Genomic DNA, 144179 nt, shown 5'->3' with positions numbered 1-144179 from the left:
AAGTATCTAATGAAGGGAGAAGAGCGAAACTAGAGAAATCCTACAAACTGACTTGGAATCACTACAATAAGAAAGGTATCTCAAGTAAGGCTAAGCTACGACACTATGAGATGGTGGTGCTACCAGAAGCATTAGACGTAGCCGAGACGACAGTGGTACAAGGACAGACACGAATCAAACAGATAGAGAAGATGGAATAAAAGATACTCAGGAAAATATTCAGGACGATGCAAGAAGACGGAGTATGGATAAAGAGGCCAGCTGAAGATCTATACGAACAGACAGAGAGAATAACAGACCACATCAAGAAACGAAGACTACAGTTTTATGGACACCTCACCAGAATGGCACCACATAGGATAACGAGGCAGATCTTGGACTGGGTTAGCACAAGGGAGAACAAAAAATGGATGAATGGAGTTCAAAAATGTTCATATGTGTGTGAAATCTTATAGGACTTAACTGCTAAGGTCATTAGTCCCTAAGCTTACACACTACTTAACCTAAATTATCCTGAGGGCAAACACACACACCCATGCCCGAGGGAGGACTCGAACCTCTGCCGGGACTAGCCGCACAGTCCATGACCGCAGCACCCAAGACCGCTCGGCTAATCCGCGCGGTGATGAATGGAGTAAGAAATGTATGGAACAACTCAACATCACACAGGAAACAATACAAAACAAAACAATCCTTAGCAACCTTATCAGAAGAAACAAACTACAAGAGACACCAGACAACAAACAAATACAATGGACTGATCAGAGGAGACAAGAACACAGCCAGAGGATGAAGGAACACTGGGTGAACATGGAAAAAGAGAAGCTGAAGAGAACACAGGACCTAAAGTGGAACGAAAAAAGCAAGCAGAAACTCAGCTCACGAATGCGGGATGTTTGGTCAGAACGTAAAGAGAAAACAATAGGGAAATGGACATGAAGTTTAGTCTACATGCCCCCTTCAAGGGCATAACACAAATAACAATAATAACAATTATATATATATATATATATATATATATATATATATATATATATATATATATATATATATATATAGGGTGTCCCAGCTATCTTGTCCACCCAAAATAGCTATCTTGTCCACCCAAAATATCTCTGGAACAATAACAGCTATTGGAAAACGACATTCACCGGTATCAATGTAGGGCTGGGGCCCATGAATGTACATATTTGGAAACATTCTAAAACGAAAGCATATGTGTTTTTTAACACAAACTTATGTTTTTTTAAATGGGCCTCCTATATTTTTCTTCAGCAATCGATAGCATGACAAAGCACATACACAATGGCGTTGATTGCATCGCAATATACCCATTACATCCCCAGATATTGAGACGCGAAGTTGACGCTTGAAACACCCGACATGCGCTGCTAGCGCACGTCCTGAGGCTCAGGCGTGAACCCCATGCTGCCCGTAATCGCGATGTGATTGACATGCGTAATCACACTTCCATACTTATCAAGAGGTCCGAAACGAATAATACGGTCTGCTGCCATCCTGCATTAACGTCGTACACTCCAGCAGGTATTTATCCCATAGGCTAGGGGTGATGCGGTTCTGTAACATATCTGTGTACCGCTACGTTAGTCACAAAGTTCGCTTATCGTTAATCCGTTACTAAAAAGGTAATGCTGTTCAACGTTAAAACTTTACTTTACTGTAGATGTAGCGACACTCGTAATAGTAAAATTCATGTTGATGGTTTTAGTGGAACGAGCAAGTGGACTAAAAGTTTTACCGTTGTTTAGGTAAAAATGTTTTGAATTGGGAAGTTCAGGTAGGACATACAAGACGAATATAAACATGTTTAACCAATTAGTTTTATTATCACATAATTATCAACGTTATGTTTATCTAATGCGTTAAATGACAAATTGTTGCAAACAAATATTTCTTAACATCACTTGGTAAAATGGCCCTTTGTAGAAACTTCCACTGTGATACGAGCACTATATACTAAACATAGCGTTCACATCTCATGCTCAAAGTGATGCCCATTGGCTTGCATACGTAGCGTGACTCTGCGGATGAAGGATGCCCTACTTTGTGCTACTGTTTCCTCTTTGATGGCTGTACAAGCATCAATAATGCGTTGCTTCATGTCCTCTGGTGTTGTTGGTTCATGTTGGTAAACAGCATCCTTGACTGCTCCCCAAAGAAAATAATCCAGCGGTGTAAGGTCCGGAGATCGGGCAGGCCACCTAACTGGGCCACCTCGTCCAATCCACCTACCAGGGAACTTACGGTTCAGAAGTCGTCGTGCTCGTAAGGCGTTATGTGCACGGCATCCGTCATGCTGATACCACATGACCATTCTCTGGTTCAGACGTACGGTGTCCAAGAGAACAGGAAGATTGTGTCGTATAAATCTGGAGTATTGTCTGCCATTTTGGATGCCATTTATAAAGAAAGGTCCGATAATGGTATCTCCAATAATCCCACACCAAACATTAAGTTTCCACGGACGTTGATGCTCTACCTGACGGAGCTATTTTGGATTGCCTGCGGACCAATAATGCATATTCCTCATATTGACAATTCCTTTGTTGGAGAATGATGCCTCGTCGGTAAGGAGAACATCTGTAAAAAAATTTGGATTAGTCAGAAGTATTTGCTGAGCCCACCGACAAAAGTTACCCTATTGCGGAAGTCATTTCCATGAAGGTCCTGTTGTAAATGAACATGGTAAGGATGAAATTTATGACGTTTAAGAATACGCTGTGCACTTGATTTCGACACACCAACTTCACGTTCAATTTGACGTGTGCTGATTTGAGGATTCACAGCTATGGTAGCGAGCACAGCAACTTCAGAACGTTCATCTGTGCGTGTTCTAGGACGATGTCAAGGTCTTGGATTTAAGCTTCCCGTTTCACGTAGACGAGATGTGATACGACCAAACATCCGGCGCAAAGGCGACGGCTTGTCAGGGAATCGTCTTCTGTACAGTCGTTCTGCCTGAACAGCATTTCGTCCACCTACAACAGGGTACAGTACAGGTATGTAGAGTAGGGTAGAAAACAGACATATTAACTTAATAATCATAATGTTCGATAACAGTACTACAACAAACAAGCAATCTCATAACGTATTTCCCGTCAACGTACATTCTCCATAGATCAGTAGCATTTCTACCATATCTTCATGTGTGTACATTATACTGTACAGTATAAGTTCCACAACACAACGTTTATTCACAATGTGTACTACCTCCGTGCCGTCGCTAGATTACTCTGATGCACGACTACACTGGCAAGCGGTGTACTGCACGCCAAAGCAACAACAAATGGAATGCTCGGAGGGTGGTGGAGTACAGGTGTTTGCATGGATCGCAAATCATAAACAAGGCGTAGTGGTAACTGTGGCAGTAGTGGGAACTACGTTGGACACTTGACTAGGTAGAGCCAGGCCCTGTGCGACAGGCACAATGGGTCATATAACGCCTTAGATAAACCTTACTTTGGGTGTGCAGGATAAATAAGACAACGTGACGGGTGTACACCGATCGGTACTGGTTCATACTGTGTACGTAGATAAGTAAAACGTGCAAGAGGGAAACCATTATGTGCTTATGAGAGTTGAGGGCAGCAGACCATATTATTCGTTTTGTACCTCTTGATAAGTATGGAAGTGTGATTACGCATGTCAATCACATCGCGATTACGGGCAGCATGGGGTTCACGCCTGAGCCTCAGGACGTGCGCCTGCAGCGCATGTCGGGTGTTTCAAGAGTCAACTTCGCGTCTTAATATCTCGGGATGTAATGGAGATATTGCGCTGCAATCAACGCCATTGTGTATGTGCTTTGTCATGCTGTGGATTGCTGAAGAAAAAATATAGGAGGTTCATTTAAAAAAAAACATAAGTTTGTGTTAAACAACACATATGCTTTCGTTTTAGAATGTTTCCCAATATGTACATTCATGGGCTCCAGCCCTACATTGATACCGGTGAATGTCGTTTTCCAATAGCTGTTATTGTTCCAGAGATATTTTGGGTGGACAAGATAGCTGGGACACCCTTTTTTTTAGAGGTGGAGCCCCTCCACGCCCACACCGGCATGATGGCCAACACAAAAGGTCTACTGCCATCTCTGCATAAGAGTTAGTATTCACTAAAGTGAGGTGTCGCAGGATGTGGGTGCTGCGATGTTTGCGTACGTCTGGTTAGGATTAACCATTAATACGCGCTCATCTGGAGATAGATTGGTCGAAATCTGACGAAGGGTAGCGGTTTGAAGGGCAGAGGAAAAAAAGTGCCAAGGCAAGAGCCAAGGGAAAAAAACCTCTGCGAAAGTTAGGTCGGGCGGCAAGAGCAGTAGCGGTTGTCTTGCTGCCTGCGATAGGTTGTACAAGGATAGGCTTTGTTAGTAGTGGGTATCATGCATGTCGATACCTTGATGTTGTGCGTTTGTGCTGCTCGGCGGCTGGCGCTGGGTGCTGGTACAGAGTCCTCGTTCAGCGTCCTGCAACCTGCAACAGTTAGTTTTGTTTTCGGTCTTGTGTCCGATGGTCATATACCGGAGGCACAGTGTGAGGGAGTGTTGGCAGATTGTTCGTGCGTCAGTGGGCGAGCTCGTCGGTGTCCCTGCTGTGGCCTGTTGGTCGGCTTTAATAGCAGCTGGTGGTTAGGGGCTTACCGACGTTTGTCGCTGTTTGCGTATGTTAGTTTACCATAGGTGGTTATGCCCTAGCTAGCAGTGTCTTTGGCCGCTTGTGTTTCCACCTGTGGTTGTGATCGTAGTTTCCCAGAGTGAGGATGAAAGGGTTGTTCGAGTGTCTCGAGTTCCTGTATAGTCGTGTGGCGTGTTTTTTGAATACTTCCTTGAGGGTATCAAGGCGGTATTCATGGTGAAGATCCACGGTGCGTGTGTAGCGTGGAGCATTGCTAATGATTCGTAGCACCTTGTTCTGTATGATCTGCAGGCGGCGCAGTCGTGTGGGAGCTGCATATCCCCAGACGGGAGCTGCGTACGTCATCAGAGGTCTAATCAGTGTCGTGTATAAGGACCTCGACACCCTCCTATTCAGTGTGCTTTCCCTGTTGAGCATTGGGTAGAGGTGTTTGAGCCTCGCGTGCGCTCTGTTGGCAACGTATTCGATGTGGTCCCCCCATGTAAGTTTCCGGTCCAGCCAGACACCAAGGTATCTGACTTTCTCTCGGAAACGTATTGGGCGTGTATGTAGTGTTATCGGTCTACAGTGTTGGTGTTTGCGCATTAGTTTCGGTCTGCGTGTGAACAGAACTGCTTCGCACTTGTCGACGTTTACTTTAATACGCCATCGCTCCAGCCAAGGCTCAGCTGTTCTGTCTGTATTCGTGAGTTGATGTTCGACGGTTTCCAGTCTTGCGCGAGGATGGCTGTGTCATCCGCGTAGACGGCTAACGTCGTGTTTCGTGTCGCTGGGAAGTCATTAATGTACAGGTTAAACAAGATGGGCCCTAGGATGCTTCCTTGGGGTACTCCAGCTTGGATACCGTGTTGTGTCGATTGTTTATCCTGCACGTTAGTGTTGAAACATCTGTTCGTGAGATATGAGTGTATGAGACGTACGAGTCCGTCCGGGAAACCAGCTTCGCTTAGTTTGCGTATGAGTCCGTTGTGCCAGAGACGATCGAAAGCCTTTTCGATGTCTAGGAACACGGCCCCTGTGGCTTTGTTCATGTTGTAGCCGTGTGTTATATGTTCGACTACGCGGAGGAGTTGTTGTGTTGACGAGTGGTGATTCCTAAAGCCGAATTGCTCCGGTCTTAGGGTGTCGTTGGCGATGCAATGCCTAGTGATACGTTTTAGTATTACCTTCTCAACAATCTTGCTGAGCGAGCACAGCAGACTGATGGGTCGGTAATTTTGTGGGAGGGAGTGGTCTTTCCCTGGCTTCCTGAACATCAGGACCTTGGCCGCCTTCCAAAAGTCAGGGAAGTGTTGGTGTGTCAGGATGGCATTCGTTAAGTGTGCGAGGTATTCTACGGCTTTATCCGTGAACTCCTGGAGGACACGGTTTTGAATGCCATCAGGCCCAGGGGCTTTTCTAGCGTTGGTGTGCTTGATAGCCCATGTGACTTCATTTGTGGTAGTACGTCTTGTTTCGTTGCGCGAGGGCTGGGCTACAAGTCGTGTAACCTCCTGGTCCGTTTCAAGTGTGAATGCTGGGTCTGAAGGAACCAGATTCGGCATGAAAGACGCTGCAAGTGTTGTGGCCATAAGCTCTGCCTTCTCCGTCGCGGAGTAGGCTGGGCCGTCTGGTCCTTGTAACGTGGGAATGTAATGTTTCTCCCTGGTGAAGTGTCTGGCCAGCTGCCACACGCCAGGACGTGTGGTATCCAGCCCAGCGAGTTTCTGTCCCCATTGTTCGTTTCTGAATGTTTGAATTTTATTCCGTATTATGCCCTGGAGTCTGTTGACGTGCAGTTTATAGAACGGGCGCCTGGTACGCTGCCAGTATCTCCTGAGGCGGTTCCTCATTGAGATAAGGCCCAGGATTTCCTGGGGCAGGGCCGTCGAGTGTTGTCTTGGTGTTGTAAATGGAATGGCGCCAGTCATTGCGTCTTGGACGGCAGTTGTGAGAGCCTCCACAGCCTCATCGATTTGCTGTGTGTTGTTAATTTCGTGGGTGTCAGGAATGCGACTATCAAGCGTTTCCTTGAACAGTGTCCAATTCGCACGCTTGTAGTTAAGCATCATATATATATATATATATATATATATATATATATATATATATATATATATATATATATATCATGTGGCAGATAACGTGAGCAGTTGAATGAGGCTTTTCCCGGATGATGCCGTGGTACACAGAGAAATCCCGACGTTGGAAAATTCTAGTGCAGTGCCGTCTGAGAGTGGATTCTTGGTGCAGGGAGCGGCATGCTGTGAAGGAGCTCCCCCAGACTTACTCTCCTTTCTATGGGATCGCTCAGTGGTCCGGACTTCTTGGCAGATTCTGAGATGGACTTGTAGAAAGCATTCACCACGCCGATGAATTAGTGATTCTGATTCGCTCAGCTTGGTTTATCACGCCCACCAGTCGCCGAAGATAAATGGTGTTATCTCACAGTGTCAAGTAACACGATACTTCGAGTATGAATTTTCATACTGGAACATAGTACAGATGAAACACAATCCGTGAGACTTATTGAAGTAATAGCAAGCAAATTTACCCAAATATTTTATGTGTAGCCATTGATGTGAATTAACTGTTCACATGGAGACTTTCACTTCTAGTATTATTCGGAAACTTTCATGAAGCAAGAACCTAACAAAGGCAGTGATGTAGGTAAATAATGTGTGGTTAACATACATTATTTAACTTCTACTGCTTCGTACACTGGTACTGTTCCAACAAGTCATCACTTTGCCTGGAGGTGTTGCAGAGACGGACTGGTTTGGCGACGGCACCGGAGAATGTTACAGAACCCTGGCTGTTCTTGCCATTGCTCCATAAATTCTCTTTGTGGCGACTTGAAGCATTTTAGAGCATTCCATAAGACGAGACATTGCAGCATATGTACATGATTTCAATCCGATACTGACTTGATATAAGTAGCAAGTAATTTAACTTCTCTGCCCGCTGCAGGTTGTATGCAGATACTCCAGTGCTCGGACGCAGACGAGTCGCTGTCCTGCTGTTGACGTGTTCTCTCTACGCACCGTTCCAACCCCCCCCCCCCCTTTTCCGGTGCTTTTCACGCGTTTTCACCACCCAGGCGGTGGGGCACTTGCCTCCACATTCCCTACCTACTACAATCCTAAGATCCCCTATGCTTGAACCACTGAGGTAATATAAAATATTTCTGATGTTTAAGATACAAAAGGAAATAATTCCCGTACCAGCATTCAGTCAAAAGTTAAGGTTGTTGACCCATAAGCCATGGTATTTTCTTAAAGTGTAAACTGGTGCAGTAGGAGTGGTGAAGATGTGGTGACGTGCTGGGATAACATGAATTCAGATGTCCTTTAAAACAAATTTATTAAGAACAATTCTTACTCAACAGTTTTTAAAAAAAACTCTGTCTTTGAGCCCAAGGCAATTACAACACCAATTAAAAGTTTCAACTCAAGCTCGATAACTATTTGTGGTAAAAACTTTAAAATGTCCGAGGCTGTTTGTAGATGCATGTAGTAACCTTTAAACAAATTTACAATAACAAACTTAAAACCACTGTTCAGATAACTCCAATTTAACCAAAGCATTTGAAATAGGCAACAGATTATAGCGGGACCTCCTGATAACAAATTTTATACATGACTCCACAGTTTGTTCATTTACTCTACGGAAGTACCACACAATTTCAAACAAGTTTAGGTGCAAACTTCTTCACACGACTGCCCAATTAAGATGAATCAATTATTGACTTACAAAGGTAATTAACTCAAGAACGAATCTGCATCATTAGAATTCATCTGCTGCTACGTCAGTGGGTTTACAGAGCTGTAATCGTGCCATCTTATTTTATTTTACAAGTCAGTCTCGTGCACACTTCCATCCGATATATTACACACGACGTTAAATTGGCGTGATAAGAATTGAAAGATAAATCAGTTACCACTGGTCCCACACATGCATACAAATAATGAGCCACTCCAGGGCAAACTCAGTGACAACCTTGCAGCACGAACAGTTAAAACAAACAAAAGACAAGTCACTAAATAGTCGAACTACTGGCGCCCCACGCGAACAGACTCAACTACAATTTTGCAAGACGAACAACTGAAACACACAGATGGGCAAGTACTGAAACACGACGTCACTCAGCTTCACGTGGAGCCTTCCAGCACTCGTGTGTCAGAGCAACCAGGCTGCAGCGACAGTACAGTGGCGGCTGTGTGGACTTCACACCGCTGCTTCAAACGCAGATCTCCTTTGAGCAACGCCACTATTGTGCTTGCACAAGGGAAGCTCCTTTCCAAATTACAGTTTCCCCGACAACGGCTCTCAGCTACAACCAGGCCGCGCTATCACGCGGCCAAGCCATTTTCCAACACTTACTCGGACCCCTCCCGGCACAGCTCGCTACACGCCCCGTGCCGCTGCTACCTCGAGACTCCTCCGCTGCTGCAGCCACGCCACCTCGCCGACCACATTCCCACCATAAAGCCCTCCTGTGAAGATATTCTACACAACCAGTGATTCCACGAGAGAGGCACAAAGTCGAAAAATACCAAACTTAGCAGAAGGTTTCGACGCATGGCACAAAAATTTTGCATGGAATTATTCGAAAGAGAATTATGTGTTCTGCAAAACTGTGTTCAGTTCTTTTATGCTGGTACACTTTTTGTTCTTTTGGGGTCATCTAAATGGAGTGACAAACGTACAAGAGGATTTTCGATACCATGTGCTTCTTATGTTTAATGGAGGTGCCAAGTCCATGCAAGCAACTTTTATGAAAGAGAGAGAGAGAGAGAGAGACTGTGTGTGTGTGTGTGTGTGTGTGTGTGTGTGGTGAGGAAGCGATACGTCTTAAGTCAGCTCGTAATTGGTTTGAGCGTTTAAAAGAATGCAATTTCGATCTCAAAGACACGAATCGCGGTGGACATCCCATTCTATTCAATGAGAAGCAATTGAACTCATTCACGAAGATGCACGTCAAACGACGACAGAACTGGCACAAATAATGGCGTGTTCTTACAGAAACGAAAGCGCCACCTTCAGTTGACGAGAAACATTCAAAAGTTGGGTTCCGTATGGTTTGACTGACAACGACAAAAATCGACGGTTTGTAACACAGTCGCAGTCACTTCGGGCAAATGCCGGGCGCGGTCAATTATTCTTCCTAACCCTCCCTAATCCGAGCTTGCGCTCCGTCTGCAATGACCTCGGTGTCGACGGGACGCCCACCTGTAATCTCCCCCTCCTCAACGACAGTTTTCATGCCCCTCATTCGTCAACTCGTGGACACAAGCAGCGATTCATCTACCTAATTGTTACCGGTGACGAAAAATGGTGGCTTTACATCAGTATGACAGAGCACAAAGAATGGTTCAGCCCTGGCAAATGGGCGAAACCGTAAGCAAACAAGGTCCTCACCTATGTAAAATGATTTTATGCATGTGGTGACGGTGGGAAGGCACGACCCATTACAAATCTCTTGATCTGAACCAAACAGTGAATGCGGAACTTTATGTCCAAGGAACCGAACTACTATCCAGCGAAAACGATTTCATCGGTGAATTGGGGTTCATCTCCAATACGACAACGCTCGCCCTCAAATCGCCGACATGACCAGGGATGCATTTCGGACGCTCGGCTGGGAAGCGCAGCTACATATTCCATATTCTCCGGACTTGACGCCTTCGTATTCCGTATGTTCCGATCCCTCTCGAATACAATGCGAGGTATTTTGTTCAATAATGTCGTGGAAGTAAAGTTTTGGCTGGACAATTCCTTCAAGTGGAGCCCCAATGATTTCTGCCGTCAAAGGACTGAACAGCTTGTTGAAAGTATGACAACAAAGGAGAATATATATCTGATTGATGTGTAGTCATCATATTGTTATTGTAGTTACGATATTGCTTATTTTTGTGGAAACCATTACTTAAAAAAATCCGCCAGTACTTATGGGGCAACAAAATTAATACACAAATTTGCAAGAATATAAAATTCGTAATATAATAACGAAAAAGTGCAACACCAAAAATAAGTAATGCAGAGTAATGAAATTTCGGGAACAGATTTCTCTAGGGAACATAGTTTAGTGATTAACGTTCCAAGATCACAGTTTAGTATAAGTCCAAGATAAGCGATTCAAAATGTGAAGTGCTGGTACCTTAATAACCGGTGTAGCTGCCAAAATGTTGAATGCTAGCATGCAGATGTGCATGCATTGTGTTGTGCAGGTGCCGAATGTCAATTCGTGGAATGTAGTTCCGTGCCTGTTGCATTTGGTCAGTCAGTGTAGGAGAGGTTAATGGTGGTTGTGGATGACGCTGGAGTCGTGGTCCCATGGTGTCACATATGTGCTCGGCTGGAGACGCATCTGGTGGTCGAGAAGGCCAAGGCAACTCGTCAGCACACTGTAGAGCATGTTGGGGCACGACAGCGGTATGTGGGCGAGCGTTATTCTGCTGGAGAACACCACCTGGGACGCTGTCCGTCCACGGCAGCACAACAGAACAGATCACCAGACTCAAGTACAAATTTGCAGCCAGGGTGCGTGGGATGACCACGAGAGTGCTCCTGCTGTCACACCGAGTCTCACCCCGGACCGTAACTCCAGGTGTAGCTCCAGTGTGTCCAGCACGCAGACAGGTTGGTTGCAGGTCCTCAACTGGCCTCCGTCTAATAACACACGGAGCTGTCGTCTCAAAACAAGACAGACCTCCACCCTTCACTCCAATGAGCTCTCGCTTCACACCGGTGAAGTCGCAAACGGCGGTGGTTTGTTGTCAGTGGGATGCACGCCAGAGGGTGTCTGGCTCGGAGCTGTCCTTGAAGCCGCCGCTTTGTAACAGTTGGTTGTGTCACAGTGGTGCCAACTGCTGCTCAGATTGCTGCTGCAGATGCAGTACGGTGCGCCTCAGCCACGCGCTGAACACGTTGGCCTTCCCTCTCAGCAGTGACACGTGGCCATCTGGAGTCCTGCCTCCTTGCAGCCGTACATTCTCGTGAGCACCGCTGCCAGCAGTCATGTACAGAGCCCAAAGTGCTGCCGAGTCTCCGTGCAATATTGCCGAAGGAACATCCAGGTTCTCATAGTCCTGTTACAGGTTCACATGGCTCTGAGCACTATGGGACTTAACTGCTAATGTCACCAGTCCCCTAGAACTTAGAACTACTTAAACCTAACTAACCTAAGGACATCACACACATCCATGGCCGAGGCAGGATTCGAACCTGAGACAGTAGCGGTCGCGCGGTTCCACACTGTAGCGCTTAGAACCGCTCGGCCACTACGGCCGGCCCTATTACAGGACCTCGTTCAAATTCAGTGATCTGTCGATAATGCCTCGGCGATGTCTTAATGACATTCTTCACTAATATCAACTCACCGCTTCCAGTTCCAAAGGAAATTATTGCTCATGACCGTTATAGCGCGTATTTATAAAGTCTACATTATTAGCATCCTCATAGTGGCGCCACTAGCGGGGCCAAATTTCAACAGACGTCGTCTTTCGGATGTAGAAACATGTCTACCACCTTCGGTGTATCATGCACAACTCCTTCTTGGTGTTGCAATTTGTTTTTTCTGTCAGTGTACATTGATATTTACATGAGTAGTATAAAATGTTAGTCTGGTCACATCTGTGTTCTGACGTATTGGTGATACAGGGGGGAGGAGTATATCGTTTTGTCGCTATGGTTGGCACCACAGCTCGCGTTATTGAGTGATTAATTTATAATCTTGTCCGATGGTTCTGTCTTTCATCTGGGTCTTGCCGCAGGTTGCCGTAATGCGTGAAACAGGGCAAACGTAGAGATGTCAGCTGCAAGGCTGTCTCTGGGCTATCTTCCTGCGCTTTACAGCATGTCACGGAATCTAAATTCTTAGGTAAATAAAATTCATTTTACGCGACCACATCAATTCAGCAGGCTAGATATTGTCTACAGCAGGGAAGCCAGAGAATTATTATGTATCCGCTGTCCTATGAAATTATCGTCGCGAAAATGCCTTCTGTCGTCACTCCATAAGACACTACAGATGAGTGCTGGGTGTGCGTAGTAGAGATGGGCAAACTCGTTCATCCCTGGCAACTAGTTCACTGGTGAGCGCTCTTGTTTGGGAACCGTTCATTTTTACTCGTTCACTGTTCATTTGTGCATGGTCTATGGTTCTTATGAAAAGCGGAAAATTAGTAGCATAAGTGACTGAAGGATGGATGCCGCCAGGAGGGGAGGAGGAAGGGGGGGGCATTTGCCTTTCCCTTGGGGTACAGACTTGTAGAAGCAGCATCTCCCCTTTAGCAAACTGTTGCGTTATGTGCCTGATCGCAGTGAAATAATGTAAAGAGGCGCACGAAAAACCGGCTACGAACATAGACTGTTCGTTAATTATGCACGATTTGTTGACCGCCACAAACAGAACAGATAAACATATATTAATTAGGCAGTAAAGAAAAACGAAATAAGCTAATGCAAACAACAACTTCGAAGCAATAGATGACGGTTTGTGAACGACAATGAGCAGCCTAGTACTCGGGACCGATTTTTCGTGCACAACGCTGTACCACTGAAATAATATTATCTGAAGTTATGACATTCTCTTTACAAAATGTGAGACCAGACACTCGATTATGCAGCTCGGGCTTCATTCGGTTTATAAGTCGATCTGCCTCCCATAACAATGAAAATGCTATTTTATCTTGGATCAAAAGGGACAAAAAGTGGCCACTCGTGTGCACCAGTATTCTGCTGTATATCGCAAGAATGAAGTAAGCTGGTATGCTCTTTTGTCACCTGAATAGATGTATGTGTTACATACTACGTAATTTTTATGTAATTTGCGTAATTATGAAATACATTTTAATTACTGTTCGTGCATGCTGAATAGAATACGAAAATAACCAGGAGTTCAGATTTCAATGAAGCTTTGAAACAGATGACGTGCACAGCGAACTATATGAACAACCCGACACTAAAATAAGTAGGAGCAGTCGGTAGTGTAAACGCGACGAGCGGCCACGCGAAGAAGAACGAGTCCTGCCGAGCGAGAACGAGACCGAACGGGACCGAGGCTGGAACGAGACCGGCCGACGTGCCGTTGGGGGAACGAGATCGACCGTGTCCCGTTCCCGGGAACTATAAGTAGGAAGCCGCGACCGAAGTGAACTATGAACCGTTCCTTAGAATTCCTTCCTCGCTCCTTTCCGTTCATGTTGGTGAACCGTTCCTTTGGGCCCGTTAGTTCGTGAACGACCCAGCTCCAGTGCATAGCGTGGAGCGAAAGGATCACCTGTGCTCCCCTTTACGGATAGACAGTGGGGGTGTAATCGCCACCTCCATCTGTATTCGATACACCTACTTGTCCACATTGCGACATTCAGCATCCTTCGACATTGAGATACGTGTATTCGTGAGACTGCCAACGAAAATTTCCCACACGTGTTTTTCCGAACAGACAAGTCGATTTACATATTTCTTGACTTTTTCCCTCGGACTCAATTTTATCCAGTGATGTTTCGTTCTCTTCATATTTACAACACATTATAATTTATTCATGCTTTTGCGTTGGGTACCGCTGGCGTCAGTATTACCCCAAACTGACGTGACACTTATGAAAATGGAATGATAAATGTTATGTTGAACAGCTGTTATACGAAACCCGAGCCGGCCGATGTGGCCGAGCGGTTCTAGCCGCGAATCCTGCCTCGGGCATGGGTGTGTGTGATGTCCTTAGGTTACTTTCGTTTAAATAGTTCTAAGTTCTAGGGGACTGATGACCTCAGATGTTAAGTCCCCTAGTGCTCAGAGCCATTTGAACGAAAATCTTGCAGCAATGAAAACATTATTTCGCATTTGTTTGTGTACCCATTGTGAGGGTTTATCCCATCAAGTATCCTTCCTAGTAGCGCTGGGGTCAAAATGATACCATAAGAATATTGGAAAATCATTTATCCCTATCTTACAAACCTATTTTTTTACAAAATAAGTGACGTTCTCTCTCCAAGTCAATTAGATTTTGTGATGTTTTGTTGAATATAACATTTTCAAAACATTAAAATTTATTCATGGTATTTTGCGCCGGGTACCACTGGGATCAATGTGATCCAAATAAAATTTCTTCTGGTTTCTTGAACTTAATGTTTATCAAAATAGAACCATTGCCGCTATCCTGGAGAAGTATAATGTATGGGTCTATATTAGTTCACTAAAATACTGCCAATATATCAGGTCAAAAAATTAAATGATAGAATGGCATTGTTGGCCAGGATGTCCCATGCGGGTTGCTGCCGATGATGAGGATGAAATGATGTTGAGAGAAACACAACACAACAGCCAGCCCCCATGCGGAGAAAATCTCCGACCCAGCCGGGAATCGAACCCGGGCCCAGTGCATGGGAGGCAAGCACGTTACTACCCAGCTACCCAGCAAATTACTTGATGTCTGTATAACTGCAGTGGGACTTAGTGAGACAAAAATATCCTTTTAGTAGTAGCGTTAAGAGAAAATATGCCGACAGAAAACAATTCGCAACACTAAACAATAATTAATGAAGTGTAATGAAATTTCGAAAAGATATTTATCTAGGTAACATAGTTAAGTGATTAACATAGTAAGATCACATATTAATGTAGAAGCGAGATAAGCTAGTGTAAATGTGAGAGACTGGTACATTAATAACTGGTGCAACCGTCAGAGTGTTGACGGCAAGTATGCAGAAATGCATGCATTGTATTGTACAGGTGGCAGATGTCTGTGGGATGGAGTTCCATGTCTGTTGCACTTGGTCGGTCAACTGAAGGACGGGTAATGCTGTTTGTAGATGACGCTAGAGTTGTCGTCCAATAATGTCCCTCATGTGCTCGATCAGAGACACATCTGGTAATCAGGAGGCCAAAGTAACATGTCGACACTCTGTAGACCGGGTTAGGTTACAACAGTGGTATGTAGGTGGGTGTTATCATGTTGGAAAATGTAATGATCTTCATGAATGGCAGCACAACAGATCGATTCACCAGACTGACTTACAATTTTGCAGTCAGGGTGCGTGGGATAACCACGGGAGTGCTCCTGCTGTTATACAAAATCGGACTCCAGGCCATAGTTCCAGGTGTAGGTCCAGCCTGTCTAGCTCCAGGTTTGTTGCAGGCACTCAACCGGTCTCCATCTAACCAACGCATGGCTATTACTCGCACCGAGGCAGAACCAGCTTCCATCAGGAAACGCAACAGATCTCGACCCTGGCCTTGACTGAGCTCTCGCTTGACACCACTGAAGTCGAAAATGGCGGCGGTTTGGGGTCGCTGTAATGAATACCTCGGGACGTCTGGATCGGAGCTGTCCTGGAAGTAACCGCTTTGTACCAGTTCGCTGTGACGCTGTGGTGGCGGCTGCTGCTGCAGATGCAGCGCGACGCACCAGAGCCGTACGCCGGCCACAGTGGTCTCCCCTCTGGGTAGATCCACGTGACAGCCCGTATCCCGGTCTTCCTGTGCTGTAGGGTCTCCACCGCAGACAGCAGCAGTGTGCAGAGGCCACACCCCTGCCAAGTCTTTCTGCAGTATCATACGAGGGACATCCAGCTTCTCGTAGCCATGTTCAAACTCAGTGAGATGCTGATAATGGTCTCTTTGTCTCCTTATAGTTGCTGATTTGACTCGAGCGCTCTGCTAGCTTTCTGTAACATCCGAGAGTAAGCGATCACGTCGTAAATGAGGTTTTCCTTTGTTTAGTCATTGTTTCGCAGTGTTCCAGAAAGTGCGCTGCTCTGTCAGAACCAGCCCGACCGTTTGCGTTACTAATTTCTGGCAGTGCGATCCCATTTTTATTATGGTGTAGGCCTAACATTGAGTTACTTTGACAGCTATTTGTGATGTCCTAAAACCGAATTATTATTGTCAGTAGTTTACAATAAAAATGGTGAGAGCAAATCTTTTGTGTAGTGAAATTTACAGAATTTTATATGATGATAATAGTGAAGTAGGCGATTTTGGTGGGGACCCAGACTTAGAAATAAACATCGTGAGAGTAATAGTGAAATGAGTGGTGTGAAGAGGAATATGTTCCGGTATCTGCCAAAACCGATGCACCTATTGTTGTTGACCCGTCGGGCCTGACTCAGGTACGTCACCTATGCGCTGTTATAAAGTAAGGAACGGAGCAACTAAATGGAGAAAAACTTGTTTCCCACAAAGCTTTCGAACAGGAAGTCACAACATAGTAACGATGAGTTTGTCTAGAAGTATTCGGGCTGCGATGGATGTACATACACCGTTAAAATCGTGGCTGTTATTGTTTAACACCCATTGACTGATTAAGTTCTTGAATCAACCAATATCTATATTCATTCAATTCGAAACAAACATGCAAGTCAACCAAATATTACTAGGCCTACATGTTTAAATCAACTAAAGGCGTATTTAGGGCTACTTTACTTAGCTGGAATATTCCATGGCGGTAATAAGAATACTGAAAACTTTTGGAGTACATACGGGACCGAAATAGAAGTCTTTCGAGCAAGTCTGTCAGTGAAAAGGTTCAGATTTTTGACTCGTTGTATCAGGTGTGACAACATCCAGACGAGGGAAGAAAGAAAAGCGCGATATAATGTTGCTGCCACAAGATCCATTCTTGATAATTTTGTCTCCCACTGCATATTTTGCTCCGTCAGAAAACGTTACTTTGGACGAAACGCTCGTTCCATACATAGGTAGGTGCATTTTCAGGATGTATATACCAAACAAAGCTGCCAAGTGTGGGATGAAGGTTTTCGTTGTGGGTTGTTTTAAAACGTACTATGCAAGACATGCAGGTGCGCAACCACAAGGACCGTAAAAAGTCAGTAATAAGGCAGACGATGTTGTTTTGCTGCTTGTAGACTCGATAAAAGCGCGTGGAAGAAATCTGACAATAGTTAATTGCTTTATTCCTTACACAGTCTTCAAAAAAGTGCTACAAGAAGTTACTCTCCTACGTCAAAAAAAAGGCCTGACATTCCAGTTGAGTTTTTACCCAAAGAATTTAAAAAAGTCAAGCATGTTTCGATGTGAGAAAGACGTCACACTATATTTATAAGTACCAAAACGAAACGTGTCAGTACTGCTTATTTCGTCAATGCATGTGATGACAGTGACAGCGACGAAAAGAAAAAATCTAAGCATAGTAACGACGACAACAAAACAAAGGGCGGTGTAGATGTCGTTGGTGCTATGTGTGGTGAATACACTGTTGCTAGGAGGACTAGACGGTGACCTCTCTGTTTGTTTTTTTTTTTCAGTTGTTGAACACTGCAACGCTCAACGGCTACAAACAAAAGCGTTTCAGTTAGAAGAGGACACCTCAGAACATTAGGAAAATCTCTCATAACAGCGTATTTGACAGTGCGTGCTACCCAGCCACGAGAAATTTGCATGCTTGCGTCCAGCCTCTCCGGCACCCAGGAATAGTCCAAGATCCAAATGGTTCAAATGGCTCTGAGCACTATGCGACTTAACTTCTGAGGTCATCAGTCGCGTAGAACTTAGAACTAATTAAACCTAACTAACCTAAGGACATCACACACATCCATGCCCGAAGTAGGATTCGAACCTGCGACCGTAACGGTCGCTCGCCTCCGGACTGCAGCGCCTAGAACCGCATGGCCACTCCGGCCGGCTCCATGATCCCCAACGAGGGAAAAGAGAAAGATGCTTCAAATGCAAGGACGGCAGTACTAAATACTTTTGCAAGGTGTTCTTATGCATGACGCATACTGAAATGATTTGCGGCGACTCTTTTGAAAACTGATGATTGTAGAGAACGATATCTCACAAACTATTAATTATATTTACAATTTCTGTTTATACAATACGACAATTGTTGAACAATATGAAAAAATAAATAAATTAGTTACAAAGGTGGCGTGCATACACTTACTTTATTCAACGTCTAAACGTCATTGCAGATATTTGGATTTAGGTTATGACATGTTCGACATGCCTGCCACAATTAGCGATGATGTGGCGCAGACGAACAGCGAAATTCTGCATGGCTCGCCGTAGTGTCGGAATATCGATGACGTCGATGACCTTCTGAATGGCTGTTTTCAGCTCAGCAGTGATTTTGGGGTTATTGCTGTACACCTTGTCTTTAATATAGCCCCACAAAAAGGAGTCTCATGTGTTCATATGCGGAGAATATGGAGGCCAATCTAGACCCATGCCAGTGGCCCCTGGGTACCCTAGAGCCAGAATGAGGTCCCCAAAGTGCTCCCCCAGGACATCAAACACTCTCCAGCTTCGATGGGGTCGAGCTACGACTTGCACAAACCACATTTTGTCGAGATCGTGGTCACTTTGGAAAACGGGGATGAAGTCGTCTTCCAAAACCTTCACGCGCCGCTCGCTAGTCACCGTGCCATCAAGGAATATCGCACCGACTATTCTGTGACTGGACACTGCACATCACACAGTCACCCGTTGAGGGTGTAATGTCTCTTGCAGCGGTCTCTCCGCGATATTTTCAGAAATTTTATAAATTATATAACTCTGTACATATCTCGAAATATCTCTTCTTATCTTACCGATTCCTAAACTTTAATATACGATGATTATCAATGCAAAGTAGTTTCAAGCCCTATTATTCCTTGGAGCGTCCATTTAATCCATGGAATAGCTTCTCTCTATGTTTTCCCTTATGAAAAGAATGAAGGGGTGCTTGCCGATTAGCCGTGAATGAACGAAGATGTATATGTAGGTATTGTTGAGCTAGTCGCCATCTTGATGAGATTCTCTCGCATTCGGGAGGACGACGGTTCAATCCCGCGTCCGACCGTCCTGATTTAGGTTTTCCGTGATTTCCCTAAATCGCTCCAGGCAAATGCCTGGATGGTTCCTTTGAAAGGGCACGGCCGACTTCCTTCGCCGTCCTTCCCTAATCCGATGAGACCGAAGACCTCGCTGTCTGGTCTTCCCCCAACAACCCAACCCAACCCCCTTGATGAGATTCTGTATGAGAAGGCATTTAATACATGAACTAAACTAAAATAAGTGCGTTGGCGTATTATTTAACTGATTATTATTGACAGTGTCTGCTTACTACGCTGTGTTGCACGGGATCAGTGGGGAACGTCTGTTTACACTGGACGAACCTGCCGTTTTGTACGCTCAAGATATCCAGTTTATTACTTCCAATAAATAGGCTAACATGGTCTTACCAGCAGATCTCCGGTCTTCCCCATGTGATCACCGAAAGTTAATAATTATTACAAATGTTTTTAGGAGATCGACTGACAGTTTTCGTCGCACCGAGACTTCGAAATTGCTTCACTGCCTTATGGAATTTAAGTTAAGCTCAATTTAATCACGATAGAACAGTATTGAACTGTGTGAATGTGATAAACCTGCTTTGTGAATGAAAATTCCCTTAATATACGCATGTTTTTTACTATCCTGGTCAGTGAAGCTACATCAGGCCGGCGTGAGAGAGGTTTTCAAATTTTAGATGCCAGAAAAATATTAAAAGGGTGAAGAGACTTCTCGATCGCGAAATGCGGCTTCTCAGTCCCCCAGATGCGACAGTTTCGCCTGCTGACGAAGCCATCCAAATGAGAGTAGGCTTCATAACCAAACGAAACCATACAGCATGCCCCGCGGCCATCGGTGCAGTTTGACTGTCCTGACGCAAAACCGTTCAGAAGTTATGACGATTTCATTTCACGTCGTTCAATAATTGTGACCCTGTATAGTGAAAATTCAACATTTTTACCCCTTAGTTCTACAACTTATATTCGTACTTCAATCAAATTTTATTACTTATATTTCCACTTTACTTACATTTGGTACTGCTAAGGAGTATGTTTTTCAGGCTTTTTACAATTATTGTATGATTAAAAAGTTAAAATAATATCACTATAGCATTTAGTACTACCTGAACAAAATAAAAATTCGTCATTTGATGTAAATATACTCTTTGTCAGTTCCTATAAGCGTTTCATTTATTGCGTCGTACAGATCCGGCCTGACCGTTCTTGAAGTTATTTTTCGCCCGACCGTTCTAGGGTTAAAGGCAGTCTTGAGTAACGTCAACTCACCACTTGCTATCTCAAACATGGCTGACGCTCACGACCGTTGCAGCGTGTATTTGAACGAAATCCGACCTGCTTCCTCAGACTAGTGCCACTCTCATGCGACTGGCGCGAAATTCCAATAGACGTTATCTTCTAGATGTAGAAACACGCCTACTGTGTTTCGTTTGTGTCGCACAACTCCTTGTTAGTGGTGTGATTTTTTTTCCCACCAGTGTATGAACAGCGAACCACGAAGATAAGCGTGAAGACGTAGTTACTTGCTGACTGATGGATGAGTAGGACTGGAGAACCTGCAGCAGAGGGTGCTACTTCCGAGACGGAAGACGTAACTCGCTTCAGATGTAGTGCGGGTAGAGGCAATATGTGGCAGCAGTGACGTAATTGGCTGTTTCTGACACGACTGTGATGATTTCACTGAGCTTTTCGACAGGCACGAAGGAGCCACCGCATACGCGGTGACGCGGCCGACACAGCTCGTGTGCTCTGGAGCGCTGCAGGCACGTTGTTGGCTACTGATTTAGCGAAGCAATTGAAGCCACGCGTGTGTAGATAACGCTACCGGCTTATTGTGCAGCGCGCAAGGACGCCTACCGGACTGAATCAACACGCGAACGCGATGTACGTCGCGTCAGGATGTGTTTTCGTTTCCAGCAATGCGTCCTACAGAATGTGAATGTGCTATGTGGCATGTAATGTAGATTACTTCCTCCTGATTAGCCTAAACGACGTACGTAGGTAGGGCTACCGGCCTATTTAGCCCTACGGAAGGTCGTCGGTGGCGCTAAATTGAGGCGCGAACGCGGCTCTTGTGAGGTCGAGGCGTGGGGTCAGCGACCTCTCTCTATCGCCCTCGGAATGACCACTTCCCACCCGAGTGGTTCCTCAGCTGGCATCACAAGGCTGAATGCGTCCCATTCCAGTTCTCCGACCGAGAAAAAAAATGTAGAACTGAACGCGAGGCCTCCGCACAGCAGTTAGAGAAGCCGACCACCTGGCTACGAAGGCAGACTTTCTTCCGACATTGGCACCTGAGGACTGCAAAGAGTTGCAAGCGCTTCTATGCGCCATTTGTGTACCTGTGCGTAATAGCGCTGTCTGCTTGGAACACACCTTCAGTTAAAGCTGTCCCCACATGGAACACGTTTCTCATCTCGAAGTTTCCCCCTTCAGCTTACTGGTGTGAAATTACTTTAGATGTTCCACAGGGTTCGATCATGGGTCCCCTTCTGTTCTTGATATATGTAAATGACCTGTCCTCTTATCTGAAAAAGAAGCTAAACTGACACTTTCAATCGCTTCAGTTGTATTTTGGTCCTTTATTACTATACATCTGCCGGTGTCGTGTCGTTAAAGCCACATCTTCGGGTGACATGTGACTAAAACATTAGAGCGGAAAAACTCGGAATCTTTTTCTTCACAACATTCATTATTCCCTCTAGTACCATGGAACTCATTCCCTCATGTCTTAGCAGATGTCTTATCATCCTGTCCCTTCTCCTTATCAGTGTTTTCCACATATTCCCTTCCTCTCCGATTCTGCGCAGAACCTCCTCATTCCTTACCTTGTCAGCACACCAAATTTTCAACATTCGGCTACAGCGCCACATCTCAAATGCTTCGATTCTCTTCTGTTCCGGTTTTCCCACAGTCCATGTTTCACGACCATACAATGCTGTACTCCAGACGTACATCCTCAGAAATTTCTTCCTCAAATTAAGGCCGGTATTTGATATTAGTAGACTTCTCTTGGCCAGATATGCCTTTTTTGCCATAGCTAGGCTGCTTTTGATGTCCTCCTTGCTCCGTCCGTCATTGGTTAGTTTACTGTCTTGGTAGCAGAAGTCCTTAACTTCATCCACTTCGTGACCATCAATCCCGATGTTAAGTTTCTCGCTGTTCTCATTTCTACTACTTCTCATTGCCTTCGTCTTGCTTCGATTTACTCTCAGTCCATACTCTGTATTCATTAGACTGTTCATTCCGTTCAGCAGATCATTTAATTCTTCTTCACATTCACTCAGCGAATCGTATCATTGATATCCTTTCAGCTTGAATTTTAATTCCACTCCTGAAGCTTTCTTTTATTTCCATCATTGCTTCCTCTATGTACAGATTGAACAGTATACTACATCCTTGTCTTACACCCTCTTTAATACGAGCACTACGTTCTTGGTCGTCCATTCTTATAATTCGTTCTTGGCTGTTATACACATTGTATGTGACCCTTCTCTCTCTATAGCCTGCCCCTACTTTTTTCAGAATTTCCAACATCTTACACCATTTTACACTGTCAAACGCTTTTCCCAGGTCGACAAATCCTATGAAAGTGTCTTGATTTTTCTTCAGTCTTGCTTCCATTATTAACCACAACGTCAGAATTGCTACTCTCGTGCCTTTAACTTTCCTAAAGCCAAACTCATCGTCATCTAGCGCAGCCTCAATTTTCTTTTCCATTCTTCTGTATATTATTCTTGGATGCATGCGCTCTTAAGCTTATTGTGCGATAATCCTCGCAGTTGTCAGTTCTTGCCGTCTTCGGAATTGTGTAGATGATGCTTTTCCGAAAGTCAGATGGTATGTTGCCAGACTCATACATTCTACACACCAGCGTCAATAGTCGTTTTGTAGCCACTTCCCCAATGATTTTACAAATTCTGATGGAATATTATCTTTCCCTTTTGCCTCATTTGATCTTAAGTCCTCCAAAACTCTTTTAAATTCTGATTCTAAACTGGATCCCCTATCTCTTCTAAATGGACTCCTGTTTCTTCTTCTATCACATCAGGCAAATCTTCCTCCTCGTAGAGGCTTTCAATGTCTTCTTTCCACCTATTCACTCTCTCGTCTGCATTTAACGGTGAAATTCCCGTTCCACTCCTAATGTTATCGCCCTTGCTTTTAATGTCACCGAAGGTTGTTTTGACTTTCCTGTATGCTGAGTCTGTCCCTCTGACAATCATTTCTTTTTCGATGTCTTCACATTTTTCCTGCAGCCATTCCGTCTTAGCTTCCCTGCACTTCCTATTTATTTCATTCCTCAGCGACTTGTATTTCTATATTCCTGAGTTTCTCGGAACATTTTTGTACTTCTCCGTTTCATCGATCAGTTGAAGTATTTCTTCTGTTACCAATGGTTTCTTCGCAGTTACCTTCTTTGTACCTATGTTTTCCTTCCCAGCTTCTGTGATGGCCCTCTTAGAGATGTCCATTGCTCTTCAACTGTGCTGCCTACTGAGCTGTTCGCATATTATGATCTGAGTCTATGTCTGCTCCTGAATACGCCTTACAATCCAGTATCTGATTTCGGAATCTCTGTCTGACAATGAACTAATGTAAGTGAAATATTCCAGTGTCAGCCGGCCTTTTCCAAGTATACTTCTTCCTCTTGCGATTCTTGAACAGAGTATTCGCCATTCCTTGCCCCAAGCCCATATTTCCTGTAACCTTTCCTTCTATTCCTTCCCATACAACTGCATTCCAGTCCACCATGACTATTAGATGTTCATCCCCATTTACATACTGTATTATGCTTTCAGTATCCTCATACACTTTCTCTATCTCTTCATCTTCAGCCTGCGACGTCGGCATGTACACCTGGACTATCGTTGTCGCTGTTTGTTTACAGTCGATTCCGATAAAAAGAACTCTGTCACTGAACTGTTCACAGTAACACACTCTCTGCCCTACCTTCCTATTCATGACGAATTCTACTCCCGTTATACCATTTTATGCTGCTGTTGATATTACCCTATATTCATCTGACCAGAAATCCTAGTCTTCTTTTCACTTCACTGACGCCTACTACAGCTAGATTGAGCCTTTGCATTTCCCTTTTCAGATTTTATAGTTTCCCTACAACGTTCAAGCTTCTGACATTCTACGCTCCGACTCGTAGAACGTTAACCTTTCGTTGATTATTCAATATTTTTCTCACGGTAACCTCCCCATTTGCTGTCTGCTGGAAATGCGACTGGGGGAATATTCCGGAATCTTTTGCTGAAGGAGAGATCATCACGACACTTTTTCAATTACAGGTCACATGTCCTGTGGATACCCGTTCCGTGTCTTTAATGAAGTGTTTTCCATTGCCTTCTGCATCCTTATGCCGTTGATCTTTGTTGATTCTTCCGCCTTTAGCGTCAGTTTCCCACTCCTAGGATGACAGAGAGCCCTGAACTTTTGTCCCCTCCTCCGCCCTCATTGACAAGGCCGTTGACGGAATGAGGGTGGTGACCTATACCGGAAGTCTTCGGCCGCTAATGCTGATTATTAATCCAAGTTTAAGCAGCGGCGGGATTCGAACCCGGGACCGAAGGCGTTTTAACCATCAATCAAAGACGCTAACCCTAGACCACAGCTCCTGTATCTCTTTCTTATACGCAGTGTTTAAAATTTTCATTTGGGTTTTGGGAATAGCCATCAAGACATTTCTTCAAAGAAAGTATCAATACCAATAGTCATTTGTTTCACGTATAGCAGTCTCTGGCACGAATATAAACATTCGAAGTTTACAGAGCGAAATACACTTACGCATGAAGGACGAATGCTGGCGCTGCATCTTGGTGCACTTAAGACCAAACAATGTGCCTTATAATGTCTCAAATATATATGTTTCATACATCAAACTATTTAGGAAGATGTTCGCTACAAAAGAAGGATATCTGTGAAAAGTCGAATTTTATTTACATTTTTGACGTCCAACCCCCCTTAAAGCGCCTATGCCTGGGTTTCAAACAGAAATTCCATTTTGTCCAGTACTGAGGTGCTATGCCAGTTCAGTTGGAGATCCCCTACAATGCTGCTGGTAGATGTGAGCCGCTGAGAACCAAACTGGTCTAAGCCAAAAAATTTTAGTCTCTGAGCTATAACACTCAGTTTACTCACAATGCACGGAAATTTGTTGTGGGGAAAACCACAACGATAACTCCCAACGGAGCCACTTGAGAGCTCTAAATACACTATGTGATCAAAAGTATCCGGACACCCCCAAAAACATACCTCTTTCATATTAGGTGCATTGTGCTGCCACCTACTGCCACGTACTCCATGTAGCGACCTCAGTAGTCATCAGACATCGCGAGAGAGCAGGATCGAGTGCTCCGCGGAACTCACGGGCTTTGAACGTCGTCAGGTGATCGGGTGTCACTTGTGTCATACGTCTGTACGCGAGATTTCCTCACTCCTAAACATCCCTAGGTCCACTGCCTCCGATATGATAGTGAAGTGGGAACGTGAAGGGACACGTACAACACAAAAGCGTACAGGCCGACCTCGTCTATTGACTGACAGAGACCACTGACAGTTGAAGTGGGTCGTAATGTGTAATAGGCAGACATGTATCCAGACCATCACACAGGAATTCCAAACTGCATCAGGATCCACAGCAAGTACTATGACAGTTCGGCGGGAGGTGAGAAAACTTGGATTTCATTGTCGACCAGCTGCTCATAAGCCACACATCACGCCGGTAAATGCCAAATGACTCCTCGCTTGGTCTAAGGAGCGTAAACATCGGACGATTGAACACTGGAGAAACGCTGTGTAGAGTGACGAATCACGGTACACAATGTGGCGGTCCGATGGCCGGGTGTTGGTATGGCGAATGCCCAGTGAACATCATCTGCCGCCGTGTGTAGTGCCAACAGTAACATTCGGAGGCAGTGGTTTTATAGTGAGGTAGTGTTTTTAATGGAGGGGCTTGCACCCCTTGTTGTTTTGCGTGGGACTATCACAACACAGGCCTACGCTGTTAATTCCCACTGTTGAAGGGCAATTCGGAGATGGCGATTCGATCTTTCAACACGATCGAGCACCTGTTCTTAATTTACGGCCTGTGGGGGAGTGGTTACATGGCAATAACATCTCTGTAATGGACTGGCCTGTACAGAGTCCTGACCTGAATCCGACAGAACCTCTTTGGGAAGTTGTGGAACGCCGACTTCGTCCAGGCCTCACCGACTGACATCGATACCTCTCCTCAGCGCAGCACTCCGTGAAGAATGGGCTGCCATTCCCCAAGAAACCTTCCGGCACCTGATTGAACGTATGCCTGCGAGAGTGGAAGCTGCCATCAAGGCTAAGGGTAGGCCAACACCATATTGAATTCCAGCATTACCGATGGAGGGCGCCACGAACTTGTAAGTCGTTTTCAGCCAGGTGTCCGGATACTTTTGGTCACTTATTGTACATTCTTCCCCTCGTTCGCGGGAATAGTGGTATAAGTCAAGTGGCAAGGCCACATGGTCCTCTTGTTCTGTGTTGTTTTGCGTTTTTATTTCCGCTCTAAAGTAAAGCAGAAATTGTCTTTATAAGGTAAGTTTGCACTCCGTATCGAAGGAGAGATGTGACGACACTTCTCCCGTACAACGCGTCGGTGCACCAAGCTTTCGTCAACCAACTGACAAGTGCAAGTTCGGCTCAGGAATCTGCACCTGAACACGCCGAGCCTTTGCCAGAGGAAGTTGATGCGGACGGTGAAACTGAGTAAACAGACATGCTACTGTGAAGCCTCCTCAAATATCTGCATGAGAAGAATTACATTTCTTAGAAATTTCGACATTTCGAATCAATAATTGTAAGTAGCCTGTTAAGGTTTTTATGTTGGTAACGCCATGTAGCGCTCTATATGAAAATCACTGACTGTGCTGTGTGCAGTCTGTGGCTGGTTTGCATTATTGGAATTTGCTATTGTAGTGTTGGGCAGTTGGCTGTTAACAGCGCGTAGCGTTGCGCAGTTGGAGGTGAGCCGCCAGCAGTGGTGGATGTGGGGACAGAGATGGCGGAGTTTTGAGAGCGGATGATCTGGACGTGTGTCCATCAGAGAGAGTAAATTTGTAATACTCGATATCATGAACTGATATATATATATTATGACTTTTGAACACAATTAAGTTAAATACATTGTTTGTTCCCTATCAAAATCTTTCATTTGCTAACTATGCCTATCAGTAGTTAGTGCCTTCAGTAGTTAGAATCTTGTATTTAGCTGGCAGTAGTGGCGCTCGCTGTATTGCAATAGTTCGAGTAACGAAGATTTTTGTGAGGTAAGTGATTCATGAAAGGTATAGGTTATTGTTAGTCAGGGCCATTCTTTCGTAGGGACTGTTGAAAGTCAGATTGCGATGCGCTAAAAATATTCTGTGTCAGTTTAAGCACAGTCATTTATAATTTTTCTAAGGGGACGTTTCACAATTTGTTTATAACCCATAGGTCAACGCACTGATGAACTATTAGACACCCTCTGTAGGTAGCATTCTTGTAATTAACAACAATAATGCAATTATTTTAAATCAATTTGTGAGAGGAAAGTGCATAATGGGAGCAACAAGTGCAGACTCGCATTAACTGTATCACTTTGTATTTACGTTTAATAAATAAATCGAAGTTATGGGGATTAAAAGACAGCGTATTCTTTCTCAAGTATTCGACTTCACCAAAACTTTGAAAGAAGGGTGCTGAAATTCTTGTTTTGTACCACTTTACCTTGCACTATGAGTGAATTTCTGGCAGGGAAAGTGGTTCTCCAACTCTGAAGTACTATAAATTTAAGGACAACAAATAACTAAAATGTCTGTAGTGAACGTAATTATAACAATTCATTTAAACATTTTGTCACATGAATTACGAATTACTATAAAGCATGAATTTACATAAAACAAAACATAAAACCTTTCATTTCTCAGAGGTACGAAAATTGAGTTATGCAACTTTGGCTCCCAGTGCCTCATATACACTGAAGTGCCAAAAGAACCGGTATAGGTATGCATTTTCAATTCCATTCATGTCCATTGTGCATTCCGACGAACTTGGGCAATTCCAACACCCTACACGTCCAGAAGTGCTACAGAGTAGCTCTACGAACACTCTTCTGAGCTTAAACACTTCCGCTGGCCACCAAACTCCCAAGACGTGAACATTATTGAGCATATCCGGGATGCCTTGCAACGTGCTTTTCAGAAGAGATCTCCATCCCCTCCTACTCTTACGCATTTCTGGACAGCCACGCAGGTTTGGTTCAAATGGCTCTGAGCACTATGGGACTTAACATCGGAGGTCATCAGTCCCCTAGAACTTCGAACTACTTAAACCTAACTAACCTAAGGACATCACACACATCCATGCCCGATGCAGGATTCGAACCTGTGACCGCAGCGGTCGCGCGGTTCCAGACTGTAGCGCCTAGAACCGCTCGGCCACTCCGGCCGGCCACGCAGGTTTCATGGAGTCAATTCCCAACACTACTCGAGACATTAGTCGAGTCCCTGCCTCGTCGTGTTGCGGCACTTCTGCGTGCTCGCGGGGGCCTTACAAGATATTTGGCAGGTGTACCAGTCTCTTTGGCGCTTCAGTGTATCACTCGCTGCTTCACAGAAGTATGTGAGAGAAACGCCGAACAAAACGTAAATGCTATGATGGTGACGTGTCTTTCCTCGGCGCTGTGAGATCCGAATCTGAAATCGGAATAGTAATCTGTACGAGCAAGTTGTTGGTGGAGGTGTTTCGTACTCGGTACTGGATCGGCCACTGGAGATCGCACGATTGCCTTTCGCCACTGGCGCAAACATCCCACTGCGGGCTTCGTCGAGAGTGCCCTGCACTTGACCGCAGACTCTCGGTATTCTGAGAAGAAGGGTCCGAGCGACGCGCAGTGTTTACCGAGCAACCTGCCGGCGGTCTCGGCCTAACCAAACAAACCCGAGACGATTCGCAAACTTCTTCTTCGAACCGTTTGTACTTGTTCCGCTAACCGACTCGGCAAGCGCCGCAGAGGGAAGAGCAGTTTACAGTAACGGATCCAACGAGTGTTCTCTGTAAGCAACCTGCTTTGTGGGAGAATGGCACTACCTTACGTCTCTATCGGCAAATCTCGGCTCGAAATTTTCATTCCAACAGTCGGATTTACGTAAGATGGAGCTTAACAGCATCGCCTGTGATCAGCGCCAGCTTAGGCACCCCGGACAGTTTACAGTTTCACTGTATACAGTGCAAACGTTATCCTTTCGTACTTCGTACAGGGTTTAAAATTACAAAGAATTGCCGCAGACTGGCTCTGACCGCGGTTTCTGGGAGGTTTCCCCTGTCGAAAGGCAAAGGGTGCTCCTGGAGCTTTCCTGCCGACGCTGTCCCCGCTGGGGTCCCCCCTCGGCGCCATCACCTTAGCTCGCCTGGTGTTCGGCTGAGAGGTCCCTCAACTACATTTATTGATTTGTTTGTTTACCGCAATCCGCTTTCGTAATAACAACGACGGACCGTTACATAAAAACCTAAATTTATGTGGATTTCCGTGATAATTAATTTATTTTACTCTCTTTCTTCTATCTACTCTGAGTGCTGAAATAAGTTTACAATGTCTCTCACAGGTTTTTTTTTTGTTATCTTTAGTTCTCTCCGCTATTGACACTAACGTGTAAGTGACTACCTATATGAAACTCTACACTTAGTTTACCTATTGCATCGTTTTAGAGCGTGCGGCGCTTAAATCCGGACAAATGTCAGTTCCGCCGGAGGTCAGGATTGGCATTCGTGAAAGCCGTGGCTATCTAATAAACGGTCACGAGCTCAAAATGGCAGAGATGTCACGCACAAGTACAGGGTACGTCCTGGGAACTTCCTTATTTTACAAAAAATATCATAAATCAGAAAGTGATAGAGACATCAATTTAATTCTTTTTTCTTTACAAAGAGTAACATCTAAAGTTTTGTTCCATTAAGTTTTGAAAATGGTTTCTTGAAAGTGGCCTCCGTTCTGCCCAATGCATTTTGCAGAGTAAAACTCGGAGGTTGCGGTCCACTTTTTCCAACATGTCTCTGTCGATGTTGATGATAGCAACACGAATAACGTTCCCTAGCTCATCCAGCATTTGCGGACGATTGGATTTGAGACAGCCCCATAACAAAGAGTCGCAATGGCTATAAATCTGGCGAGCGTGCTGGCCACTGGAGATCGTCCCCGAAAGAGATGAGGAGAAGGGGGAAGTGTTCCCCCAACACGGTCATCGACGTTCGTGCCGTGTCAGTTGTGGCGCCACCTTGTTGGAACCAGACATCACCCACATCCGTTTCTTCAAGTTCTGTAAGAATAAAGTGTTGGAATATCTGAACACATAGCTCAGAAGTGACCTTCATTGGCTTATCGTTCTCTTCGAAAAACCGTGGGCCAGTAATGCCAGCTTTAGATAGTGCACACCAAACAGTCACACGTTCTGTACGCAGAGGCCGCTCGTGAAGTTCTCGGGGCTCGTGCCACTCCATTACCACATATTTTGTTTATTCACGCAGCCAGACAAATTAAAATGTGCCTCGTCGCTGGAGAACACTAAGGCGTCATGAGGCAGCTCATCGATCGAGACTTCAGACTCATCACGTGGATGAAGTGTGTGCACCACTGACAGTTTATACGGATGAAATTTCAACTCTTCGTGAAGAATTCGTCTGTGCGTTCAGAAATTGCGAGGGAAGCAGCGTCTCTGCGTGCAGATCGCTTGGGGGAATTCAAAATCGATATGCTCGCCCTCTCGATGTTTTCAGGCGTTCTGGTGGTTCTTGAGGTCCTGGGTTCTTTATCTGCACACTTCCAGTATCCGTGAAGGTGTCTACCAACATAACAACTGATTTACCATCACGCGCTTGCAGGCGCGATGTGGAACTGTTTCCTGAATGCACGCTGAGTCCTGATGACCGAACGTCCATTCGACAAGTAGGCCGCAACGGCCTGCATGATCGGCGCTGCCTTCCCCACTAGCCGGCCGAAGTGGCCGTGCGGTTAAAGGCGCTGCAGCCTGGAACCACAAGACCGCTACGGTCGCAGGTTCGAATCCTGCCTCGGGCATGGATGTTTGTGATGTCCTTAGGTTAGTTAGGTTTAACTAGTTCTAAGTTCTAGGGGACTAATAACCTCAGCAGTTGAGTCCCATAGTGCTCAGAGCCATTTGAACCATTTGAACCTTCCCCACTGCGTGATCTCTACCAAACAAACCTTTAAAAAACCCAAAGTCTCGCACTTTTGACTGCTCTGAAACCCACGCAACAGTGAGTAACAGGCTCTGTGTGCCGCGCGTTTCAAATAAGGGAGTTCCCGCGCCGCAACCGCACCCTGTACAGCCGCGATTATCGAAATTATTCGCACTCGGCGTTCGCCCACCGAAATAGTTCGATTCTTCGGCTACGAGAGACCAACTGCCGTGGCCGAGAATAATGCTTCGGAGAAGTCTGGGGGAGGCTCCGCTAAACCGGCGAGGAAACCCCTTCCGAGCAAACGCGTGTCACGAATAGCGGCAGTCATCGAAAAGGCTCAGGCGCCGATTTCGGAGGAAAGTGGCTGTCGCTGGGGAAACTGGCGTCAGTACTGAATGTAAACGAGCGAACAGAGCGTCGGACGGCAGAGGAGAACGTCATACGAGCCATTTAGTCCAGGAGCGGTTCTCGGATACTGTTGACGTGTTCTGGCCCCTGAGTAGTTCGTATTGGAACCCCCTCGGCTAACACGTCTGGAGCGTATTCGAAAGAGTTGCCAGTAAGATGAGGCACCCGAATGTCGCACCTTTTCGCACCGATATCCAAGCAGCATTCGCTCGTATGTCGCTGTTTCAAGATTGCGTGCGATCGCTTCAGGACAAGATTGCAGGCTGTCACTGCGGCTGAAGGGCTAACGTCGAGCAATGTTACTCTTGAAACATACCACTACTTATACGTAAAGGACCTTCATTTTCATTTGTGATTTGTTTTCATCAATTTGCTTTTTTAAAAAAAGTTTGATTTGTTCGGATCTAAGCGCCTAACCTCCACACTCTCAGTCGGGTCTTCCTCGATTGTGACAGTATTAGAGCAACAGGTTTTCGCTTTTCAACTTACATTCACTAATTTGACTGGTGACTCTATGTACGCTACTATCAGTACTGTTACCACAGAAAACTACAGTTACAAATATAAAAATTCCCTGTTACATCTACCACTACAGCTACATTTCTTCTTCTTATTCCTCCTTTCACACAGTGGACCTGCCGGCCTGTTCTGTCCTCTTTTCCATCTTTTAACTGGCCTTCCTACGTCCGCCTTTCCTCTGGCTTTGCACTGTAAGGCCACATTTTCATCCCTTGTTTCTCTCATTCGTTCAGTTATTCCTTCCAGTTTTGAGCGTACTTTTATATTTTACTTTTTAATATAAAATATTTCGGCAACGGCCTCGCCGCAGTGGATACACCGGTTGCCGTGAGATCACCGAAGTTAAGCGCTGTTGGGCGTGGACGGCATTTGGATGGGTGTCCATCCGTCACCATGCGCTGTTGCCATTTTTCGGGGTGCACTCAGCCTCGTGATGCCAATTGAGGAGCTACTCGACCGAATAGTAGCTGCTTCGGTCAAGAATACCATCGTAACGACTGGGAGAGCGGTCTGCTGACCCCATACCCCTCCTATCCGTATCCTCCTCTGAGGATGACACGGCGGTCGGATGGTCCCGGTAGCCCCCTCGTGGCATAAAGACGGAGTGCTTTTTTTATTATAAAATATTTAGGAACCATGGCCAACTTAATACATTGTTTGACTGCTCGTAAGAAATTCACTTCGGCCACTTGAACGTGGTTAGAATCTTTTCTCTGCAGAGCCCAGGATCCGCTGCCATACCGTGGAGGAGATGCACCTGTCCCGTTATAGAATTTCATTTTCGAGCTTCCACGCGTGGTTTCCAATTTTCTGCTTACAGTGCCACTTACAACCTGATACCTCTGAATTTTGCTGCATACATCCTTATCTTCGTTGCAGGTATAGATCCCTAGAAAACTAAACTGCTGCACTTCCTAAGATTTTCTTGGTATTTACCATTAAATGGGATTTTTGTTATATATATATATATATATATATATATATATATATATATATATATATATATATATATATATTGCTATCTTAAAATTATAATTCATTAAAACTAAGTTTAAAAGATAGACTGCTTCTTGTACGCATTTTATTAAGGTTAGAAGCTCCTCTTGAAAGTGAGCAGCGGCAATAACACCTCTCATTAAGAATGGAGTCAGAAATTTCTGCTCAGAACACATTTCGCTAATTTTTCTGTAAGTGCAGGTGGAGTGAATTAGTGAACGAAAATTGTGTGAAAAACAGTGCACTGAGTAGCTGCTGATCGAGACACCAACCAGACACGCAAAAGGACGAAAATATGTAAGTACAGAAACGCACATTACCTCTACCCACGAAATACGCATTAAATTTCTTTCGTGCCTAGATTGCAGATGATGTGCTGTCCAAAAATGATGGAAAAGATCACGAAAACCGGTGTATAACAACGCAGTTGATTTACCGATGTAATTCTAAGGTGAGCGTGTCAACAAAACAAAGCAAATTGCACATACCGCAATTCTTAGGTCTACAACGGTTAAATTATTATAATTTTCACATTGTACTTTACAGAAATAAAAAATTTGACCCACAGAAGATGACACATAGGTGTCGAAACATGTCTGGTTAAATACGAAAATAAACTAATTGTGTTTGCATAAGGCTGATTTTCAAAACAACCCAATTTGCTTCTCGCAGTTTGCCTTCTGAATTTAACATTAGTGCCCTGCCGACAGCACGTGCACTGATAACGCACAAAATTATGACCACAGACCACCGTGACGTTGCATCCAAGCAGTTTCGGACGGGGGATCACCCTAGAGAAGATGCGGGCTTCGAATGGGAAAATACATAACAGATTACGAGTATCTTGAAAATGGCGAAGCTGGTCGAATGTTCACGTGCTACTGCCGTGAGCACCTACAGAAAGAGGCGGAACGAGAGCCAAACTGCTACTAGGCGCTAAGTGGTTGGACGTCCACGACTCTTCACAGAATGTGGGGTTCGGAGGCGTGCCAGCTGTGTGAAGTGGGACAAGTGATGATCAGTGGCACCTCTGCCGAAACAACACAGTGCTGGTGTTTCGGAGCACACCGTTCATCGTCCACTGTGGCACATGGAGGTCTGCAGCAGACCACCCCTACGTGTGCGCGTGTCGAGACAGCGACATCGTCATTTACGACTGCAGTGGGCACCAGACCATCGCTATTCGACCGTCGATCAATGGGAAAGTGTCGGCTCCTGGGGTGAGTCAGATTTCTGCTACACTAGGTCGACGGCCGTCTCCACAAACGCCGCCAGGGAGGTGAACGGCGCCTCGAGGCGTGCAGCGCTCCACAGACGCAGGCCGGTGGCAGCAGTGTTATGCTGTGGCAGGCATTGTCCTGCGCTCGCATGGGACCTGTGGTAGCAATGGAAGACACGCTGACAGCTGCTAACCACCTGCATGCCTCCAAGCTCGGTGCCTCCCCTGCCGGCGATGTCATCTTTCAGCAGTACAACTGTCAAAGCCTCGGAGTCAGACCCGTCCTACAGTGGTTTGACGAGCATTTCAGTGAACTCACGTTGACGTCTCGGCTACCAGATTCTCCTGACGCAAAAGCTGTGGAACCCATCTGGATAGCTGTCGGGCACATTCACCGCGTACTCAATCCAGCGACCACATATTTACGCGAATTTCGCAGCCTGTGCGTAGACATCTAATGCCGTACCTCCAAAAACCTACCGACAAACTATCTGATTCCTGATACGCAGAATCAGTGACGTATCTCGTTCCAAAGACGGACAAACAAGCTGTTAAGCAGGCAGTCATAATGTTTTAGCTCATCAGTGTACAGTACGACAACATTAAATCCTGTTTATTTGGATACCTTTCGGTGCTCTTTCTTTCCATTTTCGAATGGCATCGTCTGTATAAACATTAAAAAGAGTAGGCAACGAAATGAATTCTTGTCTTGACCCTTGTTTTATTAAAATCTTTTACCCTCTTTAATTCGCGGTGTCAAGAACAATGTAAGTTCCACTACGCAGACACTTGATGCAGTTTATTAAATGATTTGGGTATCCACGTCCTGCAATAATTTTCCACTTACTCTACATATCACTCTGTCAAATGATTTTTCAAAATCTATGGAATCTGGGTAAGTTGGTAAATTAAATGACCTTCTTTGTATTATTTCTTGCACTGTAAATAAATTATTGCTACATTACCTTACACTTATGAAGGCTCTATAAACAACAGATCTCTCATATTCTTTAAGTACTTATTTAATACAGTTAAATATATTTTGTAGGCAGTGTTTAACAATATGAAACTTTCGTAATTTGTTTTCCTGAGGTCCCCCTTCTCTTTTTTAACACTGGAGACATTTTTTGCTGTATAACTATGTTCTGGAATTCTAGCTTTCAGTTAGCGGGTATTGATCGGATGTATAAATAAAACAAAATCAGTAATCAAACACGTGTGATCTGTTCTATATTTATCCCATCAAGTCCTGGACATTTTTTGCATTTTTGTCTTCCTCTTCTTCTTCTTCTTGTGGATTATCTTTGGCTGGCGCCGCATCTTCGCCCTTCTGTCTTGAGTTTCCTCAACGTTCATATTCCGTGTTTCCATTGCCTCCTCCACATCATTTTGCCATTTGCGTTGTGAGCGACCTCTTTCCTTCCACTGGGATTATTCCCACCGTGGTATGCTATTCGGTACAACTACCAAGTTCCACCAAGTTCATCCTATCCTCACGGCCAATCAACATAAGCTGTTTCTGTTCGACGTCGTCACAGATATTCCCATCCATTTTCTCCATTTGTCGGATAGAGTCATTTCTTATTCTATACATCGTAGTACAGCTTGAGGTTCGCCTTAAGCAATCCATCTCAAGGCTGCTACATTCTGCACTGCAGGTTTGTACATTCTCTTCTGATCGTTTTCTTTCTCAGAACAGAGTTATTTGCTCTTCTTACAGCTCCTTCTTTATTAAACCTACTTGTGATTTCATCATTACTTGCGCTCTGTTCATTAAATAATGCCACATTTTGCATTTTCCATACCACCAATCACTTTTTCATCTACCTCCAAATTATTTACTTTGCCGTTCCAACGGGAAACTACTCACAGTTCTTCATGTTCACCTTCAGGCACTGCGCGAGGTGGTGCAGTGTTTAGCACGCTGGACTCGCATTCGGGAGGATGACAGTTCAATGCCGTGTCCAGCCATCCCGATTTAGGTTTTCCTTGATCTCCCTAAATCACTTCAGGTAAATGCTGGGATGGTTCCTGTGAAAGGGCACGGCCGACTTCCTTCTCCATCCTTCCCTAATCTGATGGGACCGATGACGTTGCTGTATGGTCCCCTCCACTGAATCAACCAACTAACCGTAATCTTCAGGCCAGCCTTATTGTATTCCTCTTCAAGCTTGCATATCATGTACCTCATACCATATTCTGATAGTACAATCCTACTCTATTTCTTTTAGTTTTCCCACAATTTTCTTTTTCAGTAAAATATTCTGTATCTTCTAGGGTTATTAAATCAGTGTTAACATAATCAGTTATATTTTCATAATGATTACTTGCCCATGGATTATACTACAGATTCTTGTAATTTTCTATCCGTTATTCCTGACATATTACGTTTATTTGTTCTACATCGTATCTGTATTAGTCTCTTAACATTGTTAAAGCAAAGTGCTATCTGTCATAAACATTACATTCTGTCTCTGCTACAAATGTAACAACCATGATGGGCCTTTCTTGTTAGTGATTCTGCTTTCTTCTCATCGGTCTATATCTTTCGCTTGCTTGATCACTGCAGCAAACACTCGTATAGTCTTTGTTTCTGTTAAACTATTTCTTTAATTTTTTCATTCCAAATTACAATTCTTTTCTCCTTTCGCCATTTAGTTCGCTTACTTACTGCTTCAACTGCTGTCTTATTTATGCAGTATTTGATGTTCCCAATTCCATCATTTTGTGTAGGTGAATTTACTAAATAATAATGCAATCTTTGGTGGTAGAGATCTGAAGCTGAAGGATCTTTTAAAAACTGTAACGTAAAATTGATTGATTTTTCTTTATCTGTAGGGGATGAGCCCACGAGTCTCCTTCACTATATTAGAAATGCTGATTTGGCCCTAGCAAAAAATGGTCTCTGAAAATATCACACTGGGTGAAAATTTTAATGTGCTACACTAAGGAAAGAAACAACTCACTTACAAAAATATATAACTCATTTATCTCATGTGTTGGGCCAAGTGTTTTTATGAATAGTTTTCTTTCGGAAGAACGTTTTAGTTACTATGAAGTTAGTGTACGTAAAAAAACTTCTTCTCTCATTACCATTTGAATTTACAGTATATCCTCCGTACCTCCCCACCACGCCTTTAATCCTGTTATTACCCACTCAGACATTCCAACCCTCACATACATAAATCAAGTATAGTTCGTTTATTTCCGCACACACAAGCAGGAGCTTTTCGTAAACATTATCTGCGTCCTATAGTCATCTCTTTTCAGACCAATAATCTCCAGTCACAGGTAGGTGACCTCGCTCTGTTTTCGACCTTAAAAGCATTATTCACTCATTATGAAAAGTGCAGGGTGTAGTTCTCTCCTTCCACTCTGAATCTGTTACCATGGCTATGCCCGTCTGCCCATGAATTTGTTTCTCAACGCCTCTGTATAAAAATGTATAATGATGTAAATCTGTTGTTTCTCTTAATTTACTGGTTATAAACTGCAGATTGAAACTAAAGAAATTGAAAAAGGTAGGAAATTAAGGAGATGGGACTTTGATAAGTTGAAAGAACTAGAAGTTATTGAGAATTGTAGTGAGAGCAATAGGCATCGATTGACTGAAACAAGGGAAAGGAGTACAGTAGACGACGATTGGGTAGCTCTGAGAGATGAAATAGTGAAGGCAGTAGAGGCTCATATAGATAAACAGAAAAGGGTTAGGAGAAATCCTTAGATATTACGGGATATAATGAATTTAATTGACGAAAGGAGAAAATATAACAATGGAGCAAATGAGGCATGTGGAAAGGACTACAAACATCTAAAAAATGAGACTGACTGTAAGTGCCAAATGGCTAACCATGGATGGCTAAAGGACAAATGTAAGTATATAGACCCATATATAACTAGGGAAAAGATAGACACCGCCTACAGGAAAACTATAGAGAGATATTTGGAGAAAAGAAGAGGGGCTGTATGGATATCAAGAGCTCAGATGGAAAACCAGTAACAAGCAAAGAAGAGAAAGCTGAAATTTGGAAGGAGTATAGAGGGTCTTTGCAGGGAAACTAGCTTGAAAGATGTAAATGAATGTCAGATAGAGGATATGATACCGCGAGAAGAATTTGACAATGATCCGTATGGCATTTCCTCAGAGCTACTGATACTTCTGGGAAAGCCAGCCATGACAAAAACAAAACTCTTCCATCTGGTGTGCAAGATGCATGAGATAGGCGAAATACCCCCAGACTTCAAGGAGACCACAAAGAACATTAATGGCTGCAAATGATCTCCAGGCAGAAGAAAATAACTATTTCAAGTCAGTGATCGGTTCAGCTGGACTAAAAGGCCCAGTCTACTCTATGTAAACACAGATCGCACCACTGTGGAGCCGACGCCAGCTAGCACAGTGTCTTGTTGCTCTATGGCTTTATGGGATCTGCGCCACACTCAGGACTTACCATCAGCTCTTACCAATTGAAATCCGTACTCATGTGGCCAGGATATGGTTTTCCAGTCGTCTAGGCTTCAGCCGGTCTGGTCAGGACCCCAGGAGAGGCGCTGCAGGCGACGTCGTGCTGTTAGCAAAAGCAGTCTGACTGGCCGTCTGCTGCCACAGCCCATCAACACCAAATTTCGCCTCGCCGTCCTAACAGATGCGATCCCCGTACGTGACACACTGATTTCTGTGGTTATTTCACGCACTGCTGCTTGTCTGTCAGCACTGACAACTCTACACAAACGCGGCTGCTCTCGGTCGTTAAGTGAAGGCCTTCGGCCACTGCGTCCTCCGTGCTGAGAGGTTGTGCCGATATTTGGTATTCTCGGGACACTTTTGACGCTGTGGGTGTTGGGATATTGAATTCGCTAATGATTTCGGTACGTGGATTGTCACATGCGTCTAGCTGCAACTACCATCTGTGGTCAGGGTCCGTTAATTTCCCGCGTGCGGTTATAATCACGTCGGAATCCTTTTCACACAAATGAGTACAAATGACAGCTACGGCAGCTCTGCCTCGTGTATGCGATCCTATCGACATCTGTTTATGTGCATGCCGCTATACCATCACTTTTTGTCAGCTCTTAGTGAGTAGATTATGACAAAACTTTAAATTTCTATATATGGCGAATAATTGTGCGAAATATTCAAAATGAAATTTTTGTTGCCACTGGAGTCCGCTATGTAGAGAACCTGGAAGTGGTACAGTGTTCTGGGATAGCGGTATAATAATGTATGCAATTGTAATCGTAATCAGAAAAATAAAAATTTTTCCTAAAGTAAATGTCTGATACCACAGTACCAGTTTTACAGGCTTGTGTGTCGATAGTAATGCTTGTGGAGTCAAAGCATTCATCTGACTTGACAAGGAAGAGTAGTAGACAATTCAAAGCTCCCAAATTAGAAAAAAAAAGAGAGAAGTTCGTTGGGAAGTGAAATGAGGAATTCCATTTCGCTAGCAAAGCACGCTAACCTGGCAGCGGTGAATTATACTCCAACAGCTGACACAAGCTGCAAAACAGGAAGAGCAGAAGGACAGGGTCGCACAGATACGATGGACGAGGAGTGGGGGAGAGATGGTATCGGCGGTGGACAAGCGCACAGTTCACAGGGACCGCTTTGTGGCATGTGGCGGCGCAATTACAAAAGAGCAGGACAGCCGGGGGCGACAGACAGTGCAGGGTCGCAGGACTGCGACCGGGACAGCGCAGAACGGAGGTGGAGCCGGAGGCAGAGGCAGGCGTAGAGAGGTAGAGAGACGGGCCGGCTCCAAGCATGGGGCCCGGAGCGCTGCTGATGTTGGCGGCGGCGGCGGCGGTGGCGGGCATCACCAGCGCCAACATCGCCCTCGCCGTGAGTACCCGCCCTGCTTCTTCTCTGCGGCAGCCGCTCAAACGACGGCATTTTTCCCCGTGGAATTTCAGACGTCCTCCCCCTCTTACGGCTCATCATTGCAGTTCTACGTGACTACCGCTACTGGAGCTTTTCCAAACTGTGATCAGTCCCACATGCAGGTGGGAGGAGGTTGGGGACGCACCCTCCCCCTCCATCCCCCCCCCCCCCCCCCCCGAAAAAGTTTGGGCTTAAACTGAGTACAATGGAAAGCCGAAGAAACTGATACACCTGCTTAATATCGTGCACGGCTCCTACCAGCCCACGCAGAAGTGTTGCAACACGACGTGGCATGGACTCTATTAGCGTCTGAAGTAGTGCTGGAGGGAATTGACACCACGAATCCTGCAGGGCTGTCCATAAATCCGTAACAGTACGAGGGGGTGGAGATCTCTTCCGAACAGCACATTGCAAGATATCCAAGATACGCTCCATAATGATCATGTCTGCTGGCCGAAGTGGCCGATCGGTTCTAGGCGCTTCCGTCTGGAACCGCGCGACCGTTACGGTCGCAGGTTCGAGTCCTGCCTCGGGCATGGATGTGTGTGATGTCCTTAGGTTAGTTAGGTTTAAGTAGTTCTAAGTTCTATGGGACTGATGACCTAAGATGTTAAGTCCCATAGTGCTCAGAGCCATTTGAACCAATGATCATGTCTGGGGAGGAGTTTGGTGGCCAGCGGAAGTGTTTAAATTCAGAAGAGTGTTCCTGGAAATACTCTGTAGCAATTCTGGACGTATGGGGTGTCGCATTGTCCTGCTGGAATTGCTCAAGTCGGTCGGAATGCACAATGGACGTGAATCGATACAGGTGATGAGATAGGATACTTACGTACTTGTCACGTGTCAGGGGTCCAATATCAGTCCAATTGCACACAGCCCACACAATTACAGAGCCTCCACCAACTTGAACAGTCCCCTGCTGACATGCAGCGCCCACAGACTATTGAGATTCTCTTCATACCTGTGCACGTCCATCCACTCGATACAATTTGAAACGAGACACTTCCAACCTCTCATCATGTTTCCACTCATCAACAGTCCAGTCTCGGTGATGATGGGCCCAGGCAAGGTGTAGAGCTTTGTGTCGCGCAGCCATCGAGGGTACACGATGTTTCGTTCAATGGTTCGCACGATGACGTTGACGGCCCAGCACTGAAATCTGCAGCATTTTGCGGAAGGGTTATACTTCTGTCACGCTGAACGATTCTCTTCAGTCATCTTTGGTCCCATTCCTGCAGCATCTTTTCCTGGTCACAACAATGGCGGAATTTAGATATTTTGCTGCAATTCCGATATTCACTGTACACTCGTGAAATGGTCATATGGGAAAATCCCTACTTCATCGTTATCTCTGAGGCGCTGTGTTCAATCGCTCGTGCGCCGACTACGACGTCACGTTCAAACTCACTTAAATCTTCATAGTCTGCCACTGTAGCAGCAGTAACCCATCTAACAACCGCGCCAGACACTTGTTTTCGCAGCGACCGCAGCGCCGTAGTCTGCCTGTTTACAGATCTCTGTATTCGAATACGCATGCCTACACCAGTTTCTTTGGTGCTCCAGTGTACTTTCTTAATATTCTTCAATCTTGATTATGACTGAAAGTGAAAAGAGTTTCAGGGGTAAAGAAGATGATGAACAACAGCAGATTCACCAACCTATATGAGGCTAAAATTCTTGTGAAGCAGAGTAGATGGTGGACAGTTTCGTCACTAAATCTGTATTCACGCAAGGTTTTCCGTGTATTTGGAAATAAATAAATCATCTGAGGATACGTTTCAGATAACTATCTTCCTGTCTCCAGTCTCAGTGCCATACTTAGACATACAAGTCTGCATCTGGGCCATTTCCGAACAGAGCCCCTGTCCAATCATGTCAAAGTAAGCATCTCCAACCACATAAAAAGTTAAGACATTCTCTCGGAGTCACTTAACTAGCTATTATTCATCGACCAACTTGTAAGACAACTTTCGATTCAATTTGTTATAGTGTGGGTGTGTTATCAGTGAAGAAGGAAGTGCGGTAAACCAGCGCTTCACTATCTTGTATCCTTACTTCAACTGTACTGCAGATACTAAGTAGGTCACCATGGCATCTCCAATCACTGGAATTAATGCGAGTGATGCGAATCATTTAGTTCGTAATTTCAATTTTTAAAAACAGAGATTGCATGGGGGCTTAATTATATGAAATGCAAATATTTTTAGTTTTTCGGTTTAGTAGCTGTCTGTCCGATTACGAAGTCTCGTACCGGTTGGCCCTGACTAGTGTTATTACGCAATCTGACTGCTTAGAATAACAACAAGGAATGAAATGGAAATTTTCATTAACACAATTAATCAATTAAGTCCCCAGCAACTATAAAACCTACGAAACCAAAGCACAAGTGTAACTGTTCTGTGTGTGGAAGTATGACTCAACGTACACATCTGGCACGGTTCTTCTTCAAAAGACAAGAATTTCAAATACCATCTATACTGAATTAATTAAAGAAAATACGAATACCATAAGAGAACCACAATTACACTCTAATCCAAGAACACAAGCCAGATGCTTTGTTGACTGAACCTGTTATGACACATTATTTAAAACATGGAAATAATGAAAAATAAATCAAGTTTCGTTACCTTCATATATTGACCAAAATCACTCTCATAATTACAATATATCTCCACACCGATTCGCTATTACAACATCTCAACAAGAATTTTTCAGTATCACATCTCAGCAAGCACATCTCAACACGAACTGACTACTACGAGCTCTCCCCAAGCACTGACTTCTAGCACATCTCAATAATAACTTCCCGTGGAGGCGGCGGAACAATGCTCTCTAGCGATCTCTGGCGCTGTGGCTCAGTGTAGCCACCTTTCATATGCCCTTCTTCCACGGCTAGAATTTGATGGTATTTTTGCCAGCATTGGTGGTGAAAATACCACCAAATTCGTCAAAAAAATACAGACAAAAATAAAAGATAATATTAATACGTAAATATCATATAACTAGATAAAATTTTGGCTTTGCACTGACCTTTCAGTAACCTATTATATAGAATACAGTAAGCAATACAAATTCTTTCATGCATGTGACTTTACATAATAGTTTACACAAGTATTATGTGGTTAAACAGTTCAATCAATGGCGTCAGCAATGACGAATATGTGCAGGTAAGAGTCTCATAACTTTCCACAAACAGTAATACACAAAAAATCAGTTTATACAAATATTCACATAAACGCTTTCCATAGCTCAAGAATAATCAGTTGACAGTTCCAGCAGTAGCACCCAGCAATGGTCAACAGGTGCAAATACCAATAAGTAACATTTTTTCAATAGAAGCAGTCCATCAGTGGTACCCAGCAATGTTGAGCAGGTGCACACAGCAACAAGTCACATTTCTCAGCAGAAGCAGTTCCATAAAATACACTGTCACTGATCACACTGTTCATCAGAGTTTATAAGCAGAAATTAAACATGTCCTAGTGGCACCAATATTGTAGAAAAGGTACAAGTAACAGTCCATAATTTTTTTTACAATCACTGATCACACAGTTCATCAGCAGAAATTAAACAAGTCCTTGTGGCACCAATCATGTAGAAAAAGTCCAAGTAACAGTCCATATTATTCACCATAACTACTGAGACAGTTCAGTCATGAACAATAGTTTGAATGCACATACAATTTCTTTCACAAATTATTATCAATGCTCTTACACTAAACATACAAATCATAATAAACACACAAATGATATCAGGTAATTGTCACATTAACTATTACAGTACACAATAACAGTTAACCTATAATATTAATGGGTGTCAGTGCAAGCCACTACCAACAAATAAAATAATATTTAGGAGATAGGTTGGGATCACTTCTCTGGGATTATAAAAGGAAAACACACAAAACACACTCACTCATCTTTCATCCACATTAGTGCTATTGTGTAGTTGAATAGTGTTAACTGTGTAAATGCAATTCTGTCAAAAGTTGATGTTCATCATGTGTATCAAGTAGTAGTGGCAGCAATGTATAACAGTCAATAATAGTTAGTCAACGTCATAGTCATCATGTCAAGACCAATGTTTGCCAAGCCAGATCAAATTGTACTGTTGCTGAACAACTGTCAGTGAGCCAAGATATGCAAATACTTCCTCTCTTAAAAAAAAAGTGTATACTGCTTATTGATTTAACAAAGTGTGTGTGTAGGCAATCTTCTTTCTACTTTAGTGTTCTAGTCTGCCATCTTCATCCTCCTTGTTCCATATAAACCAACAAAAACAATATGCTCCTCATTTACTTTACCTCTTATCCACCAAAACTCCAATAATCATTAGCATCACAACATCTCAATACTTCACTAATACCTTTTCAATACGTCGATCATCAATATCATTTGCCTTACCTTTTGTCCACGAAAACTCCAATAATCATCTACTTCACCTAATCTCAATACCTCAATAATACGTCGATACATATAAACCTCAGCACCAATATCATTTCACTTCCATAACAACTCTTTCCTCTAGTCAGTCTCCTCGAACAAGTACAGATAAAATCCTAATCCAAACCAATTCATCATCCCATACAATCCGAAGACACAGTGTCCACACACACCTCTGTGTAATCCATCTGACCCAAATTTTCTACTCATTGTAAATTACAAGATACATTTTGGTTCCTTGTCCATCATTAAATAAAAGAAATGCATACATGACCTCTAACAGACCTTAGTTCGAATAATTCTCAGTAATTAAGTACGATTACGGAGTGTGAATGATCATAACATTTCACAGTGTGTACACCACTTCAAGAATCATAGCAGAAGCAAACATGTGGAGTATTTTTTGTGTCAAGTGTCACTTCCTATTTCAATTGCTCACGAAAATGGAGTGTAATACTGTCAATGGTCTAAACCTAGTTTTGGTCTGTCATGTCGTTAGCTTCCTTCCTATTAGCATAAATTTATACAGATTCCATAAAACCTCAGCTCATGTGACTTCTATGACTTTCTTGTATTAATGTCGTTCGTCGAATTATAGCAGTTCATTTTCTTATCTTAAAAATATAAGGCACTGAGCGTAAGCAAAACATGCAATAGCGAGTAAATATACCAGTAGAGAACAGAATGTCAACAAGTGGATGCAGCACAATCCCTACAACGAGGCTCTGCCAAGCGAACAATCTATAATTAATACCACAGTGTAACCTAAACTCTATGTTCGTACACAGTATATCAGCATTTCTATATACTAAATTGAAGAGTAGTTATGACAACAAAACAGAAATGTGTAAATATGCAATCCATACGCACAGCAGCAAACATGCCTTACACAATAAACAGGTCATTAGCATCACATCGACATAAGCAAATAAATGTTCATATGTAATCTTAATAAGTACCCATGAAGGCGCAAGCAGATAAATCACAAAGTATAACTTACATATCTAACCACATTAGCACAATTAATCAGGTGACAATTATAATTTAAATAAATAAGCACAGCAGGCACATAATAAAAAAATATATCATTAGTGAAAAAGCATAGCAGCCAAGCGATGCATAATATATACAAATAACAACCCTGTTCATTAGTCAATCATTGTCAAAATCAGTTAATGTGCGCAAGCACGTCGCTTCACAAGTAAATTCATAGAACATGAAATTAGCACAAAGTATGAGTCACGTAATCGCAAGCAGCAAATTACGTCTAAAGTACGTACCTAAGTGGAATTATGTTACCTGAAAAATAAACTCAATTAATAGTTACCCTTTTTAATTTATTACTTTTTTTTTTTCGAAATTCCATTCTTCCTGAAATTTTCTCGATAGCAAGTCGTCTTAACGTCGGACACGCACCGAATTTACCTGAAGGTCTTAAATACTTTAGACAACCGTATCCTGAAAAATACTGAACGTTAATAACATAATTTATGAAGTCCTTATAGCTTTATACGGAATTTAGTCGGAGAAATTAGACTGTGTATTTGTTTACGTCTGTCAGTGCATTCGCACTGAGCGCTCGATCAGCTGTAGGCGCGTGACGTAGGAAGGTAATTGTTTGCGGTCAACGACTGCCTTGTGCGGCGCGCAGACTGACTGTTGCTTTGAGTATGTGCCGCCGCCAAACACAGCGCGGTATCCTTGTACTCTCTCCATGTTTACGTAAACTGTTGGTTTCTCACAAGTATGTCATTCCACAAAAATTTTTTACGTTAGATATGTGATGTATTCCCTTAGAGCGCCGAGTTTTAAGAGTTTCTACTTCAACAGTGTTATCATGAATAATTTCGCGAACTCTATATGGACCGTTATAAAGCAGAAAAAATTTGCGACATAAGCCTTTTCCTTTATGAGACAAACGATGAGATTTAATTAACACCTTCTGACCAACTGACAAGATTTTTAAACGACCAGGACGTTTAGCTGATTTCTCTCTTCTAGCAGCCGCAGATGCAATATTTTGTAGAGCCAGGTTGACAACTTCAGAATGCCGCAGTTTCCGTGAAGGCGGAAAAGAAACGATTTCAGAAATGCGATTTATCGGTGCTTTATTTTTTAATATCAGTATAGGCGGTAAAGAAGTTGAATCATTAGGAAGTTCATTCAGAATGTTTTGAAAAAGATGAAGATACTGATCCCACGTTCTGTGATTCTGATGACAATAAAGACGACACAATTTATTGATTTCCTTCATCCATCTCTCTGAAGGATTAGATTGGGGGTGAAAAAGTGAAATGAAAATTGGTTTAATTTTACGACGCCGTAGAGTACGAAGCCAAATTTTAGAGCGAAACTGTGATCCATTATCTGATATAACCTTATCAACATGACCAACTTCCTTAAGAAAATGTTTGATGAAAGCATTAGATACTGAACGAGCTGTTGCTTTGCGTAAAGGTGTAAAACACACATATTTTGATGTTAATTCCACTGCTACGAAAATATACGCAAAACCATTAGTAGAACGAACCACTGGACCGAACAAATCGACTGCAGCCATCTCCTTTAATTTCGCTGGAATGATAGGAAACAACGGTGCTCTGTGAGAAACTGTTGGCGGATAAGCCTTTTGACATAATTTGCATTTGGCAAGAACAGATCGAATACGTTTTTCCATATTACTGAAGTAGCAATTTTCTCGTAATTTATGAAAGCATTTTCTGGGACCAAAGTGCGCATAACTGAAATGTGTGTACCAAATCAATTTATTGACCCACTCATCAGGAATACAAACTAACCAAACAGAGTTGTCGACCGATTTTCGTTTGAAAAGAATATCATTGCGAACTAAATAATACTGTCTGATCGCTACGCTTTCCTTTCTCCTCCACTTCTCCTTAATGTCCTTCCAGATTGGATCCTTATTTTGCTCCTTAGCGATGTCCTGGAGCGAAGACGAAATAAAGTTCTCAAACGCAACACCTTGAATGTACATCAAACAATAATGGTTTTCTTTGCCGTCCTCTTCGGCACTTTGTTTCAAACCCATAGTTGCACGTGATAAAGCATCAGCAACAATATTTGAAGATCCCTGTATGTAAACAATACTAAAATCAAATTCCTGTAGGTACAACGCCCATCGTGACAATCTGCCATGAGTTAATTTTGTCGACATAAGAAATTCCAGAGCTCGATGATCGGTGTAAACCTTAGTATGTCTGCCAAACAAAAATGTGCGAAATTTTGTGAAGGCCCATACAACAGCCAAAGCTTCAAGTTCCGTAATCGAATAATTCTTCTCTGATTTAGAGAGAACACGGCTTCCAAAGGCAACAGTTTTCTGTACTACAACGCCGTTTTCTTCTATCTCTTGAAATAAATGTGCACCTAGGCCTTTGTATGATGAGTCCGTCGCCAAACAAAAATCTTTAGATAAATCCGGATGTGAAAGAAGTGGGGCAGCAACTAAAGCATCACGAAGTTGTTCAAACTCTGACTGAGCTTCCTCATCCCAACACCAATTAGAATTTTTTCCAGATAATTCACATAAACGAGGTGTGGCCAAATTGTCCAATCTAACAAAGCGTCTAAGAAAATTACAGACACCAAGGAAACTACGAACATCACGTTTTGTGGTAGGAACAGCATAATTATGAATAGCGTCTAGTTTCTCTGGATCAGGGAGAATACCTTCTGTAGAAATAATGTGACCGAGAAATTTCACCTGAGAACGACCAAATTCAGATTTTTCCAAGTTCGCTGTCATGCCAACTCGTGCAAAAATACGTAATAATGAATCCAAAATTTTGTTATGCTCACTCCAAGAACGTTTAGCAATAAGAATGTCGTCAACATAAGAAGTAATATTGTCACGAAGATAAACAGGTAAAATTTCATTTAAGCTACGAATGAATGCTGCTGAAGATACAGTAAGTCCAAACGGTAATTTCCGAAACTGGTAACAGTTACCAAAGGCTAAAAAAGCAGTATATTTTCTACAATCAGGGTGGAGTTCTATTTGCCAAAAACTTGCGCGCATATCAATCGTGGATAAAACTTTAATTCCATGGAAATGTTGAAGAAGTTCATCTAAATTTTGTGGACGGTCAGTTTCAGGAATAATAATATTGTTTATCTGTCTGGAATCCAGAACCAAACGAATTGACCCATCCTTTTTAAGAACAACGTGTAATGGGCTGGTATAAGGACTGACTGCTGGCTCAACAATGCCCTGATCTAACATGTATTGAAGTTCATTCTTAACCTTGTCTCTGTAAGCCAAAGGAATAGCGTACGTTTTCCAGCGAAATGGTGTGTGTTCTTTTACTTTAAATAAATATTGTAAGCCTTGTATAGTTCCTGTGTGATGACTAAACACTGTAGCATGTGAAGTCAAAATATGGTGCAGCTCTTCTCTTGCAACGTCATCTGGCACTTCAGCTTTCTTAACCTTTTCATTAATTAATTCTTCGCTATTAATTACATCATCCATCGCGTCCCTGTATCTATTGTCATTGTCATGAATAAACACACTGTCGTCATAATGCTCAACAAAAGCATCAGAAGTAAGAAACCTTAAACATTTTGTATCTGATTCAGATCTTGCTAAACACTCGAAAAATTTCAAACATTTCAGCATTCCGGCAACAGTCAAATTCACACTTCCTTCTTTAAAGTTCAAAATTGCCTTATGTGCGTTAAGAAACTCCATACCTAAAATAATCTGTGTACTGAGTAATGGAACAATAATAAAATTAGCAGAAAATTCGTATCCTTGACAAATGAAATTTAGGTTGGTCTGTTGTTTAACTTCCACACCTTTTCCAGAAATCGCTCCTCGAATTGTAGTTTTAGAAATAGGTAACACGGGACAGGCAATAGTTCTTTCACATATACGAAAAACTGATTCACTAATGACGTTCAATGGGCTCCCAGAATCTAAAACTGCAGTGAACTTATTCTTACCCACACATACTTCAATAACAGGATGTAAAAATGCGTCTACATTAGTTTCCTTTTCGTCTAACAAAATGTCTCTCATGTCTTCCAGTCGTACGTAGTGTAAAGTCGAAGTGTCATTACTTTCTGAACCGTCTATATTGCTGCCAGAAGCCGAAGCTGCTAGTCATTGTCGATTGTTTGCGTCACGTCTTTGATTATTCGCGTCATTTCGCGGATCAATTTCTACTAATTGCACTTGTCTCTCTGAAGTTCTGTCAAGTGGAGGATGCCAATTAGGTCCTTCCTGTCTGTTAGATGCAAATTCTTGGTTGTGACTGTTATTAAAATTTCTGTTTTCCTGTCTGTCTGCATAACTACTTCTTGTGTAATTTCGACTGTCACTTCTGAAATTATTGTTGTATCTACTACCCTGGTTATTTCTGTAGTAAGAATTTCTGTTATTGTATGAATAATTTCTATCTTGATGATACCGATTACTGTTTCCGTATGGTTGATCATTCCGGTAGGAATTACCGTTATTATAATTGTCTGTGTAATTTCTGTTAGAACGTCTGTTATTGTCATAAGGCTGGTATCTATTGTCCTGTCTGTTACGTCTGTCATTCTCAAAGTTACCCAAATAACGTCCGTTCCGATCACTATCCCTTTTCTCTGAAAATGTATTGTAATTACTGCTACTGAAAAAATTACAAGAAGTCCCGTCGTCGTTGTCATACTCAAGTTCTTGTAGCAAAGTCTTAAAAGTCTCAATGTCGTCTTTACATCTTCCGGCTAAAGCAATTTGTCTTATGGATTGTGGCAGCTTAGTTAAACAAATGCGAATTAATTCAGTCGGACTGTAAGGGTTGGAAAGGAACTGATTCTTTCGAATCATGTCTTCAAAATATTCTGCTGGCGTGCGGAATTCAGACTGTTTGAAATTACGCTGCATAATAAGACTGTGTTTGACTCTGTCTTGCGTGTTTTCGGACCAATATGCCGATAGAAATGCATGATAAAAATCATTCAGATTATTACAATCTCTAATGAGTGCACGCATCCGCGTCGCCGGTTCGTTTTCTAAATATCCACACATAAATTCCAGTTTGTGACTTAGTGGCCAATTTGGTGGGAGTGCATACATAAATTGATCTAACCATGCACATGGATGTATGTCAATTTTAGAATTGCGGAAGATCTTAAATTTCCGAACAGTCAAAAAGTGTTTATAGTCAAAGTTTTCGCCTCGTGGCGACAAAGACCTACCGCGTCTGTCCCAGTTTGAATGTCGATTATTGTCAAGTTCGCGCGCCTGGCGCTCTCTTGTTGTGTCCCGTAAATGAAATAAATTACTTTCTTCAAACCCCTCTGCTATCTGTGATTCTAAATTTCTTCTGCTGTCTTTTCCTACGATTTCGCCTTCAATTTGTTTGACTTGCTTTCGTAATGCCTCAACTTCCCTTTTAACGCGTTCATTAAATTTTCCCTGATTTTCAACACGCTTATTTATGTTCTGGTACTCTTCGGTTTCTGCAAATGGTAATGGAGCTGTATCATCTGAATCTCTATCCCCATTTAAACTAAGACTTGTCAATTTATCTGAAATCTCCTCAACTCTTTCCGATAAGTCACCTATTTTTTCTTTCTGTTTATTTACGTCTTCCGTAAGTGTCGCGACTCGGGTTTCAGTGTTGACACATTTGGTAGTTAACTGTTCATATTGTTGTGTTAGATTATTTATTCTGTCATTTGGTACGGATTCCTCGATTCTCTCAAATATTTCTTCCTTATCGTGTGCACGTTGTAAATTTAATTCTGAAAATTTTTGTACTATCACGCGATCTCTTTCTTCCTGTTCTCTATCCTGTTCCCTTTGTCTAATCTCTACTGCAATTAATCTATTATTGTGAGCATTCAAAATCGGTTGTACTTCTTCTCTGATTTCTTTCTTTAATTCATCTTTCATGTTTTTGAAACAAGTCCCTATTCGTGAATCTAACCGTGTTTCCATTGTTCCCATCTCAGTTCTAATTGTTCCTATCTCAGTTTTAATTGTTCCTATTTGTGATCCCTGTGAGTTTAACCGTGTTCCCATTGTTCCCATCTCAGTTTTAAATTCAGATCGAAAATTTAATATTACACTCATCAACTGCTCCATATTAACTTGTTCGAAATTCCTTTCGCTCCTAACATTTCCCGCGAAACCAGTTTCCTTCATCATAGCTGTAAAGCTATCTGAATTCGATACTATTCCAGAATCTTCTGTCGTTAATCTCGGATTCTGTGAATTTTCTGATTGAGAAAAATTTTGAAATGGTTCCGGACTATTTTCCCGACTTATTACATTGTTTTCCACTTCATTATTCAACATAATGTTCTCTTGTGTTGGCGAGTTCGCCATGTCAACAATTTCGTCATTCTGACTATCCATCATTTTTGCCTTTTTCATTGATCGCGTGATCATTTACAAAATATACAAAACTCGTCACTATAAAAAAATTACACACAATGACACTATATCTCCAACAATATCATTCACACGAAATGCTTCCCTCAATCACGATCATCGAACAATTGAAATAATTGCACTAAATTGTCAAACCCATAGACAAGACAACAAAAATTAAATTTTAAAGAATACCATTAGAAAAATGCCAATTACCAAATCTACACATGCAATATAGACTACAATTACTAAATTACAAATTACTACAACAATCCTACTGTCTACTATTTCTACAATCAGAAGAATTCCAAGGGACGATCCGAAGCAGTGGTCGCCACGTGCATGTGGGCTTAATTAAAATGAAATGCAAACAATTCTAATTTTTTGCTTCAGTAGCTGTCTGTCCGATTACGAAGTCTCGTAACGGTTGGCCCTGACTGTTATTATTACGCAATCTGACTGCTTAGAACAACAACAAAGAATGAAATGGAAATTTTCATTAACACAATTAATTAATTAATTAAGTCCCCAGCAACTATAAAACCTACGAAACCAAAGCACAAGTATAACTGTTCTGTGTGTGGAAGTATGACTCAACGTACGCATCTGGCACGGTTCTTCTTCAATAACACAAGAAATTTTAAATATCATTCATACTGAATTAATTAAAGAAAATAAAAATACCATAATTACTCAAGAGAACCACAATTACACTCTAATCCAAGAACACAAGCCAGATGCTTTGTTGACTGAACCTGTTATGACACATTATTTAAAACATGGAAATAATGAAAAATAAATCAAGTTTCGTTACCTTCATATATTGACCAAAATCACTCTCATAATTACAATATATCTCCACACCGATTCGCTATTACAACATCTCAACAAGAATTTTTCAGTATCACATCTCAGCAAGCACATCTCAACACGAACTGACTACTACGAGCTCTCCCCAAGCACTGACTTCTAGCACATCTCAATAATAACTTCCCGTGGAGGCGGCGGAACAATGCTCTCTAGCGATCTCTGGCGCTGTGGCTCAGTGTAGCCACCTTTCAAGATGTCATTAAGCATCTCATCCACGCCATAATAATTTCTAAGCAAGACAAATTTATTTAACGAGTTGTAAAGATGCCTCTCTTCCATAGCCGGCAAAAAAGTCGTTTTCAAGTAAATATATCTGAAATTCTAAGTCACAGCGATCGGCGTTTGATCACTCGTTATTCCTAAGCACAACATTGGACAGAATTCGTGTCCATCAATTAGATATAAAAACAAATAAACAAGACTACCACCCCCCCCCCCCCATGACCTTATTTCGTGTTTCTGCTGTCTAGATAGGCTACATCAAATAATTAAATGGCAGTCTTACTAGGGAAAGGTAAGACCTAAATAAGGGATAAGGCTAGATAAATTAATAGTAAACGTCGAAGGTACCGACTCATGTAAGTGGTAACGCGCACTAACCAGCCAGTCCCGGAAAAATTGTATAAAAAGGCACAGCGAAGAGAGTACTATGTGAGATTGATACTTCAGTAACACTGCTGTAAATTAAATATTCATCTAGTTTGTGCTATTAACACGTTCACGGATCATTTAATGCGAATGAAAACAGAGAGTCGATTCTTGTCGACCTGACCGATCTATTGAAAGATTTAATCGAGACTGTATTTATATTATAACGTAAAAAGTCACCGTAGGTAAAATTAGCTTTCCAATTTGGGCCCCTCCCCGGAAAAATAGTTTTGCGTGGAGACCTCCCTGTGGCCTGCAAAAATGGCGCTAAGCACTATGGGACTTAACATCTGAGGTTATCAGTCCCCTAGACTTAGAACTACGTAAACTTAACTAACCTAAGGACATCACACAGATCGATGTCCGAGTTAGGATTCGAACCTGTGACCGTAGCAGCCTCGTGGTTCTGTGTTTTGCACTTCAAAAAATGATTGAGGTATCATACAGCTCATGGAATCACTTGTTCACGCGTGTAGGCTGGTCAAAAACAGGTAACCCATAATTGCTGGAATCGGAAGTGTGACCTGTACCCGACACGGCATTAAATAAGAGAAGAAGGGGTGGGATCGATTGAGAACTATACTATGGACGCGAGTCGGCGTCGGTCTGAGGGTGTCCCACATCGTGTCTGGCTCCTTAGGGAAGTACCTCTTCTTGTTATAAAGATTTTCATCAGCATTTCGTAACTCCCGAATGTTCCGCTGCCATAATGCAGGCAACATTTCCAAATCCGAAAGGGAGTCGTTTCGTCAGTGCCTCTCATCGTAACAGCAACGGAATTCCGTAGTAAAGTTAGAATGAGCTATCCGTAAAGACGGCAAATGGTATTCAAGTGTAGTCGAACTGAGCACAGCCATTTCGATTGCACGTGAGCAAATGTTAAGCTGACTGTTACAGACTCGTGGACGGAGTATAATGGGTCGTATGTTTCCGTTCGTTCCTCAGATAGGTTCGTTTACTAAAAATTAAGGAGACCGAACCATATTAGTTGAAGCTGAACATTTGTCTTTCTTTCAGTTGCTCGAACCTATGTCAAAGAGTCACACAGTAAACAATTACTAAAAAAAACTAAACTCCGTCCGAACAGGCCGTGGAATGCCCAACGATACCGACCGGTCGCCGTGTCATCCTCAGTCCACAGACGTCACTCGATGCGGATATGGAGGGGCATGTGGTCAGCACACCGCTCTCCCGGCCGTTCGTCAGTTTACGAGACTAGAGCCGCTACTTCTCAATCAAGTAGCTCCTCAGTTTGCCGCACAAGGGCTGAATGCACTGCGCTTGCCAATAACGTTAGGCAGATCGGATGGTCACCCATCCTAGTGCTATCCTAGCTCGACAGTGCTTAAATTCGATGATCTGACGGGAACCGGTGTTACCACTGCGGCAATGCGGTTGGCTACAAAATTTCTAGGGCGTAATGAAAAGTATTTCTTCCCAATTTTGTGTTCTGTTCTGAATATCGGTTGTGGTATTACACGTCACGCATTTTACTCGGTCGACTTCGCCTATTCGCTGGCGTAAGTTGCAATCCTCTCTCTGGTGCGAGAGGGCTCCAGACTGCAGTGTACAAGATGGCGGTGTGTAACATAACTATGTCAGTGCGTGAGGAACAGCATTGTCCAGATTGTTCTTCACGTGAATCGCAAATAACTGTGGCCTGGTGACATGGGGTATTGCCATCCATAAAAGTCCCCTTATTGTCAGAGAATAGGAAGTCAAGGAATGGCTGAAAATGGTCTCCAAGTAGCAGAACGCAGCCATTCCCAGTTAATGATCGGTTCACTTCGATCATAGGACCAAGTCCATTCCATGTAACGACATGCCACACAATTATGCAGCCACTATCAGCCATATATGTATTGCAGTAGGTACAGATCACGCATATTTACTGCCCGAGACGTCAATATGAGTTCACTGTAATGCCCTTCAAACTACTGTACCACAACTCTGACTCTTGAAACACGGACAGTTGTCCTGCTGAAAGATGCTATCGCCGTAGGGGGAGACTTCAAGCATGAAGCGATGCAGGTGGTCCGCGACAGTGTTCACGTAGTTGGCTGCCACCATGATTGGTTACCACCACGGAGCCGGCCGGAGTGGCCATGCGGTTCTAGGCGCTGCAGTCTGGAACCGAGCGACCGCTACGGTCGCAGGTTCGAATCCTGCCTCGGGCATGGATGTGTGTGATGTCCTTAGGTTAGTTAGGTTTAAGTAGTTCTAAGTTCTAGGGGACTGATGACCACAGATGTTAAGTCCCATAGTGCTCAGAGCCATTTGAACCATTTGACAACTGTTTATCTACCAGGAACTATTGGTACAACAGTTGTAAACAGTAGTGGATGTGTTGGGAAAGTATCAGAGCTCGAGGTGTTAACAGAAAGCACTGATGCTCAAACGGTAATAGGCACTGGAGTCGGAGATAAGTTCAGCCGAAATCATTGAGCAGGACCTAATCCTGTTCCGAAAGGATAGGATAAATATATTTGGAGACAACGTATTTTTTGCTGTTAAGAGAGCACTGAAGAGCCAAATAAATTGGTTAACTTGCCAAATGTGGTGTAGGGTCCCCGCAAGCACGCAGAAGTGCTGCAACACGACGTGGCATCGACTCGACTGATGTCTGAAGTAGTGGTCGAGGGAGCTGACACCATGAATCCTGCAGGTCTGTCCGTAAATCCTTAAGAGTACTAGCGGGGTGGAGATCTCTTCTGAACATCGCGCTGCAAGCCATCCCAGACATGGTCAATAATGTTCATGTCTGGGGAGTTTGGTGGCCAGCGGAAGTGTTTAAACTCGGAAGAGTGTTCCAGGAGACACTCTGTAGCAACTCTGGACGTGTGGCGTGTCGCATTGTCCTGCCTGAATTGCCCGTCGGGGAGCCCAATGGACACGAATGGATGCAGGTGATCAGACACGATGTTTACGTACGTGTCACCTGTCAGAGTCGTATCTAGACGTATCAGGGGTCCCATATCACTCCAGCTGCACACATCCCACACGATTACAGAGCATCCGCCAGCTTGAACAGTCCCCTGCTGACATGCAGCATCCAGGGATTCATGAAGTTGTCTACATACCCGTACAAGTCAGCAGCTCGATACAATTTGAAACGAGACTCGTCCAACCAGGCAACATGTTTCATGTCATCAACAGTCCAATGTCGGTGTTAATGGGCCGAGGCGAGTCGTAAAGCTTGGTGTTGTTCAGTAATCAATGGTACACAAGGGGGGACTTCTGCTCCGAAAGCCCATATCGATGATGTTTCGTTGAATGGTTCACACGCAGACACTTGTTGATTGCCCAGCATTGAAATCTGCAGCAATCTGCGAAAGAGCTATACATCTGGCACGTTGAACACTTCTTCAGTAGTGTTCAGTTCCGTTCTAGCAGGATCTTTTACCGGCCGCATCCATGTCGTAGATTTGATATTGTATCCATTATAATTATCCGGGCTGTTACGCCGTGGTCGGTTGATGAATTCTGTGTCGATTCCCAACGTTTCGTCTCCGACTGCGGGAGACATCTTCAAGGGGGTCCGTAGCTCGATGGAAGCTCCAACACACCCACTGGTTCAGTCAGTAGCGAACCAGTGGGTGTGTAGGTCCTTCCATCGAGCTACGGACGCCCTTGAAGATGTCTCCCGCAGTCGGAGACGAAACGTTGGGAATCGACACAGAATTCATCAACTGACCACGGCATAACAGCCCGGATAATTATAATGGACATGATATTTCCGGCCGTGAAAGTCTACATTTTAGTATTTGATATTGTACCGAACTCCTGATATTCACGGTACACTCGTGAAATGGTCGTACGGGGAAATTCCCACTTCGTCGCTACCTCGAGATGCTGTGTCCCATCGCTCGCGCGCCGACTATAACACCACGTTCAAACTCACTTAAACCTTGATAACCTACCGTCGTAGCAGCAGAAACCGATCTAACGACTGCACCTGACACTTGTCTAACATAGGAGTTGCCGACCGCAGTTCATATTCTGCTTGTTTACATATCTCTATATTCGAATACACATATCTATACCAGTTTCTTTGACGCTTAAGTGTAGTATACGTATCAATAAACGTTTCATGTACAATAACTGCGTCTTTCTGATACCTGGATATCTACCAGGAACCATCGCTATAACAGTTGTAAATTGACGTGGATGTGTTGGGAAAGTAGCAGAGATGAAGGCGCTAATAGAATACACTCATGCTCAAATCGCTTTAGGCGCTGACAGTTGACTAAAGTCGGAGATAAGTTCATCCCAAATGTTTGAGCAGGACCTAACGGTGTTCAGGAACGATAGGATAAATACCTTTGGTGACGGCGTGTTCGTTACTGTTAGAAGTGGTTTATCTTGTGTAGAAACAGAAATAGATACGTCCTGTGAGTTAGTATGGGTGGAGGTCAATGTTGACAAGCGGAATAAAATAACAATTGGATCCTTTTACCGACCTCCCAATTCAGATGCTACGATTGCTGAAAGGTTCAAAGAAAACTTGAGTTTAATTCCTAACACGTACCCGGCTCGTACAATTATAGTTGGTGGTGGCTGCAATTTACCCTCAATATGTCGCCGAAAATACATATTTAAATACGGAGGTATGCATAAAACATCATCCGAAATTGTGCTAAACGCATTCTCTGAAAATAATTTCGTGTAATTAGTTCACGTGCCCACTCGAATAGTAAACTGTTGTAAAGACGCACTTGCCCTCATGGCAACAAATAACCCTGAGTTAATGACGAGCAGCAGAACGGATACAGGGATTAGCGAACACAGGGTGGTCGTAGTGAAACTGAATACTGTAACGCTCGAATCCTCCAAAAATAAAGGAAACATATATTTATTCAAAAAAGCAGATAAAAATTCACTTACGCCTTGCTGAGAGACAATATCTTTCCAAATTAACAACGTAAGTGTACACCAGATGTGGCTTGCATTCAAAGAAATAATATCGACAGAAATTGAGAGATTGATACCAAATTAATTAACAAACGACTTTATACGCAAAACAGTGCACAACATTGTTGCAGAAACAACGAGAAAAGCGTATTAAATTTAAACGAACGCAAAATCCAAAAGACTGACAATCTATTACAGAAACTCGAAATTTAGCGCGCACTTCAATGCGAGATGCTTACAGTAGTTTCCACAATAAAACTTTGTATCGAAACCTGGCAGAAAATCCAAAGAGATTCTGTTAGTATGTAAAGTATGCAAGCGGAAAAACGCAATAAATGCCTTCTCTGCGCGATACCAACAGAAATACTGCCGAGGACAGTGCTGCTAAAGTAGAGTTACTACACACAGCGTTCCGAAATTCCCTCACCAAAGAAGACGAGGTAAATATGTCAGAATTAGAAACAACAACAGCTGCCAACATGCGCAACTTAGAAGTAGATATCCTCGGAGGTAGTGCAGCGACGTAAAACACTTAATGAAATCAAGTCCCTCGGTCCAGACTGAACACCAACTACATTCGCTTCACAGTATGCTGATGCAATAGCTCCATACTGCACAGTCATACACAAGTGCTCACTCGACGAAAGATCCCTACTCAATGACTGGAAAGTTGCACAGATAACACCAATATTCAAGAAAGCAAATAGAAATAATCCATTAAGTTACTGACCCGTATCAATCGATATGCAGCAGGATTTTCGAACATATTTGTATTCCAACATTATGAATTACTTCGCAGAAAACTGTCCATTGACAGACAATGAACATGGATTTAGAAAACATCGCTTTTGTGAAACACAACTAGCTGTTTACTCACACGAAGTGTTGAGTGCTGTTGACAAGGGATTTGGAATTCATTCCGTATTTCTAAGATTTCTAACCCGTGTTAATTTAGGCAAGTATTTGACAAACTTCTGAAAAACTATTTGATGCAGGACCTTACTAATTTTACTCTATGTTACATGATGCTAATAGAGTCAACTGTGCTAAAGTATACTTTATCCTTTTTATAGTTTTTAAGAAACATTTTTTTAAATTTACTAGCAAAAATATTTTTTTCGGCAGATAATATTTTATCTGAACTTCCTAATGGGGGAATATTAATCAATGTAGTGCCAGAGGTGGCTTTTTATGTTATGCAGTGTCTCTGAAAATTTCATACATTTATCTATGATAGTTTCTTATATAATGGGGCATATGTACTGAAAATTTTAATTTGTGGGAAATTGACTTTAAAGAAAAAACTTTTGAAATTTGTTACTTACAGTTAATTAAAACTGTCCTGCTGCATATGATGGCTCTTCTTTGGCCTCTAGCAGGTCTTCCAGCTTCTTTTTCACCTTCCTGGATGTTTGTCCAGCTTTCTTGGCCATATTACATGCAGACCTGTCTGCATCAGCTATCCTCATTTTAGCGCAATGCTGCAGCCCAGTGATCAAATTTGCACCAGGATTAATTGGCTTCAAATGACTCTGAGCACTATGGGACTTAACATCTGAGGTCACCACTCCTCTAGAACTCAGAACTACTTAAACCTACCTAACCTAACGACATCACACACATCCATGCCCCAGGAAGGATTCTAACCTGCGACTGTAGCAGTCGCGCGGTTCCGCACTGAAGTGCCTAGAACCGCTCGGCCACCGTGGCCGGCCAAATTTTCACACTCTGTGACTCACCACACTGTCTACATTGTACAAATTTAGAAATTATATCTGATCATATTCTCAAATATATGATAATGTTACTGCACTCCTTGTCACTTACAGTAAATTCGTTGTAACTCTCTTCAAATGGTGAGAGCTTCTTTCATGGTGCACTTGTTGAAGAAATACAATTAGAAACATCGTTGCCAGGCCAGCTTTCTAAATTCTTTCCTCTAAATTGTCGTTTCTTGAAAATGCCTTTACGTTTTGTCATCTTCAATAAACACTACAAAACACACGTGAAAAAGTACTGCAAACGTAAGTACAACAACTACTCGCAATCACACTTGAACAAAAGTAACCGTGTGTCTGAAAGCAGATACAAAAGAATACCGACCGTTGCATTCCAAGGATAGCCAACACACTTGGGAGTAAAAAAAAATCCCTAACTTGCAATGTAGAATATGTAAAGATCTAAAATATATGCAGAAAAGTGGGTGATAGAAAAGTGGGTGTGGCATATAAACACATGTGGCAGGAAAATGCTCTTTAAACGCTCAAAAAAAAAATTTTTCAGCAAAATCGTTTTCAGAGTAGTTAAAGAAAACCTTAATCTATCGAAATATGATGAAAACCGAAAATCGATTTTTTTTCGACCTGAACACACAGAAAACGTTGTGGGTTCAAAATGGCTCTAAGCACTATGGGACTTAACATCTGAGGTCATCAGTCCCCTAGACTTAGAACTACTTAAACCTTACTAACCTAAGGACATCACAAACATCCATGCCCGAGGCAGGATTCGAACCTGCTACTGTAGCAGCCGCGTGGCTCTGGACTGAAGCACCTAGAACCGCTGGACCAGAGAGTCCGGCAAACGTTGTGGGGAAAGCGAATCAAAGACTGCGTTTTACTGGCAGAACACTTAGAAGATGGAACAGGTCTACTAAAGAGACTACCTATATTATGCTTGTCCGTCCTCTTTTGGAGCAGTACTGCGTGGTGCGGGATCCTTACCAGATAGCATTAACGGAATACACCGAGGAAGTTCAGAGAAGAGCAGCACGTTTTGTATTATGAAGAAATAGGGGAGGATCTAGGATGGACATCATTAAAACAAAGGCGTTTTTCGCTGTGGAAGAATCTTCTTACGAGATTTCGATCACCAACTTTCTCCTACGAATGCGAAAACATCTTGTTGACGCCGACCTATACAGGGTGAAACGATCATCATAATGAAATAAGGAAAATCAGAGCTCGTTTTTTCCCACGCGCTGTTCGAGAGGGGGATAATAGAGAGTTATTGTGAAGGTGGTTCGATGAGCTGTCTGTCAGGCACTTAAGTGTGATTAGGAGAGTACTGATGTAGATGCAGATGCAGATGTAGATGTACACCTCCATCTATATACGTACACTGCAAGCCACCGAGTGGTGCATGGCAGAGGCTATCTCGCACCACTAGAAGTAATTTCCTTTCCTGTTCCTCTTTTCAATAAAGTGAGGGAAAGACGACTGTTTACACCTCTATAGGAGTGCTAATTTCTCTTACCTTTCCGTGCCTTACGCGGAATGAACGATGGAGGTATAGAGTCGTTTGCTATCAGCTAATGCTTATCGTTCTATATTTTTTAGATTTCATGCAATGTTTCACAAAAAAAAATCTAAAATTTCTGAACGCTCCATAGGCAAGCTCCATAGGCAAGCCCCAAACTGCAGCCTGCCGCTTAATTATCGAACACGTTTTGGCCTTGTTTGAGATTTTATTAGAAACAGCTCTGTCCTGGGAGGGGGCCTCCAGATCACGAGGCCCACGACAAAAGCAGGCCACCACAGGTACACACGGCCGGAGGTGGCATCCCTTTCAGTCAACCCCCCACGCACCTCCCCCCACACTCCGCCGCTGCCACCAGACGTGAGTGGGTGCAACGGCCTAACGACGGTACATCTCAACGACCCGGCTATGTGATTTTTTTTAACTCGACACTTGCAGCTTCTCCTTTCCTTATATTGTCTTTGACTGCCACACGAAACTAGTCGACGAGTGACTGACTGCGACCCATTTGGTGTACATAGGTCGACAATTTTCTCGAATTCTCGGCGAGATCTTTCGCTAACGTGTGACAGCGGAAGATTTTGTACGCTTCACGCTTCGATCTTTTTCAAGATCCATAAATTTCTTTCTAACTTTTGCCGGTCGACATTTGCACCTCCTTTTCTGAGCCGAGAGTTCAACAATCTCTGCTTCTTCAGTATTTTCCGAATTTTCTCATAAAACCAGGATTGAGCTTTGTTTCCCGCCCTTGATACATTTACTAGGCAAATAATACTCCAGAGTGTTATCTACAGTGAGTTTAAAACTTGCAATAACTCATATCCTTCAATAATATTTGAACTAAATGTTCTCTATCCACTATTTAAGTAGGGAGCTAATAGCCGCTTACCTGCTCTTTCCAGCATAATTTGTACCCCGGTCTTTCTGTTGAGTTTACGAACTTCGATAACAATCAAAGCTATGTTGACATCATTATCACTAATCTCTATTTCTAAACTTACACTGTCGTTAAGCTCAGGCCTGTCTGTAACAGCAAGGTCTAAAATAATTTCATTGCGTGTGGGTTGTAGAAATGTGTGAATTCCTTAGGGACCAAACTGCTGAGGTCATCGGTCCCTAGACTTACACACTACTTAAACCAACTTATGCTACGAACTGAGAATAAGGGAGAGGGCTCGAACCTCCAGCAGGAGGGGCTGCGCAAAACGTGACATGGCGCCTCAAACCGCGCGGCCACGCAGCTGGGTTGTACAACTAGCTGTTGAAGACCGTCTTCACAAAACGTTCAAAATGGTTCAAATGGCTCTGAGCGCTATGGGACTTAACATCTGAGGTCATCAGTCCCCTAAAACTTCGAACTGCTTAAACCTAACTAACCTAAGGACGACACACACATCCATGCCCGAGAGGGGATTCGAACCTGCGACCGTAGCGGTCGCGCGGTTCCGGACTGTAGCGCCTAGAACCGCTCGGCCACTCCAGCCGGCTCACAAAACGTATTCATTCACTACACTCCGCAAAAGAATTTAAGTACCGCTTTTACGGAACCCCGTAATTGTCTCCGACTGCAACGCATAAGTTTCAAATGTGGCCCAGAGGTGCCTACAGCCTTCCTCAGTAATGGTGGAGAAGCGTCGACCCCTGCGATATTGCCCTCAACCTCCGCGGCGCTTTCAACAGCAGGCTGTCGACATATGCGAAGGAAAAGTCAGACCTCATCTACGTCTACAACTACACGGATACTCTGTAAATAACATTTAAGTGCATGGCAGAGGGTTCATCGAACCACCTTCACAATTCTCTATTTTTCCAATCTCGTATAGCGCGCGGAAACAGTGAACACCTATATCCTTCTGTACGAGCTCATTTTACCATGGGGATCGTTCCTCTTTATGTAGGTCGACGTCAACAAAATATTTTCGCATTCGGAGGAGAAAGTTGGTGATTTAAATTTCGTGAGAAGATTGCTCCACAACGTAAAACGCCTGTGCTTTAATTATGCCCAGCGTAAATCCAGTATCATTTCAGTGACACTCTCATATCTCGCGATACTACAAAATTTGCTGCCCTTCTCTGAACTTTTTCAATGTAGTCTGTCAAACCTATCTGGTAAGGATCCCATACTGCGCAGCAGTATTTTAAAAGAGGACGGACGAGCGTAGTGTAGGCAGTTTCCTTAGTAGATCTGTTACATTTCGTAAGTAAAACGCAGCCTTTCGTTAGCCTTCCCCACAACATATTCTATGTGTACCTTTCAATTTAAGTTGTACGTAATTGTAATACCTAGGTATTTACTTGATTTTACGACCTTTAGATTAGACTGATGTATTGTGTAACCGTAATTTAAAGGATTTCTTTTAGCACTCATGTGGATGACCTCACACTTTTCGTCATTTAGGGCAACTGCCAATTTTCGCACCATACATATTTCTTTTCCAAACCGTTTCGCAATTTGTATTGATCTTCTGATGCGTATACTAGTCGTCTGCAAACAACCTAAGACGGCTGCTGATATTAACTCCCAAGTGGGTTATATAGATAAGGAATAGCAAATGGCCTGTAACACTACCTTGGGGAACGCAAGAAATCACTTCCGTTTTTCTCGATGACTTTCCGTCAGTCAGTACGAACTCTGACATCTCTGACAGGAAATCACGAATCCAGTCACATAACTGAGACAATATTCCATTAGCACGCAATTTCACAACAAACCGCGTGTGTGGTACAGTGTCAAAAGCCTTCCGGAAATCCAGAAATACGGAATCAGTTTGAAATCCCTTGTCAATAGCACTCAACACTTCGTGCGACGAAAGAGCTAGTTGTGTTTCAAAAGAACGATGTTTTCTAAATCCGTATTGACTATGTGTCAATACACTGTTTTCTTCGCGGTAATTCGTTGTTCGAACACAATACACATTCCAAAATCCTGCTGCATATCGACGTTAATGATACGGGCCTGTAATTAACTGCATAACTCCTACCACCTTTCTTGAATATTCGTATGTCCTGTGACGTGTAAAGGGGGCTAATGACGACACATTGGGACAAAATTTCGCCAAAATTCTGTCCGCCGAAGCGTCACGCGATAGGAAGGTCGTCACAGCTGGTCTTACCCCGATTTAACCCCTTCTTTTGGTGCCCCTGCGATGGAGGTCAGAGCCGCGGCGTCCAATGTTGAAATCACGCGATTTTCTAAAGAGTGGCCGAGCAAAACGTTTCAGACACACCGCCGTTCAGAATCTAAAAGAAAAGACCTCAATGAGTGGCACAAAGGAGATCAATGAACCCACCCCTTTCCTTGGGACGTTAATTCCCACACATTTTTCGGTCGAAAACTACAGCTAGATATTCCCGACAAACTTCGACGCTACTGACACACTCGGACGTTTCAGTCCTTCTGTATGGACATTGTGGAGCTGCGTCCCCTAAGGCGTGATCGCACCCCTTCGGACTGCAGTAGCACCGTCATTTTCGCTCTTGTGTCCAGGATGGAGCCAATAGGGACTGTTGGAAACGATTCAACCAAACTCGGACGTCATACGAAGAAGCAAAGGGTTGTTATACATTTTCAGTTCTACCCATTCGCGCCCTCCTGTGGTAAGATGACAGAGGGGTATGACATTGACACATGTGAGAATAAAATGACGGAGGGTCCCTCCAAAAGCCAGCATTTCGGTAAAACGCTCAAAGCTGCCCGCCTACATATATTGAATAATCAGAAATGAGCCTTTGGAGAAAAACTCTGTCCGAACAGACCTTGGAGGGCCCAACGGTACCGACCGGCCGCCGTGTCATTCTCGGCCCACAGGCGTCATTGAATGCAGATGCGTAGGGGCATGTGGTCAGCACACCGCTCTCCCGGCTGCATGTCAGTTTACGAGACCGGAGCCGCTACTTCTCAGTCAAGTAGCTCCTCAGTTTGCCTCAGTAGGGCTGAGTGCACCCTGCTTGCCAAAAGCGCTCGGCAGACCGGATGGTCACCCATCCAAGTGCTAGCCCAGCCCGACAGCGCTTAACTTCGGGGATCTGACGGCAACCAGTGTTACCATTGAACTCAGAGCTGTATCAAACGGTTGCCTACCTATAGACGCCTCAAACTGCTTCACAAATTTCCTCGATGAAGATGCATTTTTAAAATTTTCGCTAAATGTGCGTAGGTGCCACCGACGGTTTTGAAAAACTGCAGGGTCTTCGAGGGAAGCTTTACCGTTTTATCTTCAGCTGCATGAATGTCACACCTCTGTGTGAGCACACCAGAGGAGCATGTCAAACATTAGCATAGAAAGCCCTTGGCTGCTTCGGATCACGTTCGAATATCGTCGAATGTGGGTCCACTCTGTACACAAGAGAGAAAATAGCGGTAGCACTGCACTAAAAAAGGGGTGCGATTGCGTTAAATGGAGCTGCAGCGTTACAGTGTCCATGCAGAAGGATCGAAACGTCCGAGTGCGTCAGCACTGTCAGAGATAGTCAAGAATATCTAGCTGTCGTTTTCGACTGCGAAATGTGTAGAAAACAACGGCCCAGGGAAAGGGGTGGATTCATTGACGCCCTTTGTGCTACCCCCCTGAGGCTTTCCCCTTTCCACTCTAAGCGGCAGCGTGTCTGAAATGTTTCCCTGGATCGGTCATAAGAAAATCGCGTGATTTCAACGCTGGCCGTCGCGGTTCTGACCTCCATCGCAGGGTCCCAAAAAGAGGGGGCGATATGTTTTGGTTTGTGGGTTTGTTTTGCTTTAGGGAGTAAAAAACAACTGGGGTCATACGCGCTCAGGTCAGAAGTTTAGAATACAAAGACAAAGAGGAGTTGAAAAACGACTATATGTCAGTCACAATTGACATAAGAGAAGACAGCTAAATACATTGACGTGGAGAAAGGGCTAAAAAAGACACCATACAGAAACGGACGCCGAAAAACTAAAAATTAAGTGGCCTTCGCCATATTGCTTTGGCAGACAAAAAGTAAAAGGCGGTCGCGAGCCAGCGCGTCATTGGCTGAAACGGCCGATCACTCAGACGGCAAACCCAAGCGGGAACGTAAACGCTTAAAAAATGGGCATTCCGTCAGGAAATGGCGTTCAAAGTGCAAAGTGGAGGGGTAGCGCCACTTATGCAATGACGATGGCTAAGAAGTCAGTGCCCAATACGCAGCCTGGTTAAAATGACCTCCTCCCGGCGGGAGGGCCGAGAGAAGGCCGTCGAAGCTGCTGGGAGAGGCTTAATAAGCCGGAGCTTATTCCCGTGAAGGGAGGACCATTGGCGATGTCAAAGGGACACCACCTCCTGACAGACGGCAACACAGCCATTATCGGAGGGAATACAGGAGCTAGCGGGCTGAGGTACAGTACGAGGACTGCAGCTTTGGCAGCAGCGTCAGCAGCCTCGTTTGCTGGCAGACCGATGTGGCCAGGGACCCACATAGACATCACACTGGATCCACCAAGAGTGAGCAAGTGACATTCTTCCTGGACCTGCTGCGCTAAGGGACGGCTGGTGTACAGCGCACGTAGACTTTGAAGGGCGCTGAGAGAGTCTGAGCAGAGGACACAACTGAAAAGTCTGTGTCGCCGGATGTACTCCGCGGCCCGATACAGGCCGAAGAGCTCGGCTGTAAATACCGAGCAGAGTGCCGGAAGCCGATATCGAAAGACACGCGTGTCGATGACGAAGGCACACCCGGCCCCAACGTCAGTCCGAGAGCCGTAAGTGTTTACGGGCTGTGACGTCTTTCTCATCTTGTGACACGCCCACGGCTGCGTTGGAAAGCGTTGTGGTGGAGTTTGGCGCCGGTGTGACATCATTAACCCACTTTACAAGTCACGTGAACTTCTGCTGAGATCTGGCCGTTCTTTCGCCCGTGTCGATACCTCGCTGTTGGAAGCGTCGTCGAGCCAGAAGGAGACTTCGGAGGGCGGCCCACTTCTGCACCACTACAGAGGGAGATTGTAGGCAGCTTTGAGCAACATTTCAAGCATGTACATTGCAGTCAGAAACATTTACGGGGTTCCGAAAAAGTAAACTTCTAATCGTATTGCGCAGTGTAGTTCCTAAGACTCTCTGCCCATACCACCTACAATGAATGTGTACATTGTAGAGTAAATACGGTTCCGAACAATATTCTGGGCTACCGTGCCTATACTTTCTTTGATCATTCTACTGCGGTTACAGCGGAATCGGATGGCTGGTAAAAAACATCCAATGACTAACTGGAGTGGATTTTAACCAATTAATTGCGTCCAAATGACTTCGCAGAAAGACTCATCTTCGACCACTATTGAGAAATAGTTTTTATCCATTGGATCGTACAGGGTGTAACAAAAATGCATAGCAGCAATCACAGGACACATTCTGTGTTGTCCTGCCAACTCGTGTCTTATAGGATGACCAAAGGATGCCGCAGTGGATACGCCGGTTCCCGTCAGGTCACCGAAGTTCAGCGCTGTCGGCCGGGCCGCCGTGCGCTGTTGCCATTTTTCGGGGTGCACTCAGCCTCGTGATGCCAACTGAGGAGCTACTCGACCGAATAGCAGCGGCTCCGGTCTAAGAAAACCATCGTAACGGCCGGGAGAGCGGTGTGCTGACCACACGCCCCTCCTGTCTGCATCCTCAGCTGAGGATGACACGGTGGTCGGATGGTCCTGATGGGCCACTTGTGGCCTGGAGACGGGGTGCTGCTGTGCTTTCTACAACAATTCAAGCAAATCACATTAATAGTTTTTATTACAATAAAGAAGATTGACAATACTTAACTCTGTATTACAAGTACGTGTCGCAGACGATGGGCTACATGCTTTATACAATGTGCGTGTAAGCTATTGAAACGAGGCACTTGTCTCAGTACAACAGTTAGGGTGACGACTCTGCTGCTGTGCTGGTACTGCGCGGCCGAGGCTGGCTGGAGCGGCGCTTACATTCTCCTCTTGTAGAGGCCGCTCCTGTCGTGGTGCGGTCCTTGTCATCGAGCTCGACGTCGTCTCACAGGCTTCTCTGCTCCTGCGTTCTTCATCCTGATGCCGGCGCTTGTGGTTACGCCAGAACACATTCCTCACACGTAGGTCATGAAATTGTTTTTGTTTGAATATGAGTCTCGAAACACTTTGTTTCCATATTACTACTCATTAAGACGGGAAACACAAATGGACTGAACGAACGACCATACTACATGCAATTCACCGCAGATGTTCAATATGCCCCTGATGCATTGTCATAGTGAATCTCGGACCCGCTGATGTACCACTCGAATATTGCATACGGTCCTTCAGCCTTCCATAATATGAGCACGGAGGCTCTTGAACGTCTTCCACTGCGGTTCCATACACAAGAGCTTTCAAATGCCACTACAAATAAAATTGGATGGGGCTTTGGTGTGGAGAGCGTGGAGTCCAGGCAACTGTCCATCTCTACCTATGCAACCAAAGAATTTATGTAGAGGCCGACCAACACTAACACTAAAATGAGGAGATGCTCCATTGGGCATTGAGTAGACGTTTCGTTGCACAGCTTATGCCACATCTGCTAACAGATCAGGTATAACATTCTCTGCGAAATTGTGGTAACATTGTCCGCTGGGCCTGAGTGGAAGAAATTTAGGCCGTACCAAACAGTCACGAACAACGTCGGCCCAAACACTGGCAGAAAATCTGTGTTGACGAGTTGCTTCAACAGTTTCGTCAAGACAGACGTCTGTCCATACGTGCCGATTGTGAAAATTTAAAGTCTGATCTCGATGAAAAGACGCCTCATCTGTGAACAGCACCGTTGCACTAAAACTATGGTTTACAATTTATTGAATAAACCAATCGCAGGAGAGTACCTGTGCGGGAAAATGAGCTGCTGATAGCGCCTGCACACGCTGTGAATGGCACAGATACACGTCGAGAGACATTATACTGAGTGCACTATCCGAAACTTACCTCGAGCAATTAAACAGAGAACCGACTCGTGGAGATAACATCTTGGACCTACTGATAACAAACAGACCCGAACTTTTCGACTCTGTAAGCGCAGAACAGGGAATCAGTGATCATAAGGCCGTTGCAGCATCCGTGAATATGGAAGTAAATAGGAATATAAAAAAAGGGAGGAAGGTTTATCTGTTAACAAGAGTAATAGGAGGTAGAGTTCAGACTACCTAACAGATCAAAACGAAAATTTCTGTTCAGACACAGACAATGTTGAGTGTTTATGGAGAAAGTTCAAGGCAATCGTAAAATACGTTTTAAACAGGTACGTGCTGAGTAAAATTGTGAGGGACGGGAAAAACCCACCGTCGTTCAACAACAAAGTTACAAAACTACTGCGAAACCAAAGAGAGCTTCACTGCAAGTTTAAACGCAGCCAAAACCTCAGACAGACAGAAGCTAAACGACGTCAAATTTAGCGTTAAGGAGGGCAATTCGTGAAGCGTTCACTGAATTCGAAAGTAAAATTCTGTATACCGACTTAACAGAAAATCCTAGGAAGTTCTGGTCTTACGTTAAATCAGTAAGTGGCTCGAAACAGCATATCCAGACACTCCGGGATGACACGCGTAAAGCTGAAATACTAAACACTTCTTTCTGAAGCTGTTTCACAGAGGAAGACCGCACTGTCGTTCCTTCTCTAAATCCTCGCACAAAATGGCTGACATCGAAATAAGTGTCCAAGGAATAAAAAAGCAACTGAAATCACTCAACAGAGGAAAGTCCACTGGACCTAACGGGATAACAATTCGATTCTACACAGAGTACGCGAAAGAACTTGTCCCCCTTCTAACAGCCGTGTACCGCAGGTCTCTAGAGGAACGGAAGGTTCCAAATAATTGGAAAGGAGCACAGGTAGTTCCAGTTTTCAAGAAGGGTCGTCGAGCAGATGCGCAAGACGATAGGCTTATACCTCTGACATCGATCTGTTGTAGAATTGTAGAACATGTTTTTTGCTCGCGTATCATGTCATTTCTGGAAACTCAGAATCTACTCTCTAGGAATCAACATGGATTCCGGAAACAGCGATCGTGTGAGACCCAACTAGCGTTATTTGTTCATGAGACCCAGAAAATATTAGATACAGACGCCCAGGTAGATGCTATTTTCCTTGACTTCCGGAAGGCGTTCGATACAGTTCCGCACTGTCGCCTGATAAACAAAGTAAGAGCCTACGGAATGTCAGACCAGCTGTGTGGCTGGATTGAAGAGTATTTAGCAAACAGAACATAGCATGTTGTTCTCAATGGAGAGACGTCTACAGACGTTAAAGTAACCTCTGGCGTGCCACAGGGGAGTGTTATGGGACCATTGCTTTTCACAATATATATAAATGACCTAGTAGATAGTGTCGGAAGTTGCATGCGACTTTTCGCAGATGATGCTGTAGTATACAGAGAAGTTGCAGCATTAGAAAATTGCAGCGAAATGGAGGGAGATCTACAGTGGATAGGCACTTGGTGCAGGGAGTGGCAACTGACCCTTAACATAGACAAATGTAATTTATTGCGAATACATAGAAAGAAGGATCCTTTATTGTATGATTATATGATAGCGGAACCAACACTAGTAGCAGTTACTTCTGTAAAATATCTGGCAATATGCGTGTGGAACGATTTGAAGTGGAATGATCATATAAAATTAATTGTTGGTAAGGCGGGTACCAGTTTGAGATTCATTGGGAGAGTCCTTAGAAAATGTAGTCCATCAACAAAGGAGGTGGCTTACAAAACACTCGTTCGGCCTATACTTGAGTATTGCTCATCAGTGTGGGATCTGTACCAGGTCAGGTTGACAGAGGAGATAGAGAAGATCCAAAGAAGAGTGCCACGTTTTGTCACAGGGTTATTTGGTAACCGTGATAGCGTTACGGAGATGTTTAGCAAACTCGAGTGGCAGACTCCGCAAGAGAGGCGCTCTGCATCGCGGTGTAGCTTGCTCGCCAGGTTTCGAGAGGGTGCGTTTCTGGATGAAGTATCGAATATATTGCTTCCCCCTACTTATACCTCCCGAGGAGATCACGAATGTAAAATTAGAGAGGTTCGAGGGCGCACGGAGGCTTTCCGGCAGTCGTTCTTCCCGCGAACCATAGGCGACTGGAACAGGAAAGGGAGGCAATTACAGTGGCACGTAAAGTGGCCTCTGCCACACACCGTTGGGTGGCTTGCGGAGTATAGATGTAGATGTAGATGTAGACGTTCCTCGTGTCAGACTCGCCAGACAGTCACCTGGCCATCGTACAGTGTTAGAGCTTCACGTCCTGTTCTGACGCTAGGGTCGCCGCCGACAGCCGCCTCCCGCTGCGGTGCCCTCGTCTTCCCAGGCCTCCCACGGTCGCGAGTACCAGGCCCGAACGCCCCACGCTCCCTGAGTCGACGATCAGGGGCTTCAAGCGTTTACCTGTCGGGGCACCTTCGTCCTGGAAATCTCTTGCCGTACAAGCACTGAGCACGGTCGCCATTGCCGTCAGCTGATCCATATATCAAATGGGCATGTGACATCTCTGAACTTGTGTACACTGCCATTGCACGAGCCACGTCTGTCATTAACTTAAAAAAATGGTTCAAATGGCTCTAATCACTATGGGACTTAACATCTGACGTCATCAGTACCCTAAACTTAGAACTACTTAAATCTAACTAACCTAAGGACATCAATGCCCGAGGCAGGATTCGAACTTCCGACTGTAGCAGCAGCGTGGTTCCAGACTGAAGAGCCTAGAGCCACTCGGCCACAGCGGCCGACTGTGATTAACTCTACGTAGTAACCTGCGTGCCGGCAACGGTCGTACTGAACGCAGGAAAAGTTGATGTTAACTGAAAACAAGCAATGACGTGTAAAACAAAACACTGGAGGTGCACTACGTAATCAGACGCCGCCAAGAGTGCACGTCCCCCGTGATTCTAATGTTCCGCTCTTGTGTGTTTCCCGTGATTAACGAGTTGGTGAAAATCAGATGTAACAAGCAAAGAAAGCGATCCAAGACCCATTTTCATATAACATGATTTCTTCGTCTACATATGAGTAATGTGTGCTGCAATTTTTACCGTAGATTTTTGTTACTGCCCGAATAACTCGTTAAATATTTCGATGTTCTACTTAATTTCCTATCTCTGAATTTTTTCGTTGAATTTTGGTACATCCTTTATTAGGAAAACATTTTGGTGAATTACTGTTACATTAAAGACTAGCTAACTCGGCAGTGCTTCGCTGTCGCTAAATATACGTATCCTACACCGGAAATTTTGTCTGGAGCCAAATTTGCTACTTCGATCTCTTTGGAGGTATGGCGCTCTAAAGTGTAATAACTCATATATAATACGAAAGTAACAGACTCATTTGTTTTAGGTTTTGGTTTTTGTTTTTAAGTTTGTTGTAAATTCCTCTATAGAAAACAATTACAAAACTGCAGAATACACCAAAATTCTCGTTTGTTTGGACACTGCGTGGTAAGATAACAGTATGAAGTAGTTCTCTTAACTACTGATTCATGAAAGGGCAAAATAAACTGATCATGTTAAATACTTGTCTGATTATTTAAAAATGCCTTGCTGTCTTACCTAAACCGACCACAATGAGGAGAGCAAAAGAGCTCATTTATACAGCACATCTATTCTATTATACAGGGTGATCCTTTGCAGCGCGACTCCTCACATACCAGGGATAAAAAAGTCTCTCACAAAATTTCGTCTGGGGAGTACATCCGTCAGGAAAAGGACGTTAAAGAGTGGCAATCTGGCAACACTATAGCCACATGTCTAGTAACTACCTCTAACAGCAAATGTTACGTGTGCTGAGCACTTCGTGTGCCTGCACAGTAGTTCAGTGTGTTCGGTCAGAGAGCTGGTTTGCCTCTGTAATGAAAAAAAACTGAATGAAGGGCCCAACAACGAATTTGAACCGATGTCATGTGATTTCCGAAACGACCAAACACGACGAGCAACAACGAACAAAATGAAAAAAAGGAAAAAGTGCAGTGCACAGAGTGTTGGGTTAGCGTGCAGGAGGTTGGGGGTTCTACCCTGGGTTGGGGCGCATTTTTTTATTTGATAATTTCATTCTGACATTTCATTCTGTAATAATACCGTTTCTTATGTCATATGTATCTTAAATTTACATTTTGTACTGCTGAACTCAACATATACGTGGTTAGACAAATAAGAAATAAACAGTTGAAACAATTAATGAGACCATGGTGATAACACATACAAACAGTAACCGAGTTTGGACATTATCTGCAAAGCATGTTGCTAGTGCTACTGGTAACGTAAGGCCCTAACGAAATGTAATGGACCTGAACGAGGCAAGAATAATAGTTGGTGCTAATCAATGTGACCACTAGAGGAAGGTACAAAGAAAACAGGTTTCGCATCTCGTATATGAAGTAGTGCGAATAAATTCGAGCCCACGAGGTAGAAAAGACTTCTTTCAAAGCTGACCAATTTTCCATTTCTACGATTGTACAGTAGTGTGTAAGTGCAAATGTTTTCCAGAGGACCCGCTGCAATCGCTGTTGACAATTAAGTTGCCAGATACCGTACCACCTGGACTACATTTACCAAATAAAAAACATATGTTTCAACCCAGGATCGAACCCTCGACCTTCTGCATGCTAACCCAAAACACTATCCACTGCACCTTTTTTTAAATTTTTGTAACCATATCTATGTATTTAAATATATTAACAACGATACATTTAAAATAAAATAAAACATTTCATTCTATTAACCTATTACTAGAGTTGGTTAACATTACTGTCATTTTATAGGTTTTCGTTTGTATATACGTTTCGTTTTTCGTGTTTCTCTTATTGTTGTTCCTTGAACCATTTTACATGGCCGTTTGTCGTCTTTTTTGTTTGGGTAAAACATTGCAGGACAGGCGTAATAATTTATACATAGCATCGACACATTGATTTTGAGTTCAAATTTCTGTATGTCATGCACTTGTCTGCCCCTGCTTGTGCTGCAGCTCACTTACGCACTTTCCTGCGGCTCTCATCCTTTCCCTGTTTAGGTGGTGCACGGTGAGTGGCTCTTCATCCACCTCGCCATACGCCTTGCTTCTGGTGAGGACGCCTCTCATTTGTTGTTTCTTTATTTGAAGGAGTTCCGCCTCGGTTCTCCTCAGTCGCGGCAGGTACTGCTGGTCGTCTGCTGGTGCGTCGAGTGCGCCTTTCAGGCACCGCCGGTAGAACTCGGCCGTGGTTCGCCTCCAGAAGCACCAACTGTACAGCGCTGGATGTGTGTGTTGACAGAGGTCGTTACTGTACATGTGGTGGGCCGCGAAGCCCGAGTGCGCGAATTTCGCTTCACCCTGTACACTTATGTACTGTTGTTTGTACAATAGTTGTTGTAGCCTATGCCCTGATACTACAGAGTACAATTTTAGTTTCTGTGCTACTGTGTGCCAAGTGTCAGTGAAACGGTACATACAGTTCACGACGGTACAAACACTCTGATCGTAGATCCGTTCCAACGTACTTGTATGCCAGACCGTGAGCATTCTCTGTTATTGCAAAATAAATGTTGATTGACTTAAAATGAATGGATAGATCGGTTACGATGATTGGTATCTGGGGGACAAGAGAGACCTCTGCAGCTGCTTGATGTGTGAGGGAAGCATCTTCTGTGACATTACATCGCAGTCTTAATCCACGGACAAATAGCATTACAAACTTTAGGATGATTCACACTGCATAAGCCTATAAGGTAGAAATACAAATTTCTGATCATACAAGTTTATGTGAAATCCGACTTCGAGGAAGAAAACAAAACAGCACTTTGTTCGGTAGACATATATTGCTTAAAATTACACTCCTGGAAATGGAAAAAAGAACACATTGACACCAGTGTGTCAGACCCACCATACTTGCTCCGGACACTGCGAGAGGGCTGTACAAGCAATGATCACACGCACGGCACAGCGGACACACCAGGAACCGCGGTGTTGGCCGTCGAATGGCGCTAGCTGCGCAGCATTTGTGCACCGCCGCCGTCAGTGTCAGCCAGTTTGCCGTGGCATACGGAGCTCCATCGCAGTCTTTAACACTGGTAGCATGCCGCGACAGCGTGGACGTGAACCGTATGTGCAGTTGACGGACTTTGAGCGAGGGCGTTTAGTGGGCATGCGGGAGGCCGGGTGGACGTACCGACGAATTGCTCAACACGTGGGGCGTGAGGTCTCCACAGTACATCGATGTTGTCGCCAGTGGTCGGCGGAAGGTGCACGTGCCCGTCGACCTGGGACCGGACCGCAGCGACGCACGGATGCACGCCAAGACCGTAGGATCCTACGCAGTGCCGTAGGGGACCGCACCGCCACTTCCCAGCAAATTAGGGACACTGTTGCTCCTGGGGTATCGGCGAGGACCATTCGCAACCGTCTCCATGAAGCTGGGCTACGGTCCCGCACACCGTTAGGCCGTCTTCCGCTCACGCCCCAACATTGTGCAGCCCGCCTCCAGTGGTGTCGCGACAGGCGTGAATGGAGGGACGAATGGATACGTGTCGTCTTCAGCGATGAGAGTCGCTTCTGCCTTGGTGCCAATGATGGTCGTATGCGTGTTTGGCGCCGTGCAGGTGAGCGCCACAATCAGGACTGCATACGACCGAGGCACACAGGGCCAACACCCGGCATCATGGTGTGGGGAGCGATCTCCTACACTGGCCGTACACCACTGGTGATCGTCAAGGGGACACTGAATAGTGCACGGTACATCCAAACCGTCATCGAACCCATCGTTCTACCATTCCTAGACCGGCAAGGGAACTTGCTGTTCCAACAGGACAATGCACGTCCGCATGTATCCCGTGCCACCCAACGTGCTCTAAAAGGTGTTATGCAACTACCCTGGCCAGCAAGATCTCCGGATCTGTCCCCCATTGAGCATGTTTGGGAGTGGATGAAGCGTCGTCTCACGCGGTCTGCACGTCCAGCACGAACGCTGGTCCAACTGAGGCGCCAGGTGGAAATGGCATGGCAAGCCGTTCCACAGGACTACATCCAGCATCTCTACGATCGTCTCCAAGGGAGAATAGCAGCCTGCATTGCTGCGAAAGGTGGATATACACTGTACTAGTGCCGACACTGTGCATGCTCTGTTGCCTGGTCTATGTGCCTGTGGTTCTGTCAGTGTGATCATGTGATGTATCTGACCCCAGGAATGTGTCAATAAAGTTTCCCCTTCCTGGGACAATGAATTCACGGTGTTCTTATTTCAATTTCCAGGAGGGTATATTCCCTGAGAAACAATATATGAGGGATAAAAATTTTGTATAATGGTTTAAACATTCTGCTACCGTAACAGAAGCCATCTGAGAGAAAGGAGTCGAAGCCACACTTTTCATAACACAGAACAGCTCTTTCTTTCTCGGACTCGGTTTTAACAGAAAAATATGTGCATTGTTGTTTAAGAAAATGTGTAGCCTATGTTCTTTCAATCGCTTATAAGAGCCTTGTGTAAAAATTTGAGGTAAACTACTAGAGATTTTTGAGAACAATGTTAGACAACGTTTCTCGTTTATATAGGGTGATTTTTACCACCATGTGCAAACTCTAGGGATTGATCGATGAGAGGATACGGAACAAAAATAGTGTAACGAACTTATGTACAGAAAGGCATGGTTTCCATGCTAGAGGTCACTTACTGAATCGTATTTTGTTACAGAGAATGCGGTCTAATACGCACTGTAGCATGCAGCCACAGTACGCATGGTTTCCTCCTAGAGGGTGGTACTGTTCCTCGTATGTCATGCCCTAGCGCCCTCTCAAGCCACAGTAATTGGTAACGTTGTGTCCGATTCACTTCTCTTGATTTACCGTGTAGTGGACGTGATGGAGCGTTATTCACAATGCTCCTATATTCGAATCGACAGCTTGCCGACATGGTGTCTACTTACGGAAAGGCAAATAGCAACGGGCTGCTGGAAGTAACGTTGTATCAGATCTGTTCCCGCCAACAACCACAGCTCTCAATGAAACTGGCAGAAGTAAAGCTGTGAGGACGGGGCGTGAGTCGTGCTTGGGTAGCTACGTTGGTAGAGCACTTGCCCGCGAAAGGAAAAGGTCCCGAGTTCGAGTCTCGGTCCGGCACACAGCTTTAATCCGCCAGGAAGTTTCATATCAGCGCACACTCCGCTGCAGAGCGAAAATCTCATTCTGGCACAGCTCTCAATGTTTGCAACAGTGTTTCGCCGTTTGTCTGAGACGGGGTCGTTTCAGGAAGCTAGAAATCATGAAGGACGTACCCCAAATGTTTGGACACCAGACTTGGAGGAAAATGTGACTAACGCTGTGGAGGGCGACTGCCGTGTCCGTACCATAAAGTTGCCCCCCCCCCACCCCCCACCCCTCCATTACAGGGTGCGTCAGACGACCGTGTGGGACATTCTCGATGACAACTGTTGCTACCCTTATCACTTACAGCGTGTGCAGGGCTTACTAGCGACAGACTTTCCACGTCGGGATCAGCTTTGTCACTGGTTTCTCCGACTGGCAACCACGATTCCGGGATTTGTGTCATCCATCCTATTCACAGATGAGGCCACCTTTACGCAGAGTGGCATCATCAACTTTCGGGACAGTCATCTGTGGCATATTATGCAGAACCTGCAGGGTATGGTGACAGCGAATGATCAGCATCGGTGCAGCCGGAATGTGTGGGCCGGAATAACTGGCGACCGTATTTTGGGATCGATCTTCCTTCCAAGACACATAACAGGCCGGAACTTCTTGTGGCTGACTTTATCCCCCCTGCTGGAAGAAGTGCCGTTGATGATTCGAAGGATTATACGGCTACTACATGCAGATGCTCCAGCTAACATCGCCGCCAACGCCCGGACGCGTCTCAGCCTTGTCCTCCATTGTTGGTGGGTCACACTGAGGCGGCGTGGTTCCAGTCGCATGGCCTGCTCTTTCACCGGACCTCAACCCGTGCGATTTCTGGTTAGGGGGTCATCTCAGTAGCATCACGTAGGCAGAGCCCACTCCAGATGTGGAGACGCTGGAGCAGTGCATCCGTGCTGCCTGTGACACTGTCCGGGTGCAGCCTGGCCAGTGCGGACGTGTCACACAGAGCACGCTACAGCGCGTACACGGATGAGATGAGGCACATGGGAAACGTTTCCAAAACATTTTGTAACTGTGGCTACATGCGACAGCGCGTATTATACCTCAGTCTCTGCAACAATGTACGAGTGTAGCTCAGTAACTAACGTCCCACATTTCTTTAAAATTTTTAAAATACACAAACGTCCTAGTGGGTGCTTCACATTTGATGTTTGTTCCCTGCGCCGGGAGGTTTCGAACCGTTCTGGCAAGTGGCAGAGCCGTAGTAGAGCGTCAAAATGGCTTCTACATACAACCCACGTTACAAGCAGCGTGCTGTTACTGAATTCTTGTGTGCAGAAACAGAAACCGTGGTGAACATCAATAAACATTTGTTTGCAGTGTTTGGCGATGCTGCAGTTCATAGGAGCACAGTTGCGTGATGGGTAAAGAAAGTTAGAGCCTCGGGAAATGCAGAAACAGAGCTCCACGATCAGCCCCGCTCGGGACGTCCTGTAGCAGCCACTGATCAAGACATGCTGAATCATGTGGATGCCATTATTCGTGCCGACCGACGCATCACAACTCTACAACTGGCTCTACAGTTGTCGGTCAGCATTGGAAGTGCGTCTGCAATGATGGAGACTCTCAGATAGTCAGAGGTGCTCTCGAAGGGTTCCACGAATGCTCACAGCGGGCCACAAGATTCATAGAAAGACCATTTCATCTGAATTGTAGGAGCGTTTGGAAACCGACGGAGACACACTTCTGTCATGGATCGTTACGGGGGACAAAAGCTGGATGCACCACTTTGCGCCAGAAACAAAAAGGCAGTCCATGGAGTGACATCGTCCTCATTCACGACAAAAAAGAAAAATCAAGACAACCATCATTGCTGGAAGAGTCATGGTGACAGTCTTCTGAGATTTTGATGATGTTATTCTCGTGGATGTGATTCCAAGACGGTTAACCATCAATTCAGAGGCGTACGTGAAGACTTCGAATAAATTCCAGAACCGTTTCGGATGTGTTCGATCGGACAAGAATCCAGTATAAACCTTGCTCCAACACGATAATGCACGCCCACACACAAGTGTGAGAACCCGGGAAAACATCGCCAAATTGGGTTCATTGTCGCATCCAGACCTGGCATCCTCGGACTTGCATCTCTTTGGGCCGCCTAAAGACTCTGTATGGGGTACAGACTTTGAAGATGACGAGAGTGACAGTCATGCAGTGAAAACATGGCTACGCCTACAGGACAAGAGCTTTTAATAGCAGGGAATACATGCTCTTCCACAACGATGGCGTGCAGCCATAGAACGTGATGGAGACAATGTAGAAAAGTAGGACTTGGACAAGACAAGTTCATGTACAGGGTGACTATAATTAAAGTTAAACATTCAAAACACTTTAGAAATAACACCACTGGTCCGAATAAGGTCAAATTGCAACGGAATATTAACGGAGAAGGGGGAAAACCTATCGTAGAAGAAAAATAAATAGTTACAGAATGTAGCAATAAATGGCGCTGTAAGCGCCATTGTTTAATGGAGGTTGACTACAAATGAATCATACAACAAAGCCTAAGGTGTGGGTTTGACGTCAAACAAAGTGTACTGCTCAATGTGCATGGGTGTATAGGTGTCATACTGTTCATTACGTAAGCCCATCCACCAAGGCAAGGTCATATCACATGGATTGGGAAAAATCAGTTTTTAATTGTCCTGATGACAATAACCGCATAAACAGCACCAATCATAATGAAATCGGATTATTAATTTCCTTGTGACTGGTGCAAAACGTGTTCAATATGCTGTCTACCGTTTCAGTTGAAATCGAGAAACAGCATGTTCCACAACTCTTCAAAGTGTTTCCGGGGTCACGTTCAGAATGTGTTGCGCAATGCGTGCCTTCAGTGCAGCTAAGTTTCCAGTCGGAACACTGAACGCAACATCTTTCAGACAGCCGCACAGCCAGAAATCATACGGATCAAGATCAGGTGATAGAGACGGCCAGACTGTAGGGAAATGGCGGCTGATAATTCTAGCATTTCCGAAATGGCGCCTCAGCAGCTGCTTAATTGGATTTTCAGTGTGCGGAGGTGTGCCATCTTGCATAAAAATGATTTTGTCCACAGATCCACGCTGTTGGAGAGCTGGAATGACGCGGTTGCGCGAAAGACACGCGTAGTGCTTAGCAGTGACGGTATAGGTAACAGGACCGGAAGCACCTGTCTCTTCCAAAAATTATGGCCCTATGAAAAACGATGCCGTAAACCCGCACCACACAGAGACCTTTTCAGGATGAAGTGGTACTGGTTGGTTTGCGTGTGGATTTTCCGTTGCCCATATTCGACAATTCTGTGTACTGACACATCCTGTCAGATGGAAGTGGGCTTCGTCTGTCCACAAAATCTTCCACGGTCAATCATTGACCACTTCTGTGCGAGCAAGAAATTCTAAAGCAAAGGTCTCTATTGCTGGCAGGGCAACAGGAAGCAACTCGGGCACATGGAAAATTCTGAATGGATAGCAAAGAAGAATGTTTTGTTTACGCGCCGTGCTCACGGGTACGCCCAACGTTCTGGCAGTTCTCCGTGCACCACACGTTTGCACTCCACCACTCGTCTCCTCCTGCACTGCTGTGGCTTCTGCAGAGCGACGTGTGCACAGCCATCGTTCTTGTAATGCAGCTTTACTAGCAGAGCGCGATCCTGCACTGAGACAGTCACGGCGAACGTTGCAGATGCGGAAGGAGGAAAAGCCGTGCACCCGGCGTGTTTACACCGACTTCACTGGGTCGTGCGCATGGCAGGTGTTTTCATTTACGTATTCTGACACATACAGCGCCATCTACTGATCAATCTTCACACAATTTTTTTTCTTCTGCCGTACGTTTTCCTCCTTTTCCGATAATATTCCGTTGCAAATTGACGTAATTGTGACCAGAGGTGTTATTTCTACAGCGTTTTGAAAGTTTAATTATAATCGCTCTCTTAGTGTCACCAAATTCTGACTCTTAACAACAAATACGTTGTGAGAAAAGAAATGTAGGGCATTACTTATTGAACGACCCTCGTACGGTTGAGTAAATGGCCTCTAGCATAGAAACCATACACTTCCGGGCATAAGTTAATTAGACGTTTTCTGGTCTGTATCCTCTGTTCAGTCAATCCCTAGAGCTTGTACATGGTGCAGAAATCATCCTATATATTAGTGCAGATGAAGCACCAACGTATTGTTTTGTCAGCACTTGGTTTCAGGACAACATTCGTTGTGTCGACACGAGTGCCTGAAGAGCCCTTGCAATGTATTGTTTGTGCCCGGCAGGGCCCGTACGCTATGAAGGCCGTGGACTTTGGCGCCTGCGACGACGGGGAATACCCGGGGATGGTGGTGAACGTGTCGCTGATCTTGGACGAGGCTGCCAACGAGACGGCCTACACGGGGGAGTTCACCACCAGCTACGACTACCTGGCGGACGACTGCGAGGTGAGCGCTCGGCGGCAGCGCGGCTCCCTGTGTGCTGCGTCGCTCAGCTCTGGAGCACACACGTGTTGTCCGATGTAAGGGGCGATTAGGCTAAGCTCTGCACCTCACCTGCTTCCGAAGCCGTATACAATGTCGTAATATCGTTTCCACTGGGTGAATTGTGAGGAAGCACTCACTAAGCGGCACTTGGCGTATTTTCATTGCTAATTACTTACAGAGAAGGCAACGGCCTTGCCGCAGTGGTAGCACCGCTTCCCGTCACATCACCAAAGTCGGGCTGGGCTAGCACTTGGATGGGTGACCATCCGGTCTACCGAACGCTGTTGGAAAGCGGGGACCACTCAGCCCTTTCGAGGCCAATTGAGGAGGTACTTGAATGAGAAGCAGCGGTTCCGGTCTCTTAATCTGGAGAGCTGCGTGCTGACCACATGGTCCTGCATATCCGCATACAGTGAGGCCTGTTGGCCGAGGATGACACGGCGACCGGTCGGTACCGTTGGGGCTTTATGACCAGTTCGGGCAGAGTTTAGTTTAATTACAGAGAAACAGATATCGACGTTTTTTCCTTTTCTTTTTAATGCAACTGTAGCAATTTATCTAGGTAGAATCGCAGTTGCACGACGACGTTGCACTATTTTCGGAGTACTTACAACACCTGTCTGGTTTGATCTTGAAGTGGTTTGCCGTCGTAACGCGGAACTCGTAATTTCTTAGGCAAATAAGAAATACGTCACGTCTGATAAAGAGGAAACAAAGTTTATAGAAAGACGTCTTCAATACACCATGAGCTGCATTAGAACTATTTTATTTGCCAAAATCGGTTTTTCGGGTTAACAACACGTCACCCGTGGCATTTGATACACAGGAACAAACGATTGTATGTACATCTATTTCTACAAAATGATAACTGTACATATATAGCAGTAATATAAGTCTATTTACATTATGTTCTTACATAGCAATGACACATTTGTCATTTAATATGACAGGATCTGAAATATTTCCCATAACATACACTGAAGCGCCAAAGAAACTGATATAGGCTTCCGTATTCAAATGCAAAGATATGTAAAAAGGCAGAATAGGCGCTGCGGTCGGCAACGCCTGTATAAGACAACAAGTGTCTGGCGCAGTTGTTAGGTCGGTTACTGGTTGGAGCTACGGTCATCGGTCCCTAGGTCGGTTACTGTTGCTTTGGCAGGATATCAAGATTTACGTGAGTTTGAAGGTCGCGTTATGGTTGGGGTATGAGCGATGGTACACAGCATCTCCGAGGTAGCGATGAAGTGGGGATTTTCCCGGATGACCATTTCACGAGTGTACCGTGTATATCAGGAATCCGGTAAAACATCAAATCTCCGACATCGCTGCCGCCGGAAAAAGATCCCGCAAGAACAGTACCAACGCCGACTGAAGAGAATCGTTCAACGTGACAGAAGTGCAACCCTTCCGTATCTTGCTGCAGATTTTGATGCTGGCCCATCAACAAGTGTCAGCATGCGAACCATTCAACGGAACATCATTCATATGGGCTTACGGAGCCGAAGACCCACTCGTGTACCCTTGATCACCACACGACACAAACCCTTACGCCTCGCCTGGCCCGTCAACACCGACAGTGGATCGTTGATGACCGGAAACATGAGGCCTGTACGGACGAGTACCGTTTGGAATTGTATCGAGCGGATGGACGTGTATGGCTATGGAGACAACCTCGTGAATCCATGGATCCTGTATGTCAGCAGGGGACTGTTGAAGCTCGTGGAGGCTGTGTAATGGTCTGGGCCGTGTGCAGCTGAAGTCATGTGGGACTCCGGATACGACTAGATACGACTCTGACAGCTGAAGCGCACGTAAACATCCTGTCTGACCACCTGCATCAATTCATGTCAATTGTGTATTCCTACGAACATGGGCAATTCCAGCAGGACAATACGACACCCCACACGTTCAGAATTGCTGCAGAGTGGTCCCAGGAACAATCTTTTGAGTTTAAACACTTGCGTTGGCCACCAAACTCCCTAAATATCTGGACTGCCTTGCAACGTGCTGTTCAGAAGAGATTTCCACCCCCTAGTAATTTTATGGATTTATCCACAGCCCTTAAGGATTCATGCTGTCAGTTTCCTCCAGCGTCTTCTGCCAGCGTGTGGTTCAAATGGCTCTGAGCACTATGGGACTTAACTTCTGAGGTCATCAGTCCCCTAGAACTTAGAACTACTTAAACCTAACTAGCCTAAGGACATCACACACATCTATGCCTGAGGTAGGGTTCGAACCTGCCACCGAAGCGGTCGCGCGGTTCCAGACTGAAGCGCCTAGAAACGCTCGACCACAGCGGCCGGTCGTGTGTAGTGCCAACATTAATATTTGGAGGCGGTGGTGTTATGGTGTGGTCGTGTTTATAATGGAGGGAGCTGGCACCCCTTGTTTTCCGTGGCAGTGTCACAGCACAGGCCTGCATTGATGTTTTAAGCACCTTCTTGCTTCCCACTGTTGAAGAGAAATTCGGGAATGACGATTGCGTCTTTCAACACGATCGAGCACCTATTTATAAATCACGGCCTATGGCGGAGTGGTTACATGACAGTAAATTTCTTGTAATAGACTGGCCTACATTGAGTCCTAACCACAATCCTATAGAACACCTTTGGGATGTTTTGGAACGGCGTCTTCGTGCCAGGCCTTATCGACCGACATCGATAACTTGAAAGGGTCCTGTAGCCACCTTTCATTAGTCCGGTAGCCCATTTTCTCTAGCATTTCTCTTTCTGTTCCTTGTTTGTAACTCTCATAGTGGTGTGATTGAATGACTGTGTTTATGTGTCGTTGGTAGAGGGTGGCGTAGTCTGCTAGAGAAAGTCTGCGATAGTCATACAGATTCAGCAGCAGTTGTACAGAATAGCCAACTCTCGTAGTGGTCAAGTAGGCAAAGAGGTTTGCGCTACTTGTGAGAAATCCACCTGCGTTAGGTTGGTAGCGGAAATGGAGTCTTTGGGTTTTCCGAGCCACGCGGAGGGTGGAAGAGGCTGGAGAAGAAAAAGCGAGGCAGTCTGCCGCCGGTACGGGAAGCGTCCACAGCTGTGCTCCAGTCGAAGAAGGGTGAGTTAGACTGACCGCGTGGCGCGTTGTTACTTGGCGAGAGGAGAGCTGTTAGCTTTTGGTCTCGCTTTTCAACTCTGAAAGATTGCTTTGCCTTGTCGCAGCAAGGAATGCAAAACTAGGGCGGATTTTTCTTTTAGTAAATGGATCCGCCGGAAGAGCGCCACACAAAGGTGTCGATGAGAAGTGAGCACTCGCTTCTGTATGAATATCTGTTTGCCTTCAGCTGTGACTGTATGAGCTTTTATTTTCTTAAATAGTAATAGCTTCACCTTCTCTTAAAATTTCCTTGCTTTATGTATCTTTCGTCCGAGGGGGGGCCAACCACGTGGATGAGTTTGTCGGGCTACCGTCATCACTAACTGTCCGATATCATGTTTGTTTTAAAGAATGTTAACTCTTCATGATTGTGTGATGTGATATTGTTACAACTTGGCCACGATACCTAGAAATAGCGTCTCCACAAAACACGTGGGCACGCGGGTGTACTGCGAAACGTGTACCGTTTCACGAATTATTGCGATCAGTTATCAGGCAACAGCAGATGTATGAATGATTCACACCAATGATTTTAGGTGTAGATTATAACGGTGAATGCTTTTCTTTAATGTTTTAGGAATTAATGTTATCAGGAATTGTGTACATGCCTCACATCCATATCTTAGGATTAAATGATTTTATCTACAATTTTCTCTCGTGCTCCGTGGTTACATTTTTGCACCTAAGCACAGGTCCAGTGGTTAGTTTATTTTAAAACAAATGCCTTAGATTAAGTCTTATTTTCAGATGTGTTGCTGGGAGCTGATCTACTGCACAGTGTTCTTGCATGTGCTATTTTATTTTAAATGGTTGATTCTCGTGAACAGTGCAAGGGCAATACTATTAATTACATCGCATCCCCTATGAGCGATACCAAAAAAAAAAATGGCTCTGAGCTCTAAGGGACTTAACATCAATGGTCATCAGTCCCCTAGAACTTAGAACTACTTCAACCTAACTAACATACGGACATCACACACATCCATGCCCGAGGCAGGATTCGAACCTGCGACCGTAGCAGTCGCGCAGCTCCGGACTGAGCGCCTAGAACTGCGAGACCACCGCGGCCGGCGAGCGATATCATGACGTATGCATTTTTATGAGTTTTTGCTCTGTGATCGAATTAATTTATTTTCCGACTCAGTTAAACCTTTGATTAGTTGTATGGTTGGACTCGGTGGCGACCCTAATCTTAACGTTATAACCTGTAAAAATAGGTTAATTACAACCTCTCCTCAGTTCTGCACTCCGTGAAGAATGGGCTGTCATTCCCCAGCAAATATTCCAGCATCTGAACGTATGCCTGCGAGAGTGGAAGCTGTCATCAAGGATAAGGGTGGGCCAACACCATACTGAATTCCCGCATTGCCGATGGAGGGCACCACGAACTTGTAAGTCATTTTCTGCCAGGTGTCCGGATACTTTTGATCACATAGTGTAAGTGTAATATAGATATGAAAGTTGACTTAACGTCATTTAGTGGTAATTAAATGGATATCCTGCTAATAAGTGAAACGACAATGAAACGATCTGGACAAGAAGTAACTGCAAACTGAATTTGGTTTTGGGGCGAAGTGGAAAGACAAAATCATAAGAAGCAGTTCTTATAAACGAGAATGGAAACAAGCAATAATTAATTGGAAGGAAGAGAGTGAAGGATAGTCAGTGTAAGAATAAAAACTCATGGAACGAAAACTGGAATTAATTTGTGTATGACACTAACAAAGCAGCAACTGACGAGATGAAGACGAGTTTATTCGACGGCTTGCAAGAAGTGGTTGACGAATTTACGGATGGAAGCAAATTATTAATAATGACGGACTTAAATGGGTGAAGTGGGAAAAGATTAAATGATTAAGCTGTAGAGAACGGTAACGGAATGAGGCTGATTAACTTGTGTAAGGTTCAGAAGAGTACTCATATGAATGCCCCATCCCAGCACAGAGATATACGTAAATACACTTGGGTCAATCTGTCAAGGGACCTAAAATCCATTACAGAATGTGTAAGAGTGCTAAGGCACCGGGTAATTCAGGTGCAAGATGTAAGGTTAAAAACAGGAATAGACTGTGGTCCTGATCATTTTATTGCTTTTCTGATTAAGACCATGATAAAACAGGAGCAGAAGGAGCAGGACTCTGGAAGTGCAGGGCGAGTCAAAAGTCGCAGTACACCCCTCTATGTCGAAAACCCTGCAGGAATGGGGAGACCTGAACATTGCGCTAAGGTATGGTGAGGTGATCTATCCTTTGCTGTATATACACAACATGGGCGCCATCTTGCAATCGGCTATTTTGAATCGAAGTCGGTATTTTTAACTCGGAACACGGTTACGTGATATATCAAATAACATCAGCATTTTCCGACAGGCACATTCCTACAAACAAATTCGAAGTAGCAGTTATGGTGCTAAAGTTATAAAACATTTTTCTTGGAATTACGAGGGGGACTGTTCTCCATAAAAAAACAGTCATTGAATGTCTTTAGCACGATGTCCCTTTCGGTCAACGCTCATTTCAAGGCGCTGAATCCTATCGTCATGCACTCGCAGAAGGATTTCTGCAGAAATGTTGGCACACGTTTCTTCGAGATGATAATCAGTTTTCAATTTTCTCTGCATATACGAGCTGCTTTAAATGACCCCATAGGTAAAAGGCAAGCAATGTGAGATCAGACTGTGTGGGCGATGTGGCCTATTTTACACCATATTTTAATTCTACGTGACGATGCTTTGCTTAGTGTATTTATATGTTTTGATGATGCCATTATGGTTTTAACACATTAGGACACGGTGTAGAACAGGTACGTTTCACCTTATTTTATCTGTACATTCCCAGTTTGTATCAGAGTATATCGTGATAGGAAGCTCTGTATTGTTTTGAAAGATAGACTGCCCACTAGTCATTACTGATCGAAATCGGTCACTGTCGAAAGACTTTATATCGTGGTCAAAGACTGGAATAAAAAACATTTGACAGTACCTGGATCACTGTTTATATTCGTGGCTATGTAGCACCTTGTGAAACTTCCTTCTGTGTTACCTATATAAACCCGACCCCAATTACAAGGAATTTGATATACACAGGGTGAAGTCAAAGGATGTCGTATATCTTTTGTCGATCTTAAACATCCTTTTGTTTTACTGGTGGGTCTGAAGGTAGCTTACATCAGGCTTGTTGGTATTTTTAAAATATCGGGAGTCTGATATATCAATATTTAACAAAGTAACAATACCGGCTCTCAGTACACCGAGATAAAGTATTGATTTATATGGACAACAAAAAGTATCGACGTACGGGCTTCACATTGTATATATGCTGCCGGTCTTAGAGCTGTATATTTATGTATTGATTTATTACTAGATACACACTATCAGCCTTCCTATCCCCCTTCGAGCAAGAATTGAAAGGGAAACGATGCACGTTCACGCCTGGTGATAGCCCCTTTGCTAACAATGGTAACTGCAAGTAAGTGGAACAATATGAGGCGTCAGATGGATCCTTCGTTCCGTTTCGTCACGCATCGGATTTGTCCGGAACACTTCATGTCGACTTCCATGATTTTTTTTTTCGTTTCTGCCAACGCCAGCGACGTAGCACTTGTGTCAAAACCACGTGGTGGAGCTAAAAGCTACAGTTTCTGTTGGTAGCGCCAAGCGCCGGTTCCGTCAACATTTCCCCTCACACGTATCTGCCAACCGCAGAGACCAATCTAGTCATTTATATTTTTCAAATGTGCAAATGTGTGTGAAATGTTATGGGACTGAACTGCTAAGGTCATCAGTCCCTAAGCTTACACACTACTTAACCTAAATTATTCAAAGGACAAACACCCATGCCCGAGGGAGGACTCGAACCTCCGCCGGGACCAGCCGTACAGTCTGTGACTGCATCCCCTAGACCGCTCGGCTAATCCCGCGCGGAATTTATATTTTTGTTCATCCTTTTCAGCAACTGTTTTAGAATGACGAATCGAAGGAATAACACACAAGTTGCGGTAAAAATTGTTTTTTAAGGCAACTGGTGTGCTGTTTCTTCACATTGAAAATCTTGTCATTCACACCGCAAACATCCGCCCCCCTCCCCCTGGTGCTATCGGACATACTTCTTCCCATGTACCACATATGCTTGCTTCACACAGTCAAAGAGAGAGACTGGATATCAGGATACCTCAAAAGCAGTGAGAGTCCTTCACACATCGGCACTCGATATCGCCATTTTGATGTCTATATATCCTGGAATACATATCACCTATACTTATTGATATTTTTGGAAGAAATATCGTTATATCGATATTTTATCAACAGATCCAGTTTCCACACTATACTTGCTCAACACTTTCCCAATGCGATCTGTAATCATACTGATGAACGGAAGGATAACTTTCCCTTTGGGTGACCGTTGGTCCTCGTCCATCCTGATTCTCTCCCTATTGCGAAGTGCTCGATCTATCTCCTTGTTCCAATAACCATCTTTCTTGAATGTCGACCGTAGATTTCAAGCTCATTTTTTAAATAAGTCGGTTCACAAGTTTTGTCCACCATGACCACCAAGGTTTTAATCATACCTTTTTTGGTTGGGGTGGTAGTCAGAATCTTTGTGCAGGCAATGGCCAGTGTGCGTGGCTTTTTCGTGCACCCTATAGCGCAACGTCCCGTATCCTCACTTGATAAGAGACACACGCGAGCAAGTCAGTTGGCCATTATTCTCCGTCTCCGTACTAAATTGTAGTTTCGGGTTGATTAGAGATGTCTCAGGAAGGCATACAATTCCTCTGCACCGTGCGTTCACACTACGAAAGTATCGTCGACGTAACGGTACCACGGTGCTGGTCTTTTACTGGCAGTGTGCAACGCCCGTTGCTCAAAATTCCCTGTAAACAAATCGGCCACAGCCGGACTAAGAGCCACACCGCCAAGGGAGTCGGAGAGGAAATTTTAGGAGAGAGTTTTATATATCTAGCACGGCGTATTAGCCCAGAAGTTTTAAGTGACGAAATCCATAAAACTTAATTTGACAGTCCACGGTCGTGAAAAGGCATTAAGGTGTGAGACTTGTCCTTCCTTTAAAGCAATTTTACAGCTTCTTGCGATTCCTCTTTTTTTTTGCCCCATTTCTCTAAGAATAGCACCTCTCCTTTTGGACGACGACATGTACGCTAGTTAATAAAATTTACATACTGCCAGTGGTCTTCTGTCTCGGGTTCTTTGGCCGACGTTTGTCTGATGATTTTTCCCGACATCGCTGCAGCACGAGAGTCCAGAATCCGCTTACCTTGATGCTTTCTTCTTTCTTGCTGAAGCTATTCTCGTGTTTGTGTATTTCCACAGCTTCTATGAACAAGCGGGTGTGATAGTTCTTCTCTACAGCCAGAACTTCCGTGTCGGCGAACTGTACTACGTGGTCGGTCTCACACAGCGCGAGATCTGCCACGGCCGATTTCTTTCCGACCCTCCAATGTCGTTTATGTTGTGTGATCCTGGTGTTGATTGATCGTCCAGTCATTCCGACATAAACTTTTGCGCATGTGCACTGTATGCGGTATATTCCCGACATTGCAAGTGGGTCCTTTCTCCTTTGCCGATCTGAGACACTCTTTGATCTGCTTTGTCGGTACGTAAATAGTCTTTACGCCGTGTTTGCGCAACATACGGCCGATACTGTCCCTCACTCTGGGAATGTGTGGCAGTAACAAGCGTATTAATCATGCCTCTTTTCTGGCTAGGGTGGTGGTTTGACAGTTTGTGGAGGTAGCGGTCCGTGAGCGTCTGTTTTCGATACACCTCGTCTCCCACGTTTCCACCGTCGCTTGGGCCCAGCACGTCGAGAATTGGTAGGTGTTTGTCCTTTTCTGCTTCCCTGGTAAATTTTATGCTGGCGTGGAGGCTGTTCAAGTGTCTCAGGAAGCTGTTTGTGACCATGGTTCCGCGCATCAAAGGTATGATCTACGTGTCTGTACCGCACTTTAGGTTTACAAGGCGCCAAATCCAGTGCCTGTGCTTCAAAATGTTCCATGAAGAAGCTGGCCACCACTGAACTAAGATGGCTACCCACGGCGACGCGTTGCTGCTGTTCATAGAGGTTGACATTCCACGTGAAAAACTCGCGGTGAGACATGCATGAAAGAGCTTGGCGATGTCTTGCGTGAAAATGGGACTGATGTGCTACAGAGAGTAAACAAAGAAACAACATCGTATCTGACCAGGATGTCGTTCGGTGCATGTTTTAGTTTCTTCAGCTTCTTAATGAAATGTCCTGAGTCGCCGGCCGGTGTGGCCGAGCGGTTCTAGGCGCTACGGTCTCAGGTTAGAATCCTGCCTCGGGCATGGATGGGTGCTATGTTCTTAGGTTAGTTAGGTTTAACTAGTTCTAAGTTCTAGAAGACTGATGACCTCAGATGTTAAGTCCCATAGTGCTCAGAGCCATTTTTTTGTCCTGAGTCCTTTATGTATGTGTCAGTCTTCACCACTTGCGGCTGGATCAGAGACGCCAAGTTTTTCGCCAGTTTATACGTCGGTCACCCAGGACCGCTAACAATAGGTCTCAGTTGAAAGTTAAATGGTTCAAATGGCTCTGAGCACTATGAGACTTAACTTCTTCTAAGGTCATCAGTCCCCTAGAACTTAGAACTACTTAAACCTAACTAACCTAAGGACATCACACACATCCATTCCCGAGGCAGGATTCGAACCTGCGAGCGTAGTGGCCGCGCGGTTCCAGACTGTAGCGCCTAGAACCGCTCGGCCACTCTGGTCGGCAGTGGAAAGTTATCCATACAGACGAGACAGTAGAACTGTGTTTCGCAGCTTCCTCTGTATGTACGCCGGCAGAGAAGATGCCTTGATTAACCGATCCGTGTTCCATGTGGTACGCTGCGTCGGATATGCGCTTAGTTTTCGGTACGTCGTGGGACCTAAGAGGTCCCGGATCTTCAGCTCATAATCTTCGGTGTTCATTACGACGGTTGCATTTCCCTTATCGGCAGGCAGTAACAATATACTACTGTCGGCCTTAAGCCTCTTGATAGCTTGTACCTCTTCTTTCTTCAGGTTGCAAGCAGATTGTTTAATAATCGTTCGATAAAATTCTGAAAGCACAGCACACTAGCACGCAACATTTTTTTTTATTCATGCCCTTTCAGAATAATGAACTCATGCTGCAAGATTGTAATAACACTAAGGGTTCTGAAACGGTTCAGTCTGGGATGACGTTTCCAACACTAGCGTCGACATTAAGCATTATTCATGTACGCAGCCTGAGCACTTACTGCGGCGCCTCTGTAATGAAGCACGGCGTCTTTAATGGCTCCGGCCAACTCCAAACAACAGCCCACGACTGCCCCGCGCTGCACTCTCCAAACAAGCAGCGTTGTATCTGGTTGTGGATACCAGAGAGCATGGCGAGTAGAAGAGATAGTGTGTTGACTCCTCTAGTTGACCGGTTCTGCCGCGAGAGAGCATAGAGAGAAGAAGAGAAAGTGTGTTGACTCCTCTAGTTGACCGATTCTGCCGCGAGAGAGCATAGGGAGAAGAAGAGAAAGTGTGTTGACTCCTCTAGTTGACCAATTCCGCCGCGAGAGAGCATAGGGAGAAGAAGAGAAAGTGTGTTGACTCCTCTAGTTGACTGGTTCCGCTGCGAGAGAGCATAGGGAGAAGAAGAGAAAGTGTGTTGACTCCTCTAGTTGACCGGTTCCGCTGTGAGAGAGCGTAGGGAGAAGAAGAGAAAGTGTGTTGACTCCTCTAGTTGACCGGTTCCGCCGCGAGAGAGCATAGGGAGAAGAAAAAATGTGTTGACTCCTCTAGTTGACCGGTTCCGCTGCGAGAGAGCATAGGGAGAAGAAGAGAAAGTGTGTTGACTCCTCTAGTTGACCCGTTCCGCTGCGAGAGAGCGTAGGGAGAAGAAGAGAAAGTGTGTTGACTCCTCTAGTTGACCGGTTCCGCTGCGAGAGAACATAGGGAGAAGAAGAGAAAGTGTGTTGACTCCTCTAGTTCACCGGTTCCGCCGCGAGAGAGCATAGGGAGAAGAAGAGAAAGTGTGTTGACTCCTCTAGTTGACTGATTCTGCCGCGAGATGTTAGCTGCTCCGCTTGTAACCCATGGCAATTTCAATGCACGAACATGGTTAACGAACCGGATCTTATATAATTGAATGTAAAATATGTGGGTTTAATTAATGTACCTCAGCGGACATCAGTTGCCAGGTGGTTTTGATTAGTTTCCAGGAAGACTTCGACATTTTTTGAGGCCTTTATGTAACGATTAATCAGTTTAGATTTGTTGACTCGGTGCCATCTAATCTCGTGGCTTATTTTCCCCTCGACAATATTTTGCCATTGACTACTGAGTTATTGAGCAATGCAAAGCTATTCTTAAAGTTGCTTCGTGGAAATGGCGTCAGATGCAACTGAGTTCAAGTTAATTTGTGGCAAATTCTCAATTTCATCAATTCAGGACAGTTATCCTTGCGATCAGTTCCTTGACAAAGTTATGAGTGACACACTCGTCATTAAGGAGTATATTTCTTTTATCACAAAAATTATTTCTTACGCATTTTATTACATAAATGGTGTGTGAAAATTATCACGTTCTGATTTCGTCAATTGGATTTGGTATAAAACACGTTATTTTTTATGCCATCAGTTCCAAGACACCACCAGACCTGTTTATTCGGATGACTGTCATCAGAAGATAATACACTAATTCTTGTTCCACGTTGCTCGAGAAGTTTAGTTACGGCTTACATACACTGCAAAAAGTTGATTCGAGCTACGGAGCAGAAAGGCGTGATTTGAAAGTTTACCCTTAGAATCGTCTGGATTATATTTCCCTAAATTAACGGAATAGTTCAGTTTGAGCCAAGTTCAACTGAACGGCAGCTTTTATTGGAGCTTATTTTCGTGAAAAAGCAGCATACCTATGCGTTTATTTTTATCTTGTAATAATTCCCAGTTGCTTCCAATGAATATGTATTAATTACGTTTGCCTATTTGAGACTGTTTAGTAAATTTCTGAGTTATTTCGTAAGGAAGTGGTAACAATCCGTGATAAAAGCAATATATGTATCCTTTGGACGACTTAGTTTTCAAAAGTAGGATGTCAATAACAAATACATTATCATACTGCAGTGATGTATTATTTATCATTTACCATGTGTCAGCTATGCTTCTTACTGAGTTTGGAATGATATAAATTGTACAAGGTCTCATTCACTCGTCTTGTGTTTTTAAGAAGTGAGCAGCTTTTGCAGTAGAGTTATTTCGGAATTCTCTGTTCCCATATCCTCACGTAATCACACAATTTCCAGTTTCTTACACGTGTGTGTTCTTTTTACTGAAATTATTGCTGCGTCCGGCATTGATTTGTTCTGTATATTTTCCTCGACTGAAGAAACACTGGCGCACATCACAACTTTCTCTCCTTTACAATATTCTGACCTTTTCGTGAGTGCTTTACTGGCAATTTTCTTTTCAGTAATATCTTAAAAAGATATTACGGCAAACAAGGAAATAACAGGGGAACAACTCCGGCTTTTAGAGACTATTTTTTCCCACGTAATTTCAACTTGTTTACCGCCGACGATAAACATTTTCGTTTTTGTAAGAAGTTCCCCTGCGAATCATGAGCCGCACACTAATCAGTTTCGACTCATATCTCTGTCTTTTGGAGGAACTGTTGTCACTGATTTTAAAAGTTCAGCTCCGTTCTTCATATATCTGAAACATATTTCCTTTATTTTCTCTGTAACTGGGTCTGTACGCTGCAACTAACATGTAGATTTTTTCCTTCTTCTCCTTATATCAACACGGATAGAGAGAAGTCATAACAGGTGACTGGATGTCTTCAACGTTTCCGACACAACACCGTTAGCAAAACCACAAAGGAAGCACACAAAGTAGACAGTCCTATACAGAAACGCACCACGGCGGTTCTCATTTCTCAAGCGACAGTGCTGCTCGTAGTTTGCGGGCGCGCCACCTGTCCTGTGCTACCTGTGTTAACGAGCACTTCCTCTTCTACTCGCTATGTAGAGAGGTTTAACCACACGTTGCCACAGCTCACAGATACCATATTCGTTCTAACGAAAAAAGGCGCTGCAATTGTATCCTCACATCCAAGGAATTCTTAAGTTTTCGACGTGGAATTCCTCATGTGCAATGCGAACTTCAAGAAAAAAAAAATTCAAATCTAATACCGAACGGCCGGCAGGAGTGGCCGTTCGGTTCTAGGCGCTGCAGTCTGGAACCGAGCGATCGCTACGGTCGCAGGTTCGAATCCTGCCTCGGGCATGGATGTGTGTGATGTCCTTAGGTTAGTTAGGTTTAACTAGTTCTAAGTTCTAGAGGACTAATGACCTCTGAAATTAAGTCCCATAGTGCTCAGAGCCATTTGAAGTCCCCCATTCAGGTCTCCAGGAGGGTATGTCAAGGGAGAGATGATTATGAGAAAAAGATGGAATAATCAACGAAAGGATAACGTTCTACGTGTCGGGGCGTCGAATGCCGGAAGTTTGAACATGGTAGGGTAGGTAGAAAATCTGAATAAGGAAATGCATCTTGTGCATACAACCTGATGGCAAGAACAACGTACAAAAGAATGGAAAAGGAAAATGACGATCTGTTAGATGACGAACAGGTTTGGTTTGGGAAACGTAGATCACCAGAGAGGCAGTTCTGCTTTTGAGCTTGATAGTGGAAGCAAGACTGAAGATAAATCAAGATAACGCTCATAGCATTTGTCAATCTAGAAAACCGATTATGTGAAATGATGCAAGATGTTCGAAGTTTAGAGAAAAGTGAGAGGAAGCTACAGGTAAAGACGAGTGACATACAATATGTACATAAACCACGAGGGTACAATAGGATAAGAATGGAATTATGATAGGGGTTCAGTCTTTCAGCCCCATTGTTCAAACTATACATCGAAGAAGCAATGAAGGAAATAAAAGGAAGGTTAAAGAATTAAAGTTCATGTTGAAATTATACCAATGATAAGATTCGCTGATGGTGTTGCTATTTGGATGAAAGTGAGAAAAAACTACAGGGTGTGTTGAATAAAATGAACAATCTAAGATGATAATGATGCTGTTCGAACAGGCGCTGATAACCGCACCACTGAGCACCCCACAACCAAAGTCCCAATCTTTCCACAGTCCAATCTCGCCACTTTGACAGATAATGATGAAATGCTGAGGACAACACAAACATCCAGTCCCCAAGCAAAGAAAATCCCACAACCCAGCCAGGAATCGAACCTGGGACTCCTTGATCCAGAGGCAGCAATGCTTGCTACAAGACCACGAGCTGCAGACTAATGAGTACAGAATATGTACTGAGACTAAACAGGAAAAAGACAAATGTAATGATGAATAGGAGAAATAAGAATAGTGAAAAATTTAAAGTGTATACTAAGTTAAGGAAAATAAGCAAAATAGACCCATGACAAATGGAGCAAGAAGAATATGAAAAGCAGACTGGCACAGGCGAAGAGGGTATTCCTGGCCAGGAGAAGTATACTGGTGTCAAACACAGGCCTTAATTTCTGGAAAAAATGTCCGAAAACTTAATTTTGGAGCATAAAATTTTATGACAGTGAACCATTGACAGTGGGAAAACTGGAACAGAAGATAAACGTTCAAATGTGTGGAAATTCCTATGGGACCAAACTGCTGAGGTCATCAGTCCCTAGCCAGCCAGGGTGGCCGAACGGTTCTAGGCGCTACAGTCTGGAACCGCGCGACCGCTACGGTCGCAGGTTCGAATCCTGCCTCGGGCATGGATGTGTGTGATGTACTTAGGTTAGTTAGGTTTAAGTAGTTCTAAGTTCTAGGGGACTGATGACCTTAGCAGTTAAGTCCCATTGTGCTCAGAGCCATTTCATCAGTCCCTAGACTTACACACTACTTAAACTAACTTACGCTAAAGACTCCACACACACACACACACACACACACACACACACAAAGTCCCGAGAGAGGACTCGAACAGAAGATAACTGAAACATTTGCGATGTGGTACTAAAGAAGAATCTTAAAAATTAGGTGGACATAAGATAAGGTTTGTGGAGGTTGTCTGCAGAATGGAGCCGGCCGAAGTGGCCGTGCGGTTAAAGGCGCTGCAGTCTGGAACCGCAAGGCCGCTACGGTCGCAGGTTCGAATCCTGCCTCGGGCATGGATGTTTGTGATGTCCTTAGGTTAGTTAGGTTTAACTAGTTCTAAGTTCTAGGGGACTAATGACCTCAGCAGTTGAGTCCCATAGTGCTCAGAGCCATTTGAACCATTTTTTGCAGAATGGAAGAAGAAAGAGACATCTGGAAAACACTGATTAAAAAAAGGACAGGATGATAAGTAATTTGTTAAGGCTTCAGGGATAAACTCCATGGTACTAGAGCGATCTTTAGAGAGTTAGGTAATTTGTTAAGGCATCAGGGATTAACTCCGTGGTGATATGGAGAGGGTAGAAGCTTTAGAGAAGACAGAGATTGGAATAATCCAGCAAAACGTTGCGATGAATTTAGAATATGGCTCGACAGTACCTTCATCAACTGTAAATTCCGGCCGCGCGGGGTAGCAACACGGTTTAAGGCGTGTTGTGACGGTCTGTGCGGCTCTCCCGTCGGAGATCTCCCTCGGGCATGGGTGTGTGTGTCGTCCATAGCGTAAGTTACTTTAAGCTAGATTAAGTAGTGTGTAAACTTAGGGATCGATGACCTCAGCAGTTTGGTCCCATAAGACCTCACCACAAATTTCTAAAATTGTGAATTCCATTTTATATCAATACATGTTCATGCTGTATAATTCAATATTTCACTACGCTGGTATCTTCAGAATATACTGGCATGGGATACAAGCTTATTAAGGGGTCCTGGAAACAGTGGATGATAGCCGTGCGGTTAAAGGCGCTTCAGTCTGGAACCGCGTGACCGCTACGGTCGCAGGTTCGAATCCTGCCTCGGGCATGGATGTGTGTGATGTCCTTAGGTTAGTTAGGTTTAATTAGTTCTAAGTTCTAGGCGACTGATGACCTCAGAAGTTAAGTCGCATAGTGCTCAGAGCCATTTGAAGCCAAACAGTGGATGATGTGGTGGATTACACGTGTCCGCCATCAAAGGGGTGAATGCATCATGTCGGTTGCTGCTCGCTCGACGTCTTTGACCAAGATGTGTTATTGGTTGCGCTGGCTGGCATCAGGTGGCAGGCTTGTAGATCTCCTCCCACACCCGTTACATGGCATGCGCACTGGTGACAAATAGATGGGTGGGATCGAAGTGCACCATCATACCAAATCAAACACAGACATTCTGATAACATTAGTTACTCAGCAACAATCAGTCGCATAATGCACGTGCACAGAGGTTACTGCACTCACATCTACCGGTCATTAAAATGCTACACCAAGAAGAAATGCAGATGATAAACGGGTATTCATTGGACAAATAGATTATACTAGAACTTACATGTGATTACATTTTCACGCAATTTGGGTGCATAGATCATGAGAAATCAGTACCCATAAAAACCACCTCTGGCCGTAATAACGGCCTTGACACGACTGGGCGTTGAGCCAAACAGAGCTTGGATGGCGTGTACAGGCATAGCTGCCCACGCAGCTTCAATACGATACCACAGTTCATGAAGAGTAGTGACTGGCGTATTGTGACGAGCCAATTGCTCGCACCATTGGCCAGACGTTTTCAATTGGTCAGAGATCTGGAGAATGTGCTGGCCAGGGCAGCAGTCGAACATTTTCTGTATCCAGAAAGGCCTGTACATGACCTGCAACGTGCGGTCGTGCATTATCCTGCTGAAATGTAGGGTATCGCTGGGATCGAACAAAGGGTAGAGCCACGGGTCGTAACACATCTAAAATGTAACGTCCGCTGTTCAAAGTGCCGTCAATGCGAACAAGAGGTGACCGAGACGTGTAACCAATGGCACCCCATACCATCACGCCGGGTGATATTCCGGTATGGCGATGACAAATAGACTCTTCCAATGTGCGTTCACCGCGATGTCGCCAAACACGGATGCGACCATCATGATGCTGTAAACAGAACCTGGATTCATCCGAAAAAATGACGTTTTGCCACTCGTGCACCCAGGTTCGTCGTTACGTACACCAGGCGCTCCTGTCTGTGATGCAGCCTCAAGGGTAATCGCAGCGACGGTCTCCGAGCTGATAGTCCATGCTGTTGCAAACGTCGTCGAACTGTTCGTGCAGATGGTTGTTGTCTTGGAAATGTCCCAATCAGTAGACTCGGGGATCGAGACGAGGCTGCACGATCCGTTACAGCTGTGCGGATAAGATGCCTGTCAACTCGACTGCTAGTGATACGAGGCCGTTGGGATCCAGCACGGCGTTCCGTATTACCCTCCTGAACTCAGCGATTGCATATTCTGCTAACAGTCATTGGATCTCGACCAACACGAGCAGAATTGTCGCGATACGATAAATGGTAATCGCGATAGGCTACAATCCGACATTTATAAAAGTCGGAAACGTGATGATACGCATTTATCCTCCTTACACGAGGCATCACAACAACGTTTCACCAGGCAACACCAGTCAACTGCTGTTTGCGTATCAGAAATCGGTTGGAAACTTTCCTCATGTCAGCACCGGCGCCAACCTTGTGTAAATGCTTTGAAAAGCTAATCATTTGCCTATCACAGCATCTTCTTCCTGTCGGTTAAATTTCGCGTCTGTAGCACGTCATCTTCGTGGTGTAGCAATTTTAATGGCCAGTAGTGTACTTAACAATGCGATCTCTAACCAGTGAAGTGTATGTATTTCCAAGACGATATAAAAGTCCTGTAATAATAAAATCCGAAGTATTTCGAAGAAAACAAAAAATATGATATCAAGGAAAGGAGAAAACGTATTTAAAATTAAAAGAGACATATTAGAAATGTTACATGAGCACCATAATTTACATCCATGTTCAGAAATAAAACAGAATACCTTAAACGACTGGAGATACAACGTTTCATATTCACAGCACATGTACATTAGTACGTTCTGCAGAAGTGAGCTGGTCTGTGTGGCTGAGCGGTTCTAGGCGCTACAGTCTGGAACCGCGCGACCGCTACGGTCGCAGGTTCGAATCCTGCCTCGGGTATGGATGTGTGTGATGTCCTTAGGTTAGATAGGTCTAAGTAGTTCTAAGTTGTAGGGGACTGATGACCTAAGATGTTAAGTCCCATAGTGCTCAGAGCCATTTGAGCCATTTTTTTGCAGAAGTGGTAAGCATTTGAACAATGTCGGCCCGGGGGTTCGAGGTCAACATCGACATCACGGCGCAACACCACCTACCGGTAACATGCGCCTGTGGCTCTCGTTGTCGCTGCAAAACGAAGATAATGGGTCAGTGTGACTCGAGCAGACGTGGAGGATGGCTGAGAGGCTTATGCGCGTAGTGTACCGTCAAGTGAGCGAGTTTGAAAGAGGGTGTATTACTGGCATGAGAGAATGTGAAGCGTCCATCGGGGAAATTGCTGCTCTTGTGGGACCAAGTGTGTCGGCAGTGCAACGGGTGTGTGCAGAATGGTTCACGGAAGGCCGAAGAACACGACGAGATGGGCCAAGTCACACAATCCAGCCAACTCCCTGAGAAGATAGACGCGTCATCCAAATGGCATTCCAGGACAGATCTGTGTGCTCTTCGGCTGTGCCGCAACAGTGGAACAGTGTAACACACCGTACACTGTCAGGGGTGACAGTCCGTCGCCGTTTGTTACGGCACGGGTTACGCTTGCGCGTCGTCCACTTCTCCACCTGCCATTGGCGAACGTGTATAAACATGCTAGACAGCAATGGTGTATGGAAAGACGTCACTGGGGACAGGAATAGCATCATATAGTGTTTCCGAACGAATGCAGGTTCTGTTTGCTTCCATACGATGCCCTCATTTTGGTTCACCATACACAGGGGGAGCGGCGTCACAGTGACTGCATTCGCACGAGGCATACAGCCCCAGTTCGAGGCCTTATGGTGTGGCGTGCCGTTGGGTACAACCACAAACCACATTTGGTGCATGTCCAGGGTATAACACCACAACTCTCTGTGTGGTCATACGTTTTCTACGTGTTTTCCGATGTATTATTAGTTGTGCTGCATGTTATTCTTGTAAATATGTTGTCAAGTTGCAAATGCTCTTTGTTATTTAAGAAACATAATACGCATGGAATGTTAACATTTTGTAAATAGACACGCTGACCTAGTCAGGGAAAAGCTACTGTCAAAGAGCGTAATAAATTGTAAATGCGTTATCGCTGGGCGTGCGAGCGCGCCAAAAAGAAGCAGAAGTTGGGAGTTGCGAGGAGACGATTGGTGTCAAAAAAAATGGTTCAAAGGGCTCTGAGCACTATGGGACTCAACTTCTGTGGTCATAAGTCCCCTAGAACTTAGAACTACTTAAACCTAACCTAAGGACATCACACACATCCATGCCCGAGGCAGGATGCGAACCTGCGACCGTAGCAGTCGCACGGTTCCGGACTGCGCGCCTAGAACCGCGAGACCACCGCGGCCGGCACGATCGGTGTCCCCGGCTGTGTGTATTCGCCGGTGTGGCTATGCAAAAGCGCGGAGGCTAAAAATCTGTTTCCCAAGTGCGGAGCAGTGAAAACTGAAACGGTTGTTTTGGCGGATGTTTAATATGGGCAAGCTATATGTATGGCATTTATTGGGCACAGCACAAATGCAGCAAGAGTAATTCGCATAACATCAAGAGTACTGTGGGCCCTTGTTATTGGCTATGGTATGGCAAGAAGATCATCCTGTGCCCTATTTTACCGCTGAATGAAGCCGCTCGACAAACCAACGGCCTCATAAAGTGAAGTAGACCTAGACTTTTTATATCTAGAAGTGTAACAGGCTGACCAGCGGACTTGAAATTTTATTGCTTAAATAACACTGTTTTCGTGCATATTGTCACATAAATAACTTTCATACGTCGTTATCCAAGTATCATAGTACCCATCGTATCCCTTTGTACGAACCGAGATAGTCAGAAAATGAACTGAAAACGAAGTTAACATAATTTATTAGATTATCAAAACTTTTGGACAATTATGTAATAATGAAATCTTTTGCTGTAGTATGACTAATGTCAGAAACAGAATGATGCAAAAGCCATTATTAATTCATTTGCTGAAAATAGAGTAACTTTCGTAATCAAAAATTTCTAGTAAAACTTTACTTAATGTGGACACTGAATTTCACTGTCAAAGCGTAGTTTCTAATTTATACCTTGTGGCACAATTTACAACAGTCCTTACCAATGAGCAAATTCACACAATCTTCCTGCTTGCTACAATTACAACAGTCAGTATTACGGTGAGTAACGTAACAAAAGTTTCTATCCACAGCCAATAGGCAATCGTACTGTAATTGATTCTTACCCAAGACTGCTCACGTGTATAAAGTTCAGTTTCTATTTAATTATTCGTGTTGTGGTGAGGAATTGACGACCGTTGCTTATTTTCATTAATGACATACTTTGAAAACCTTTTTTCCAAATTTTCCACTAACTACTGTTTATTAAAAATTAGTTTACGTAACAAAAACATATAAAATTAACCGAACTTTGTGTCTAATCGTCATTGCTAAAGTACTGAGCAGTGGCGATTCGGTTATAACTTCATCTACTTCTCTCGGTTTTATATTATTCTGTGGAGTAAATACCTTTTCGCCACAGATTAGGGTCATATAGAAAAGTCTGATTAGACGTAGAGACAGGAGTGTGTCAAGGGCACTGTGACCTGTGTGACCTACGTGGATGACATCCCGCGGCCTGTAGCCATACCCTTCGTGCACAACACCCCAGATGCTGCTTTCCAGCATGACAATGCATGACCGCAAGCTGCTGCACGAACACGTGCCTTTTTGGTGGCAGTGCTGTGAATCAATGCCAACCACCACAGATGAACTTTGGAACCAGGTGAATAAGCATGATGCCTATACCACAGGACGCCATTCACGGGTTAAGCGTGTCGATGCCATCACGCATGGAAGAAGGAATCAGGCCCCATCGTAGTCCCTGTGGCTACTAGGCAACAGGATGCATGCTGAACCGACGTGACTGAAGTGCTAATCATCTATGCAGGTCATATTAACTAATGTAGATGTCCTGTGAATGTGAATGTACTTTCTCTAGTCGTTCAAGGTGTTCTGTTTATTCTGACCATGAGAATGTTTTAATAGCAACTTAAATATTTTCTTTGGAGAACACTTTCTATCCGAAAGCAAACTTTTTTACAAAGGGATTCTCAAAATTGATATATTTGTCTGTAATGCAGATCATGTTGGTATCGTTACTGCACACTATTACTCTATTTCGTATTACTACACTACAGTCCGCCTCCAGTATCTGAGTGGTCAGCGTGACAAAGTGTCAGTCCTAAAGGCCTGGGTTAGATTCCCAGCTGGGTCGGAGATTTTCTCGCTCAGGGAGTGGATGTTGTGTTGTGCTAACCATCATCATTTCTTCCCCATCGACGCGCAAGTCGCCGAAGTGGCATCAGATCGAAAGAGTTGCACCCGGCGAACGGTCTACCCGACGGGAGGCCCAAGTCACACGACATCTATTTTACTACAGTACAATATTGCTTAACTTTAGTTCATCTATTTTATTTCACGTAAATAATATGTCTGTCTTAGCTTCGTTCTGTATACCAGTTGACTCATATCTGCTGGACCCAATGAATACCGTTCGTGGGTCTTAATATAACACGAGGAAGCAGTCTGTTACCCTTTCTCGTAGGTATTTACCACGGTGAAGCAACCCTATCAGTCATCTTCTAATGTAGTTCGATGTTAATAGATTTTTCTCTTCAGCAGCTAACAAATATTCAAGTCACCTAACGAAAGGCATAGAATGATTGAAAAAGTATTCCTTTAGAGAGTGAAATACGTTTTCCTTCCAACTTAGTTAGGATATCTGAGAATTATCTATTACATATCTCCTTTCTGATGAATGTCTGCAGACAACTGAAACTGCACAATAGTACACACCTTTCCGTGTCTTGGTTTAAGAAAGTATAATCGAAATGGAAATCTTTTCTCTTCGCTTAGAGATTCATACAACAATTTCTTTAAACCTACTATTTGCTTTCTCCCTGTACGCAATCTGGCGTGCCTTTGAAAGAGCTGAAAATGTTTGCACTTGATCCCATTTAATTTCCTCTAAAATTGTCTGCAAGTGAGCTGCACTGAGAAAGTTTTCGTGAACAGTTCTCTGATGATTTTCTGTGGTGTCGTTGCAGATGGAGATCACCGTTTACAAGTGGGGCAGTACTGGTGGATGGCTTAAATTTTACGACCTGACCTTCACCAAGCCATTCGACTACTTGCTGACTAACTTCCCGGCCGTCTTTGAGTACATCTGGTACCCCATGGGCATCAACAAGAAGCCCGTGCCTCCGGCAAGTATCCAATCACTACTCTGGACGGAGCGTATCTTCAGAAGCGTGGATCACAAACTGCATGAAAAATATCCATTAAAGTGATACTTGGAAGGCTGCTATTCATACTGGAACATCTAGAACAGCTCCATATAGTTTTATTTAATGTCATGCTTTGTGAAACTCGTTTACGATGACTTTGAGGAACGGCAATAAGAAAAGGAATATGTTCGAAATTAATCAGTTTGACGCCTTTCTGGCGTTAAGCACCGCTCCTGCAAATTATCAGATCCTAAAACTGAAACTGGAGGCAGACGCTAATGTGTAAGGAAAACGTTGTCAGTTTGAACTAGAGATATGAACAGAGAAAAACACATTACTCGTACCGGCTGAAGTTTATGGATACTTTCTTGCATGGAATGTAACAAAACTCCTTTCGTGAGAGTTTAGTTTAATTACTTTCATGTTCTGTGCACTGTAATTTCGACCTCTCGCTACGATGTGGAGTGAGTCACTTTTGCAGCTGTAATGCATGTTCTCGCCGAGAAACAAGACAACTTGCTGACCATTTGTGCGGTTGTCTTCTTAACTGTCTCAATACACTTTTTTTGTATTGTCCATCTCGCACCCATCTCTCTAAAACAACACGCACGTGCCCACGCACACAGACACACACACACACACTCACACACACACACACACACACACACACAAGGATTATTAACAACTCAAGTAGATACGATTTCAGACAGAGTTTGATGTTAATTTTATTTAGCATCAAATTCCTTTCTGTAGTACAGTATGGATTAGTGGTGGGTAGGGTAAGTCAATTCTGCTTCTATAACTGAATTTATGAAGGGTGCTGTTGTTTCTGAACGTGATTTATTACGGAAAACAACTTGATACAGTAATAAATGTGCTCTGAGTCTTGTGTTGGTGTGCCGAAATCAACTGTTGAGAGACCTGCCTCATACATGGCCGCTTTTCCTGAGAATACGTATCTCGTATGTCTGGGAAACGCCTTTCTACAATACCACTGGTCGTGTTTTTCTTGACAATTGTGCAAAATCTTGTTCAGCAAGTCTGAAGACTTCTTTTCTTTACCCATACGAAGATTTTAAGGACATTTTTTATTGGAATGTCAACAGTTTGTTACCTGAAGACAGCACTGTAATGTCATGAATCTAATGGTTCAAATGGCTCTGAGCACTACGGGACTTAACATCTTAGGTCATCAGTCCCCTAGAACTTAGAACTAGTTAAACCTAACTAACCTAAGGACATCACACACATCCACGCCCGAGGCAGGATTCGAACCTGCGACCGTAGCAGTCGCGCGGTTCCGGACTGACGCGCCCAGAACCGCATGGCCACTGCGGCCGGCTGTCATGAATCTAGTCGCGATTAGTAAACCATTTTGACTCATCTGCTGCCGTTTTCATCGTTCGAAATGCATCGTTACAGCTGTTGCTACCCCTCGTACCAAGGTATTTGTAACGTGTTATACTACCTACAGAAAACTGCCCTCCTTAATTTGTCCACTTACAATGTATGAATATTTACTCACAAAAGATTTAATTTAACGTTACCTCCTCCTCGAGAGTTTGAGATAGACCGCCAGAAATTAAAAAAAAATCGAATTTTCAAAAATAGCGCACATCTTTCTGAAGAGTATGATATACAAAACATATATATTCGGGGAAATGTAAAACACCTTATTTCGTCTGAGGTGTGCCACAGTGCAGTACCACAACTTCATCGCAATAAAGACAAGAGAGAAGCAAGACACTACACATTTCATCAATCCTTAGGTCCAAGCATTTTTCTCTCTTATCTTGCTACAGCTTTCACGGCGTGCTTTCCTTTCTGCGAAAGAATCTACACATATAAAAAAAAAATTGCATCACCTCGGTTCGCAGAGTTCCGGAACCTGTACAGAAAATTGGAATAGAGATCAACAAAAACATCATTTCCGTCGTTTTTATTGCTCATGAAAACCATACATTGCGTCACCATACAGCGAGACCTTCAGAGGTGGTGGTCCCGACTGCTGTACACACCGATACCTGTAATACCCAGCAGCATGTCCACTTGCATTGATGCATGCCTGTATTCTTCGTGGCATACTATACACAAGTCTATGAAGGCAATCTTGGTCCAGATTGTCCCACTCCTCAACGGTGATTCGGCGTAAATCCCTCAGAGTGGTTGGTGTGTGACGCTGTTCATAAACAGCACTTTTCAATCTTTCCCAGGCATGTTCGATGGGGTTCATGTCGTTATCCTGAAGGAAGTCATTCACAAGATGTGCACGACGGGGGCGCGAATTGATGTTCATGAAGACGAATGCCTCGCCAATATGCTACGGATTTGGTTGCGCTATCGGTCGGAGAAGGGCATTCAAGTATTGTACAGCCGTTAGGGCGCATTCCATGACCACCAGCGGCGTACGTCGGCCCCACATAATGCCCCGCTAAAACAGCAGGGAATCTCCACCTTGCTGCACTCGCTGGACAGTGTATCTAAGGCATTCGGCCTGACCAGGCTGCCTCCAAACATGTCTCTGGCGATTGTCTGGTTGAAGGCATATGCGACACTCATCGGTGAAGAGAACGTGACGCCAGTACTGAGCTGTCCATTCGGCATGTTGTTGGGCCCATCTGTGCCGCACTGCATGGTGTTGTGGTTGCAGAGATGGACCTCGCCATGGACGTCAGGAGTGAAGTTGCGCATCATGCAGCCTGTTGCGCACAGTTTGAGTCGTAACACGAAGTCCTGTGGCTGCAGGAAAAGCATTATTCAACATGGTGGCGTTGCCTTCCTCCGAGCCATAATCCGTAGGTTGCGGTCATCCACTGCAGTAGCAGCCCTTGGGCGGCCTGAGCGAGGCATGTCATCGACAGGTCGTCTGTACATCCTCCATGTCCGAACAGGATCGCTTTAGTTCACTCCGAGACGCCTGGACACTTGCCTTCCTGGCACAAAGTAACAATGTGGACGCGATCTAACCGCGGTATTGGCCGTCTAGGCATGGTTGAACTACAGACAACACGAGCCGTTTACCTCCTTCCTGGTGGAATGGCTGTAACTTATCGGCTATCGGACCCCTTCCTTCTAATAGGCGTTGCTCATGCATGGTTGTTTACATCTTTGGGAGGGTTTATTGACATCTGCGAACAGTCAGAGGGACTGTGTCTGTGATACAATAGCCACAGTCAACGTCTATCTCCAGGAGTTCTGGGACCCGGGCTGATGCTAAACTTTTTTTTATATGTGTTTTACGTCATCAAAGTTCGTGAAACGTTTTGCTACATGAAAAATTAAAATGGTGTTGCCTAACACTGAAAAAGCTGTTAATACGAGTAGTACCCAAGACTGGCGGGGTTTCTCGATTTGATTACGTCTATTTTGTCACTGTCTGCTAGATAAAACGAAACACGTCTTTTTAATATTGCAGCAGTTGTAACACTCGCCAAATAGTCGAGACTGTTTTGTCACAAATGGTTATGTTTATCTACCTTATTTATATAAATAACAGGACAGAATATAACTCACAACTATTAGGCTTACTACAAGCAAAAATATTATGTTAGGAGTTTCACTTTTCGTTCATATGCTCCAATTTCTCAAGCTCGTTCTAACAAGCAATCTTATCATCACTAATTCTGTAACTATTCCTGCCATTTTAAAAAATTGTTCTCCAGTTGACTTCACTAAGCCAGCCAGTATTCTGTTTAGTTATCCCGCGTCCGTTCTCCGGTTAGGCGTTTTTTACATGTGCGTGAAAAGCATTTTCCGCGCTATTCCGAGAATAGAATTAAGCTGCTGCTAACCGGAGACTGTTCAACTGGCCCTTAGTAGTGTAGCAATCTAACAAAAATTTCCCCTCAGAATTTCATTTTCTTGGATACATTGGGGAAATAATATGTAATTTTCATTACCTGATGTTGCTGTTAGTCGCTTATTTCCACTCTGGTTGTCTGAATCTATGGACTTCGCTAAAAGTTAAAATAAGGCTAATCATTCGCACACCTAATCAACCACATAAAAAAACAGCGATTGGTATTCACCCGTTCTCATTTATTGGGATCGCCTCATACAGCCCCATCCCCCTTTGTCTGCGGGAAAGTTATTAACTTCTGGATGCGACGGGGATTCCCCTAGCAGAGACATCACGTACTGTATGCACGCGTTGAGTCAACTTATGATACGTTCAGAAATTAACTTAGAATGTTCGGAAATCAATAGGGATATGTTTCAGAATCATATGAATAATCGATACGTGGGCTGTCGCTTTGTAAAACAAGGTTTTTTCTTCAATAATATGAATTTGGCGCCCCTTGAAATTGCCGCCCTGGGCAAATACCCCACTCCCCCCCCCCCCCAATCCTTCCCCCATCCCGCCCGTAGATACGGCCCTTCTTACGTTGCACAGCAGTTATTCAAACTGGTGTTTAGGTATACTTTAATAATACAGTTTCCTATCAGTGAATCCATCATTTGATTTACGAAGTGCTTGAATACCTCATCTCACAGACGACGCATGTGTTGGGAACATGTCTGGCTTGTGACTGACTTCAGTACTTTTCCACGCTAAGACTGAGAATGTTGAATAATAGAATAACAGAGAATAGAAAACTCAGTGACGGTAACCTGCTGCGAATATCTTGATGTAAACTTACCTCCTACAACCTGAAAGATTCGTACAAAATCCCTGCTAGTAATCTTGTGCTCAATAAATGAGTGTCGATCGCGCAAGCAACTCTCAGTGAATCAACACGTTTGCTGAAGGCAAAATGATCCTGGGAGAGTACGCAGTAGTGTGTAGCTCGTGCAGTACATGACCACCTGTCTTGTTAAATAGATTCGTTAAATGAACGCTATCAGTTTAATAATGGCAACAAGCGTAAATAAATTCAAAATGATCGTATGAGAGTCACTGATTACTTCAACTGGAAAGACAGCTTAAACGAGGGGCGTTCAGTAAGTAATGGATTCTCTTTTTTACGGTCAGTTTCGATTGAAAAATTGGAGAATTTGTCACGGAATATTCCCTCTTCAGTCCCTACGGTTTCATGAAGTTTCGGTGGGTGGTAGCAGTATACGTAACATTCAAAACGGCGTCTGTAAGAGCAGTGCTGTCATTGAGTTTCTTTTGGTGGGAAACCAGAGCACCGCAAATATTCGTAGGCACTCCCCGAATGTCTACGGAGAACTGGCGTTGAACAAAAGCACGATGAGTCGTTGGGCGAGGCGCCAGTCATCACTGCAAAAAGGTCACGCAGGCCTGTCCGATATCCCACATGGCAGCCGGCCGCACACGTTTGTGACTCCTGCAGAGTGTCATCGCAACAAAAATTCAAACGAAATCCTTTATCTCCATGACAAGCAAAGTGTCACTTTAGTCAGCGTATCAGAGATGAGCTCCGAAAACTTCATTGAACTTTTCTTGCTCGTCCAGCCTGGATCTCGCATCTTCCACCTGTTTGGTCCAATAGTGGATACTCTCCATGAGAAGCCGTACGTGGAGGATAGCGAGGTTAGTGATGAAGCAAGATGTAGGCTGTGACGTCGACCATTAGAGTGGTGCTATGTGGACCTACAGGCCGTCCCACTAAGGTGGCGTAACGGCGTCAGACTGAACAGAGATTATGTTGAAAAGTTTTTGTAGCGAAAAGAGTTGCGCATAATTGGTGTACTTGAATATTGACAAAAGCAGTATGCTTTCAGAAAAAAAAGTCTTGCATTACGTACTGAATGACCCTCGTAGTACTGGATGTGGCGCAGGAACTTCCTTATCTTAAAAAACTCATGAAGCAGAAAGTATTGAAGAAGTCGGTTTAATTCTCTTTTCTTCACATTTCTTTTTTATCCTGAAGGTGGCCTCCGCCCTCCTCAGTGCACCTGGAGAGTCGAAATCGAAGTTTCGTTTCAGCATCCAGCAATTCTATATGTTGGCATTAGCAGCACGAATATGGTCGTGCAGTTTACACAGGGTCTGTGGCCGATTGGTGTACACCAAGGGTTTCAGATAGCCCCATAAGACAGCCCCAAGTCGCAGCGGGCTAGACGTGGCCAGCGTTCTGGCGACTGCAGATCGCCCTTCAAAGACGTGAAATGGTCGGGGAGATGTTCGCGAACGATTGTCACTGACGTCCGTTCTGTGTGATCTGTGGCGCCTTCTCGTTGGAATCAGACATCCCCAACACACATTTCTTTAAGTTCTGCAAGAGTAGAAGTCTGAATCATCTGGTCATAACGCCCAAAAGAGACCGTAACTGCCCTACCATTCTCTTCGAAAAACCATGGGCCAATAATGTCAGTTTTTGATAATGCCCACCAGACAGTCACACGTTCCGTAGGCATGGGCTCCTCATTAAGTTCTTGGGTTTTCGTGCCACTCCAGTATCGCATGTGTTGTTCATTCACGCATCCAGGGAAATGAAAATGTGCCTCGACGCTGGAGAAGACGAGGCTGTCACGAGGCAGGTTTTAGATCAAGGCTTCACAAGTGGTTTTCTGTGAAGCGAGAATGTGTGTCGTAAGTGTGTACACTAGTCTCAGTGTGTATGCAAGAGTTTTTAAGCCCTCGTGGAGATTTCGTCTCGCTGTGCGATCAGGAACAGCAGCAGCTGCTGCACGTTTCCGTGCGCGTAGCCAGGGGAAGTTGAAAATCGCCAGTTCTTGAAGATCCTGGTTTCTTTCCCTGTATCCACAAACACGTACACCCACACAACAATCGATTTTCGATCAGGAACGCAACCTGCAGGCGAGATATTAAACCATTCCCTGAACCCTCACTAGGCTGTGATGACAGAACGGCCATTGGTAAAGAATGATATTGCAGTGCCCGTACAGTTCAGAAGTAGGACGCGATGTTCTTAGGGACGAGCACTCTTGCGTTACTAAGGAACGTTGCATCGTACTTCTGAACGACACAGGCTTTTCCTTTTTTTCCTTTATTGTTATTTTGACACCTTATACAAAGGTAGGCCGGCAGCGGCAATACTACGCCGCTCTTCGGCCATAGATAATACATTTATTACAAGTGGAGACATCGAAAAACGAAACAACACGGCGCATAGACACCAGTAGACACACAAATTTAAAAATACATGAAGTCGGTCACAAGTGCAGCGCTCTGGCACTAACAGAGACGACAGAAACGGCGCACGTGAATGAAGGAGCACAAATGACGAAAGACTGAATCACTAACACGATGGCACACACAAAACACTGGTGACGATCTCCGGCGCGCGAATGTTCACTTGACGTGTACGAGTCCAGGGACCTGCCCAAAGGGGAAAAGGTGGGGGAGGAGGGAGAGGGGAGGGTGGAGATACCAGTGGCAGAGGAGATGGGAGGGGGAGGAAACAAGGTAAGGGGTAGGGGAAGCCCGGGGAGAGGAGGGGGGCAGGAAGGGAGGAAGGAGAGAAGGGAGATAGGGTGCCCTCAGGAAAAAAACACAGGGTGTGTAAGGGTAGGATCAAAGTTGGTAGGAGGGTTAGATGCAGGGGATGAGGGCATCACCAGGGAGGGGGGGGTTGGTGGAAGCCACCCTGGGCGAAGGTATGGAGAGTGGAGAGATAGAGAGCAGGTGGGATGTGGGAATACAGGCACAGCAGTGGACAGGGGTGGGGAAGGATGGCAGAGACGAGCAGGTGAGGGGGATCAAGTTTACGGGAGGTGTAGAGGATCCGTATCGGTTAGAGGAAAAGGAGGAAGTGCGGGAACGGAATAAGGTCATACAAGGTCCGCATGGGGAAGGGAGATGGATGCGATGGGCGAGGCAGAGCGCATGGCGTTCCAGGATTTGAAAGGATATCTAAAAGGTTGGAGGGGCGTAGCAGAGGATAGGGCAGATGAGGGATTTCTAGGTGTGGAGGATGGTGTAGGGGGCCAGACCCCATGTGCGGCCAGATAGGAGCTCGAGGAGACGGAGGCGGTAGCGTGCCTCGGCTCGGATTGTCCAGAGATGGGGGTCCATGAGAGGCGACGATCAAGGGTGACGACAAGGTACTTGAGAGTGGGGGTGAGGGTGATAGGACAGCCATAAATGGTGATATAGAAGTCGAGGAGACGGAAGGAAGGTGTGGCTTTGCCTACAATGATCGCCTGCTTCTTGGGGAAGGATCGACCTTGAGCAACCACTGGTTGCACCAAATGGTGAACCGGTCAAGATGGGATTGGAGAAAGTGTTGGGATCGGTGCAGGGTGGGGGCGAGGGCAAGGAAGGCGGTGTCATTGGCGTACTTGAGAAGGTGAACAAGGGGTGGAGGCAGTGGCATGTCTGCCGTATACAGATGGTAGAGAAGAGGGGAGAGGACGGAACCTTGGGGCACACCGGCGGAGGGGTGGAAGGTGCAGGAATCTGTGTTATGGATGCTGACATAGGAAGGACGTTGGGAAAGAAAGGACCCTATCAGACGGACATAGTTGACAGGAAGAGTGAATGTTTGGAACATGAGACCAGCTCAAGGTCGAGGGAGAGGAAGATGGTGGACTGGCGGGAGTTGAGCTGTTCGGAGAGGAGATGAGTGAGGTGAAGGAGAAGGTCATCGGCAGAGAAGGACGGTCGAAAGCCACAATGGGTAGTGGGAAGGAGGCGGTGCTGGCGGAGATGCTGGTGGATGTGTCGCGTAAGGATGGATTCCAGGACCTTGCTGAAGACCGAGGTAAGGCTGACGGGACGGTAGGAGGAGACAGCAGATGGCAGTTTGTTGGGTTTCAGGAACATGCTGCTGATATGGTTGCACTAACGGTCGGAGGATGGCATTCGCATATCGTACAGCCGTTACGGCGCCTTACATGATCACCAGCGGCGTACGTTGGCCCCACACAATGCCGCCTAAAAACAGCAGGGAACCTCCACCTTGCTGCACTCGCTGGTGTGTCTAAGGCATTCAGCCTGACTGGGCTGCCTCCAAACAAGTCTCTGGCGATTGTCTGGTTGAACGCATATGCGACACTCATCAGTGAAGAGAACGTGACGCAGTCCCGAGCGATCCATTCGGCATGTTGTTGGGGCCATCTGTACCACGCTGCATCTACATCTATATCTACATGGATACTCTGCAAATCACATTTAAGTGCATGGCAGAGGTTTCATGGAACCACCTTCATAATTCTCTATTATTACAAGTTGGTGATTGGAATTTTGTGAGAAGATTCCGTCGCAACGAAAAACGCCTTCTTTTAATGATGTGCAGTCCAAATCCTGTATCATTTCTGTGACACTCTCTCCCATAATTCGCCATAATACAAAACGTGCTGCCCTACTTTGAGCTTTTTCGATGTACTGCGTCAGTCCTACCTGGTACGGGTCCCACACCATGCAGCAGTATTTTATGAGAGGACGGACAAGTGTAGTGTAGGCAGTCTCCTTACTAGGTCTGTTACGTTTTCTAAGTGTCCTGCCAATAATATGTAGTCTTTGGTTAGCCTTCCCCACAACATTTTCTATGCGTTCCTCCCAATTTAAGTTGTTCGTAATTGAAATTCCTAGGTACTTAGTTGAATTTACAAATATTAGATTAGTCTGATTTATCGTGTACCAAAGTTTAACGAATTCCTTTTAGCACTCATGTGGATGACCTCACACTTTTCGCTATTTAGGGTCAACTGCCACTTTTCGCACCATTCAGATATCTCTTCTAAGCCGGCCGGTGTGGCCGTGCGGTTCTCGGCACTTCAGTCTGGAACCGCGTGACCGCTACGGTCGCAGGTTCGAATCCTGCCTCGGGCACGAATGTGTGTGATGTCCTTAGGTTAGTTAGGTTTAAGTAGTTCTAAGTTCTAGGGGACTGATGACCACAGATGTTAAGTCCCATAGTGCTCAGAGCCATTTGAACCAAATATCTCTTCTAAATCGTTTTGCAGTTTGTTTTGATCTTCTGATGACTCTATTATTCGATAAACGACAGCGTCATCTGCAAACAACCTAAGAGGGGTACTTCGATTGTCTCCAAAATCGTTTACATAGATAAGGAACAGCAAAGGGCCTATAACACTAGCTTGGGGAACGTCAGAAACCACTTCTGTTTTACTTGATGACTTTCCGTCAGTTACTACGAACTGTGACCTCTCTGACAGGAAATCAGAAATCCAATCACATAACTGAGACGATATTCCATAAGCGCGCAATTTCACTACAAGCCGCTTGTGTGGTACAGGGTCAAAAGCCTTCCGGAAATCCAGAAATACGGAATCGATCTGAAATCCCTTGTCAATAGCACTCAACACTTCATGTGAATAAAGAGCTAGTTGTGTTTGACAGGAACGATGATTTCTAAGCCGGCCGCCCTAACCGAGCGGTTCTAGGCGCTTCAGTCCTGAACCACGCTGCTGCTTGGGTCGCAGGCTCGAATTCTGCCTCAGGCAAGGATGCGTGTGATGTCCTTAGGTTGGTCAGGTTTAAGCAGTTCTAAGTATAGGGGACTCATGACCTCAGATGTTAAGTCCCACAGTGCTTAGAGCCATTTTTTATGTTTTCTAAACCCATGTTGACTGTGTGTCAATAGATAGTTTCCTTCGAGGTAATTCATAATGTTCAAACACAATATATGTTCCAGAAATCCTGCTGCATATAGACGTTAACGATATGGACCTGTAGTTTGGTGGATTACTCCTACTGCCTTCCTTGAATATTGGTGTGACTTGTGCAAGTTTCCAGTCTTTTAGTAAGGATCTTTCGTCGAGCGGACGGTTGTATGTGATTGTTAAGTATGGAGCTAATGCATCAGCATTCTCAGAAACGAACCTAATTGGTTTCCAGTCTGGTGCAGAAGACTTGCTTTTATTAAGTGATTTCAGTTGCTTCACTACTCTGAGGATATTTACTTCTACATTACACATGTTGATTGTTGTTCTTGATTCGAATTCTGGAATATTTACTTCGTCTTCTTTTGTGAAGGGGTTTCGGAAGGCTGTGCTTTGGCAGCACTGTCTTCGATAGTATCTCCATTGTTATCGCGCAGAGAAGGTATTGATTGTTTCTTGCCATTAACATACTTCACATACGATCAGAATATCTTTGGGTTTTCTCCCAGTTTTCGAGGCAAAGTTTCGTTGTGGAAACTGTGAACTGTGGATTTAATTTCAAAGAATATTCTTAAAAATTTACTTTATTTACTAGCGATTCATCAAGAACATTAACACATTTAGTCACACTATCTGAGCGTGGAAGTTGTTGCCAGGGAGTAACTTATGAAATCAAAATAAAATTGCTTTCAACAAATGGGAATTTTATTCCTAAAAGCATTTTTTTTAGAAACGGATTTAAAATTATAAGCAGAAAGTACCCTCTAAACATCAGGTTACAATTTATTCAGAGGCAGAAAGAAACAAATTTTTGGGTGTATGAGCTTTCGGGCTGAGAACCTTGCCGCTCCCTTTTGACGCGGCCGTAGTTACGACCGCTCACAACAGCCTCTGAAAGACTACACTGGTGCAAATCTGCAACGCACCAGATTACCGTAAAGTAAAAGTTTTAACAATTCACACAAGCACACAAACTATGCACCCCATAGGAGGGATGGAAATGGTACAAAAGACTAAAATTAAAAGATAAACGTGCCACTGAAGGTGCAACTTGATTTTAACTTCTAAGAACGTCTTATGGTGGAAGAGTGGCAATTTTATTTACTAAAATGACCATTTAAATAAAAGCCCATGAAATGCAATCCAACATAAAATTATGCAAGGTTGGCCAAACATGCTCTACAGTACACATATACCGCCTCTCCAGATGATGGGAAAGATAAAAACATATTTAAGGAATTAGGCCGTTACACTTCAAGCAATAAATTCGTTCACACACCGAATCCGAGAAACGTGACAGAGGCAGCTCCGAACGACAGACAGACACTAACTGCCTGACAGGTGCGGACGACAGACAGAGGAGCAAGCAGTGGACGAGAGACTGACCCAGGCTGACCCCCTAGCGAGCTCATAGCGCCCCTTACATGCACGTGAACAGGCAGCCTTTCCGCTTTCCCACCAGAGGGAGACACCAAAGCTGCGACTGCCACAGCGGCGCCACCGCCAGAAACGGAGGGCGACTGCTCCACACTACGCGCTGCGGCTCGCTCTTCAGAACAGCAATTTTTACCACACCTCAAACTGTTATAAGCATCTCGCATTGAAGTCCGCGCTAAATTTCGAGCTTCTGTAAAAGATCGCCAATCTTGGGAATTTTGCGTCTGTTTAAGTTTGGCACGTTTGTTTCGTTGTTTCTGCAAAAGTGTTCTAACTCGTTTTGTGTACCAAGGAGGATCAGCTGCGTCGTTTGTTAATTTATTTGGAATAAATCTCTCAACTGCTGCCAATACTATTTCTTTGATTTGAAGCCACATCTGATCTACTCTTATTTTATTAATTAGGAATGAGTGGAGATTGTCTATCAGGAGGACGTCAAGTGAATTTTTATCTGCCTTTTTGGATAGGTATATTTTTCGTTTATTTTTTGAGGATTTGGGGATTACAATATTCAGTCTCGGTACGACAACCCTGTGTTCACTAATCCTTGTATCGGTTTTGATGCTCGTTATTAACTCAGGATTATTTGTTGCTGAGAGGTCAAGTGTGTCTTCACAACCGTTTACTATTCACATGGGCTCATGAACTAACTGGTCGAAATAATTTTCATAGAATGCGTTTAGAACGATTTCGGATGATATTTTATGCGTACCTCCGAAATTAAACATGTATTTTCGCCAACATATCGAGTGTAAATTAAAGTCACCACCAACTATAATCGTGTCGTGGTTGCAAAGATGGACCTCGCCATGGACGTCGGGAGTGAAGTTGCGCACAGTTTGAGTTGTAACACGACGTCCTGTGGCTGCATGAAGAACATTACTCAACATGGTGGCGTTGCCGTCAGGGTTCCTCCGAGCCATAATCCGTAGGTAGCGGTCATCCACTGCAGTAGTTCAGTTCATAACTAAAAGTGCCATAGTGATTTCTCAGAATTTTTGCAAAATAAATAATAATTTTCGTTAGTTTCATGTTTTTCTTACACTAACTAGCACTACTCCAGTACCCAAATATCCGACTAGGTACGTAAGAAATTTTGTAAATTTTTGTGTCATTTCCTTACAGCGGAGGGCTCCAGAAGATATTTATTGCTGAAAGTTTTTCAGGCAATTCTCTTTAGGAGCGTCTGTCTGACTTCTGTGGTGGTGTGTGGGTGTAAATTGCATCTTGCAGTAGCCACAGGGTAAAGGGTACATCTCAGATTAATCCGTTGCGCAGAATAACAGAATAGCAACCCCACGCACACAAGAGCCACAGTGACAAAAAGTCAGATGCCCCTTCCACAACAGAAACGACACTGCTACGGCGTCACAAGGCACGCAGTCTTGATGTTGTCCTTGATTTGCAGAGAATGAGAGTCCATATTTTATTGGAAATTACGTCCAAGTTCTCATTCAAATGAACAAAAAATATGCAAAGTTTCGAAATTTTTTTGAGACAATGAAAAGACATACGTTCAACTATATTTTAGATTTTCGATACAAAAAAGAAGAAAATGGAGCCATAATCGAGGTCTGATCGAGAACCTACGAGTTTGAAGTACACCTGCTGCGTAGAGCGTAGCCTCTAGAAGTTATCTCAAATCAAAAATGGATAACATCAGTAGATACTACACTAAAAATATGGGAGCTTGTACCTAACTACAATGAAACAACGTTAAATTTAACGATATGATGCTAAATAGATATCTGTGTTGGATTTTTTTTACTCTTTATGGCTTTACAAAAAGTAGTTATTGCTTTTTGGGAGTCAAAGTTAGAAGCTAATAGGATGAACCGTTTTTATTTTATGCTGCATGCAGTTTTGAAAAATCGTTTCTCGAGGAAAACCATGACTAAAGTTTAGGGCGAACTTTTATATTAATTATTAGCTGAATTGGCGTAAAAACTATATGTCATTATACACTTTTGATATCGCTGAACACAAATCTGAAGTTAGATTTTCAAAATTCAAAATGGATAATCCATTATGGCCAGATTTGGTTAGATTTTCAAAATTCAAAATGGATAATCCATTATGGCCAATTTTAATCAAAATATGATAAAAATAGTGTTTTCGTTACTTATGTTTAGTCTGCAATTCCAAGACATTCCTGACGCAAATATCTTTCAAAAATGCAACAAAAAATCGATTTTTCGACCATTTTGAATGAGAACCTGGCCTTAAGACTGAGTGATTTAACGGGCGACGTGCAGTAGGGTTTGTAAGCCTTCGTCACACCAGGAACGAATGCATGCAGTCCTGTGGACACGGATACGTCTTCACGGAAGACTCAAGTATAGCCAGGACCTCCTCGAGAAACAGCCACCTACTCTTTCTGATAGAACTGTTGATATTTTTAAAGGTATCGAGTATCCGATACATCGATATTTAAATGGCACCAACATATACATATTCGATAAATTGATAAAATATCAACCTATCGGCTCATAAAAGTATCTGCTTCACATTGTAAATATACTGCCGGTTTTAGAGCTCCATATTTAAATATCCATTTACACACACCAAAAAAATGTTTTGCATCACCCCGGTTCCCAGAACTCTTGAAGACAGTCACTGATTATGGATATTGTACCACAGACACAGTCCCTTTGAGTGTTCAGAGATGTCACAAAACCTGCCCAAAAATGTAAACAATCATGCATGAGCAGCGCCTATTAGACGGTTGGGGTCCGACAGCCGATCAGTTCCGGTCATTCCACCAGGAAGGACGTACATGGCTCGTGTTGTCTGTAGTTCAACCATGCCTAGATATCGCTGTTCGATCGCGTCCACATTGTCTCTTTGTTCCAGGAAGGGCTCTCAACAAGGGAAGTGTCCAGGAGTCTCTGAGTGATCCAAAGAGATATTGTTCGGACATGGAGGAGATACTCAACTTGAATAATTATCCTTTAGAATGTTGCTAGGTACGGTCAGGAATGTCGCGTGTGAAATGCAGTGAAGTGTACTGTTGTGGAGGAAATATGGGACTTGCAAGAACTGTAGCGCACAATACTGTAAGCTGCGATGACTGCTGTCTGCGCCGCTCGCTGCTGACAAATAAGATAACTCTCGTTCTATCTGGATTGACCTTCGCCAATCAAACTCTCCCTACGCCTTGATGAACTCAAGGACTTCTATTCGCCCCTAGTCTATTGGCGTGGTACACCGGTCAGATAACCAGTCCACTGCGATGCCACTCAAAATTCGCTCACAGGCGTTTAACTATAGCTCTGTCCGTTCACACTGCACAATAAGTGTGTCGGCCAATACAGTGAACAACACTTAATTGCAAGGACTCAATATAGAGTCACACTTCGATTCGCTCTCGACAGAGGTGCTCTCCCAGTGCAGTACTGAGGAGAGACTTGTTCCTCGCTCTTTGAGTACACGTACGAGCGCGCACGCTCTCATTACGTGTTCTCGCTCCAAGAGCGACAACGGAACGGCCCCTCTCCACGTCAGACGTGATGGGGTATATCTTTCGTTCTCTTCCATTACTCCTTCAGCTCAAGGCGTCAGAAATATCGTCTACCAATCAGAATTGCTCTTCTAAACCGGGAGAATGACGTTTCGTTTAAGGCGAACAATCCGGAAATCTGTAGTATCAGCGCTTGGCGTTTGCTGTCTCTCTGTGAAAATCTCTGAAACTGCGTGCTATGTGTAAAGAATGCGTAGGCTGGCCGCTCCCACACAGTGTAGCGGAATTTGCTTTTAAGCCGAACTCGGGGTCGTCCTTTCACTCGGGCAAACGCTGTCTGCTCTACAGGCGGTCACCGGCCGACATAGATGGGTTGGGACCGGCCTCCTGGCGTGCGGTTTTGCATCTCTCGAACTAAAAGCTCCTGTGCCGTCGTGTCTGGAATGTAAGTGTGGACGCCAGCTTCGAGCATTTCAACCACGGTGCGCACTTGAGATTTATTAGTTATTCGCATATCGTTTACATGAATTCATACAAGACTAACTTCATCTTATCGAGTTTGGGTTCGAATGAAGCGTCTTGATGTGGAGAATATGATTGTGAGGGCGGAATATGTAAGCAATGAAGGTCAGGAGACCACGACGTCTTACACTCTGTTTCTTAATTTCACTCGTGTTAGGCGAATGCCTAGAGATTTCGACTATCCTGTTCCCGTCTTTGTCATTCGCCACTGATTGCTGAGAAGTATCAGGATGTTCACTCATTGCTATGTTAACTATTAGAGTGTGAATTTCAACATCCTTTGTTATTTCCTTAACTTACATGTGCCAATATATGATGACCAAAATGCAATAAGCGTGTCTAAGTTATGAAAGAAGCAGAAAAGAAACAGGAAGAGACTGCTACATCTGATACTCAGTAAAGACCCTGACAAAGAATAATCCTACAAGTCGAAGTTTTGATTTAGTCACAAAACCTGTATTGTGTAATTACATCGCTACCTCTGTTGGCAGGGCACCTACTACATGCATCGGTACTGGACACGACCGATCACGCTAAAAAAGTTCGCCGCCTTACCTTACGGGAAGTATAAATTGTACATGAAGGGTCTGAAGGATAGAAAAAGACAAGTTTGTGTGAAGATGGTCATCGATATCTACGAAGTCGGATTTTTCCAAGGTAAGGATTTGATCTTTGAGTAACACATGATCACGAGTAATTGTTTCAGTAGAGTTATGAAATTCCACAACCGAGGGCTTCGCGGTCATTGAAGAGGTGGAAGTAGCAGGTAAAAGTCCTGTGGGTAGAAAAAGTTTCAGTCGTAATCATTTAGCCGAGAAGCAAAAAAGAGCTGGCAGTACACAGTGCCCTCCCGTCACTGCCACCGGCTAAAGCCAAGCCAGCCTCGGCGTTGTCTTCTGGAGAGAGAGAGTTTCCTCCTTAAAGTTCGATGTAATACACAGCAGTCAGCTGCATTTATGTGACTGGTATACCTGATGATGTAAACAAATTTATGTTCGTACATTCCAAGCACATACAACATGACAACAAAAAACTTCACGTAATGGCAATGGGAAACAAGTACAATTCTTCTGGATTGTTACAGAAAAAAGCGTAAAGGGGCATGTGCAAATACACTAATTTGTTCTGAAGCTATATTGCAATTTTCTGTTGGTTAAACCATAGTTTCCAATGAAACTGTGAGCCGGACCGAGACTCGAACTCGGACCTTTGCCTCTGGTGGGCAAGTGCTCTTCCAACTGAGCTACCCGAGCACAACTTATGCACCGTCCTCACAGCTTCAATTGTGCCAACATCTCGTCTCCTACCATCCAAATTTCACACACGTTCTCCTGCAAGCCGGCCGCTGTGGTCGAGCGGTTGTAGGCCCTTCAGTCCGTAACCACGCGGCTGCTACGGTCGCAGGTTCGAATCCTACCTCGGGCATGGATGTATATGACGTCCTTAGGTTAGTTAGGTTTACGTAGTTCTAAGTCTAGAGGACTGATGACCTCAGATGTTATGTCCCATAGTGATTAAAGCCATTTGAACCATTTTTCTCCTGCGAACCTCGCAAAACTAGCACTCCTTAAGAACTTATATTGCGGAGACATGGCTTAGCCACAGCCTGGCGGATGTTTTCAGAAGGAAATTTGCACCCTGCAGAGGAGTCTTCCCTGATTAGAAACTTCCTGGCAGGTTAGAACTGTGTATCAGGCCAAGACTCGAACTCTGGACTTTGGCCTTTCGTGGGCAAGTGCTCTACTGGCTAAGCTACCCAAGCGCAGCTCACACATCGTCGTCACAGCTTCAGTTTTGCCAGTATCTCGTCTCCTACCTTCGAAAGTTCTATCGGAAACCTTGCAGGAATAGCACTCCTGGAAGGAAGGTTAGCTGGCAGAGCACTTGCCCACGAAAGGCAAAGATCCCGAGTCTCGGTCTGGCATACAGTTTCAGTCTACCATGAAGATTCAGAGCAGCGCATATTCCGCTGTAGAGTCAATACTTCATTCTGGAACCATCCACCTGTCTGTGACTAAGCCATGTCTCTGCAATATCCTTTCTCCAAGGAGTGCTAACTCTGCAAGGTTTGCGGGAGAGTTCCTGTGAAGTTTGGAACCTAGGAGACGAGGTACTGGCAGAATTGAAACTGTAAGGGCTGGTCGTAAATCGTGCTTGCTAGCTCGGTTGGTAGAGCAATTGCCCGCGATAGGCAAAGGTCCCGAGCTCTAATCTCAGGCTGGCAACATAGTTTTAATCTGCCAGAAAGTTTCATATCAAGTGCAGAGCACTTGTCCGCATAGGCAAAGGTCCTTTGTTCGAATCTCCGTCTGGTACACAGTTTTAATCTGTCAGGAAATTTCATATCAGCGCACACTCCGCTGCAGAGCGAAAATTTCGTTCATAGTTTCCGATGTTTCCGATGAACCACGGACTTGCCGTCGGTTTGGGTGGCATGTCTGCCTTAACCGTACATAGCTGTACTGTGTGTACAACAACAATGGAGTGATGCCTGTCGAGAAGCCAGACAAACATACGGTTCCTGAAGAGGGACGGAACCCTTTTCAGTCGTTGCAGGGGCATCAGTCTGGATGATTGACTTATCTGGCTAACCAAGACGGCATTGCCGTCCTGGTGCTGCGAGCAGCCTAAAGCAAGGAGAAACTGCAGCTGTAATGGTGCTGCGAGCAGCCTAAAGCAAGGGGAAACTGCAGCTGTAATTTTCCCGAGGGCATGTAGCTCTACTGTGTGGTTAAAATATGATAGGTTCTTTTGGGTAACATATTCTGGAGATGAAAGAATTTCCCATTCGGATCTGCATGCAGGAACTACTCAGAAGGATGTCATCACCAAGGAAAACAAATCTGGCGTTCTAAGGAAAGGATTCTGGAATGTTAAATGCCTTATCGGGCAGGTAGGTTAGAGGTTTTAAAAACGGAAATGGGTAGATTGTAGTTCAATATATTGAGACTTAGCGAAGCTCGGTGTTAAGAGAAACAGGACTTCTGTCGGATGAATGCAGGGTTATAAATACAAAGTCACAAAGGGATAATGCAAGAGTGGGTGTAATAATGAATAAGCAAATAGGAATGCAGGTAATGTACGTGAAACAGCGTAGTGAACGCATTAACGTAGCCAAGATAGGCACTAAGTTCACACCTACAATATTTGTACAAGTTTATATGCTAACTAGCTCTGGAGATAATGGAGAGACTGAAGAAATGTATAATGAGATAAAAGAAATTATTCAGATAGTTAAAGGAAACGATAATTTAATTGTCATGGGAGACTGCAGTTTGGTGGTAGGAAAAGGAAGAAAAGCAAAAATTTAATTTCGACTCACGGAAAGAAATGAAAGAGCAAGCAGTCTGGTGGAATTTTCCACATACGATAATTTAATCATTGCTAACAATGGAAATTTTTAGTAAGGTCTTATGGGACCAAACTGCTGAGGTCATCGGTCCCTAGGCTTTCACACTACTTAATCTAACTAAAACTAACTTACGCTAAGGACAACACACACCCATGCCCGAGGGAGGACTCGAATCTCCGACGGGTGGAGCCGCGCGAACCGTGACAAGGCGCCCAGACCGCTCGGCTACCCCGCGCGGCCATCGCTAACACCTTGTTTGAGAATCATAAAAGTAGCGCGTATACATGGAAGACTCCTGGAGACACTGGAAGGTTTCAGATTGATTACATAATAGCAAGAAAGGGATTTCGGAACCAGATTTTTAACTGTAAGACATTCACAGGGTTAGATTGGACTCTGACCACAATTTATTGGTAGCGAGCTGTAAATTAAACCTGAAGAAACTGCAAAAAAGGTAGGAAATTAAGGAGACGGAACATGGATAAGTTGAAAAAAGTAGAGGTTGCTGATAGTTTTAGACGAAGCATTACGCAGCGGTTGAGTAGAGCAGGGAAAAGGAATACAGTAGAAGACAAATGGATAGCTATAAGAGATGAAATAGAGAAGGCAGCAGAGTGTCAAATAGGTCGAAAGACAAGGCATAATAGATATATCGAATTCAATTGACGAAAGAAGAAAATATAAAAATGCAGCAAATAAAGCAAGCGAAGGGGAATACAAACGTCTCTCAAAATGAGTTGGACAGGAAGCGTTAAATGGCTGAGCAAGAATGGGTAGAGGACAAATGTAGGAATGTTTCACTAGAGGAAAATGGATTCCGCCTACAGGAAATTTGAAAAGACTTTTTGAGAAAAGGGAAGCAACTGTATGAAAATCAAGAGCTCAGATGTAAAACCAGTCCTAAGGAAGGAAGAAAAAGCTGAAAGGTAAAAGGAGTATATAGAGTGTCTGTATAAGGGAGATGAACGGAAATATTATAGCCAAGAAATTCACACCCAGGATATAGCAAGGAAAATCGTCGTGTCAGTATTTTGGGACAGGAAAAGAGTTTCGCCCGTTGATTTTTTGGAAATAGGTGGGACCATAAATGCTGCAAGATACTGTGGGGTCATGAAGAAACTTCGCAGAGCCATACAAAACAGACGTGCTGACAACGAGACTCTGTCTGCTTCATGAGAGCGCGCGTCCGCACGCCGCTCGTGCAACGCAATAGTAGTTGACTTCGTTTGGGTGGGATGTTTTAAGCCAACTCTCACAGCCCCATCTCACACCTAGTGACTATCATCTGTTCACTAAACTGATGGTCCAAATGGCTCTAAGCTGTATGGGTCTTAACATCTGAGGTCATCAGTCCCCTAGACTTAGAACTACTTAAACTTAACTAACCTCAGGACATCGCACATATCCACGCCCGAGGTAGGATTCGAACCTTCGACCGTAGCAGCAGCGCGGTTCCAGACTGAAGTGCCTAGAACCGCTTGGTCACAGTGGCCGGCCAATAAATTGAAGAAAAACCATATTGGAAAACACTTTTCCGACAACGACGAGGTGAAAATCGAAGTGAAGAACCGACTGAAAAAGGCGGTGGGAGACGTCTATGACACACGAATCAAAAAACTCGTCCTACTAATGACAAAATGTGTAAAGATACATGGTGATTGCTTGGAAAAATAATGCAGCACCTGTATTACAATGCATCTAAATTTTATTATGATAAATTAAATTTTTTGCACCTCAAAAAATTTTTGTAATCGTAGTTTCCGGATTAGCCTCGTACGTGGATACAGATGCTTCACTAACGTAATGCTGCCCAAAAACCTTTTTTCAGTAGGAAATAAGATGATAGATACTACGGAATCATTTCTTGACACGCTGTAACATGCCCATGTACGCAAGATAGTACAATTTGTTTCATCTTATGGCAAGTCGCGTAAGGGATTCATTTGCTTCCAGGGTCTGTAGAAGGAGCACTCGCATCCTTCTGTGATGTGGCCTTTCCACACAGCGTATGGATTTCGACAACGATCGCCCATTAGCGAGCGACGGAGGTGGTTTGTTGCTGAGGTAGCAGACTCCTTCGGCAGTGCAGAGAGTACGGGGAAGGCCCTGATTGTACATGTGATGACGTCACACAATACCAAAGAAATAATTTATCAATGTTTCTGAGGACAGTTTCCAGTGAAAGACCTGTCAGATAATTATTAAAAGTTTTTTGTGCCAAAGTGGCTTCAGGTCACAGTTATGCTGGTGGTAAAAGGAGGATTCTACAATGACGAGGGGTCCTCACAGATTCCGATTTTGTGCACACTTGTAGCAGATGGAGTTCAGTGCACGCACATAAATTTTCTAAGACAGTACGACAAAGAACTCTGAAATATCACCTTTCAAAATTAGCAGATCTCCAAGTGCAGTTAAAAACAATTTTCATTATTTCGACGAATTCGTCGGTTTCTCAGCACGTTAGTACGTTCGATGGTTCGAATCTAGCTAGTAAGATAAATACAGGGTGACACAGAATAACGGGAAAGTTTGAAATGAGTAGTGGCAGCCATGCGCACGTGGCAGCACTGCGGGTTCGTGACAGACAGCAAGTAAACAGTTCGCCATTTCACTAATCATGCGTCAGTGGAACGGACAATAGCGTGCGTTAGCCATAAAAATGTTTTATAAAAACAATGATAGTTTGGTAGCGGCGCAGAGGGAGTTTTGACATTTTTGTAATTTTGGGATGTCATGATGCCGTTGCGTCGAAAGACGCGATAAAATGTTGGATTAATAACTTTGAAGATACTGGATCTGCCCTCAAAAAGAAACCAACAGGACGACCAAGAAGTGTGCGTTCTCCAGCGAACACTGATGTTGAACGCGAGTCTGTCTTACGGAGACCACGGCGTCAATTCGTAAGCAAGAAGCAGCGATTGGAGTGTCCCGGGAGAGTGTTCGCAGAATCCTTAATCTTGATTTAAAATTTCGTCCGTGCAAATTACAGATGGTGCAACAATTTAAGGACCACGACTTCCGATTACGATTAGGATTCTGTCAACAAATGATAACAAAAATAAACAATGGCGATGAATTTCTAAAAAAAGTTGTGGACGTCAGATGAGGCACAAGTAATGTGAACAAACGGAACTACCGTTACTGGGAAAACACAAATCCTAATGGCGTTCATGAGCGCCCTTGACACGCTACTAAAGTGACTGACAGTATGGCGTGGTGTTTCACCACGTGGGGTTATCGGACCGCATTGTCTCGCAAATGAACAACGAAACACAACAACTGTCAACGCCGATCGAAAAAAAATGGCTCTGAGCACTAGGGGACTTAACATCTATGGTCATCAGTCCCCTAGAACTTAGAACTACTTAAACCTAACTAACCTAAGGACATCACACACATCCATGCCCGAGGCAGGATTCGAACCTGCGACCGTAGCAGTCTCGCGGTTCCGGACTGTGCGCCTAGAACCGCTAGACCACCGCGGCCGGCAACGCCGATCGGTTCGTGGAGATGTTACGCACTTTCGTTACACCTGCACTGAACAACTTTGCAAAAGTTCAAGAAGCCTGGTTTCAACGTGACGGAGCGACATCACACACTACACGGCAATCAGTGGCATACGTGTGAGAATTGTTTGACTACCGTGTGATCTCACAATTCGTTAACATACCCGGGCCTCCTAGATCGCCAGATCTATCCGTTTGTGACTTTTCTCGTGGAGCAAAGTCTACACGACTCGACCAAGAACCCTGGACGAGTTAAAACAGAGAATTTGGGATGCAATCCACAGTACCCCAGCTGAGATGTTGCAGCGGTCAATGAGGAATCTCAACAGCAGGTTTCACGAATGTATTCGAACAGGAGGACGTCATCTAAAGGACGTAATTTTTGAAAAATGATAAATGCCATCAATGTTTCCTAAATGGCAAAGTTGGAAGGTTTCACTTACGATGAATGCAATTTATTTCCTTCTTCACTTCTAGTTTCATTGGATTGTGGAAATATTCCCGTTTTTCTGCGTCACCCTGTATCTTTTGATTTTTTTTAAACTTCTATATTTATTAACAAAGTGTAATCTTAATTGACAGATATGGAACTATAGTGTTTAATAAGAATAACATCTTGGTTATTCGTTGCTACTGACAGTAAATTGAAATATGGCATACGAAGCCGATACATCAGATAGATAATGAGAAAGTATCATTTTCACAGACTCACTAGTGTTACTGAAATATGTAATTTTTTCATTGAATAAGTTTTGGCATATTCCTAAGAAGTTTAAATTCATTTTCAGACATCTAGTAACCGTCAATAAAAGGATGCTACTTCTTGCTTAACGTTCGCATTTGTTGATAAATATTACATTTAAAAAAAGTATGCTACTAGCTAGATTCCACTCTCGTGTTCATGACTGAAAATCCGACTATGCTACAAGCTGAGTTAGTCAAATGCTGTTTGGGTAACAACACTCGGAAGTCTTGTCACCTTCAAAGCCAATTTTGTTTTGTTTGTTTGAGAACTGCGTGGTGGCACCTCAGAACATTTACGTCCACACACCGAACTTGAAGCCCTGTGAGTACGAAAGGAGTGGCAGAGGGCAGGGCGCCGTGTAGTGTCGCGTTGTGAGCGTCTCCATGCAGAGTGAGTGAGTGGTGCAGGCGGCTCGAGGGCTTCAGTGGGCAGAGAGGTGGGCACACGTCGTGCAAACTGCTTATGTCTCTGCGTCAGAATTCGTAACGTGAATATCCAAACGAATAAACCATACTGCCCTTAATTGTATTTTTTTCCCGTGTGGCTACATGGAGTATTCAGTGTACAAAACTCAAGCAGAGTCGGGGGAGCAACTTTCACGCCTCATAAGGCGTGCACTGAGAAGAGTGGCTGTCATTTTGCGCTGTCAATATTAGCCTGGACTGCTAAAGTAAACAAAACAAAACTAAGTATTCATTGCTGAGCGTTAGTTGTAGATCGGACAGTGCTAATTTTGCCACTCTCTACCATCTGATGTTTTTGACCATAAAGGCCTTCAAAAACATCTACAACCTGTATGAGTGGTGTCTTTACTTCCCGACATGTCCGAAAGAACAGGCACCACTTATACAGATATACAGCGATAAGCCGAAACATTACGACGACTGCCCACCGCGTCGCTGGACGCCGCCTGCTGGCGCTGCGGGCCCGTGACGCAGTGATAATGGAAATGTCGTGTGGCTAGAGCCTCCCGTCGGGTAGACCGTTCGCCTGGTGCAGGTCTAGGTCTTTCGAGTTGACGCCACTTCGGCGACCTGCGCGTCGATGGGGATGAAATGATGATGATTAGGACAACACAACGCCCAGCCCCTGAGCGGAGAAAATCTCCGACCCAGCCGGGAATCGAACCCGGGCCCTTAGGATTGACAGTCTGTCACGCTGACCACTCAGCTACCGGGGCGGACTACGCAGTGATGAAAGTGCGTAAGTGGAGCAGCCACGGACGGCGGAGATACGGGCTGCACATGGCGAAATCCACCGAGATAAGCGACTTCGACAAATGGCAGATTATTATTACGCAGAACCTGTGAACGAGTATCTCTAAAGCGGCGGAGACGGTCGAATGTTCACGTGCTACTGTCGTGAGCATCTGCGGGAAGGGGTTCGACTGTGAAACTACTGTTAGGCGCTGAATGGTTAGACGTCCACTATTCTTCACAGGACGTTGGGCTCGGAGGCTTCTCTGCTATGTGAAGCAGCACGGATGGTGATCTGTGGCACCTCTGCCGAAAGAGCACAGTGCTGGTGCACGCACGAGTGTTCCGGAGCACACCTCTCATCGTGCATTGCTCAACACGGAGCTCCGCAGCACACCACCCCCACGTGTTCACATGTTGAGGCAACGACATCGTTTGTTACGATTGCAGTAGGCACAGGACCATCGGGGTACGACCGTCGATCAATGGAAAAGTGTCGACTGTTCGGGTGAACCACATTTTTGCTACACTAGGTCGATGGTCGTCATCGAGGTGAACTGCGGTTTCAAACGTGCAGCGACCCACTGACACTGGCTGGTGGGAGCAGTATTATGGTGTGGGAGACATTCTCCTGCACTTGCGTGGCACCTGTGGTAGTAATTGGAGACACATTGACAGTTGCATACTGCCTGCATCCCTTCATGGCTCAAATGGCTCTGACCACTATGGGACTTCTGAGGTCATCAGTGCCCTAGAACTTAGAACCACTTAAACCTAACTAACCTAAGGACATCACACACATCCCTGCCCGAGGCAGGATTCGAAGCTGCGACCGTAGCGGTCGCGCGGTTCCAGACTGTAGCGCCTAGAACTGCTCGGCCACTCCGGGCGGCCATCCCTTCATGCTCGGCGTCTTCTCCGACGGCGGTGTCATCTTTCAGCAGTATAATGGTCCGTGTATCGGAGCGAGAACCGTGCTACAGTGGTTTGAGGAGCAATATAGTGAACTCACGGTGATGTCTCGGCGAACAAATGCGTCTGATGTAAATCCTACGGTAGCCATCTGAGTCGCTATCTGGTGCCATCACTGCGCAAGCAAATCAGTGGCCCGTTATTTACGCGAATTGCATGAGCTGTGTCAACAAACCGTCGGGGCCACGCGGGGTAGCCGTGCGGTCTAGGGCGCCTTGCCACGGTTCGCGTGGCTGCCGGCGTCGGAGGTTCGAGTCCTCCCTTGGGCATGGGTGTGTGTGTGTTGTCCTTAGCATAAATTAGTTTTAGATAGATTAAGTAGTGTGTAAGCCTACGGACCGATAACCTCAGCAGTTTGGTCCCATAGGAACTTACCACAAATTTCCAAATTTCCAAAACGTCGGAACCCTGTTACTCGAAATCAGTGCAGTATTTCGTTCAAAAGACGGACAAACAGGCCATGAAGCAGGAGGTCATAATCTTTTGGCTCAGCAGTGTATATGCGCCGTCAGGGCTAACATCATCATTCAGTGCAGAGCACTCTTCACCCGCCCTTGCAAGGGACTTTGTGCGATGCGGTGAGCGGAAAGAGGGAAGAGGGCTAGCGGACGCAACTTTGGTAGTGTGCGGCGAATGATGGTTGAGATGGCTCTGAGCACTATGGGACTTAACATCTGAGGTCGTCAGTCCCCTAGACTTAGAACTACTTAAACCTAACTAACCTAAGGTCATCACACACATCCCTGCCCGAGGCAGGATTCGAACCTGCGACCGTAGCAGCAGCGCGGTTCCGGACTGAAGGGCCTATAACTGCTCGGCCACCTCGGCTGGCTGTGCGGCGAAAAGTAATATGGATGGAGCAGGGGTAGCACACTTGTGTAGTCTGCGCAGTTGTGTCTAACTACTATGTCAAGGTAGCGTAGTTTATGCATCTTCCTGCTAAACAGAAGACCCGGGTTAGAACCCCAGCGTTGGTAGAAATTTTCATTTGTCACCTATGAATTTTTTCGTTGCTCGAATGCGGCAGAGGTCAGGATTTCTTCTTTCTCAACATTTCCTCTGTAACGAGTATATAATATGTGTATTGAGTGCCACTGCTTGTTTGGGTGCTCAGAAAGTAACTGTGTGGTCACTATGTACAGTATGTTGGGAATGACATCCACGAGTGACTATACAAGCCTCAACCCGCCTAATTTTATTGGGAATCCCTTTCCGTCCATCTGATTATGGTATGCTTCTCATGTAAGAAGTTATTTGAATGTTTAAATCTCGAATCAAGCATTGGCGTTTGCGGTACACTACATGCTATTCCCCAAAGAAAAAAGTCTGTTGGCGTAAACTCCGAAGAGCGAGGCTGCCATAGGTTCTTTGAGATGAAAATTTCGCCAAAAAACTCTTCCATAAGACGCGTAGTGTGTTGTAAGCTGTGTTAGCAGTAGCGTCATCTTGTTACTGAGTAGTTGGTTTCGTCTTCCCTCAGATGGGCGATACAATCCTGGATAATTAAACAAAGACGTTTACTGTTCACGGTTTCGTGAAACAATAAACGTCAGACGATGAGCCGTATAATATCGCTAACCAGGTCCTGTTATAAAACAGCATCTTCCACAAGAGTAGCGAAACCTTACGTAGCTTCCGAGAGCTAGTATTCAGTATGACAACAGCAGTCTATTATCTGATGGCAACTGACGTTACAAAGGATTCTAAGTATCGTAGGTTTTGATATTCAACACCTGTAGCAGGTGCCTACGAATATCTGCCCCTACATTTCAACATAAGTTACTCCTGGCCTCCTTTGAATCCAATGGGTACTTCTCTCTCTGACTGCTTCATTTTTTCCTCAACCCGTCACAAACCTCTATCTTTTTAAAAGTTATTCTTTTTGCTCCTACTCACAATGGAATTTACAGAATGCAGATTTCTCCCGGCTGCCCATGCAGTGACGACGCAAGGCGTCCCACATCTGTCCCGCGCTGCTGCTCCTTCCCAGTGTGTACCTGGCTGCATTCTGTCCCTTACAGCGGTAAAAAGTTTTGCGAACCACTTGCTATTCTCGCCATGCAGTTCTCGACTTCCCACAGCCAGCCAGCAGACCCAGCTTACACAGAAACGTTACACACATCAGTCACAGCATAGACTTGCGATAGTGAAGAAGTTATTAGATTCACAATCGCTGGAATTTGTTTCAGTTACATGTACACTTTCATTTATCGCTCGAAAATTGAATTGAATTTTTAGTCTAATTTGATGACTGGGTTATTAATTAGATTACAGAGCAGTTATGGGAGACACTGTTCCATAACACTGCCCTGAATGTATTGGCAATATACATGCCATTTGGGTATACTGAGCGCATCCAAAATAGGGCAGCACACGCAGGTCTGGGCTTTTTGAATTTCTCGCGGTCGTAAGTAGGCTTCTTAAATTTCACATCATTCTAAAATTTTGAGAAGTGAGGTATTTCCATCATCTTGGATATTTCATTAGTTGCCCTGTCTTGGATTTTTTAATTTCCTGCCTTGCCATCTTCGATTCCACTATCTTGGAATGCGATGTCATATACAAATAAGGGCAGCAAACTCTTTGACAGGTTTTGTCCCAGAGTCTTATTCTGAATGCAAGACTTTACTTTATTCGCAGTTAGTGTAAAGTGTACCTTATATATATTTACATCATTAAATAGTTAATATCTTTAGTAATTAGCCTTGGAATAATTTCATTTTTTTAATTGTAGCTAGGGAAAATTTTCCTAACGTTCCTCAAAATATTATTTGTTAAATAAGGAACAACTTTTTGCCTTACTAAGCCACTGACAGATGACAACTATACCTCACAAACACAGATAAAATTATTTGTGACTTATGGCTAAATATCATTATAAATGAAACATAAACTTGTTTCTGTGTATGTTGCTGCAGTCAGAACGAATGAAAATAGAACAGAATTTACAATTTTACTTATATAAATGAAACTTAATTTAAGAGAGGGGTAAAAGGAAATTAAGTTTGACCGTTTAAAACTAAGGTATCATCTTGTCTCACATGTTTTTCTAGATCTCACAGACTTTTTAAATGATATCTTCCAATATTTAGGGTTACTTTGGATGAGTCTGAAGATCTTATATGAATGAAATTCAAGATATGCCTTGTGACAGCTGAACTCAAAAGAAATAAAACTAAGACAGATTTCACTGTAATGTCCTATAAACTTCAAAGGCATTGAAAGTGAATAACTAGTTCCGACTGGGCAAAACAGGGAAAGGAACACGCCAGAGTGCTATAGAAAGCTGTTTTGATTGTTCACATAGGCACTGTGCTGTGTTTTATTGACATAATTTTGTTTTCATTTTATTTGTTGCCATGCAGATTCCTAGGACTGATAAAAATTACGCAATTAAGGTACGTTTACACTGGGATACATGTATCGCGACATGTATGAGCGACATGTCAATTTGACATGTCGCGATACATCACCTCATACAAAAATTCACGGAACTTGTATGCGGACCCTCGAGCTCTCACGTATACATTTTGTATATACCTTTTTGGCCATATACGCGACATGTATGAGCGACATTTGAAGAACTCGCGCATGCGCAGAACTATAATTTCCTGTCGTCTTGGCGCCTGCCGCTTATTTTGACGATTAGCGCATGCGTAGTACCAGGCTCTTTGGCGGTTGTTTGGGTTTTGGAGGTGCCGACTGTCCTTTGTTGTGTAGGTATTTGTATATTGTGTCGTGTGTTGTGTAATACTTTAAAATTTGCCATGACTCCTTGGTCAAAACAAAATACACTGCATTTTATAGAGGCAGCGCGCAAGCATCCCTGTATATGGGATGTGAAACTAGGAGACTATAGGAACACTCAGAACAGGTACGACGAGTGGGAGGAAATTGCTAAGGCATTTAACGTGTCAAGGAAGGAATGTGAGGACAAGTGGCATAATTTAAAAAGCCAATATAGTCGCGAGTTAGCGAAAAGGAAGAGCAGCAAAGGAACTGGAAGTGCTACAAGCAATGTGTACCACTCTACATGGTATGCTTTTGAAAGTATGCAGTTCATAAGAGACAATTACAAACCACTGTCTCATAGGAGCACACATGAAGTAGTACCAGTAAGTAAATTTGTTATATTATTTTATTAATCATATATGTGGCAACATTTTTTCGTTCTAATGCTTTGTATAATGTGAATATGAGAAATATGATTCTCCATACTGCTATGGTTTGCTGAATACTGCAGAAGAATACAGCACATTCCTTTATTTCACCATTTATCAATGATGTGAAACTTATTTTCCATACTGCCATGGGATGGAGCCCTGAATACTGCAGAAGTAATCAGCTTATTCTCTTCTGTTGTCATTCAGCAATGAAGTTCTTCAGCCAGTTCTAGGCAGTGGCTCCAGCACAGTAGTGGTGTCCCTCCAGGACCCAGGTATTACGTTGCAATCATCTCCCTCTCTGTCGTAATTTCCTGCTGGACAATACCTTTGAGATTTTCTGTTTTGAAGAAAATTATGTAAATAAACACAGGCTAGTGCCACCACTGTAGCCTTTTCCGGACTGGGAAGCATTTGCTTCCTCAGCACTCTGTAAACAGCACTTATAATCCCAAATACATTTTCTATTACTCTTTTTGCTCTGCATGATCTATAGTTAAAAATATGTTGCCAACTATTTTTTTCATGCAGACCTGGAAATCGTTTCACAATATTTTCCTCTAGGCCAAAGGCTTCGTCAGCGACGAAAACATATGGATCAGGCTTGCTCCTACCAGGAAGAGGAGTTGATGGTGGTATATTTAGAGTTTTGGTTTCCAACATTTTGTAAAATGTGGTGTCTTTAAGGACACCACCATCTGAAATCCTCCCCTGTGTGCCAACATCAGTGTAAATTATTCTATAACTAGCATCAGCAATTGCTAGCAAAACAACGCTGAAGCGCTCTTTATAATTGAAATAAACTGTTCCACTCGTGGGTGGTGCCACAATGTCGATGTGCCTCCCATCTATAGCTCCCAAACACCTGGGGAAATTCCATTTTTCTTCATATTCTTTGGCAATTTTCAGCCATTCCTCTTCAGTAGCAGGAAGCTGGAAAGAAAATTGTTACTTTTTTAATTTAATTTACGCATGGACACTCAAAAAATTCTCAATACATTAAGATACTTTGATTATAATGTATGTATAACATATAACTGACTTTGCCTTAGAAATGTGTTATGGATTTTAAAGGTCATGGAAGCCCCAGCCACAGAAGGAGATGATGTAGGAGAAGGAAGCATTAGTTTCCCTTTCGATGTAACAGAATTGGAGGAGGTAACATTTTCCACGCCCCCACAAGACATTGTGGAAGTGGAAACCACTCCAGTCATCTCTGTGCCTCCACGTGAAAGTGGATCTGCAACCGTGTCACCCTGTACCACTCCAAGTCAGAGTGGAAGTGGTAGATCAAGTGCACTGAAGAGAGCCAGGAGAGACCTGGATGAAGACCGAGAAGGTCTTTTACAGACCAGAAAAGTTGACGACAATTTAGCAGGCAGTAAGAGGGACCAGTTTACCCACTTGGGTGACTTGGTCGCCAATAAGCTCAGATTTCTTTATGAAAATGGTCATACTAGAATTATGGCAAGACTTGAGGACGGAATACACAGATGTTTGCAGGAGGCAAACGATGAACTAATAGATGCAAATACAACATAATTTATAGATTCTTTAAAAACATGTATAAATGTTGAAATATGCATGTCATGTGCTGTCAAGTACTACTTAATAAAACTAAATATAAATTAAAGTTGTTGGATATCTTTACTGTGCAGAAAGTGTCCTCAGAAATTGTGATATTGTATTACTGAGTGAAGCATGTCAGTCGTTCCAAAGAACTAAAAGCTAACCAATTTCAGTAAAATTTGAGAAATTTATGGTGCAAAATGTACGTGCCGTTAAAATTTTAGTTCCTATTCCAGCAGCCTCACGTGGTTATGTTGGCAACATCAACGACGCAGTAGAAAATTTGTGCTACTGTTCCTGGTTGACAGTTACTTGTATGCATCCTCGTCCGCTCGTTAAAAGTAATTGCCCTCGTAAAACGAAGATTTCATGACAAAACATTTGCACTGTCGCGCGATTGCTAATGCCAACATCTCACACACGGTTGTCGGCATTAGCATCCGTTGTCAACATTAACACGCGAGGCCGCCGGGATAATAGCAAAAAATTGATATACGTGCCAGATGCATGAAAAAAAAAAATGTATTACATACTCATATATATATATATATATATATATATATATATATATAACTTTTACCTTCACTTCTTGAGATAAAACTTGGACAATGGCCTCGCAAACACGAAGAATAATGTTGCATATGGCACTTTTTGATATTCTATGCAGATACCTTAACGTCGAAAAGGAATCCCCAGTGGCCAAAAAACGGAGTGCTACTACCAACTGATCCTCTGGTGGAATCGCTTCCCGAAAGTTTGTGTTGGTTTTGGACACAAGAGGAGCTATAAGAGATAAAAACCCGCGGAAATCCTCCATACTCATATAATATAATTTCTAAAATATGCGCCATCGTCTAGCGTTAATTCATGACCGAGCACTGCGTAAGATCCGTGAGTAGCGCGTTTGCGAAGAAACTCTCTCTGCCACCATCTACGCTTCCTCCGCCTTTTCTTCCTATCATCTTCCAAAAGAGTAAGTGTACCAGCACATAAAAATGTGAAATCTTCCAAATCGTCGTCGGAAGCCATCGCACAGTGATACAAATAAACCAGTGTAAATGCACGCTCATAGATGTATGAGGTTGATACTGTTCAACTCATACAAGTCACGATACATGTCGCAAAGTCGCTTATACATGTATCTCATACATGTGCCGATACAAATCGCAGTGTAAACGCACCTTAAGAACATCGTTAATTGAAATTTGTCTGAAATTAAGTTTTTAAACCATCAGTAGAAAGATTTCTTTTTTGCTTCATGATTTAGATATGTGTCTATTGTGTACAAGCGACTGCCATTGCTGAAGAAACTTAGAACTATACTATTCTCCTGCGCTTATCTCATTTACTTTTGTACATTTATACAAGGGCGGTTCAGAAAGTAAACTCCGATTGGTCACAGTGCGGGTTGTGGGGGGAGTAGCGACGCCATCTGTGCGTTCACGCACTCAACAGGTCAGTCGGCATTAAGCCGTGGTCGAGTGAACGTCGTACCTGCGCTAGTTTAGTTTTTGTGGCAGTTTGAAATGTGTGCTGCAATAGAAAACCCCGTCAAATGTGAAGTGCGTGCTCTCATAAGGTTTTTTACAGCCAAAGGATATTCTGCAGCAGCTATTCATCGTGAGCTTTGTGCCGTGTACGGACCAAGAGTTATGAGTGAAGGAGTTGTCCGTGAATGGGTACGTTTATCTAAAAGTGGACGAGAAAACGTTCATGATGAAGGGAGGAGTGGTAGACCATCATTGGTGACTGACGAACTCGTTCAGACAGTTGATGCAAAAGTTCGTGAAAATCGACGTTTCTCAATGTCGGAGTTGTCTACTGGTTTTCCACAGATTTCTAAGACTCTCTTGTACGAGATAGTGACAGCAAGATTGGGTTACCGTAAGTTCTGTGCACGATGGGTGCCCAAAATTCTTACCGACCACCACAAAACTCAAAGAATGGCCTCTGCATTAGACTTTCTGTCATGTTATGAGGACGAAGGAGAACTATTGTTAAACAGAATCGTGACCGGTGACGAAACCTGGATTAAGTACGTGAACCCTGAGACAAAAGAACAATCAAAGATGTGGGCACATTCAAATTCGCCTACCAAACCGAGAAAAGCCTCGCAAGATTTTTCTGCCAGAAAACTGATGGCAACGGTGTTTTGGGATGCCAAAGGGGTGTTGTTGGTTGAATTCATGGAACGTGGTACGACCATTAATCAAGACGTGTACTGTGAAACAATAAAAAAGTTACGATGGGCTATACAGAACAAACGCCGTGGTATGCTGACTTCCGGTATCGTTTTTTTGCACGATAACGCCCGTCCTCACTGTGCTCGCAGTACAACGGCCCTTCTTGAGTCCTTCAAGTGGGACGTTATCAACCATCCACCTTACAGCCCAGACCTGGCGCCAAGTGATTATCACCTCTTCATGCATTTGAAGAAATGGCTCGGGTCACAGCGGTTTGATGACGACGAAGAGCTCAAAGATGCGGTCACAGGCTGGCTCCAGGCACAAGCGGGTGATTTTTATGCAGAAGGAATTTCAAAGCTTGTGAAGAGATACGATAAATGCCTCAATCGCTATGGAGACTATGTAGAAAAATAGTGCAAAGATGTAGTTGTAAGATGTATATATTAAAATATTTTTATTTAACTTGGTGTATTTTTTTAAATCAACCGGAGGTTACTTCCTGAACGGCCCTCGTATTTATTAAAAAAAGACTTGTTGACTTTATATATTTACACTACTTTTCTTTCTGCAGCTCTGGGATTCAAGCCACCTTTGGGAGGTATGTATCGTCCACATAACCAAACTTTTTGTTATTGTTGCGGATATGTTCTCAGTTGTGCAACAGTGTCTTTACAGCATTATTTATTATGTGAGATGTTATACCAAAATCCAGTTTCAATGAGCATGCCATGTAATCAACTGGCATCAAATGGTTCAAATGGCTCTGAGCACTATGGGTCTTAACATCTGAGGTCATGAGTCCCCTAGGACTTAGAACTACTTAAACCTAACTAACCTAAGGATATCACACACATCCATGCCCGAGGCAGGATTCGAATATGCGGTCGTAGCAGTCGCTCGGTTCTGGACTGAAGCGCCTAGAACCGCTCAGCCACCGCGGCCAGCTCAACTGACTTCAAAAGCTTTTATGTATGTCTACTGAATCATTACTTCAGAATGTTTTGGTCCATCGTTTTGTCCTTCTACCTGAAGTCTCATTCCAGAACAGTACTCACCCAGGACGCTGGACATGATGATTGTACAAGAATTATGCTGTAGTAAATAATACAAAAGAACTGTTAACATCATGACAATTGCTATTCTGATAAAATTCTCGTTACAAAATGGACAGAATTACCACATACTCTGAAAAGAAGCAAGAGGTTGGCAATTATTAAATTAAATCTTTAATGCTTGTTTTAGTGTTTTATTAGAAAATAGTCACAGATGCGACTGTTGGGCTGAATGTTAGTTTGATACTCTTTGAAAGGAGATGAAAAGAGACATTTCTCCCTTCTGTGGAAGAGTTGATGGATTCCTTGATAGAGTAATCCCCCACCCCACTGTGTCCCAGCATTGCCAGCTATTGAACCCAGCAAGGTGGCGCAGTGGATGGCACACTGGACTCGCATTCGGGAGGACGACGGTTCAATCCCGCGCCCGGCCCTCCTGATTTAGGTTTGCCGTGATTTCCCTAAATCACTCCAGGCAAATCCCTGGATGGTTTCTTTGAAAGGGTACAGCCGACTTCCTTCCCTAATCCGATGAGACCGATGACCTCGCTGTCTGGTCTCATCCACCAAACAATCCAACCCAGCTATTGATATTACTTTCTACATAAGATGCAGTTGGGAATTCGCAGGCAACATTTTACGTAAGGCTTTTCTGTGACAGTTGCTAGTCTCTATTGAAACTTCAAGTTTCCAGTACACAGTCACATATGTTTTACATTATTTCCACTCTGTGTGGGCCGCCCACTTAGAGGTGCCATGTCCCGAATTATGCAGCCCCTCCCACTGGAGTTTCGAGTCCTCCCTCAGCCATGGGTATGTGTGTTGTTATTAACATAGTTTAAGTAGTGTGTAAGTCTAGGTACCTCACCAGTTTGGTCCCATAGGAATTCACACACATACAGACAAACACACACACACAAACACACACACACACACACACACACACACATAGCGAGAGATAGAGAGCGAGATGATGTATTAAATCATGATTTGTAAAGCAGTCAACTAAAAGAGGAAAGGTACAATGAAAGATTTTAAATGGAGCAGCAGGAACTGCAGCTGACTAAAGGTTGGACTGGTAAGGGATGAGACATCGCTCTGAAACTCCTTCAACCTAACAGCTTAGAGTGTAATCTGGACAGTTCAACGAATTTCAGAAATGGCTGGAACTTTCTATGGAGAAAACGCCACCCACAAAGAGCAACGGTGACAAGCCACTCACCTTCCCATTCACGCCTGACCTTCTGGCTCAACGGTGAGTTCACAGGTTCCAAGGGAATGATGCTGTCTCCAACTGCCACTCCCTACAGGCCTCCTTCACCTCTATATCTACCTGCTGGTTTCCAGCCCAGGTACCTGGCAGAACACCACCACCCATCCACATTGTGGCCGCAAGAGAAACGCAGTTCGTATATTTTACGAAACCTTTTCACCTACATGCTTATTTTGAAGAGCCTGTAGAGCACTAAGGGTATTGGATCAGTTTAGAAACATGTTTCCCTTGGATCATCTCATACGATACAGGGCCTTCCAAATATCCTATAGCTCAACATGACGGATTGTGAAAGCATCTGGTAGGCAGACTCTGAGGACACAATCAGAGATAACCATCGAGCACCCAAGGGATTCTCTCTGTCTAGATACATTTCAATAAACAATCTTAAAATTCATGTGTTCATGTAAGACGTTAGTAAATATACCTAAAAAATTACGATCTTTAAAATCAGTCAAATTAAGTAATGGCTTCTAAACATAATATGGTGGTGAATTACTGCACCTGTGTTGTAAGCCTTAGTATTCGCCACAAACTCTTTTAAAATACAGCTCCTTGTTCGGTTCCCAAATGGTCCCACTGCTCACAGACGATTATCGAAAAGCCACTCTATGAGTGGGATACAATCAGTATGGTATGCTGGCCATTAGATTTTACAAGACATTTTGTAAGCCTGTTGCACAGTGAGTAGCTTCTTTGTTTTATTTTTATTTACAACGTGATCCATTACAATATTTGTAATATTCCATGTATGTGTTGTGTGTGTGTTTGTTTTGTATGATGATGACATGGGAAAGGAGAGGGTGAAAGCCAGTGCTGGCACATGGCCTGCTCCTCATGAATGACACAAAGGGGGCCACCAGGCTAAACATCCCCATCCAGCAGGCAAACCACCATCAACAGTGTTGCATGCCCCCACTTCGTGAGACACTGCAGAGAGCTTTGGTATTCAAACGAGAACACTGGCGTAGAGCCTGGTGACCAGGAGCTTTACGCCACCACCTGTCCTCCCCTCGCCACCCAAATACTGGCAGTAAAAACTTCTTTCCGCCGCCAGAATCAAAACTGCCTTACCACCAGGTCAAGCGCCACTGCACAGGATTGCATTAGCGACCTCAGCCATGGAGATGGGTTACGGCAAGCAGCTTCCATCAGATTAGAAGTGGTGGGTGGCAATCTTCGGTGAAGAGGCTCCAAATGCACCTGTTGCCAGTCTAATGCCCGCCCAGTGGACCTCCAAATATGACGGTCTAGAAGGTCTGATCCATCATGAAGCTGTGACCAGACAAACGATCTTTAAAACTGGATCAGGCTTGCTCGATCTTCTTCACAAACTCTGTGTGCTGCACGCTTTAAAATTTCAAGGGCTTTGATGGATCGAGAGCAAAAGTTCCTCAGATGTGGCAGGCACTTGAACGCCTGATGAAAATGGATGCCCATATACCTCACCGACGCCTTCAAATTTAAAAAGATGTCCCTCAGTTTCAGTTCTGGAAGACGGAAAGGATGACGGGAACTGTTAACAAGCAACACATGCAGTTTATTTTCTGACAATTACTTGAATCCAGGTCTGTGTGCCCATCTCTCTAGTCATCTATCTGCAGTTGGTGCGTACTTGCTGCAATTGTGAAAGATGCATTGAAAACTGGAAAACTCTCCGCAACTAAAGTGCCCGAACAGTCCATTGAGGTATCGTTAGTTATAGCCATCAGAAACCACGTCACAGTTGAAACATCTCCTTGAGGGATATAGTTTTCTTCCATAAAAGTATTCGATAAAACTTTACTAACTAGATACCTAAAGTAATGTGGGGAGAAGAAACATGTAAGAACATGAAGACGTTCCTGTACGTCTTTTCTATGTAAACATGGCACAACCAGTAGCACTGTCTGGTAGCAGAAGACAACGAAACACAGCTTCAGTACAGGTTTCATGATGAACTTTGATTGCAAATGTCAATGGAAATTCAAATATATTCAGTTGTCAACGCTCTCTTTCCTGTCATTTGAATATCAGACACACATTATATTGGCAGAAGTAAGCAAGAATGCCAGTTAAAAAGGCCAACAATCTTCTAAATCGCCATTTTTTTTTTCGTTGATCAATGTCCCTACAGGTTTTCCAGTGGCCGCAGCGGTTCCCCCTCCTGTGCCAACTTTTCGCCCCAGAGCAGCAGTTGCGCCCTCCGTCCTCAGTTGTTCTTTCCGTATATTCCAGTCTCTGTAATTCCTTCAAGCATCATAATAGTTATTCCTTGATTCTTAATACATGAGCCATCATCACGTCTCTTCTTTTTGTAAATGTTTTCCATATAATCTTCTCCGCTCCCCATTCCGTATCTCATCAGTCCTCGTAATTTTCGACATCCTTCTATAGCACCACGTCCAAAATGCTTTGTCTCTCTTCTTTCTGGGATTTCCTCGTCTGACACAAAGCTGCAGTCCAAAGACAAATTTTCAGAAATATCTTTCTCAAAACAAGAAAATTTTTTTTGATAACAATAGACTTTCTCACAAACCACGTTTCTTCCGCACCTCAGTATTTTCGCCTTTCTTCGATTTACTCTCAGTCCATTTTCTGTGCTCTGTGGACTGTTCATTCTATTCAGTATGTTCTGCAAATATTCCTTGCTTTCACTGACATGAACAATGTCATCTGCGAATCTTATCCCTGGTGATCTTTCACTCTGTGGTTTAACCCCACTCCTGGACCAACCTGTCACTGCTTCTGCGATGTACACGTTGAACAAAATGTTCAAATGTTTGTGAATTCCCAGGGGACCAAAATGCTGAGGTCTGGGGTCCCTAGACTTACACATTACTTAAACTAACTTATGCTAAAAACAACACACACACCCATGTCCGAGGGAGGACTCGAATCTCTGGCGGGAGGAGCCACGCAATCCGTTACATAGCGCCTCAAACCACGCGGCCACTCCGCGCGGCCACATTGAACAGTAAGAATGAAAGAGTTCATCTCTGT

The 144179-nt window shown here is 44.2% G+C and overlaps 1 protein-coding gene across 1 annotated transcript; it reads left to right on the top strand.

Moving 5' to 3' along the window:
• Window positions 1-40445: 40445 nt before the first annotated feature.
• Window positions 40446-140125, top strand: LOC126212691 (uncharacterized). Its single transcript, XM_049940107.1, has 6 exons — window positions 40446-40629; window positions 82525-82686; window positions 105088-105246; window positions 121675-121840; window positions 139444-139470; window positions 140115-140125. Exons 1-6 carry the CDS (start codon window positions 40552-40554, stop codon window positions 140123-140125), a joined length of 603 nt encoding a protein of 200 aa, XP_049796064.1. The 5' UTR covers window positions 40446-40551.
• Window positions 140126-144179: the final 4054 nt, after the last annotated feature.

Source organism: Schistocerca nitens, chromosome 11, assembly GCF_023898315.1.
Source record: "Schistocerca nitens isolate TAMUIC-IGC-003100 chromosome 11, iqSchNite1.1, whole genome shotgun sequence".
Classification (NCBI taxonomy): Eukaryota; Metazoa; Arthropoda; class Insecta; order Orthoptera; family Acrididae; genus Schistocerca; species Schistocerca nitens.
The sequence above is the reverse complement of the archived record's forward strand: the minus strand, read 5'-3'. Positions and strand labels throughout refer to the sequence as shown.

What these genes read in the sequence shown, in the direction of transcription:
- LOC126212691 (XM_049940107.1), top strand. Translation starts at nt 40,552, where the DNA reads ATGGGGCCCGGAGCGCTGCTGATGTTGGCGGCGGCGGCGGCGGTGGCG. An exon ending in ACCTGGCGGACGACTGCGAG is followed by an intron (nt 82,687 to 105,087) that starts GTGAGCGCTCGG and finishes GTGTCGTTGCAG; the next exon opens with ATGGAGATCACCGTTTACAA. An exon ending in ACAAGAAGCCCGTGCCTCCG is followed by an intron (nt 105,247 to 121,674) that starts GCAAGTATCCAA and finishes CTCTGTTGGCAG; the next exon opens with GGCACCTACTACATGCATCG.